This window comes from Cyclopterus lumpus, chromosome 25 (assembly GCF_009769545.1).
Source record: "Cyclopterus lumpus isolate fCycLum1 chromosome 25, fCycLum1.pri, whole genome shotgun sequence".
Classification (NCBI taxonomy): domain Eukaryota; kingdom Metazoa; phylum Chordata; class Actinopteri; order Perciformes; family Cyclopteridae; genus Cyclopterus; species Cyclopterus lumpus.
The window spans coordinates 2,371,718-2,515,896 of record NC_046990.1 but is presented as its reverse complement, the minus strand read 5'-3'; the positions used below and the strand labels follow the sequence as shown (position 1 = coordinate 2,515,896).

At 43.0% G+C, this 144,179-nt stretch overlaps 6 protein-coding genes, 5 non-coding genes and 1 pseudogene across 16 annotated transcripts; 6 read left to right on the top strand and 6 right to left on the bottom strand.

The window, feature by feature from the left end:
* Nucleotides 1-35,200: 35,200 nt before the first annotated feature.
* LOC117728104 (IgGFc-binding protein-like) lies at nt 35,201-66,025 on the bottom strand. Its single transcript, XM_034528828.1, has 36 exons — nt 65,953-66,025; nt 64,580-64,636; nt 64,357-64,490; nt 63,586-64,244; nt 62,079-62,515; nt 61,642-61,805; nt 60,566-60,742; nt 59,782-60,010; nt 58,500-58,745; nt 58,255-58,356; nt 57,588-57,729; nt 56,907-57,027; nt 56,433-56,765; nt 55,746-55,917; nt 55,349-55,446; nt 54,828-54,958; nt 53,448-53,617; nt 52,170-52,384; nt 51,865-52,059; nt 49,745-49,930; nt 48,911-49,332; nt 47,945-48,063; nt 47,467-47,663; nt 46,892-47,030; nt 45,598-45,780; nt 44,628-44,773; nt 42,501-42,847; nt 41,630-41,853; nt 41,069-41,210; nt 40,648-40,984; nt 40,215-40,331; nt 39,734-39,829; nt 38,630-38,825; nt 37,480-37,743; nt 37,239-37,381; nt 35,201-35,462 (listed from the first exon to the last, which is right to left on the bottom strand). The coding sequence occupies exons 1-36, from the start codon at nt 65,993-65,995 to the stop codon at nt 35,259-35,261; spliced, it is 7,287 nt and encodes a 2,428-aa protein (XP_034384719.1). The 5' UTR covers nt 65,996-66,025; the 3' UTR covers nt 35,201-35,258.
* A 13,457-nt stretch (nt 66,026-79,482) lies between these two features.
* On the top strand, nt 79,483-79,656 carry LOC117728373 (annotated as a pseudogene).
* Nucleotides 79,657-80,642: 986 nt separating this feature from the next.
* On the top strand, nt 80,643-80,806 carry LOC117728378. The gene has a single exon (XR_004609145.1). It is a non-coding gene; the product is annotated as a U1 spliceosomal RNA (small nuclear RNA).
* Nucleotides 80,807-85,704: 4,898 nt separating this feature from the next.
* Nucleotides 85,705-96,331, top strand: LOC117728302 (V-set and transmembrane domain-containing protein 5). Its single transcript, XM_034529154.1, has 5 exons — nt 85,705-85,869; nt 92,711-93,333; nt 94,108-94,434; nt 95,673-95,816; nt 96,050-96,331. Exons 2-5 carry the CDS (start codon nt 93,258-93,260, stop codon nt 96,079-96,081), a joined length of 579 nt encoding a protein of 192 aa, XP_034385045.1. The 5' UTR covers nt 85,705-85,869; nt 92,711-93,257; the 3' UTR covers nt 96,082-96,331.
* On the top strand, nt 86,461-86,651 carry LOC117728363. The gene has a single exon (XR_004609133.1). It is a non-coding gene; the product is annotated as a U2 spliceosomal RNA (small nuclear RNA).
* Nucleotides 87,647-87,810, top strand: LOC117728366. Its single transcript, XR_004609136.1, has one exon. It is a non-coding gene; the product is annotated as a U1 spliceosomal RNA (small nuclear RNA).
* Nucleotides 88,258-88,421, bottom strand: LOC117728355. Its single transcript, XR_004609125.1, has one exon. It is a non-coding gene; the product is annotated as a U1 spliceosomal RNA (small nuclear RNA).
* Nucleotides 91,328-91,518, bottom strand: LOC117728362. Its single transcript, XR_004609132.1, has one exon. It is a non-coding gene; the product is annotated as a U2 spliceosomal RNA (small nuclear RNA).
* Nucleotides 96,332-96,342: 11 nt separating the features above from the next.
* Nucleotides 96,343-104,680, bottom strand: med17 (mediator complex subunit 17). Of its 3 annotated transcripts, none has more exons than XM_034529151.1 (13): nt 104,547-104,680; nt 103,755-103,996; nt 103,219-103,382; nt 102,171-102,390; nt 101,954-102,090; nt 101,769-101,850; nt 101,506-101,658; nt 100,846-100,976; nt 99,665-99,849; nt 99,295-99,432; nt 98,897-99,014; nt 97,638-97,797; nt 96,343-97,151 (listed from the first exon to the last, which is right to left on the bottom strand). In XM_034529151.1, exons 2-13 carry the CDS (start codon nt 103,987-103,989, stop codon nt 96,943-96,945), a joined length of 1,932 nt encoding a protein of 643 aa, XP_034385042.1. In that variant the 5' UTR covers nt 103,990-103,996; nt 104,547-104,680; the 3' UTR covers nt 96,343-96,942. The 3 variants fall into 3 exon arrangements, with proteins under 3 accessions (XP_034385042.1, XP_034385044.1, XP_034385043.1); XM_034529153.1 differs by having other exon boundaries at nt 103,755-104,096; nt 104,547-104,679; XM_034529152.1 differs by having other exon boundaries at nt 103,755-104,037; nt 104,547-104,678.
* A 228-nt stretch (nt 104,681-104,908) lies between these two features.
* cep295 (centrosomal protein 295) lies at nt 104,909-119,533 on the top strand. 4 transcript variants are annotated; one of them, XM_034529149.1, is made up of 30 exons: nt 104,909-105,275; nt 105,939-106,139; nt 106,297-106,421; nt 106,552-106,645; nt 106,980-107,096; nt 107,188-107,328; nt 107,477-107,660; nt 107,869-108,048; nt 108,229-108,447; nt 109,206-109,303; nt 109,727-109,930; nt 110,006-110,082; nt 110,202-111,015; nt 111,681-111,870; nt 112,070-112,270; nt 112,381-112,620; nt 112,722-112,819; nt 113,255-113,345; nt 113,942-114,166; nt 114,469-114,608; nt 114,800-115,256; nt 115,985-116,004; nt 116,069-116,177; nt 116,582-117,042; nt 117,228-117,398; nt 117,478-117,538; nt 117,974-118,315; nt 118,896-118,968; nt 119,217-119,316; nt 119,427-119,533. In XM_034529149.1, the coding sequence occupies exons 1-30, from the start codon at nt 105,177-105,179 to the stop codon at nt 119,472-119,474; spliced, it is 5,580 nt and encodes a 1,859-aa protein (XP_034385040.1). In that variant the 5' UTR covers nt 104,909-105,176; the 3' UTR covers nt 119,475-119,533. The 4 variants fall into 4 exon arrangements, with proteins under 4 accessions (XP_034385040.1, XP_034385038.1, XP_034385039.1 ...); XM_034529147.1 differs by lacking the exon at nt 115,985-116,004 and having other exon boundaries at nt 106,983-107,096; nt 116,028-116,177; XM_034529148.1 differs by lacking the exon at nt 115,985-116,004 and having other exon boundaries at nt 108,232-108,447; nt 116,028-116,177.
* Nucleotides 119,534-119,588: 55 nt separating this feature from the next.
* ech1 (enoyl CoA hydratase 1, peroxisomal) lies at nt 119,589-124,625 on the bottom strand. Its single transcript, XM_034529150.1, has 10 exons — nt 124,227-124,625; nt 122,793-122,961; nt 122,403-122,491; nt 122,188-122,312; nt 122,000-122,048; nt 121,570-121,634; nt 121,261-121,331; nt 120,765-120,836; nt 120,326-120,476; nt 119,589-120,229 (listed from the first exon to the last, which is right to left on the bottom strand). The coding sequence occupies exons 1-10, from the start codon at nt 124,261-124,263 to the stop codon at nt 120,125-120,127; spliced, it is 933 nt and encodes a 310-aa protein (XP_034385041.1). The 5' UTR covers nt 124,264-124,625; the 3' UTR covers nt 119,589-120,124.
* A 3,456-nt stretch (nt 124,626-128,081) lies between these two features.
* On the bottom strand, nt 128,082-142,236 carry hif1al (hypoxia inducible factor 1 subunit alpha, like). The gene is made up of 15 exons (XM_034528601.1): nt 142,088-142,236; nt 136,267-136,460; nt 135,614-135,846; nt 134,719-134,803; nt 134,397-134,512; nt 133,875-134,059; nt 133,615-133,721; nt 133,308-133,455; nt 132,907-133,187; nt 132,449-132,630; nt 132,195-132,290; nt 131,604-131,746; nt 130,257-130,368; nt 129,747-129,870; nt 128,082-129,238 (listed from the first exon to the last, which is right to left on the bottom strand). The coding sequence occupies exons 1-15, from the start codon at nt 142,120-142,122 to the stop codon at nt 129,171-129,173; spliced, it is 2,109 nt and encodes a 702-aa protein (XP_034384492.1). The 5' UTR covers nt 142,123-142,236; the 3' UTR covers nt 128,082-129,170.
* Between the last annotated feature and the right edge of the window lie 1,943 nt (nt 142,237-144,179).

Below are 144,179 nucleotides of genomic sequence, written 5' to 3'. Positions count from 1 at the left end.
TCTCACACTCCCACTGCTGTAGAACTGCTCATAAGTTTCAAAACCGGCCGGTTTTAGCTGCTTGTCTGTACGATATGGCATAAACAATTGGAGGATACTCTGATAAGAGTTCCGGCAAGCGCACATAACGGACAACTGCAGGTTGTGTTCTTTTCAAAACAAAACCTAAATCCTTGTTTAGTTTGATTCTATTTACCAACTTCTCGTTTTTAAACAGAACACGATACTCTGATGAAAATGTTGCCATGCACATGTCATTGAAAGTATTATCTTGGGGCCTACTTTCATATCTGTCAACAGAACTAGTCATCCACATTTCTGTGGTGAGATCATGTGATGCTGCCTTTTGTCGTAACACACTTAAAGGCAAACTCATTTTAACAACATTATCCCCGACCGGCACAAAAACTACTTTTCGTGAACATCCCTTCAGATGCAAGTTGGTTATTCTATAGACAGCCTCTTGAGCGCACACATCTCTGTTGTGTAAATACACACTCCCCAATTTTTTAAACTCATCTTTCGCACTAACATTACCTTCTTTGGCTGCTTCTCTTTGTGCATTCCCCAACAATAGTCCCATCTCTTTTTCAGCTTTGGAAATATAAGAAATGATGTACACGACACATGCATATGCATCAACAACATATTGGATATCAATGTTAGCGTTCCAACACTTTAACAGTGGTTTATTATACTGATTAATCCAAAACTCTCGTGTTTTCTTACCAAACCGCTTGTATGCAGTCTCAAAGACTGCATTTCTGCAGCCTCTCTTTCTGGCTCAGTTTGTTTATTCTGGCATTCACAATGTGCTGTATTTTATCTAGTTTACACCTGCAAGTTTTCTTGCAATCATCTTCCCGGCATATACAGGACTGTCTCAGAAAATTAGAATATTGTGATTAAGTTCTTTATTTTCTGTAATGCAATTAAAAAAACAAATGTCATGCATTCTGGATTCATTACAAATCAACAGAAATATTGCAAGCCTTTTATTCTTTTAATATTGCTGATTATGGCTTACAGCTTAAGAAAACTCAAATATCCTATCTCTAAATATTAGAATATTTCCTCAGACCAAGTAAAAAAAAAAGATTTATAACAGCAAAACAAAATCAAACATTTGAAAATGTCCATTAATGCACTCAGTACTTGGTTGGGAATCCTTTTGCACGGATTACTGCATCAATGCGGCGTGGCATGGAGGCAATCAGCCTGTGGCATTGCTGAGGTGTTATGGATGCCCAGGATGCTTCAATAGCGGCCTTTAGCTCATTTGCATTGTTGGGTCTGGTGTCTTTCAGCTTCCTCTTCACAATACCCCACACATTCTCTATGGGGTTCAGGTCAGGGGAATTGGCAGGCCAATCGAGGACAGTAATGCCATGGTCAGTACACCAGTTACTGGTGGTTCTGGCACTGTGGGCAGGTGCCAGATCATGCTGGAAAATGAAATCCTCATCTCATAGAGCTTTTCAGCAGACGGAAGCATGTAGTGCTCTAAAATCTCTTGGTACACAGCTGCATTTACTCTGGACTTGATGAAACACAGTGGATCAACACCAGCAGCTGACATGGCTCCCCAAACCATCACTGACTGTGGGAACTTCACACTGGATTTCAAGCAACTTGGATTTTGCTCCTCTCCAGCCTTTCTCCAGACTCTGGCGCCTTGACTTCCAAATGAAATACAACACTTGCTTTCGTCTGAAAAGAGGACTTTGGACCACTCTGCAACTGTCCGGTGCTTCTTTTCCATAGCCCAAGTCAGACGCTTCTTCCGTTGTCTTGAGTTCAGAAGTGGCTTGACCATGGGAATATGGCTATTGTAGCCCATTTCCCGGACACGTCTGTGAACAGTGGCTTTTGATACCTGGACTCCAGCTTCAGTCCACTGTCTTTGAAGCTCCCCCAAATTCTGGAAGCGACTCTTCTTCACAATGCTGTTAAGGCTGCGGTCATCTCTCTTGGTTGTGCAGCGTTTCCTGCCACATTTCCCCCTTCCAACAGACTTTTTGTGGATGTGCTTTGACACTGCACTCTGTGAACAGCTTGCTCTTTGAGACATTTCTTTTTGTGTCTTACCCTCCTGATGGAGGGTGTCAATGATGGTCCTCTGGACAGCAGTCAGATCAGCAGTCTTCCCCATACTTGTGATTTTGTTTACTGAGTTTACAGTGTTTTTCAAGGCTCAGGAAACCCTTGCAGGTGTTTCGAGTAAATTAGACGATTCAAGTGATTAGTTGAATACCCTACTAGTATGCTTTTTCATGATATTCTAATATTTAGAGATAGGATATTTGAGTTTTCTTAAGCTGTAAGCCATAATCAGCAATATTAAAAGAATAAAAATAAAAAATAATTGCATTACAGAAAATAAAGAACTTTATCACAATATTCTAATTTTCTGAGACAGTCCTGTAAATGTTCGAGCTAATGCTGGCCTGGGAAAATTGAAACGGCAAACAGTTTTGTTCTTTTTACACGTTTTGGAATGTCGCTTGGAATGTTGTTGCACAGACGTCACAATGTCCTTTAACGATTCATCTTGTGATGGTAATTCACACGTCACATACTTGTCAATAAATGAAATGACCTCTTCATCGTTTTTTATCAATTAATGGGGCATTCTCAATCCAAAACAGGCAATGAACATGTGGTGAACCACGCTGCTGGAACTCCACCCTATAAAAGAACCACGTTGGGACACCAAGCTGACGCACACAAGCCAACAAGTCACGTTGTGCTCCCTGCCAGAAAGATGGGGTACCTCCTAATAGGTTGTAGAAAACGATAACATCATCACCGTCCAACATCTTCTTCAAAGATTCTTCATTCTTTAACACATCATCGGTAACTTTTTGACCTTTATTACCACTTTTTCCTTTGCGTAATGCTATAGATACTTTGGACACAACTTGTTCCACCTCAGACATGTACTGTGCAAAAAAGATATACTCTACGTTGTGTGCAAATCTACCATCAGCATGTAAAATCCGGTTATTAAAATAACGCGACAATGTCAGTCGGTGCGGTCTGGCATGTTGAATGTCCGTTTGGAAATAACACTGGGAAGCATTTGGCTTCATTTGCATGATCAGAAAGCAATCTAACAGGATTATTCCCCTCTGCTGGTGCCACATTCATAACATCGAAATATTGATCAAGCGCTTCCTGACCAATATCAACAGGCATGAGACACGTGTCCTGAAACATGCAATGTTGCTGCCGATCATGCAAAAGCTCATCTTCTCCAGCATTTGTAGATGCTTCACCACTCTTGAGATTTGTTTTACTCTCCTCTCCTTAAATCTCTTCATATTTTTCCATACGAAAGTTATTTTGCCACGCGTCATTAAATTCAACATCTTTATACTGTACATTCATCCGTTTTAAATATTTCAACGCTTGCCTTATGTGCATAGTGTCAACATACTTATATTCATAATGCCCCTTATAGGTTAGCTTACGCTTTAATTTTACAGCAAACAATGATCCTTCCATGTTTGAAAGTGGAAGCAAATTGTTAGTCTGCACTATATTTGCTGGAACACGTCACCGGTCCATGAACTCCATTTTTGCCACCTTTAGGTAATGCCACATTTTCATAAATGGTATATGGAAAGCAATCAAATGTTGTTCTAAGCTATTCAGACATGCCAATTCTGCCGGAACGGGATGAACTGCCAAATTATTTATTTCACTTTCAGATGGCATGACACCTCTATTAATTTTCAAATGACAACTGTAACAAATCCACAGCTGACCTCTTGCTGTGTCCAACCAGTGACATGGCATTACGCAATCCTCATTACATTTGTGTAAATATTTTTCTGTTATACATTTAGCTGCAATTGAAGCCGATTCTTTACTCTTTTCATAATATTCTCTTTTACAATGTACAACCTGGTGTTAAAACGACAACCTATGGCAGACACAACACACAAAATCTGGACCATCTTTAACGTTATCCAAAAACTGCTGCATCACAAAATCAAACTGCTGTGCCATTTCTTTCTTATGTTTCATCTTCAATTTATTGCCAACTATAACACGCTTCTTATGCACAGGATTTCTATGATATTTATCTATACTCATTACCTTAACATTCTCCCTGTGCAATTCATTTGTTTGATATTTATCAACGCTTTTTCTTTTACTTTTCTCCCTAAAGAAAACACTTGTCTGGTATTTGAGTTGTTTAATTTCCTGGACCTTTTGCTTATGCAACAGATTGTCCCGATATTTCATTTTCTTTTGGACAGTCTTTTTCCTCTTCAAATACTTAGAAGAACAATTACTCTCTGACATATAGATATCTGCATTCTGTTCCTGGAGTTTAGAACTCCTAGTCATATCCGTGATGTTACTTGTCATTTCAGCATCATCAGATTCAATTGCAGCTGTGCAGCAGGTGTCCTCTTGTATGGTTTTGAATGTAGTTTGACACCGGTTTGTACTTTCTATTTGGATCTGGTTTTGTGCAATGAAGTATTGGATTTGCATAGGCCATAACAACTTTGCACTCCAGGTATATGAACGCAAACTACATTTTCATAATGGTTACCAGCACGATTTTCTAGGTATATGCTCTGTTCGGAGAAGAGCGTGGTATTGCAACTATGTTTAAGCCATTTACCCGCAAGAAATGTAAATATGTTTACTCCAAAAGTATCAGCTGCTGCTTGTATTTCAACTTCTGTAGCCCAACTCTTAGCCAGTCGCATTCGAGAAGCTTTTATGTAATGTGATACTGAAGTATAAAGAGACCTCAAAATAGTCAGATAGAGGTCACCATTCATTTCCAGCTGTCTAACAACTGTTCGTCGAACGTGTCTATGACTTTTCTGCCTTCCACTTACAGCTTGAGACAGCTCGAAAAAAACAATTACCATCGGCAACTATATTATCATTCTGGCATGGAACTCCTAATGGACCGGAACATGTAGGATCAACTGTGTGTTTTAGTATATTTCATTTTAAAATCTTTACACAAAGCTTGTGACACACGTTCACACATTGGTGAAAAATCATGGCTCTTATTACACTTTCATGGACAAATTCAACATCTGAATTGGCGTCAGATGCCGACTCATCACGGTCAGACAGTGTTACTTGTGAATGCATATCACTATTGGTAATGATGCGTAGCATCTCCATCAAAATCCAGATCTCCAAATGTTATTGGAGTAATGTTACTCGGCACGGTTTGTTTTGCAACCTGGGGAAGCTTTTTTGCTGACGCATTCCGATCAGACTTACAACTCTGTCACTCGTGAATGAGTCTTACTTCTGGTACTGATGCGTGACAAATCCACATAACAATCCAGATTTCCAAATGTCATAGGATCAGTAGTACACAGCACTGTTGGTTTTACAAACTGAGGAAGTGGTGCATTTTGTGATGAGCCCAAACCAAGCTCAGACGGTACGACAGAATGTGTTGGACTTGCAGGTGACACAAACACCACTTATCTCAAAAGACTTTAGCTGTTTACCAAACCCTTGAGACAAAGTTCAAATGTGCTGGAATACACCCCCCTTGAAGAATGATATACAGCAACACTCTTTCCGTTTGCATACACCATACCCCGGGCATTGCGTGCATGCGAATCAACCACTGCATACTGGCCATTGTCGCGAATGATAGGGCACATATTGTCACACAGCGTCAGCAGACATGTGCTGTATCGTGACAATATGTGCTCCAGTGCACCAGCAAGAGTGGTCTAGGTACCATTTCGAATAAGTGTACCTTCAACCACATCTACAACTCCTGACGCAAAGTCTAAACCATAATGAAATGTCAACTGTTGTCCGTCAATAAGTCTCTGCTTGGGCAATTCAGGAACACACAACCAACCAGTTTTGCTGCTGATCACGCCGTCTTCTCTCAAATCTGGTCACCTAAAACCAACACCTTGTCCAGATCTTTTCGCTGCCATGACAAAACACTCTTGACTGTTTTGCTAAACATGTCAGCGCTATGGCCATGCACTGATGTCCTCCAGACTCAAACCGGTCATCCCCCTGGTGAAAGGATCCCCTGACACTCCTACGTTGCCTGACAGAACTGCACACATTGGAATGTAAATCGCTCTTACCTTTGATGGAGCTTGGTGTGCTCTCCGTAGGCTGGATATTCTCTCCCACAACATTACGTGCAAGACCTGTGCCAGAAAGTGGTACTGCTCTTCTTACAGCAGTACCAGCAACCACAGCGGGTTGCCTTTTCTCTGCACAGATACACACATTGGAATGTAAATCGCTCTCACCTTTGATGGAGCTTGGTGTGCTCTCCGTAGGCTGGAGATTCTCTCCCACAGCCACTGGAAAAGCCCTGTCAGGAGATGTTGGAGAAACATCCACAGTCTGGGGGGTGGCCACCCCATTTAAAACAAAGTTGCCTGACAGAACTGCCTCCCTCAACACTCATGTCACCATCAGAACTGACTGCATGTTTATCATCACTGACATGACTGGCTGCCTCAACATCAGTTGCAACATCCATGTCATCACTGCTGTCGCCATCACAGCTGACTGACATGGAGTGTGCTACTGGGTTTGCAGACAGTGATGTCAGTGATGATGAACATGCAGCTCCAGTTTGTCCTTCTCTCACTGAAATGCTACGAATACCACACCGGTCTGCGTTTACAGAGTTCTGCTGAGGTCTAATGTGATACATCAGATCCTCCATGCTTGTGTTGAACACAGCCACAGACGAGCCAGTTTTGGATGGCAGCCCAGATGCATTACGTACGCCACAATCCACGACCACAACGAACTTGTCATGTTTGACAACAAGACTAACTGCACCGTTAAGGCTCAGTAGACACATTCCATCTCTACCAAGCAGTTCCTCCAGCTTTCCTTTCACCACAGTCTCATCGCTCAACCCCTGCAAGTTGTAGCTTGCTGGCTTGCCCAAATCAACTGTCCAGCTCTTGCCAAACACAGCATTCTGTTTCAGAAAAGCAGCCAATTCTTCTGCTGTCACATTCCACGCCATTTTGTTACCTTCTACAAGAATGCTGTCAATGTATGCCCCCTTCCATGTGCATACAGGTGTAATCACATGTTTGATTGCAGCAACAACACTACATGCAAGACCTCTGCCAGAATGTGGTACTGCTCTTCTGCAGTACCAGCAACCACAGCGGGTTGCACAGATACACACATTGGAATGTAAATCGCTCTCACCTTTGATGGAGCTTGGTGTGCTCTCCGTAGGGTGGAGATTCTCTCGCACATCCACTGGAAGAGCCCTGTCAGGAGATGTTTGAGAAATGTCCACAGTCTGGAGGGTGGTCACCTCCTTTAAAACAAAGTTACAAAGAATATTTAAAAACATGTATTAATTGACATAATGAAATAAGTACGATATATATCTATACAACATATATTACACCACCAATTTGAAAACTGATTTTTTATTAAAAAAACATTCCATTGGCTCATTTAAAAATATGTAAGAAGTAAACAAACCTCTGCATTCCCATCCACTTGCACGATTGGCCTGGGACAGGATTCCACAGCCGGGCAGGTTGGCACCTTCTATTAAACATAAAGGGTCAAACTACATTTAAAATCACGTATTTATTAATGACACACACTTTAAAATCAGCATTCTTTAACCTCATTTAAAAATAGTTAAGTACACAGACCTCTGCATTCACATCCACTGGCAGAGACTTCCACAGCCTTTGGAGTTGGCACATCCTATAAAAACATAAATAATAAAGAACATTTACAAACGTGTCCATCCATCCATTATCACCCGCTTATCCGGGGTCGGGTCGCGGTGGCAGCAGGTTCAGCAGGCCGACCCAGGCTTCCCTCTCACCCGCAGCACTTTCCAGCTCATTCTGGGGGATCCCGAGGCGTTCCAAGGCCAGCCGGGAGATATAATCCCTCCAGCGTGTCCTCGGTCTTCCCTGGGGCCTCCTACCAGTTGGACGTGCCCGGAAAACCTCTAATGGGAGGCGTCCAGGAGGCATCTTGACTAGATGCCCGAACTACCTCAGCTGACTCCTTTCGACACGAAGAAGCAGCGACTCGACTCCAAGCTCCCCCCTGATGTCCAAGCTCCTTACCCTATCTCTAAGGCTAAGCCCGGCCACCCTACGGAGGAAGCTCATTTCGGCCGCTTGTATCCAAGATCTCGTTCTTTCGGTCACGACCCAGAGTTCGTGACCATAGGTGAGGGTTGGAACGTAGACCGACCAGTAAATGGAGAGCTTTGCCTTCCGGCTCAGCTCCCTCTTCACCAAGACGGACCGGTACAGCGCCTGTTTTACTGCTGCAGCCGCACCGGTCCGCCTATCGATCTCCCGCTCCACCTTACCCTCACTCGTGAACAAGACCCCGAGATACTTGAACTCCTTCGCTTGGGGTAGGCAGTTTGCCCCCACCTGGAGGGAGCAATCCGCCGGTTTCCGGCAGAGCACCATGGCCTCAGATTTGGAGGTGCTAACTCTCATCCCTGCCGCTTCGCACTCGGCTGCAAAACGCCCCAGTGAATGCTGGAGGTCACGATCCGAGGAGGTAAACAGGACCACATCATCCGCAAACAGCAGAGAGGCGATCCCGAGACTCCCGAACCGGATCCTCTCCGCCTCCTGGCTGCGCCTAGATATCCTGTCCATGAAGGTCACGAACAGGACCGGTGATAAAGGGCAGCCCTGGCGGAGACCAACACCCACCGGGAACGCGTCTGACTTACTACCGAGGAGACAAACACAGCTCCTACTGCAGGCGTACAGAGACCGGATGGCCCGTGCCAACGGTTCCGGCACCCCATACTCCCGCAGCACCCCCCACAAAAACCCCCGAGGGACCCGGTCGAAAGCCTTCTCCAGGTCTACAAAGCACATGTAAACTGGTTGGGCAAACTCCCAGGACCCCTCCAGTAATCTTGCGAGGGTAAAGAGCTGGTCCACTGTTCCACGACCGGGACGGAATCCGCACTGTTCGTCTTGAATCTGAGGTTCGACAAGCGGTCGGAGCCTCCTCTCCAGCACCCTGGCATAAGCTTTTCCCGGGAGGCTGAGCAGTGTGATACCACGATAGTTCGAGCACACTCTCCGGTCCCCCTTCTTGAAGATGGGAACCACCACCCCGGTCTGCCAGTCCATGGGCACTGTTCCCGACCCCCATGCAACACTGACAAGGCGTGTCAACCAAGACAGCCCAACAATGTCCAGCGCTTTCAGCATCTCAGGGCGGATCTCATCCACCCCTGGCACCTTGCCACCAAGAAGCTTTTTAACTACCTTAGCGACCTCTGCCAGGGATATGGGTGAATCCACCCCAAAGTCTTCTGGCGCTGCCCCCTCTCCGGGGGACATGTTGGCCGGGTTTAGGAGTTCTTCAAAGTGCTCTTTCCACCGCCCGACGATGTCCCCAGTCCGGGTCAGCAGTTCTCCCCCCCCCCCCCTGCTGAGAACAGCCTGGGGTAAACCCTGCTTTCCCTTCCTGAGCCGTCGGATGGTTTGCCAGAACTTCCTTGAGGCCAACCTCCTTCTCCATGGCCTCCCCGAACTCCTCCCATGCCCGAGTTTTAGCCTCCGCGACCATCGCCGCTGCAGCCCTTCTGGCCCGCCGGTACCCGTCAGCTGCTTCAGGAGACCCCTGGGCCAGCCAGGCCCGAAAGGCCTCCTTCAGTTTGACGGCTTCCCTCACCCCCGGTGTCCACCACCGGGTTCTCGGGTTGCCGCCACGACAGGCACCGATGACCTTCCGGCCACAGCCCCGAGCAGCCGCGTCCACAATAGAGGCTTTGAACAAGGTCCACTCGGATTCCATGTCCCCAGCCTCCCTCGGGATTTGTGAGAAGTTCTTCCGGAGGTGGGAGTTGAAGTTGACAGGATCCTCTGCCAGACGTTCCCAGTTCACCCTCACTACACGTTTGGGCTTGCCAGGTCTCTCTAGCCGAGTCCCCCGCCATCTGATCCAACTCACCACCTGGTGGTGATCAGTTGACAGCTCTGCTCCTCTCTTCACCCGAGTGTCCAAGACATACGGCCGCAGATCAGATGAGACGATTACAAAGTCGATCATTGATCTCCGGCCTAAGGTGTTACATTACATTACATTACATGTCATTTAGCTGACGCTTTTATCCAAAGCGATTTACAATAAGTGCATTAAACCATGAGTCCAAACTCAGAACAACAAGAATCAAGCAAGTACAATTTCTTCAATAACGTTCAACTACAGAATACTATCTGTAAGTGCCATTTAAGTGCTACTAAAGTGCTAAACAACAAAGTGCTATCGGTAAGGGACATTTAAGTGCTACTACGGCTCTACCCTCCCTATTCAAGGTATAGTCGAAAAAGATGTGTTTTTAGTTTGCGACGGAAGATGTAGAGACTTTCTGCTGTCCTGATGTCAATGGGGAGCTCGTTCCACCAATGAGCCAGGACAGCAAACAGTCGTGATTTTGTTGAGTGGTTAGCTCGAAGTAAAGGAGCTACAAGCCGATTGGCAGAAGCCGAGCGAAGCGAACGGGCTGGGGTGTACAGTTTGACCATGTCCTGGATGTAGACCGGACCCGATCTGTTCGTAGCACGGTACGCAAGTACCAATGTTTTGAAGCGGATGCGGGCGGCCACCGGTAACCAGTGACGGTCGGGGAGTAGTGTGGGTAAATTTCGGTAGGTTGAAGACCAGTCGAGCAGCTGCATTCTGGATGAGCTGTAGACCTGCCAGGAGGGAGTTGCAATAGTCCAGCCGTGAGATGACCAGAACCTGTGCCGCTTTCTGAGTGAGAAGGGGTCGTATTCTCCTGATGTTGTACAGCATGTACCTACAGGAGCGTGTTATTGCGGTAATGTTGGCAGTCAGGGAGAGTTGACTGTCGAGCGTCACTCCGAGGTTCCTGGCAGTCGGAGCCAGCACTGAGTTGTTGAAGTTAATAGTTAGGTCGTGGGTGGGAGAGCCTTTACCTGGAAGGAGAAGTTCAGTCTTGTCCGGGTTAATTTTCCGGTGGTGAGCGGACATCCACTGAGAGATGTCGGTCAGACAGGCAGAGATTCGTGCTGATACCTGTGTTCTGGTACCAGGTACACTTATGATCCACCTTATGTTCGAACATGGTGTTCGTTATGGACAAACTGTGGCTAGCACAGAAGTCCAACAACAAAACACCATTCGGGTTCATATCGGGCAAGCCGTTCCTCCCAATCACGCCCCGCCAGGTTTCTCTGTCATTGCCAACGTGAGCGTTGAAGTCTCCCAGGAGAACTATGGAGTCGGCAGGCGCCGCCCTTTCCAGGACCCCTCCAACCGACTCCAAGAAGGCCGGATACTCTGAAATGCTGTTCGGTGCATAAGCACAAACAACAGTCAGAGCCTTACTCCCCGCAACCCGTAGGCGCAGGGAGGCGACCCTCCCGTTCCCCGGGGAAAACTCCAACACAGCGGCGCTCAGCCGGGGGCTCGTGAGTATCCCCACTCCCGCCCGGCGCCTCTCACCCTGGGCAACTCCAGAAAAGGACTAAGTCCAACCCTTCTCCAGGAGCTTGGTTCCAAAGCCCATGCTGTGCGTGGAGGTGAGCCCAACTATATCTAGCTGGTACTGCTCCGCCTCCTGCACCAGCTCCGGCTCTTTCCCCGCTAGTGAGGTGACGTTCCACGTCCCTAGAGCTAGTCTATGCCGCCGGCGATCGGCCCGCCGCCCGGTCTACATAATTCTCCCTGCGGGTGGTGGGTCCACAGGGTGACTGCTGCTCCATGGTGTTTTTTCGGGCTGAGCCCGACCGGGCCCCATGGGCGAAAGCCCGGCCACCAGACGCTCGCCGACGAGCTCCCCTCCTGGGTCTGGCTCCGGGAGGGTGCCCCGGTTTCCCTTGTCCGGGCAAGGTAGCTTCAGTCCGTGGGCTACTTATCATCAGGGTTTATTGAACCGCTCTTAGTCTGGGCTCTCCCCCGAGACCTATTTGCCTTGGGAGACCCTACCAGGGGCTGATGCCCCGGACAACATAGCTCCCAGGATCACTGAGCCACTCAAACTCCTCCACCACGTTAAGGTGGCGATTCATAGGAGGAGGATTTACAAACGTGTGTATGTATATATACATATATGTGTATATGTATATAATTAATTGTAGTATGGCATTATAGTAATAATTTGTGACTTCAACAAACTCAAAAAGGCCCCGACAGACACAGAAAATGTAGTTGCACATTACCTTTCTGCATTGTGAAACAGCCGCTGGGTAGTCCGTTGGACTTGGAAGATGTGATGGAACCACAGCATCCATGGCAGCCAAGATCTTCGTGCTGAACTTCAGACGTGACAGAGGAATGAAGCATGCCTTGATAACCTGTAAATATAAAGCAGAAAGAATATCATTGACACCGTGCTACACAAAAGCTATCGATACAAATAGTACTCAAATATATCTTTTTACAGTAAATATATGAAACATCACATACCTGCTGCTGAACACCCCTCCTCTTGGGTGAATGTCGTATCTTTCAAGCGGCAGTGATGTTGAAGAATGAGGATGAAGGAATCTCCGCGGACACTGTTCTTTCTGGTATAATGAAGTTTATTACAGAGAGGAATCACAGGTCCTAGCGAGCGACTAGTCAGCCCGGAGACTTCGCAGTCAAATGGAGTCTGCTGTCCAGTGCGAGGCAGCTAAGTTATATAGGCCCAAAACTGGAGACCGTCGCACAGGGGCCTCTCACCAAAGACATATGTTTCAGACATAAGAACGAGTACCATATATCATGACTTGAGATAACAACATAATGTCATGCAGAGGCCTCTAATCTAAACAAATAGGTTCCAGACACAGGAACCGTACCAAGTACTAGGTACGGACCGATCCTCCAACAGGTCAACGGGCATTCTTTCGAGGAGGACACTGACCAGAAACACATGTGACCCGGTGTGTTGGAAGCCGACCTTCTAAGGAAGCTGAGAATATACCTCATGAACAAGACTCATCTGGTTCCACAGAATATTGCCTCTGTAATGACAAAAAATGTTTTATATTATACAAACGTGTCTCCTTTGATCATTACATGATACCATGTTAACGCTAAATACGTGTTTGAACAATCAGCTACAAAGTTTTCAGTGTGCAATCTCTTACCTTGTTGCCGGGTAAAACTAACCGCCACATTGGTGCTGTTGGTTCTGGCACCTTGACCTTCACGACCGGCACCTTTTGGAGGGATCCTGCCAACAGGAGGTGATGTCTTGGGAGAAACATCTGGCTTTTGGGTTGAAACAGCAAGCTCCTTCCTTTGCAGGTGGTCATGTGCAGCAAGCCATAAGCGGTCTGCCAAGATGGGCATCCCTTTGTTGTCACTCAAATGGACCTGAAAATCAATAATAGATAAATTACTTTTAGACATAGACTACTTGAAAATCAACATGAATTGATTGCAATAATCTACAAACACATGTACATCACACTTTTGCACATATCAGCATATTTTACTTACACCATCTCTGCACCACAGCTCACTGTTGTGCAACGGAAAACGATCAGCACCACACCAGTACAGGACGCCATAAAACAACAAAGAAAAATCATCAATTACTGAAATCATTGACAAAAGTGTCTATATATGCATTAAATTGTGGAAAATGTGTTCTCTACATCATAAGCATATATTAACTGGTAAACATGCAAATCGTCATAAATCCTGTTTCTTTAAACACACCTGCAGATGCAGCCACACAACGAAACTCTTGTCGCAGGTAGTCCTGCACAGACTCCTCTGCATTGAGCCTTGGGGGGAAATCCACGACCACAACCTACACATAAAGAATAGATGTTCAGTAAGTTATTTCCTTACTCCCCATATGGAAGTTTCAATGTTGCCATATAACAGCATCCTGTCCACCCATATGGTAGAAATATGTATGCCTTATCACAAACCCACCAAACATCCTTGAAATTCCCTATAGTCACATTCCCAGGCAAACTTTGATCCTTCACCCTTACAGTTTTACCCTTTTTGTTGTCTGGTACATCAAAAGTTACTTCATATGAATCATTACTAGACCAATGTTCATGTTTACCCAAGTCCATCTTATATTTATCACAATCTGATATCCCCATAAACATTCCCGGCCCATCATAAGTGGTATTTGAACAAAAACAGCTATCAGCTCAAACTGATGTCACTTCCATTATTTCCGGGACCGCCGTTCTGATATTTTCATGCTGATCGAGTACATTTACATATGATAATCCTTCCAACCAAGAACAAGAAAATCTCGGCCTAAACAGATGTATTGATCAAGCCATTATTACATCTTTTGCTGACTGCTGCTGATACAACAACCATGATAGTGCATAACTTTGACAATTAGTGGTTCTGTTGTAGTCTCTAAAATTGAAGGCCATGAGTTTGGCGTTAGGACTTTTACTAGACATGGACCATTCCATTTCACAACCGATCTTACGGAATGAGTTAATTGCTGGAACCATAAGTTCCTACTTGCCCAAGGGTCTGCAATCTGTAACACTGACGGATCAAACCCGAACACCCTCCATTTAGTTTCTCTCTTTTGTAATGCATGATATTGACCAGTCATGTATTCTGGTGTCTGATCAGAGTCAGAAAAGTTATTATCTACGTCTGAAACGGTCCTCTGAGCTGTTACAGATTAATCTACATAGTTCTCTTCTATCATCTGTTCTCTAACTTCAACAATCTCATTATTACTGTTCACACTAGGCTCTATTTTGAACATTAGCTTCTGGGTTACATTAATCACATCCTTAACTGTCGAAGATGTCACGTTGGATGTCTGTGTTACATTTACAAATGTCGTAGAAGCCAAAGATGTCGTCACTGTTGTAGCATTCATTCCCTTTAAAGTCATAGCTAGAGTAGTCGCCTGAGTTGTTATATGAACATTCTCAGTTGTTTCTTGACCTAAAGTACCAGGCTTCATCTGTGTACTATTCACCCTTGACGTGGTTACTGTGGTATATTGTTCCTGAACCCCTTTAGTAACTGTGAAAACTCCAATAGGACTCAAATCTTTTATCATCAGTATCACTCTACGAGTTATATGACCTTCGATCCAATAATTTTGATATGGATCAAATTTAAACTCCGGTTCTAAATAAGTACACATATATTCCCCTTGGTCTTCCCATGTTACGTTACGTAGGACAAGTGAACAATCCCCTCTAGTTTTCAACCACTTCACATCATTAAACAAAATATACTTCCTTTGTTTACGAGACACAATGCCATCTCCAGGTTTTGTCAACAACAAATCTTCACCACGACTATTTTCCCACTTAGGAGGACTGTTACTACCAACATTCCATCCTCCACATTGGCAAGGAAGGTAAACTGTTCCTCCTAGCTTAACTCTGATCACAGTAGTTGATGGAGGTGACGTTATAGACACAATCTGAGGTGCCGTTGTAGTTAAATGTGATACATTTATACCTTCGATAGCTTTTAACATTGGAATGGTTGATTTTTCTTCCATTTTCCCAGCTTTCGTCTGGAGAGTTGATGTCATCGTTGTTGATTCACTCGTTTCCCCAACATCTTGGAGGCCTCTACTCTTATTCTCCCCTAGTATCACTAGAGACACTGTGAACTCTAAATCCCAACTCGTACTGCTCACTCCCAAAATGTCGTAAAAAGAACACCTATAATCGCCTTGATCTTCCTGTTGAGGCCTCTGTACATAAAAACTACAATCTCCATCAACCTTCAGTCTCTTTTTATCATTAAGTAATGTGTACTTCCCTACTGGAATGACTTTGACAGAACTAGAAACCTACCATGGCTATCTTCCCACTCAACCTTAAGTTTCCTTTCACCACTATTTTCTACTGTACACTGACATGGAAGCTGAACTGACTTCCCCAAGGTTACTTCAACCCTGGTTCTAGTAACGGTTTGGTTTAACCTTTTTCCTAACCGGCCTTGGGCTCCTTTGTCTAACTGGATCCCTGAGTTGTTCTGTGGCGGAGTCACCGCCCTTTGATATCTCTGGCGCTTCGCAGGCAACTGAACTAGGTCCTGCTGTGTCTGGGACATGTTGAAAGACAATGTCACACAATCTTCTTTCCCGTTCATCCACTGCCATGTCATTTCTGGCATCATCAGGAATGTGCACAGGAACATCAACATTTTCCACAACTTGGGCAATCTCTCCTTCTGAGTTCTGACTCTGGGGATCTGCATGCACCTCCCTGTCTGGTGTATGTTCTTCCACATTGTCTTCGGGCTTTCTGGAACCTTCAGCATCTTGAATCTGTGAATGTGGCGCCTCTTCACTTGGTGCTTTGACACAATGTGATAAATGATACCACGTTGGAGACCCTTTCACCTGGACCACGGTTCCAGTACTGCGAACTACTTCAAATGGTCCTTCCCGGCGTTCATTATACCACTTCCTTCTAAACACCTTCACGAACACCTTGTCTCCAGGTTGCACTGTGTTCCTTTTTTGCTCATCCAGCCTCTCCTGCACCTCCTCTTTTGTTTGCCTGTCAGAAACATATGTGGATATTCTTTTATGCAGATTAACCATATATGTAACATACTTTTGCATTTCATCTTCCAAAAGGGCCAGGCTTGGACCCTTTCCACTTGTCCGCAGACAAGGTGTTGGCATCAGTCTTCCTGTAACCAACTCATGAGGTGTCATATGTAAATCGCGGAGCTCACTAGAGCGACATACCATTAACACCAATGGAAGCGCTGCTACCCAATTTAAGCCTGTGTGCTGACATATTTTGACAATACGATTTTTCAGAACACCATTCATTCTTTCGCACATCCCTTGACTTTGCGGATGATAGACTGCACCAAGACGCTGTTTAATTCCTAGTTTTTGCAAAATCAATTTCACCGTTTTATCCACAAACTCCTTCCCATTGTCTGAGGATATTCAATCTGGAAGTCCCCACCTGCTTATGACCTCTCTGCATAAAAACTTGGCAACTGATTGAGCATCTTTCCGTTTGGTTGGACAAGCCTCGGGCCATCGTGAGAATCTGTCCACCACGACCAGCATATATCTTTTACCTTCAATCGGTTTTATCATGTCAACATAGTCCACAACTAGTTCACGCATAGGACCCCTCGGAGTTGGAATGTGACCAGGAGGAACCGCCACTCCCCTCCGAACATTGTTTTTCAGACAGATAATACACCTGCCTATGACATAATCAATCTGTTCAAGCAAACATGGTGCCCAAGAACCATACTCCTTTGTGATCTTTCTCTTAACTTCCCCCCTTGCAACGTGAGCTAACCCATGTGCCTCCTGAATCATTAGACCCAACAAGTCTGGAGGTGCTAGTATCATCGGAGAACCATCCGTTTTCTTAAACCCTCGGTTCTTCCACACTGCTCCAAACAGGTGACACACATTATGTGCATATGCGGAGTCTGTATATATTGTCACTCGCTTGCCTTCCGCCAACAAACACGCTTCAGTTAGCCCCACAAGCTCAGCGAGCTGTGCAGATGCGGGCTGTGGTATCACTTCAGCCTTCTCAACAGCAAATCCAGTTCCCTGGGCTTTTACTACTGCATAGTCAGCACTTAGCTTATCGCCCACACGATAACAAGACCCATCGGTTCAATACTTCAGATCCACCTCACGCAATGGGAGGGCTTGTAAATCTGATCTCAGATTCTTGAACACAATCGTGTGGCTCACCGTCTTCTGGAGTTTGGCACATTCTCAGCTGGATTCACAGTAGCACACCTTGCTAGGGTGACATCTTCCTGCTCTAAGAGCCTATGATAGTCTCTGAGCCTAGACATAGTCAAGTTGTTCTTACCATAGTTCAAAAGATTTCTGAGACTATGATGTGTAAGAATTGTTACTGGATAACCCATCGTGACAGATGATGCTTTGTTGTACTTTAGAGAAACTCCCACCATTGCTCTGTAGCACAGTGGTAGCCCTAACTCTACCTCTGAATAAGCAGTGGAGTAGTAAGAAATAGGTTGGGGACTCGTCCCCGTACCTGTTGGTTGACAAAGAACTGCACATGCATATTTTCCTCCAGTGGAAGTAGATACATATAGCAAGAAATTCTTTGAGTAGTCTGGAAGTCCTAGCGCCGGAGCCTCTTGCAACTTCTGTTTGGTTGTTTCAAATGCCAAAAGGCCATCCTGTGTCCAGGAAAGATTACAGTGGAGTTTAGCATTCCCAGTATCTTTAATCATAGCTCTCAAATGCCCTGTCAAGCTAGCATAATCCTCAACCCATGCTGAGGAATATCCTGCAATACCAAGGAATGTCATCATCTCTCGGACTGTTCTGGGTTTCGGAGCCTGGCGAATAGCCTCCAAATGACTATCAGATGCTCCTGTGTCCCTGCGTTATCATTTGACCCAAATAAGCTACCTTCTCCTGACAATACTGCAGCTTTTTCAGAGAGGCCTTATGCCCCTTTTCTGCCAGTATTTGTAGCAATTTAATTGAGTCCTTATGACATGTCTCCTCATCTGGTGAACAAATGATAATGTCATCCACGTATTGAATTACAGTGCTTTTCAAAACCTGATCTATCCCGACCAAATCATCCTTCAATATTTTATTGAAAATGTGAGGACTATGTTTGAACCCTTGTGGCAATCTCTCATACTCATAAGATTGTCCATTGTACGTGAACCCAAATAAGCTTTGACTTTCTATGCTAAGTGGGACACTGAAAAAGGCACCACATAAATCTAACACTGTGAAATGTGTCGCATTTGGAGGAATTTGGGCTAACAAAGTATGTGGATCCGGCACTTCTGCTACTACTTCATTCACTGCTCTCAAATCATGTGTCAGGCGATATGACTCATCTGGTTTCTTTACAGGCAACAAAGGCGTGTTGCTCTGGGGATCCTGTGTTATCCTCAAAACACCCGCCTTCAAAAGTCCCTCAATCTGTGGTTCAATTCCTCGGATTGCCTTTTCACTCAGAGGATACTGGTTCTTCCAAGGTAGTGTGACTCCTGGTCGGAGTTCTGCTCTTACTGGTTGGGCTGACTTCACAAGACCAATATCGGTACTATGCCGAGACCACAAACATTCTGGAACTTGTTGTAGCATCTCTTCTCTCTTTAAGTCTGGGTCCATCTTAGCACTGCAAATTGCCTCATGTGTCATCCGCACAGTTTGTGGCTGTCCTTGACCTTGAGCAGAGATCATAATCTTAATAACTCTCTGGTCCTCACTCCTCCAAATGGCAAGATTCTCTTTTTCTGGTATAAAAACAGCTTCTTGCTTTAAAGTAATTAATCTGAATTAAAAGACTTGTTTTCCTGGCGCGAGGATATTGCTCTACCATGACTAAAAAGAAAACCTTCAATCTGAATTAAATTAACCCCATAGCCTCATTGCCGGCCCTGTCTAAAGTGCATGGTTAGTCCAAGTGTACCAATGTGCAAATCAATTAACTTATTTGAATAAGCAGGAAGACAGTGATTGATGGTTGCAAAATACAATTATTTATTTAAAACCAATTCAACATTTTTAAAACCTGGAACTACAACAATTATTAAACATAAGAACATGCATTAATTACACAAAATCAATAAGAACAATTATTAAGAACATGCATTAATTACACAAAATCAATAAGAATAATTATTAAGAACATGCATTAATTACACAAAATCAATAAGAACAATTATTAAGAACATGCATTAATTACACAAAATCAATAAGAATAATTATTAAGAACATGCATTAATTACAACACCAATAAGAACAATTAGACAGAATCACAATCAGGGTTTGGGTGTGTCTGCTAGTGTGTCATATTGTTGCCCTGATTGAGTCTGCAGTTTGCAGGGCAAGCTTAAAGGGGCTGATCCTCACTTTGAGTTGCTTCCTTAATATTCTCTCGAACTTTTCTGGAGTCTGTTGAGGAAGCACAAACAAAAACACATTGATTATTACAGATTCTTTTTTACACAACTGTCATGTACTTTAAACAACCTATCTTTACTTACCATTTTCACCAAAGCATTCATTTCACCTTCCTCGTGGAGGTCAACAACAGCATCATCATCTGATGATGATGCTCCCGACTCCTGGAACTGCACCTCTGTTTCCGTGTCTGTGTCGTCCTCTGTTGATTCCCTTGTGGATTCTCTGGCACTCAGGGTCTTCTTGGTCCGCTTTAGCCCGGAGGAGGATCCGGCTAAAGCGGAGGGTCCGGCGATGGCCTCTTCCGTCGGCTCGGCGACCACCTCCTCGAAAAGGTCCCTCAGTCTTTTGACCTGCCCTTTCTGCAGGTTGAGGGCGTAGAAACGGTCAGCGGTTTCAGTCGAATGGCACATAAGTTTGGCCAGTTCATCCCTCACTCTGGGCTCATGGTGGTTTTTGGCCTGGAAAGAGTGAAAAAGAGGAGCACAATATGTTTTAACTTGTTAGTAAAGCCAGCCAAGTGTTGTAACAAAGCACCAGGGGGAGAGTGAGTGAATAAACTAACTTACATGTCCAGACACAGATGGGCCTCCCAGGCAGGCCCATCTCCACCCATGCAGTCTGCATGTATCAAACCAAATTGTTGACGGGCCCGTGGCCGGCCGTCACAAAGACCCTGTTGTTCTTTGGCTTCAACAGGGCCCGCAGTTCCAGCCACCTCTCCAGCCACTTGAACTCGTCGTCGGTCAAAAATAACTGAGCAGCCCCGAAATCTTTTGTCGTCTTGTGATCGTCGACCTGCAATACACAGAAAACCACATCAAACATTTAAAATAAAACACACAGTTGATGAAGGCACTTGAGTGTAGAACCTGGTACATACACAAATGACGTAGCCGTCGCCTTCTGTCTCGTCACCAAAGATCTTGGCCCTCTTCACTTCCTCCACCGTCATGTTGGTCAACACGCCTGGCCGGTGACCGTATATCGAACACACCAGAGCAGAGAAATAGCCATAAAATACATAGCTAACAGTCTGGGCGTTGTCTTTCTCCATTTGATCTGAGAGGACAGGGAAAAAGAGAGAAGAACAAAATCACATTCAGCACCTTGGAGAGCGAGAGAGACAGGTTTATTAAAGAGAGAAGAAGAACAAAATCACATTCAGCACCTTGGAGAGCGAGAGAGACAGGTTTATTAAAGAGAGAAGAAGAACAAAATCACATTCAGCACCTTGGAGAGCGAGAGAGACAGGTTTATTAAAGAGAGAAGAAGAGCAAAATCACATTCAGCACCTTGGAGAGCGAGAGAGAGTCTGCAACGGTATCACGGGGTCTGTTGCTCTTAAATCAGATAGCAGTTTGACGGCTGCCTGGTATCGTACCGATTTCAGATGAGATTTAAGCTCATATTCATCAAGCTCGGGGTGGCCCTGGACTATATGCTTGTCCAGTCTTGATTTGCTGTAGGAGCATCCCAAGACTGGACATGTTTCATTCCTGAAACTTATTCTTTCCGTAGAAAGGCTCAGAAGTATTTTTCTTTCCTTTAAATTATTTATATAATGCCCCCTTTTGAGGTGGTGGGACAAGGCTGCGTACACTTTGTGGCATAGTGGGCAACAAGTGACCTTTTTGATCTTGTCATTTCTGAAAAGAAAGTGAAAGTAAAAATAGACAAAATGATAAGAAAGTGAAAGTAAAAAGACATCCTTGAGTCAAAAAAGATTAATCAATTAAACATTTTAAAGAAAAACGCTTAAAAAAAACTTTAATATACATATTGAGCTTCTTATGAGGGACAACTTGAGGTCACATGAGCACATAATCTTGAGGTAAAAGGGGGAGAAGCATGCTTGACAGCATGCTCACCCTGTAAGAGGGGGAGAAGCCTAAAGCATGCTTAACTTCGACATATCACACATAAACCTCTCTAATAAGTTAATTATGCAGAAGAAATGATACATTTCATTACATTTACATTAAATTAGGGGACAGAAATAAGTTGTGACTTACCTGCAGCAGGGGAGAGAAATGACTGACTGACTTTTCTCAACGAGGTTGCTTCTGATTGGCTGCTCAAGTTAAAGGGACAGTTCAGTTTATTTTATACAGCCCAATATCACAAATGACCTTATCACAATGTTTTTATGTTTATGAACATCAAGTGGCTTGCACTTAGTTTTCATATAGTTATGTGTTGCTTATTAAACATGTATAAGCAGATAAACCATATAAAGCAAGGGCCTAGCCTGCTGTGCTTTTCACAGTAATTCAACCTTATTAAAAGGTGTCCTGGGTATGAATTTCAAGTGGCTGGCCTTTACAGTTTTCACACAGAGTTGATGTGCATTTTGACTATGTACAAGCAGAAAAAGTATAGAAAGCAAGGGCCTCGCCTGCTGTGCTTTTCTCAGTAATTTAACCTTATTAAAAGGTGTCCTGGGTATGAATTTCAAGTGGCTGGCCTTTACAGTTTTCCCATAAAGTTGATGTGCATTTTGACTATGTACAAGCAGAAAAAGTATAGAAAGCAAGGGCCTAGCCTGCTGTGCTTTTCACAGTAATTCAACCTTATTAAAAGGTGTCCTGGGTACGAATTTCAAGCGGCTGGCCTTTACGGTTTTCCCATAAAGTTGAAATCTGACCCGGTTAAAAAAATGCCTTTTATGAAAAAAAAAATTCCATTTCCTACAATTTAACGCTGCGCCGAGAAATCCACGTCCCGGCGCTCTGGGTCGACCGGTTCCGGAGATCCCGCAGTTTTAAATTCGGGTCCGAATCCCGAGGCCGATGGCCCTCAAAAGTCCCGTTTGGTCCCAAAAATCCCTCCGCAATGTCCCGTTTGGTCCCAAAAGTCCCGGGACAAATGGGTACGTTTCGGGACTTTTGATGGCTGGCTTTTCTGGGATTCCCCAAAAGTCCTGTTTGGTCCCGAAAGTCCCGTCCCGAAAGTCCCGTTTGGTCCCGAGTGTCCGGAATCCTTACCACCTGGTGGTCGGAACCGGTACTGGGATTTTCGGACTACATTTCCGGCCCCCGGAAATAATTTTCACGGGCGGGGGCTCCGGGGCCCCGCTTTTTTCCCGCGGGGTAGAGGGCCAGAGGGGCCACCTTTTGACGCCGCCCGGCGATTTTTAGCGGCGTCCTCTGTACGGGTTCACCGGTCCTCTGGGTGGCCCTGATTGGCCCCTGAATCCTCCTCTGAAATTCCCTCTGAAATTCCCTCCTGACTTGTTGCACTCACGGGCAAAGTGGCCTAATTGTCCACAATTATAACATTCGTCCGAACGCTGTTGAAAATCTGAATTAAACCTTTCCCCTCTTCCGAAATTTCTTTGATCTCTTCCTCTCCAGAACTGTGCTTGATCAAAAGATGGCTGTGGGTAAGCGATGACTGGAACCACCGGTGATGGTTGGACCGATTGGAATTTAACCTGGTTCGGCTGTAGTTGTGGTAATAGTTGATTTAGCGGAGCCTGATCCTGTATAGCCAGAGCCTGCTTCTTCTCTATCTTTTTACTATCCACTAGTTGTATTGGATTAAGTTTCCTGAGGATCTCTTGATCCTGTTCCTTCTGATCATGTTCCTTTTTCCTATACAGCTCCATCTGGTGGGCTATGTAATCCGTATACACCCCCTTTGCCATGCTTCCAAGACCAACCACCTCTGCCAGTTTACTCCTCACTGGTAGGGGCAACCCCTTCTGTACTCTGGCTCGCAAAATGGACTTCTCCATTTGATTCAACTCTGGGTCATTTCCTGTGACATTTCTCCACACTTGATGAGCTCTCGACACATAGGCTCTCGGGTTTTCTTCCTGTCCCAGTGGTTCAATAAAAATATTGTCAGGATGTACATTTGTCGGAAATGTATCTTTAAGCGCTCTACACACTCGACCTCTACTTGCAGCAAACAGTTCTGCATCATTCACAGCAGTTCCCACATATCGATTAAGTCCAGCTTTCTGTAGAATTTCTCCCATAGCATGAACTCCAACGATTAGCCAAGAGTCTCTTAATATCTCCAATGGACGGTTGTTCTCCCACCATAATCTCTTCTAACTTTGAAATCCAAGGATGTGCTCCATCCTGAAGAGTAGATAACTTCTCAAGTATGTTTGACATGTCTGTACTCTGCCAAGGCTTATACTCCAAACTCTGTCCTCGAATGACCACTGGATACATGCTCTTGGGTGTCGATTGTGTTTTAGAGCGCAATCTATTTCTCATGCCCGATATGAGGCTTTCTTTCTGTAGCTCCTCCTTCCGTATATGTAACTCCTCTAACTGGTTCTCCAGTGAACTTTGTCTTTCTGAGAAACTAGATTTACTCAAGTCACAGAGGCATCGGTTTATTCCTACTTCGACCTCTCTTAATGCCCTCCGTGTGCCCTCTTCATTGCTGTCTTCATCCTCACTGTCATTAGTGGTATCACCTCCTCTCTTTTCTGCTCTAGCCAGCATCCGCCTGACCTCAGGGTCATATCCTCCCATGGCCCCTTCTGGATCACTTTGGTCACTATTGTCTCTAGACTCCACCCTTTGTATCCTAATTCCCAAACTTGCTTTCTTCCTACTTTTGGAATCTGGATGCATCATTATAGTTGTTTCTGCTAGTCCTGTTTCTATTATTTTGTCCTCCTTGTCTCTGATATTATAGCTACCCTCCTGACTAATCATTGGGAGCTGAGGATAGATTTTCTTAGACTTCGTCTCTACCTCATAAGGTGGCGGTCTTTTCACAGGGTTCATGTGTGAGTAAAATGAATTGGTGTCTGCCAACAGTTTTTCTGTTTGTTCTGCATTCTGTCCCATTTCTTCTATGTCTAACTCTCTTGTCGTTTGCAGCTTTGATCAGTTTCTGTCCCTCATTTTCAAACAACTGGAGAATGCCAAGCTCCACTTGCCTCTTTTCTTTGCGTTTTTCCCCATTCTTTCCCTTCTTTTGCTCTGCCTTGTATGTGGATACAAGTACCTGCATTATTTTTTATTACATCTGGGTTAAGAGTCCCCTCCACTGGCCATGGTTGGTCAATTTCAGGCCAACGTTTATGCCATTTTTCCGATATTTTTGCAATGTTTGCGATGCCTCTGATTAAAGGATTATTCTTCAACAGGAGTAATTACTTTTGGGTTTTTAGTGTCCTTTTTCCCCATTATAACGGCTTCCTTATGTTCCGTTATTTGTAAATTAAGAAGTACGATTAAAACTACTTAAAGCTATTCAGATTATTTCTCCCTCGTTTTTTATTATTCTTTATTTTATTTATTTATTTAATTAACCCATCAACCAATTAGCCAATCAATCAAATCAATCAATCCATAAATCAATCAATCAATCCATAAATGAAACAACAAATGAATCAATTCATTCAGTCCTTCATGTATTTAAACCCATAAATTCACCCTAGCCAAAAATGGAATTGATTTGTCAACGCCGAACGGATCAAGAGCCCGTTTACAATATTTGACCAAAAAATCACGCACTCCCACAAGTGACTGACTGTCACCAAACGTGATCCTAATCACTGTAGGACCATCGCCTAATTATCATCCAATATCCAGCTCAAATCGTCAGACAGTCACAATATTGATTCTCCAACACAGCACAAATCAGACCAAAACACGCACAAACAACAAAACTGACATCCGCAATTGTCAGCAGAGTTTAGACCAAACAATCATATGCCATTAATGAATTAAATGCATTAACTTGTCATTCAGTTGCCAAGCCCTGTATTCATTTATCCACTTTTTTCTTTTAACTAACTACAGCATGTAGTCTTTCATATGTATGTAACCCAATCAATATTCGTATAAGCTTACAAATGAAAGCAGATTCAAATGTGTCCCATCAACAGTATCTGTGTCTGGGAACACATACAGATATGGAAAATGCAGGTTTTCTTGCTAAAGAGTTTGTGGACAAAATTGTACAGGCCTTTTTAGCAGACTGAAGTCCGGGGCTGTACAGCAGACACCAGTGAGCCACAGTCCGTGTAATGTACCGGTCAGCTGCCCTCTCGTCTTCCGGCCCCAATTCTCACTCCCCGTAAATGAATAAGGGAAAAGAAACAGGCAATGATTTAGTCTCCTATGAACCCATTAGGTTCTTTAACAGCATCATAAACTTAATTCCCAAATTAAACCCCTACCTAAACTTTGTAGAATTTAATGAAAACCAAATAAAACAAATAGTTCAAATGACAAAAGAATTTTGTGTCTCACGTCCCACTGAAAATCTCCTCCCCCTTTTCACACACGCAGCCGTACCCCGTCACACACACAGCTTCACATGAACAGAGACAGTTGCGGGTAGGGGTCTTACTTCTCCAATTGGAGACTCATAGTTTCATCATTATGTCCCTTTATAAAAGAAAGAAAACAGGGCTCATATTATATTCTTCTTAAGAAGCTCATTGTGTATTTAGTAACTTATTTGTTATCCTACGTCCTCTCTCTAAGGACGCTCATTGTGTATTTAGTAACTTATTTGTTTATGTTACGTCCTCTCTCTAAGGAAGCTCATTTGCGTATTTAATAACTCATTTATTATCTTACGTCTTCTCACAAGAAGCTCATTATATATATTTAATACATCAAACAAAATATATGTCCTTACAAGTTACCAAAACCTCCGTTCTCACATACAACCCCCACTCAATAGCATTTCCTTCTCCCGCAGTTTCTCACACACAGCTGATCACGCTTCACACACACCCAGCTCCCAAAACAAAGATAACTCATTTATGCCACTCATCCATATAGCATGCTTTTTGCCGCTCCCTTTAATTCCTTTCTTATTCTCATAAAATTTCTGCTACCTCTGAGATGTGATTAGTCGATGAGAGGCTGCATCAGACACTGTTCGTCAACAAATGTCAGAGTGGGAACAGTCAATCAACCTTTTATTCTACACTCTCCAGTTATTAAACTGACCATACGGTGTTGTTCCAGGTTTTCCGGCCCATGTTTATTTATCCAGATTCTGCGGCTCAGTCATATGATCCTTTCCTTTAATCTTATCTCTCTCTCTCTCTTTTTCCTCTGTCACTTATTACTGTTTTACATTTATTCAAATTACCTGGATCCAGGTTTACCCCAATTTTGTCTTTCTAACTTAATTCCTGACTATGCCAAGCCAACCATTACGCAGTGGCTAATTTGCATGTGTCTTACCGTTAAGGAGTTGAGGGCCCAATCTCCATTAATCTTGCACGATATACTATTTAGCTCACCTCATCGTTACAATAAAGCTATTCTAAACTATTCCTTGTATTTCTCATACTTCCTTTCTTTACTTTTTATCTCTATAATACTCCCCCTTTTTGGGTATTCTTACGCAAATAAAATCAAATTTAGCACAGAGCTTCAATTCAAACACATCACTTCAACAAGACATTTCCATTTAACAAGAAAATAGGTTCTTTTCTACGGTGTGACCATACAATCAACACATACAGCTCGATAAATGAACCAGCATTTTAATCGAGTGAGAAATGCTCACCGTGTGTCGTCGTAGTAGGTCACAGCACGTCCGAGTTCGTGACGCCAAGTTTGTCGTATCTTTCAAGCGGCAGTGATGTTGAAGAATGAAGATGAAGGAATCTCCGCGGACACTGTTCTTTCTGGTATAATGGAGTTTATTACAGAGAGGAATCACAGGTCCTAGCGAGCGACTAGTCAGCCCGGAGACTTCGCAGTCAAATGGAGTCTGCTGTCCAGTGCGAGGCAGCTAAGTTATATAGGCCCAAAACTGGAGACCGTCACACAGGGGCCCCTTACCAAAGACATACGTTTCAGACATAAGAACGAGTACCATATATCATGACTTGAGATAACATAATGTCATGCAGAGGCCTCTAATCTAAACAAATAGGTTCCAGACACAGGAACCGTACCGAGTACTAGGTACGGACCGATCCTCCAACAGGTCAACGGGCATTCTTTCGAGGAGGACACTGACCAGAAACACATGTGACCCGGTGTGTTGGAAGCCGACCTTCTAAGGAAGCTGAGAATATACCTCATGAACAAGACTCATCTGGTTCCACAGAATATTGCCTCTGTAATGACAAAAAATGTTTTATATTATACAAACGTGTCTCCTTTGATCATTACATGATACCATGTTAACGCTAAATACGTGTTTGAACAATCAGCTACAAAGTTTTCAGTGTTTTCAGGTGTCTTACCTTGTTGCCGGGTAAAACTAACCGCCACATTGGTGCTGTTGGTTCTGGCACCTTGACCTTCACGACCGGCACCTTTTTGGAGGGATCCTGCCAACAGGAGGTGATGTCTTGGGAGAAACATCTGGCTTTTGGGTTGAAACGGCAAGCTCCTTCCTTTGCAGGTGGTCATGTGCAGCAAGCCATAAGCGGTCTGCCAAGATGGGCATCCCTTTGTCGTCACTCAAATGGACCTGAAAATCAATAATAGATAAATTACTTTTAGACATAGACTACTTGAAAATCAACATGAATTGATTGCAATAATCTACAAACACATGTACATCACACTTTTGCACATATCAGCATATTTTACTTACACCATCTCTGCACCACAGCTCACTGTTGTGCAACGGGAAACGATCAGCACCACACCAGTACAGGACGCCATAAAACAACAAAGAAAAATCATCAATTACTGAAATCATTGACAAAAGTGTCTATATATGCATTAAATTGTGGAAAATGTGTTCTCTACATCATAAGCATATATTAACTGGTAAACATGCAAATCGTCATAAATCCTGTTTCTTTAAACACACCTGCAGATGCAGCCACACAACGAAATTCTTGTCGCAGGTAGTCCTGCACAGACTCCTCTGCATTGAGCCTTGGGGGGAAATCCACGACGACAACCTACACATAAAGAATAGATGTTCAGTAAGTTATTTCCTCCAAATGCCAAACCCAACCTAATAACATACACACCAACATAATGTATAGGACATAAGATAAATTACCTCAGGCCATTGCGCGCGAAGACAATGAAGGAGCATGGCAAAGTCTGCTCCAGCCTCAGTGATGGTCCTGCTGGCAGTGAAGTTGTTGCTCGGCGCCATCAGGACAACGACATCTGAAGCACGCGGCAGAACAGCATTAAGCACCTCAGTCCACAAGTGCTTTGCAGAACCCCCCCAGAATGGACAGGACACCAACAGACAGATCTGCTGGACTCTCCACAAAACCATCGGCAATGCTTCGCAGATGGGAATCGCCTACAAGCAGGATAAACTAAGACAAAAGGGCATTTTTAGTATTGGCAAACAAATAATCTATCAAGTGGACTATCTGGAGTGCCATCAGTGAAGCTGTCCAGCTTCGTCTGTTGGCGGACCTCCATCCTTCGCTTAGCGGCCTGAGACTTACGATAAGCTCCACCGCGCGGCATCTGAAAATATATTAGCTCATTTATTAATATTATTACTCATGACATTACAAGACATCTTAAACAGTATTTAATGAAAGACAAATTCACAATGTGAATTATTAGCTGCTTATTTTCAATATAGATATGGAATTTACAGAAAGTAAGCATGTTACTGACTTATTGACATGTTTAATGGTCCATCATATTCACACAATCTTAGAATATTGGCCTAAAAAATTGATACTACTGAAAGTATACATCTTTTCAGTTAATATTCTAAAATGGTGTCTGCATGGCTTGACTCTGCATAAATGACTGTAGAATACTATTGATATTATGATACTGGTTGCATTAGAATAAGCTTTCTACAGACACAAAAGGGCAAAACTATACAGTTTGGTTTATTATAGTCAGACTGGTTAAGACCAGGTTAATCCCATAATAAAGATATTCAATTCAGTTTATTTCTATAACCCAGAATAATAAATGTGCCTCGGAGGGCTTTACATGTCAATGTGACTCAAGTCATATACTTTAACCAGCTTTATTATAGCCAGACTGGGAAAGACCAGGTTAATCTCATAAATATGAGATATTCAATTCAGTTTATTTATATTTATCATTTTTATGGTTTTAGATATTTGTGTTTTTGTGACCTTGCACTATAAGCTCTGTGTTCAATATTTACTGTCCCTGTTGTGGTTAATACATATATTTCATGGACTAATATCTACATGTCTCATTAATATGTGAATCATTATAGTGAACAGTAAAGACATATTTAATTTAATTAGTTGCTAGACTCGCTGGAGAACACCATTTTTGACCGTGTGAGAACAGACAGTGTCACAACGAATGTTTTGATTTCTTTAATTTTTTGGAACAGACAAATGGGTTTTGTAAGGGAACTTATCTTTTGGTTTGTGTTGGAAAATGTACAACATTAGAAATAAATGACCTTTCACGTTAAAACCTGGACATTGCATCTGTTTATTGCATGCGTCTAAATTGACGTGTGGCTTTGGCCCGACAAACTTGAACCTGTGTCCAGGCTTTTCAGCCCCTTGGACAGCATTAATAATGCTGCAATTATAAGTTGTTTTAACTGGGCCATGCATTATCTAATCTGCTCCATATTTCTCATGTCTTGACATACTGACCCTGAAGACATCCATATGATCATTTTGAATTCAAGTCATAGCGCCACCTAGTGGCAACAGGAAGTTACATGTTTTCTACTTTTATACCCTTCTCCTCACAGATTAATCAGATCCCCTTCAAACCTATTATGTAGATGCATGTTGTCTCGTGCCATAAGGTGGATACAGCAAGTGGTGGTTTGTTTGCAGTACGGTATAATTTCCAGCATCGCTCCATGCAGGAAAAAACGGCTAACTCACAGACGCTTACTCCGACGGTCGCAGACATTCCCGGGCCGCTTGAGCCGGCATCCGGCCAGTACCCCCGACGTGGAGGAGGAACGAGGACCCGCACATCGCTGCTTGCAGCTTTAATTTTTATTATTTTTAATTTTATTTAACATTCTTCTGACTTCATTATTCTGCAAATCTTGGATTATTTTTTATTTTGTGACTGTCGTTGGCTCCTGCTCGATCTGGTCAACTGGCGTTGGCTGGCTAGCCGACAGTCTCTTGCTGGCCGGTGGCTGCCAACGAGCCGGCCGACTCCCTGCTCCGTGCTGTTGCTCTGAGGCTGGTCTCCTCTCAGTGGTCCTGGTGCTCCTGTGGTCCGGTCCGTGGTTGGCGATTGCATCCTCCCCGGCTGGCATGGTTCTGCAGTGTCCTCGGGCTCAACGGCTTCTCTGCTCCTCCGTTCGTCTCGGCCATCGGGGCGCTCGGACTCCTTCGTCGGCCCCGTTGCATCCACAGAGCCTCCCGCGGAGGGTTTGTTTTACTTGTATTGATGTTATGTTTTTACCTTGCTTCTATGTAGAGCACTTTGTAAACCCTGTTTTTAAAGGTGCTATATAAATAAATGTATTATTATTATTATTATTATTATCTTGTTCCAGCCTTTCAAGTTTAAGTAGTTCATTTCCTTTCTCTACTGTTACATGAAATATGAAACTTAAAAAAAATAACTGCACTTTATTTTCCTGAAACAGCAACAATGTGTCGTTTTTTTCTTGCATGACTCTTTGATTGAGCAGTTAATTCTGCAACAAAAAAGTTTGGGGGAGCGAAAACATTCGGTGTGGGGGAGGAGCTAAAAAAAAGCTTTTAGCTCCTCCCCCACACCACTCACGAATGTCACCGTTTCCTAGTAACAGTCATTTTATTGGTTCTGTGATTCCTTTATCACAAACATTCGGATCGTTACCATCCCGTGACCTCTTCGTGACATAACGGGAACTCCCAGTGACATCACGGAGCACAGAGCCAGGGGGTATAAATAGAAGTGAGCGCCGCTAGTCCGGTGGGATTGGGGGAGAGTGTCCTGGTAAAGGCAGCGGGCCCCTTGGGGGCCACCAGTATGTACGACTCCCGTCAACATACTGGACGCAGCAGCTGAGGTGAGACTGCCAATCTCGCCTCAGCTGCTGCGCGACGGGCGGCGGCTGAACTTCCGACATCCCATAAACGAGTGGGCGGGACTCGGTAATAAACCTCTTCTTTTCTCCCCGGCGAACTGCCACCGTATCGCGGTGGAGGAGCTTGAGGGGCTCGGTGACCCTGAGCCCAGACTAAGAGCGGTTCAAACACACAAATAACATCACCATGGTGTTTACAACAAGTGTGGAGAAGTGCTTTTAATGTTATTATTTGTATCTGATCAATATCAGTACGTACTCAGATGTTGTGTGAACAATAGACATTTAAGAGTCCGCACATTCCTGTCCACGTTTCTCTTTGTGGAGCAACAGGTGGAATCACTTTTCTCCTGTCGCTCCCGTGTGTGTGAATATGGCGCTCGAGTCGAGGGCGGGGCTTAAAAGAATACACATGTGTGATTGGCCGAGAAGGATCACGTGAGATGACTTACAATGCGTGTAATTGGTCGGTGTGTTTCCTGGACCGGAGAACGAGAGCCGGAAAGGCGAGAAAAGCTGCGCCGGGGAAAGAGAAGCGATCCATGAAGATGTGATCACTCAATTATCGGTCGAGGGTCCAGAGACAACGGCGTCTGGGTCCGGACCCGGATCGCGGTCCGCCTATTAGTGACCACTGGTGTAGGGGGTTCCCTCTCCAACAAGCCTGGCAGAACAACACGTCTCTGCCTCCCCAGGTCTACACCCTCTCTGCGCGCAGCAGTAGAGGGCGGAGAGCTGTGGAAAGCAGAGGCACCATGCGCGACCAGTATCTTTCTCCTCCGAGAGCCGCCACCTTATCGTGGTGGGGGAGTTTGCGTGGCTGACTAGATAGACCTGAGTCCAGACTCAGAGCGGTTGAAACAAACCAAAAACCTCCAATCGTATATATATGTGTGTGCGCGCGCCAGTAGTGCAAAGTCCACAGTGACTGTAGACAGTTAAGCGTTTTGATTGGTCAGTTCGACTGCGGACTCCCAATCAGATCGCAGGAACTGACTAGACAACCAATCACAGGTCCAACTGCAAGGACATTAATATTAAGTAGGAAGATATCTGAATTTTGATTTGAGAACTCCTGTTGTGACCTTACAGTATTTCTACAATAAACAAGTGTGTAATATCAGGATAAAAGTTAAATCAAATCTCAACTGCTTTACATGCATGCCATGATATTTTCACACGTATCATACTGTATCTACAAGCCTCACAAACAACTATACAACCCATCATATCACTGTGTATGAGGTGGCACCATTGTCATATCTTGCAAAAACATATGTTCAGCTTTGAAAGCTTTATAAGCTATTCCAGCTTAAAGCTGTTTTTTAAATGCCTACATGGTCATGCCCCTCCCTGCTTAATGAATGTGTTACAAGACACCAGCAGAGTGAACACACAAGCCTCAGGAAACGGGAACTGTCGTATTGCTATGCGCAAGACCTCGTTTGGACAATCAGTTTTCTCTGTTCAAGCAGCAAAAGCATGAAACTGTCTACCAACAGAATTGAAAATGGAACACAAATGTTTTTAATAGAGGTATTACATCATGGTTAAAAGAGAAACACCATTGTTCTCACACCCATGTAAACACACTTGTACTTTGTGTATGTATTTTCTTATTTTGTCTTTAAAAAAAGAAAAGCCTCCTGTGGACAGGTGTGTTAAATTAGCGTTTTGCTATAAGCACTTAACACAGTGCATCTAGTTATTGTTCTAATGCCACTGTGATGTCCATATCAAATAAAGTCAAGCCAACTATATGTAAGAAAACAAAAGTCTGTTTTGTATGTTGACATCTTGTTCCAGCCTTTCAAGTTTAAGTAGTTCGTTTCCTTTATCTACTCTGAAAGTGAAAAAAAAATTGAAACTGTAAAAAAAAAAAGATTGAAAGTTGAAAATATAAAATCTGCTACTGAAAAATGAAAATATTGATTTTATTCGAAAAAAAACATAACAATCTAAATTATATTGAAACCAACAAAACTCTTCATACACTTATTTTTATTTCGAATACATAGTTGAATTGTTCAATGTTCAAGACCAGAAGTTACATTTTCAGGTTCAAATCTTTTTTCAAAAGAACAAAACTATTGGCCTGGATTTGGCTCCATACGGAAGAATCTTCCAGAAGAACATGCTATCTACATTTGATCTATATCAGGAATATCTCCAAACCTGGACAATGACAATCAAACCTCTGCTTGCCGTTGACTGTACAATTTATAGCCCAAAACAGTCCTGTCGACATTATTATTCTAACGTTAACTTCTGTTGTGTGGTTGTTTTTCATGGCCATGTAGTTCCATAAAGTTTTAATGTTACAGCAAACAATGATACTTTTGTTTTAATATCACAATGCCCTCGTGCCTGAAAGAGAGGAGTTGAGGCGATGATAGCAGAACGTTAAAGGTGAACTAACCTGTTTAAAGGGGACACATCATGCTCATTTACAGGTTCATAATTAAGGTCTGAACAGCGACAGCGAAGGCCTGTTTGCAACTGTCATGTTTATTATTATTCCTATTCTGCAAATTAATGGCCTTTTTGTGGGATTTGTCATATCCCAAAATTCCCCAAGTTTGACATATCAGGACTGGTGAAACTTTTTATATTTTAGGGTTCTCGTATTTGGGTATAAAGAAATGGCTCTAGAGTTGTTTTTAAGTTTGAAAGACCACACCCGTTTATGACCGATTGACTTGTCCAGTTCCGTCTGCTCTACAAAAAAGTAAACGGGTGTTCTGAATTGCATCCCCGTTTCCCTTTGCGTCTTTTCCTTGCGTCTTAGTCCCTCCCACCAGGGATGCATGGAGAGACGCAAGGAAACCATGCGAGGAGAGAGGAAACAAGGAAATATGTTTTAAAAGAAATGAGACGGCCTTTCCTCAAAAGCGTCGTCGGTTTCTGATCACGGCCGCTGATCACATCTGGATCAGCTCTCGGCTTTAACAGCTGGAGAGATTCATGACGGAGCTCACTGTTGCATACTCTCGGTGCAAAGACAATTATCCTCCATGAAGGTTCAGTTTTTGTCAAAACTGTTTTAGGAACAACACAAATAACAGTTTGAAGCAAAAGCTGAGTATTGGAAGATTCATAAAGGCATAATTTATAAACAAAGTAGTTTTAGTTGTAACAGTAACAGACAACAAGCAGTCAGAGTACATTATGACCTGGAATAAATTGTAAGCAGGGAGACTTAAAACAACAGAAAATAGTCCAATTATTTTATTGTTGGATTATTATATATAGAATTACCAGCAAACATGCTATCTATGTTAGCGAGATATAGAATACATAGAACATTTTGACCATATCACCCTGTGTTATAGTTTCAAAAGGAAGATACCTTTAATATCAGATTTTTATCAGCTGTTAGAATTATAATAAAAGTGTATAGTACAAACACACCATTGAGAATATGAAGTTTGCTTTATCCTGCTTTGTAGCAATCCCTCACTCCCTTCTGCACTCCACAGCGTTTCTTTCCTTTGCAGGGTTTGTCCTTACAGGCCACCATCCCACCGCGACACACACAGAAGCGCTGGCAGGCGTTGTCGGCGTAGAACATCTGACCCGACACAACGTACCGGCCGTTGATGTTGCAGCCGCATTCAGCCTGTGGCACGCAGCGATCCTGGAAGGTCAAAGTTCAGTCACTGTTTGCGTTGCCCATTTGAATGTAACTGCTGGGCAGCCAATATTGCCAGGTTTAGGTATTGGCAAATATGACGTTAAAGTCCATTCTCCCCATTTCTCCAATTTCATTTTGACCGCTATGGAATATCATAAGCCGGATTTTAAACTCAAGTTTAGTCACCAAATCTTTGTTGAATTTATAGATTTTCTACAGTAATGTCCCACACCATAACATATTTACACCATCTCCCTAGGCCTTTAATGTCTGGTACAGAAGTGGTTTAGGTTTTCTTCCTATCATTCGCATCTGTGCCAGGACCACAGTTTGCCGAAGTCTCATTATTTTAGGTCAACAGTTTTGCCTCTAATTTATTTCATGCCATCCCAACTGTCCCCAAAAGACTTGGCATATTTAGTTCTCGATGTTAACCTTATTGTAAGGGTGTAATATCCAAAACACAGCTGTCTAGGGAATGGATATTAGGAGAAACTATTCCTTATACTCACCTTTTTTTTTTTATAGTTCAAAATCGTACATTGCTTACATTACTCCAATGATAAATTAAACAATAAAAGACATTATCGCCATATATTCTCATGACTGTTGACAGATGCACTAGGGAATAAACAACACATGTAATTGTGATAGTGTCTATGAGAGCTATACTTTTTAGTTTTTGTTAATTTTTGTTGTTTTCAGCCAAGTTTATTAATATTTAGTTAATTTCAATTTTTCTTGGTATATACATGTGTATACATACTGTAGACATTACTTTTATTTTCATACTGTAGATAATTTGCACACTGTATGATAATGAAATTGGAACGATATGACCGCGGTATTAAAAATGGTGGTCATATCGTTCCAACCCTGTTCAAATGAGAACAGAGTAGGAGAAATAACAACAAAGTAATGTTATCAAAGAAAAACAAAAACAAGGGTTAACTTAAGTTAAAAAAAAAAGGAACAAGTCCAAGGCACTCTTTTGGCTCTTCTGCACTTTTATAAAGTGCTTAATAATAATTATGGTTCAAGGTCTAGAAACCTTTGAACAGAAAGTTCAGGGTGGTGATCTAAATTATTATAGCAGAGAGAAATGTTTTTATGTACCTAATGCAGGCCACAGCTTATCGAGGACTATATGAGGAAAATCATTTCAGTCCTCTTTAAAGGCGTGCTGCTCCTTGTTGCTCGGATGCATGTTGTCTGCTAGAAATGGTTATATATATATATATATATATATATATATATATATATATATATATATATATATATATATATATATATATATATCTTATATATATATAATATATAAATAAATATACATATCTTTTTAATATATATATTCTTATACTGTATATATATATCTTGTAATTTATACATATAAATATATAATATATATATATTATATATATATATATATTCATATATAATATATATATATATATATACATATACATATCTTATATATATATATATCTTATATATCTTATATATATATATGTATATATATATACAGAGCCATCTGGTGGTTATGGTTTGCACCCCTGAAGAAAGCTGCTTGTGGTGCCACGAGCTGGTTGTTACTTAGCTCTCATCTGAACGTTGTCTGTGTGTAGCATTTCATAAATGAAACAGCCATCTGATTCAAGGCTTTTCAACGTTTGTGTGCCAGAAGAGAACCTTGTCCCTTCCTTCTTTGATGAAAGTCATGTATATATATATATATATATGACTGTATATGAAGAAGGTCGGGCCCGTGTGTAGGATTACCTCACTCAGAAGGTAACCGGGGTTACACACGCAGCCCTCGCCTGGCGGGCTCTCACACTTGGCGGGTGGAGATGGAGAGGTGCAGCTGATCGGACAGCCAGGAGCCGTGACACTGTACACACTGTTGGTGGCACACTGCATCCCTGAGACACACACACACACACACACACAGAATAGCACTCAGATCACGCACGCACAAATACAAGAACAACTGTGCACGGCCACGTCCCAGAGTGCTTACAGCAGAGGCTCCTCGTCCGCCATGACTTCACGCGGCCTCCGTTCCTCTGACACTCCTCCACGTAGCCACTGATGATGTCGCAGGCTGCTCGCTGCTCGCCTTCGCTAAGCACCATGTCGTAGATGCAGTCATCGCGATACTGCTTGGAATCTACTCGCTGTAAGCAGTCCGACATGGGTCCGTCCTTTGCTGTTATGACATCGCAGACTGACGCGTAGGCGGGTGGTTTAAAGTTGGGGGGGAGCGGCTGAGCGCAGTCTTTACCTGGCGGCACAAATCAATCGAGAGACGGCTCACATCACATGCCACTCAAACTGCTGACATCATCTGCCATTGATGAAGTCTGTACGCAGTCAAAGGGATGGTGAGCACCTGAATGATAACTAATAATAACAATGCTTAAATAAATGCTTTTTTAACCGTATAACTGAATCCATTCATTGTGTAAATGGAAGTGCAGATTATAGTGCCCTTTGTTTGTAAAGCATCTCCAATTAGAGATTGACATTGTGACTTATTTAGATATGAGACTGACGTGTAAAATGTGCATATATTTTTATAGAAAGGTGCATGTCTGAAAGTATGACGGCGTTTTAGGGCCATTATAGTTTGTTTGTTTTTGAATTGTTGGGGAAGGGGGTTAATATTCGGTGAAAATAGAACAACAATTACAAGACTAAAGTCATAAAATTAACAAGAAAGATAACATGCGCATTCTCTGAGCTTAATGTGGCAAAACTATAAAGAAATTATAAATTTATGAGAAAAAAACTTCAGTCTGAATTACATGCCTCTGAGCGAGGAGGACCTGAAAGATACATATACTTATTTCTTTCATTAACATAAATAAATACTAACTCTCTACAACTCCCATCTTTGACTCCACCAAGGGTTTCTTTTTTATTTTAGCACCAAGTGTTTTTCTCATAGATCTATGACTTCGCCACTTTAATCCCAGAGAATATCCCATTTCTTTTCTGGTACATTTACGACTTTAATATTGGACATTGTGACATGTTTCTCAGAATATTCCCACCTCTCCCGGCTCCATAATAATATTTTTTGTTTAGCTACCGTGGCCCTTATACGCACTACTGTAAAGATGCAGAGCATACTGGTGTCGATAAATAACACTGCGTCAGCTGCTTACAGTCATGGGAGCAGCCGTCCACGTCCGCCACCCATTGGCTCACTCCAAAGTCATTGGCGCTAGAGGCCGACTTCCCATTGGGCAACGCCAGGTCATCAGCGGGGTCGCCATTGAACTTCCCACAGAGACCGCAGGTTGCGTTGTGATAACTAGACGCCAGCTCCACCCGCACTGAACTCGCAAAGTCAAAGGAGACCTTTAACAATGTGAATAATAGAGTAAAGTTATATCAGAGATTAGCAGGTATCATTAGGAGCACCACTACGCATCACTGGACCAACAGCAGTGAACTGGAGATGCTCTTAAGGAGTTAAACACGGTTCATGTGTATTATACATTCTTAATGCTCGTTAAAAAACTAAAAACTTTCCCTTTAAGCACATAAATGAGCAATTTGAAAATATTTTAGAACTTAGATATTTGACACCATGTAAACACATTAATTGATAAGTCCTCATCATCTATACATTTGGAAATAATCACCTTATTGGCTTTGCTTTTTCACCTTCCTATTATTAAAACGCCTTGTAACGGGATTAGTTGAAACCAATTAAGCCCGCATCCCTGTAGTGAATGCAAAAACATTGCAAAGAATACATATTGTTTATTGTATTTTATATATAATTCCATTAATCTTTTCTTCCTGGAAAACCAAATGTTTTTTTATAAATTAGTACCAACTAATTTCAACCAATAATATCATGACGTCCATCAATCAACCGACCAAGGAGGTGTGTGTGGAGCCACAGTCCTCTGGAGGTGCACTCTAAGCCTTTTAAACCGTCCAATCAAATGCAAAGGATGTGATCTAGTCCCCTCTTGTGACTGCACACCACCCAATGGTGTTTACTGGCTCATGTGTCACAAGACAGAAGCTAAAGACGTCTCTGACATCCGTTTCACTGGGAATAAGAGAACGTGGCCACGATCCAAAATGTGTTCGTAACTAAATTGCTCTTAACACCAGTGTGTTGACCTCCTGAGGTACTCGCTGTACTTGTAACATGCTTTGATGGCCCTAATCGCATTAAAGTTAAGACAAAGGTTGACTAAAATGTTTGATAGATACTTTATCAATGACGGCGGATGCTTTGGTGTTTATACCTTCAGAAAGTCGGTCTCAAGGACAGCCAGTCTGTTTCTCCGATGTACCTGGACCGATGAATTGGAGAAGGGTAGGGAGTTTTCAACCCCATTAACCTGCATAAAATACACACACACACACACACACACACAAAATACTGATCAGACTTGAACGTTCTTTTTTTTCCATGTGGGCACACAGACACAAAGTTAAAACCAATCGCAAGAGTAACGGCATGCAAAGGTTTGCTCCGCATTTTGTGTGAGCACAGCAATTCACATTCTTCACTCATTTAAACACTATGTATATTTATTATAATATCATTGTGCTCAGCTTCTTCTGCTGCCTTTTAATATAGTAAACAAAATAATTGTAGAGCTACAAGCCTTCACAATAAAAGTCTCCATGAGAAAATCCGATCTCGACTGAGCTGTCCACATTTGATTTCCACAGCACCCCTCAGAGTGTGTGAGTGTGTGTGTGTGTTTGTTTGTTCCTCACCAGTACACGGCCTGGGAAGTCCACTGACAGTGTGTACGTGTTGTCATATACATTAACAGTCACCACTTTAGCATAAGACACTCTCTTGTTGCCGCGGTTGTTATTCTCCAGGTTGACCTGCACCAGAAGAGGAGTGAAGAGGACATGTCGTAGGCAGGAGGGGGAATGGTAAAGGAATAGATGATTTAGTTAGGATATATGACACAAATCTTTCTTCTTTTGACATAGATGTACAGGTACAAGACAGAAGTATTCAGATCTTTTACTAAAGTCAAAGCAGAAACATCACCTGAAACATACAAGGGAAAGGCCTGTATTTAAAATATCACTTAAAAGTACAAAAGTATCATCATCCAAATGTATTTAAAATATGCACGTTATTGAAGAAGTGTGGTGGACAGCTTCAAGGTGCCCCGTTTGGTGCTCAGCTCACCTCAAAGTGCGTGAGGCCCGTGGCGTCTCCACACACACCGGCCAGCCGGTAGATGCAGTTGCCCTGGAAGTCGAACCTGCGTCCATCGAAGGTCTTGAAGTGCGGATCTCCGTGTGCGATGCACGTCTCAAAGCTGACTAGGTAGCAGCCCTGGACCCCGTTCACGACGCCACACCTCTCTCCATTTCGACAGCCGGCCCGCTCGCATTTCACCTTTTGGGTCGCTGCGTCACACACACACTTCTCCTCACACAGCGAGTTGGTCCAGAAGGTCACACCCGGCAGGTAGTAACGGTCGTCGTGGTTACAGCCGCAGCCCTTCTCCCTGATGACACACCTGACAAAAAAGGAGCAACGGTGGAAACAAAAGGACGTCAGTCTGAGTTAATTATCGAAGACATTAGTCACAACTTGTACTCACTCCTTTCCATTGTGCACATATCCCGGGTCACAGAAACAGCCTTCCACACAGAGCTCAGTGCAAATCTTCGGCTGAGGACCACAGGTGGCGGGACACGCTGTGCCGCACATCTTGTATTGGCTGTGGGCTGGACACGCGGCAGCTGAAAGCACAACAACAACAACAACAACAACAGCGTTTAGGAGACGGGCGGACTGGGAGAGACGAGGGGTGGTGCCCACACGGTGACCTCTGGAGCCCAAAGCACATTTAAAACAACCATTTGAAAATGATTCTATCCCAGTTTTTTGCAGATTTATTTATGCCACGCATTAATCCAGAATTATATGAATTTCTAAATAACTTAAACCAATGGAAAACTTGGAAAGATTGCTCATGAAATAATACAAAATGAATTAAAGAAATCCGCATTTTGGATCCACTTGGGTATCAGTCATATTGGTATTCAGACCAGAGCAGCTATACAATTAGACTAATATATTGATATCTTTTTTGCATTGAGTGCCTTTACATCTGTCTGTAGTATTTCAGTCTACATAAATGCACTTTTATAGAACTCACAGCAGTTGCCCAGGTGTCTCCATGGCAACACAGATGCTCCAGCTTCCTGGCACTTTGCCAGGTAGCTGCTCAGGGCCTCGCACAGTACTTCCTGCCGTCCTTCATTGATGCAGGCGTCATACAAACAGCCCGACAGAACCTCTGCTAAGGGCACGCTACCATGGCAACCAGAGAAAGGCCCCTTCTTGTCGCTCAGGATCCCACAGTACTCTGGACCAGTGTACCTGAGGAGGAGGGGTTTATAGTCAGCTCACTACATGATAATTAGTACATTTACTCAAGTTCTGTACTTAAGTACACTTTTAAGGTACATGTACTTGAGTAAATGTACTACGTTCCATTTGAAAGCTAAACTTCCACTTCACTACATCCATTATCATTATTCATGGCCCACTGTCAGGATATAGTGACATTTTTTTACAAACTTTTTTTTATAAAGTTACAAACCAGCTTTAATGTATCACTTATTATAATACAAGAATATCATATATATATATATATATAATTCTGAAAAGGACCATTCTGTACAATGACTAACTTTTGTTACTAAAAGTATATTTTAATGCTAATACTTGCAGGAAGGGACAGGCACTAAAACTGAGAGTTTTACTGGTATATTCAGTCAGAGAGAATGAGAAAAAAAGGTGTTTCTTGAACATTAAAGCGTGTAAACATGCTCTACTACGGTAGTTTTCAAACGGGGGTCCGTGGGATAAAAAAAATAATCCTTTCAAAATTGTTATTTAAGAAATATTCAATAAAATATAAGTGTAAGTTCATGAACTGAATTTGATATATTCTATTTTAAATCAGACACTGACAAAATTACACATATTAAGTCCCAATAAAACTGAATGTTGCGTAACATTACTTGATGCGGTCCTCCGCCGTGCACTGAGGACACGCCTCCTCACAGTAGTGGTAACAGAATGGGTCGTCGTCTTCGATGCTCCATGTGCCGGCCCACTGCGTCACATTAACAGCTGGGTGGCCGCTGGCTGTTGTCAGATCGTCCCCCTTGTCGCCGTTGTAGTTTCCGCAGAGCCCGGCGACGTTACCATAGTAACTGCTGCTGATGGATATCATGAGAAGGGTGGACCAATCAAAAGTAACCTCGATGCCGATATCACTCTGGAGTATGCCTCTGATTCCAGATTCTGTTATGGAGATGCTGCCTTCATCAAGAATGACAGGAAGCGTCCTCTTTATACCATCCACCTAGAGAGAGAGAGGGGGGGGGGGGTTAATGAAATCAAATGTTTATTGTTTGATGATGGTTTAGCGCTGCTGCCACTTGCTAATAATATAAGTCAAAAAAAATAAAGTATTTCATTAATAGAAATATCATCAACAGCAATTTTTGGAATTGGTTGTGAAAGAACTAAAAGAAAGGGGCATTTTACACCTCAAAAAGCGGGCTTAAAATAAATTTACGGCATGTTATTAAACCAATCGCACTATATGGTAGTGAAATATGGTATCCTATTAGACAACGTACATTCTTTAATTAGGGAAAATATGCTTCGAGCTGAAGCAGTCTGTTGGAGAACGTGCTCCGCTGTCACAACTGCAATTAGATTTTATAATAAATCACCTCTGGACAGATCCTCCTTCAATTGAACAACATCAATAACCCTTGCACCGCTTTCACTTTATATACACTTAAATACACATCTGCATCTATCTATCTATCTAGCTATCCATATATCTATCTATCTAACTTCATATATCTATTTATCTATCTCTATCTATCTAACTATTCATATATCTATCTATCTATCTAACTATTCATATATCTATCTATCGATCGATCTATCTATCTATCCATATATCTATATATCTATCTATCTATCCATATATCTATCTATCTATCTATCTATCTATTTATCTATCTATCCATATGTCTATCTATCTATCCATATATCTATCTATCTATCTATCTATCCATATATCCACCTATCTATCCATATATCCATCTATCTATCTATCCATATATCTATCTATCTATCCATATATATATATATATATATATATATATATATATATCCATATATCTATCTATCCATATATCCATCTATCTATCTATCTATCTATCTATCCATATATCTATCTATCTATCTATCTATCCATATGTCTATCTATCTATCTATCTATCTATCTATCTATCTATCTATCTACCTACCTATCTATTTATCTATCCATATGTCTATCTATCTATCTATCTATCTATCTATCCATATATATATCTATCTATCAATCTATCTATCTATCTATCTATCTATCAATCTATCTATCTATCTATCCATATGTATATCTATCTATCTATCTATCTATCCATATATCTATATATCTATCTATCAATCCATCTATCTATCTATCTATCTATCTATCTATCTATCTATCCATATATCTATCTATCTATCATCTATCTATCCATATATCTATCTATCTATCTATCTATCCATATATCTATCTATCTATCTATCCATATATCTATCTATCTATCTATCCATATATCTATCTATCTATCTATCCATATATCTATCTATCTATCTATCTATCTATCTATCTATCTATATATCCATATATCTATCTATCTATCTATCTATCCATATATCTATCTATCTATCCATATATCTATCTATCTATCTATCTATATATCTATCTATCCATATATCTATCTATCTATCTATCTATCCATATATCTATCTATCTATCTATCCATATATCTATCTATCTATCTATCTATCTATCTATCTATCCATATATCTATCTATCTATCTATCTATCCATATATCTATCTATCCATATATCTATCTATTTATCCATATATCTATCTATCTATCTATCCATCTATCCATCTATCCATCTATCTATCTATCTTAAAAAACACTTCTCGTAATTGTGTGATTGAAAAAGATTGAACCAGATAACCAGCGTAACTAAGACTTGTGCATGAAAGGTTGTCGGTGTTCCTGTGTATTGAAGTCAGCCCCACCAATATGACGCCTCTGTCTTTGTTTGGGAGGGTGATGAGGTGGCCCAGCATCTCCACCGTGGCTGAACGCACAAAGGAGCCTTCAGATTTCCCACGGAGCTCATTCTTGGTGATCACAGTTACCTCTGGCAGGGTGGGGTCAAGACCTTAGGAAGACCGAAAAATTAACGCTAGCAAGACAGAGTGTCAACTTTATAACAACTGGTTTATGTCACATGCGGTCTTGTAGTTTAGAGTTGTCGGCTGGTTGATTGGACATTTTCATCACATAGCACTACATCAGCATCCCTTCCATCTAGAGGTAAAGAAACTGCTACCTTAACAGATGAACAGGTGCTTGTGCAATTCCTGTTTCCAGCGAATGCATCATATAAATCTCTTCCATAACAAATAACGATCACTGCAGCAATGCTAAATGTTCATTTTGTCGTTCATGTAATTTGAATGCTGTGAAATTACGCATTGCTGGTGCACTGGGCTGCAGGTAGGGGTGTGGCTTTATGCTTGTATTGGCGATAACCGAGACATTTAAAGCTATAAGAGGTACTTTCCTTTTGTGTTGATTTTGGCAGTCCCTGTGGAGAAAAGGGGAAGTGGCTCAGAGCACCAGGGTCCCTTTAGAAAACCTCTCATTTCTCGGTGGATCCATGAGGGGATGTCAATGTCCAAGGTAAAGAGAATGTTTGTGATTTGTAGCAAAACATTTGAAAAAACCTGGTCTGTGGTTGTTTGTAATGAGGCCTTTTGATTTCCTTTAAATGAATAAGTTGCAAATGATATATATATATATATATATATATATATATATATATATATATATACTGTAATGATACTGTATATACTGAGGACCTGCAATATGATGTATTGAGATGTGTCTGGCAGCACCATCCTTCGCAAGATGCGCTGCACTACTTTGGACATAGAGTTGAATTTTATTGTTTCATATCTCCATGTTGAGGTAATAGCGAACCTGTGGTGTTGAGGAGGACGTAGGTGCAGGTTCCCTGAAAGGAGTAGCTCAAGTGGTCGAACGTATTGTAGTGCGGGTCGCCGAAGGTCCAGCATAAGGCCTTGGAGTTAGGAACACACACTCCATGGCCTTCTGACACCTCACAGTGCTCCTTCACCCTGCACTTAACCTCAGCACACGGGTCTGGAACAAACACAGTATCAGCATTGGTACATTATTATTTAGAGTTATTTAGAAAATGTATAATTCAAGTTGAGAGATATATTAGTTATACATTTGAACATACAAAACCAAACAAGTCTAAAAAAAAGAAAAGGTACTTTTTCTCTCTCTCTCTCTCTCTTTCTCTTTCTCTCTCTCTCAAATCAAAAGGTTTGCAGTTATCCCAATTTAAATGACTCATCAAATCTCACCCCTCTGTTTTGGTGCGAGTGTGGAGAGTGTTGGAGATCTCAGCCGTAAAGATGCCGGCCTTCTCTCCAGTGTAAATGTCATTACTCGGCTTGTGGTGTTCAAATAGTATTACAAGCCGAGTAATGTAACTACTGAGGTCAGACATCTCTACTGCCGATAGCTCAAACACCCGGCAACTCGCACTAAAACCATCTACATCGATAAATAGAGGACAAAAATATATTTTAGGCTGAGCTGTCACTTTAACAACAGGCCAAAAACACTGGTTGAGAGTTTGAACTGTGTTGCACCCGTCTCCACAGCCAGTGACGCCACACGGCACTGAGCACCCTAGAAGGCCTTTTGTTTGCCTGACATTGTTAGTCTTGCACTTGACTGGTGATTTCAGTATTATTAATAATTCCCCAAACCAACGTAAGAGTGTGTGGCTCTTCGGTTGAGTGCTAAAACCTTTACCTCATTTGTTTCGTGTTTAAATCGGACATATTTTCCGTAACCGTTAAATTAAATCCTTTTTAACTCCACGAGCCACCTTCAAAATAAAAGCATCTCCTCTCAAAACTGGAAACAAGACACATTTTGCTCAAGGCTGTCAAAAACATGCAACAAAAAAAAAAACATAATTGATTTACAAACAGTTTCCAAAGCCAAAACACAAATTGGGTTACTTACAGAATCACTCGAATGCAAAAATGCACACGTTTGACAAGCCATATAACATTAAAGCTAAGGTTGATAATCTTGAGAAACCAGCGAGAGGATGCCAGATTATTTTAATCTTCCAACCAAAAATCCCAGCTCAGTGTCGCCAACTCTTTTCTAACGAAAGTAGCAGCAGCACTCCATCCAAAAGATTACAGTCACTCAGCAAGTATTTGACCTGTGGGGTAGCAGCCAACGGCTCCATCCCTGTTGCGACATTCCTCATCCGTGTTGCAGCTTGTGGAGCTGCAGCTGAAGTTTCCAGACTGGCAGACACAGCGCTCCGAACAGTCGCCCAGTAATATAGATTTCCCCATCTGAAAGAAGTCACTTACGCATTAGATAGAATGAATGGCGACCAGTATGCTTAACATAGAAGGTCTTGTCAGGATAAACCTTCATATCAATTACGTGTCATATAACCCGGGATCGTTGAATCTTGTTTTTCTAGTGCTATTTGCTTTCAGAACGCAGAACCTACCCAGTTTCCCACCTCACCACATGCCACTGGCACCCCATAATGGTTAGCTTTAAGAATTTCAGGGATAGCCTTTCAATAATTCATGATATTATATAGAAAATTACTTTTTAAATATTTAATTAAATCGCCCAAATATTAGACCCGCACCCAGGTATGTTGTGCCACTGAATTCCAGAGCACCTTTGGCCAGGACCAACAACAGACTGGTAAGTTACCATATTGTGCTTAATACGCATTACAATGAAGAAGCTGACGTGGACGATAGTGATTACCCCGTAATATTGTCCATGCACCACGCAGCCACATTTCTCTATGGGAACACAGCGGACTCCATCAGACAGGAGGCCGTCGTCACACTGGCAGCCCTCCTGACACACGGGGCAGGGCTCCGACTTCTGCAGAGAGGAGCAGGTGGAGCAGGAGGAGGAGGAGCACAGCTCATAGTGACTTCCTGCTGGACATCTCACAGCTGCAAGACAAAAAGAGCAAGGCCCGGAGGCTCAGTATTGAGGAGGTTTGTTTGGATTTCTGTTGCCTGAAATTCATGAATTGTTCCAGTTTTTAATAATCCACAGGTTGAAGGTTTTTATTTGGCACATTTAAATTATGTTGTGCGTATTAGATTAGCAAAAGATGAACAAAAGATCTCCTGTCCATCATAATATACAACATGGGAGAATAAACACATCCAAACAATACGATAAGCCGCATTTAGCAACAGCGAGCATCAGCCAATCGGATGAGACTTACGACAGAAGCTGTCGCTCCTCCATTTGCTTATCTTGGTGCCAGCAAGTTGACAGGCGGTGACATAATTCTGGATGTGACGACACATGATGTCGGCGCCCCTTTTGCCTGTGGACATCTCCCTGTAAATCAAACCTTCATCTAATTACAGGAAACACCAGAAACGGTCATATTACAGAAACCCCTGGTTGGTGAAGGCATTCTGGTTCTGGATCTTATTTTTGCAGTTTTGTCTCCCATTTCTATTATAATAATAACCCTAACCGCAACAGTTCTCGCAGGGGTTAAGAAACAAACGCCGTCATAGGATCAGACAGCAAATAGCTTATCCAGATTAACTAAACCACTGATTACAGGTAAAACATGTACATCAGTGCTCCTGAAATCTTGTTAAAAATCCCACATCCTTATAGGAAAACAGCGTGGTACATTAGGTTAAGTTTTTAAGTGGAAGCTATGGAATTCAGTATTCAATAATTCTCGGTGGCCTGGCCAGCTGATTGGCCCAGAGTGTCCGGCCGGTGTTAAGACTGCAATATGAAATGTGCAAATATAAGCAAAAACAATACATGGATGCTACAGTCAGATTACTGTTGCTGCATTGAAAAGAGGCTTAGAGACCGGGACTATAAGACAAGGACATCCTACTTCACAATCAAGCTGGAAAAACAGTTGAGGCCTTCACACATCAGTGGCGTGGCAAATACACGAAAATGCTAAATACAAATGCAAATACTTTGCATTAACAGTGATTGGTTGATGCCTTTATTTGTGGTGGGAAAGCTCTGGAAAATCCCCCTCGCCTTGGAAAAAAAGGTCCGCTTTTTTTACACCTAATATTCATGGTCTGTCGGAATATATTTAAGAAAAAAAACCAAAATATGTTGAAGTCTGAATTAATCTCATAAAAAAACAAAAAACGCTTCCGTTGTGTAATGCAACACTTCGACATTAGAGATAATTCCTTGCCTGACACAAGCGTCGTAGTCGGCAGTTGGGGACACTGTTGAGTGGCAACCTGCGAATGGGCCCCCCTGGGCTCTGATGATGTCACAGGCCGTTTTAGCCTTATGGCCCATCTGTTCATCCGGCACGGGGCAAGCGCCGGCACCGGCGCCGCAGCTCGTGTCACACACAGTGTCGTCCTCCGTCACGACCCAAGCTGCCGCTGCGGATGCCTGGTTGTCAGACGGCTCTCCGGTGTAGTTGCCGCAGAGACCGCGTGGCGAGTGGCGATAGGTTGAAGGGATTTGTAGGAACACTCCCGCAACACTGTCGTAGATCAGCTTCAGACCAAAGTCGGTTTCAATGATGATGTGGAGGCCATTTTGATGTGCTCGCACTTGTCCGTCAGCCAGTGACACAGGAAGGGAGACTCTGATGTCATCGACCTGAGACATAGAGGGGTACAACGTATTTCATCACATGAGCTCTGTCTCACCTGAGAAGACGCTGCACATTATGAAGGTGTGTCTGCTCCTGAAGTCTGCTGCCTGGAGCCTCACAGAAATCAAACGTAACCTATTGAGATGTTCAGCGAACGCAGTGTGGTTGACGGTTTCATAACTAGTTCCTTGAAGTAATTTGTATATAAATATTTGATAAAGCCAGCAGAGAAGTGTAACACAGTTCACCCATTAAGAGTTCAAAGGGCTGGTGATTTGAAATCCTTAGAAAAGATCTACATTTAAACCAAATGGACAATAATATCAAGACGTAGCTGTTTTTCCACAAGACCAGAAAACAATGTTCACAAAGTTACCAGATGTGTTTGACATGGCCAACACAACATGTCAGTCGTACCTTGATTTCCCAAACAACCCCGATCTCCATGGTGATTTCCACGTCGTAAACCTTGAGCTCCACACTGCGAGAGACTGTGCCACCCTTACTGGTTTGCTGCTGCACGTGCACAGAGAAGGCTTCCCTCCCTCCTTCCTCCTCCACTTCTGCCAACACGAACAAACAGTTTCCCCACAGAGGAAATGCCTAGAGGATGAAACGGAAGATGTTCAATGTTATGTGAGAACTTGCAGAGTAATTGTTGAAGCTACGAGAGTGGTAAGAGTGAATCGGAGCGGTGACGTTTTGGGGCTGAAACCTCTCTGTGAATCTCTGTGAAGCCGAGGGCAGCTGCACATTCAGTGGATCTGTAGGCTCATCATCACGACAAGCGACACCTGTGTAGCGTTGTTGCTGGTAGCAGATTTAATAAATGATAATTAATTAATATCAAGATATGTAACGATCGTTATTAGTTCATCCATCCATCCATTTCCATCCCAACCAGTCGGGTCGCGGTGGCAGCAGAGACCCAGCAGGCCGACCCAGGCTTCTCTCACCAGCAACATTTTCCAGCTCATTCTGGGGGATCCCGAGGCGTTCCCAGGCCAGCTGGGAGATATACCTCCAACGTGCCTCCTGCCGATGCCCCCCCTCCTCTCTTCCTCCTTCTGTTTCATGGATTGTGGAGGTCTGGATCTTGGTCCATGCCTACTACTAATTATTCATACATTTCTGTCATATTCATTGAATGTGTTGTAACTCTGTAACTTTGTTCATCTGTCCACATGACATCGATTGCTTCTGTCCATCCGGGGAGAGGGATCCTCCTCTGTTTCTTCACTTTTTTCCCTGTGAAAGGTTTTTTTTCTATTATTTGGGAGTTTTTCCTGATCCGATGTGAGGTCAAAGGTCAGGGATGTCATATGTGCACAGATTGTAAAGCCCTCTGAGGGGAGTTTGTAATTTGTGATTTTGGGCTATACAAAATAAACTGAATTGAATTGAATTGAACGTGTTCTGGGTCTTCCCCCTAACCCTAACCCTTCTCAGCTGCCTCTTCACCAAGGCGGTCCGGTGCAGCGCCTGTTTTACTGCTGCAGGTCCATCTCCCGCTCCATCTTACCCTCACTCGTGACCAAGACCCCGAGATACTTGAACTCCTTCGCTTTCGGTAGGCACTCCGTCCCCACCTGGAGGGAGCAATCCACCGGTTTCCTGCAGAGCACCATGGCCTCAGATTTGGAGGTGCTAACTCTCATAATAATCATCCTAATAGTTAAATTATGATTTATAAAGCCATAAATTAGTATAAAAGAATGATGGTACTCAGCTTACGGCACAAGACACCATTAGTTTAACAGAATTTAACATAAGATTCAATTTAGGACGGCACCCAATTTTGGAAAAATAGGGAAAACTTTTACTTAATTAAATCTTAATCTCATAAAAGATGCATATATGAAAATCCTACCCAATGATTAATATAAAAGAATAGGCCTATTTATTTGTAATGAGTCATAATATGAGTTATAACAAATTTAAATTGACCAAAATAGAAACTAATTTACTGAGAGATGTGGATTATATCACAAGCAGTCATAGAATAGGGAAAGGTCAATTGTATTGGTTAAATTTGTGTTATTGACATTTCAGTTTGATCAGTTTTCTGTGGATGTTCTTCAGCAGCCTTGCAAGTCCTGGCTCACAATGGTGGGGGATATGTATGAATTGCAGTGCATTACTATTTTACGTACAAACAGGGAATGTGAGCACCCTAAATATTGATATATGGCTGCAATAAGCTTATATGAGCAGATATATTCAGATGTGTTATTAATAACATTTTCTATATGTGTTTTTAAAATGATGTGGTACACATTTCTTGTAAAAAAAAACAAAGGAAGTGTCAAAGACAAAACCATAGCTCATTACTGTTAGATTTGGACATATTTATAAACATGACTGACCAACTGTGAGAATGGAGGACCGACATTAAACGTATACTTACGTTGTTTGTCATTAAATAGATAGTAATGATAAAAGTACAACATGTTTTATCTATAAAATCATCTATTTCATCAATAAAATATTTTTTTTAGAGATTAAATAAATTAGACACATTGTGTAAGTTTGTTCACCTGTCCGTCAAAAGACCTGATGATCCTGACCCCGCTCACGGAGCAGGAACCAATGCTGCTGGGAGAACAGGAGGCCACGCCCCCTTTCACAACACACATCTCATTGGTCGAACAGCGGAATTTCCCATCACACTGTATGTGTCCACCTTCTGAACACACACAACGGATGTCACATGACCCTTCTGGGTAGAACACCTGAGAATAGAGGAGACATATCATCAGCAGTAGTAGTAGCGGTGGCACAAGAAGTAACAACGTCAGTAACAGAAGCTGTCGAGGCGGCATGTGACACCTGCAGGTCGTACCTGTCCGGTTTGATAATACTGTCCTCCCTCCTGACACCCACACTCTGCTAGAGGTACACACTTGTCGTTACTCAGCAGGAAGCCGTCGTCGCACACGCAGCCTTCTGTGCAGTGCGCGTTCTCGTCACAGCCTGCTGGGGATGTCGGGCCGCTGCAGGTCAGCGGGCAGGGGGGCCCACACAGCTCGTAGTGACTGTTGGCGCCGCACAATGGAGCTGGCAGAGAGATGCTCAGTCAGGATGACAGTGATGTGATCATCATGCACCTCACAGACATTACCGACACGCTTGGGACCATTGGGGACGTCTGGCTTCACCACTCACTCAACCAAGAACATCTCCTTCTGTTTCATGGATTGGAGGTCCATTCATACATTGTCATATTCATTGAATGTGTGTAACTCTGTAATGCTGTTCATTCAGTACACATGACATCTATTGCTTCTGTCCATCCGGGGAGAGGGATCCTTCTCTGTTGCTCTCCTGAAGGTTTCTTCCCTTTTTTCCCTGTCCTGATCTGATGTGAGGTCAAAGGTCAAGGATGTCGTATGTGTACAGATTGTAAAGCCCTCTGAGGATAATTTGTAATTTGTGATATTGGGCGATGCGAAATCAACTGAATTGAATTGAATGTCAGGGACATTTCGGGAAGTGTGCTTGTTTGACACCTCAACGCAGAATCTGTTGAGAAGATCAATATCTAATTTATCTCTATAGGGCCTTCATCCAGTTCAGACTGGAAGCACGAGAGCAGGTGATATTTAGAGAGAACCAGATTAACGTCGTAAATTTACGACCAAAAAACATGCAGAATCTTAAAGATTAAAGTGGCAAATTTGCGCGAAAAAAAACGTGAATATCTTCTGAGATGAGAGAGTCGAAAAAACTTTGCGCCTAAATAAGGGTTATTATGGTTAGGATAAACTAGTGGATGGATGCCAAGGTCCCGTAAGATACGTTGATATGAATTGTACTTGATCCTCATGTTCAACCTGTTTGTATTAAAAAAATGGATAATCACATAAAAAAAGATAAAATAAAGATTTCCGTCCTCTAATGTCCTGTACATTGTCTTTTTGAATTTTCTTGGAAATGTATTACTTTATAATCTCAGAGATTTATATTTATAAAAGTACTGTCGTCATTGTAAGGTTGCCAGGTTAGCAGATAGTCTGAATTCCGATAAAGTTTCTCTTGGGTGGATGGCTGGGTGGATGGGCAGTGTAATTCTCAAGTGTGTGTGTGTGTGTGTGTGTGTGTGTGTGTATATGTGTCTTACGACAAAATTCTTTGGTTCTCCAAATCCCCACTTTCGCTCCCGCCACTTGACAAGAGGTGCTGAAAGCTGATAGGCTGTTGCATAGGGCGGAGACGTGGCCTCGATACATGCACAAATCGAAGACACAGTCTGTGAGGAAGGAGGTGTGGTCCAGTATGCTGTGACACTGTCTGTACGGGCAGAGATGGAGAAGGCCACAGTCTGTATAGACACCATTTAATAAACAACCCTGGGTTTGTCTTCTACTGGACATGGATCACATCTGACCTCACTAGTTTGTCCTTAAAGCCCAACCCAACAGCATGCGGTACCAACCCAACAGCATGCGGTACCAACCCAACAGTTGGTACCAACCCAACAGCATGCGGTACCAACCCAACAGCATGGGGTACCAACCCAACAGCATGCGGTACCAACCCAATAGCATGCGGTACCTACCCAACAGCATGGGGTACCAACCCAACAGCATGCGGTACCTACCCAACAGCATGGGGTACCAACCCAACAGCATGGGGTACCAACCCAACAGCATGCAGTACCAACCCAACAGCATGGGGTACCAACCCAACAGCATGCGGTACCAACCCAACAGCATGCGGTACCAACCCAACAGCATGGGGTACCAACCCAACAGCATGCGGTACCAACCCAACAGCATGCGGTACCTACCCAACAGCATGGGGTACCAACCCAACAGCTGGTACCAACCCAACAGCATGCAGTACCAACCCAACAGCTGGTACCAACCCAACAGCATGCGGTACCAACCCAACAGCTGGTACCAAACCAACAGCATGGGGTACCAACCCAACAGCTAGTACCAACCCAACAGCTGGTACCAACCCAACAGCATGCAGTACCTACCCAACAGCTGGTACCAACCCAACAGCATGCGGTACCTACCCAACAGCATGCAGTACCTACCCAACAGCTGGTACCAACCCAACAGCATGCAGTACCTACCCAACAGCTGGTACCAACCCAACAGCATGCGGTACCTACCCAACAGCATGCGGTACCAACCCAACAGCATGCGGAACCAACCCAACAGCTGGTACCAACCCAACAGCATGCGGTACCAACCCAACAGCATGCAGTACCTACCCAACAGCATGCGGTACCAACCCAACAGCTGGTACCAACCCAACAGCATGCGGTACCAACCCAACAGCTGGTACCAACCCAACAGCATGCGGTACCAACCCAACAGCTGGTACCAACCCAACAGCATGCGGTACCTACCCAACAGCATGCAGTACCAACCCAACAGCTGGTACCAACCCAACAGCATGCGGTACCAACCCAACAGCTGGTACCAACCCAACAGCATGCGGTACCAACCCAACAGCTGGTACCAACCCAACAGCATGCGGTACCTACCCGAACGGGCCCAGCTTGTCAGCGATGAGGCCACAGTAGCGCTGCTGATGGTAACGTGTTATCAGCGCAGGCTCACACTCCGGACATTTACCACCAGGACAGTCACTAGTGCAGCCAGGCTCTCCTCCTGCCTGCATGGGTTCAAAGACATGTACACGTGTTATTAAGCTTTAAAAAATAATAAACTAATAAGAACTAAAGATACTGTTTGATATTTAAAGGATAGGCTCCCATTTTCCAAGTATGTCTTGAAACAATGCCTATACAGGCCGGATGTGTTTTTAGGATGAATATTCTGAGATGTCTTTCTTCTTTAATTAATTGTTAAAGGCTATTAGTAAGAGGCGGTTAGATTAATTCAGATTGACTTTGTTGTCCTTCCCAGCTACACTATTGGATCTGCTGTATTGAGCTGGAGGAGGAGCCGCTGATGTGCGGCACCAACTATGCCCGCAACTGTTGTCACTTGTGTGTTTTCCTCAATTAATTTTTTGAAATATCACAAACATCCCCAATCTCACCTTCCAGCTGTCTCCAAAGGCATTCACGTGTTTCGCCTGGGTGCCATCAGGTTTCACTAAGTCATCGCCAGGGTTTCCATTGTAATTTCCACACAAGCCTGATAAAGAGAAACGAGCCACAACCAGAGCAGTCACAGTTACAGCACTGAGAATAGGTAAGAGTTAATAGCTTATAGGTATATTTTAATTTTTTATAGCGGCCTAAGGTGCATGGATGGAATACGCATGTAAATGCCTTCAGTATTTAGTATGTTGACCGTTGTTGACCTGCTCCTCTTAAAGCAGATTAATCATGCAGCATAGGCTTCCATGGTGACCTACCATGGGAAAAAAGACTGATCTTGCTTCTTGATACAAATAAACGTATTTGAGTTAACCAAACAACCCCCCAACTTACCGCCTGTAGCAGAAGAGTATGAACTGGGCAAAGTCAAGGTGACGTAGCTGTCCCAGTTGAACCTGAGCGTCAAACCAAAATCTGTCTTAACGTAGCCAGAGTAGCCACAGCGGTACAAGGAGAGCTTGCCGTCTTTTGTGGAGTAAGGCAGGTTCACTGGCTGACTGTTCACCTGAGGGCGGAGCACGGACACATTTACAAAACCATGTATCATGTATGTATAATTATATGTATAAAAGATATAAGCTATGTACCGGCTTGTGTTTGTGTGCATAGGTGAATAAGAGCATTTTGTTGTTTTTAAACGTATTTCACTTAAGCAATTTTTTACAGCCCGAAAATTACGAGTTATTGATTGAGAACATGAAAAATGTCATGTCTGAAATTACACACAAACGAGCTGTTTCCTATATTACAGAACGCCAACACTGGAAACTACACATATTCCAAAATGCAATGCGATAATGAAGAAAACGTTTGCAACAGACAATGGCGGTTGAGTGTAAGCATACGATTTCCCTTTGCTATTTTAAATGAGTTCAGACCTCACAAATCATGGTTTGTTTACATAAGGTTGCCACGGGTTACCATGGTCACAGCTGTCCCCATAGTCGTGGTCTAGGCTGTAAATAGGCTGTAAGAAGCTCGTGAGGAGGACTAGGGGTAAATTCTATAGACCAATCTTACCAGCATTCTCCCCACACTGACGCGACTCATGCTGACCGTGATGTTACCAAATACAGTAAGAGAGACAGATTTGGTGTAGGCAACAGCCTTGTTGCGGCCTCTGTTCTCATTTTGGACCAGCACTTGGAATGGCTCCAGGTCCTGGGATTTGACCGTGGTGAGTTCAGAAAGGGTGTAGGTGCAAGTGCCCTGGAAATCAAACCGCTGTCCGTCAAAGCTTTGGTAGTGGGGGTCTCCAGAGCCCCGGCATGTCGCGTAGGATATTGGGTAGCAGCCTCTGACCCCACCCTTCAAGGCACAGTGCTCAGTCTTCCTACAGGTGACTGGATTGCACTTTAGCAGAATGAGATCAGAACAGAATATCAGGTCACAGAGAAAAAAGACATAAACAAAAACAGCACACAGTAACTGTGATGGCACAGAGGTCTTAAGTAACGGACACACACACAGACACACAAACACACACACACCAACCTTGGCTTTCCCTTTAATGCATTTACACTTGGTGGTGCAGGTGTTATCACCCCAGAACGTGATGTCTGATGGGTAATATCTGCCCTGATACTGACATCCACAGCTTTGCAGAGGAACACATCTGAAAGACACACACACGCACAAACCATTTCTAAATGACCATTACATACACATGAAACCTTGCCTGTGTTCTTGTCTTTTACGGTTTAGTGTTGCTTATTAGCACACTAATTAGCACACATATCAGGCAGGTTATTCTTGTGAGTAGACTAACAAGCTATGTTTTATTGTAACAGTCCTTTTACAGTTTTTAAACGCGATGTGAATAGAAAAAACAACAAAAAAACGCATCACAACTACTTGGTTCGGTAACTTCACGGCTTGACATAAAATAAATAAATACGTACATTACATTATTTAGATTCAGTCCTGTGTCGTAAGATATTAATTTGTGATGTGTATAAAACAAACATAATCGGCAATTGACAAAGAAATGAATTGATAAAGAAATGTAGATGTTATGTGAGTGTAATTTTTCGGATATAACAAACTCCTAATGAAGCCTCAGAATCACGATCTTAGAACATCACGTTGGTGGTTATGAGCGGTAACCTGCTGCTGGATGGTTTGTTTGTTTGTGCATGACGTTAGTCGTAGTAGCATCAAAGCTACGTATGTTACCTGTCTCCACTTAGCACCAGTCCTTTATCACACTGGCACCCCTCCACACAGAGAGCTTTACACACCAAGTCTGGGAACATGCAGGAGGCAGGGCAGGCGGAACCACACGCCTCATAATGGCTCCCTTTGGGACAAGAAAGGACTGGGGGGGGGGTAGAGATCTTTGTTCTTATCTGTGAGAACCATACACTGTGCAAACTAATAAGACAACACCTGACAATCATTAAATAATGTCAATATTTTTATATTAGTTTAACAGATTTACTAATTTACAGAATACTTTAATTATTCAACAGATGAACCGTTCTTTTTAATCCGTGTGCCATATTAACATTTAGGTTGACAATTACGTTTATTTATGACACCACATCAAAATGTTAATCTTCATCCATTCTTTCATCCATATAGGCCAATTTTTTTTTAAATGGCTGTGAATATGGTAATTTAAATCTCACTTATTGCTATAGTGTGCAATTGCTATCCTAGGTTTGCCTAGGTGACTGGTCAAGGGACAACAAACACAGCTTATATTAAATCAGCACCACCTTTGCAGTCACCCACTCTTTTTTGCTGTAGCTTTCTACAGCCACACTCCGCCACAACTTCACTGCATGGTTCATGATAAGTCATAGCACCTCAAAGGAATAATATTTCCTTGCCGGCTTACAGCATTTGGTAACCATTCTCCACTGGGGGTTGATTTTCACATCCTCGGACATGCAGGCATCAGCGTAACTCTTCAGGTTATTACAGAGAATCTGTTTAGCACCTGGACGAACACACAGTCACATTATTATCACGTGAACTCTTGAACAACAGAGAACGGCATTGGCTTCAATCAAATTTAATTTTTATACGTCCTATATTTTTGTGTGCATGTTGCCTTGAAAACATCTTCAAATATTTGCTCACCTTTATTGACACAGACATCGTAGACACAGTTCTCCAGGTACGAAAAGGGGTCGACCTTTTTGTGGCAGGCTGAAAATGGCCCATCTGACTTTGTCAGAATGCCACACAGGTTGGGACGGCTGAAGTGGGCCTGCTGCTCCTTCGAACAATGGGCACAGTGACCAGCACAGTTATCGTGACAGAACAGATCGGACGTATCGGTCTTCCACTTCTGAATCATGTTCAGCACAGCAGAGATACTGGAGCCTGCAAGACAACAGAAAGCAACGTGCTGAAAAACTGAGTGAGCAATCACCTTAAACACAAACCTATTTTTTAGGCCTCCGCTCGAAAAATGCATACCTATACTAAAAAGGGTAATATCTCTACAACCACAAGGGCTAGTTTAATAAATAAAGGGAACACTTGTGAGATTTCTCCAGATGTGTAGATATCAGCATATATATGTTACTGGTTAAGAGTAAATGAAGATGGCACACAGCAAAAATGAAAAGGTTTCAGGTTCGCTCAATAAAAGAAGCACTTTGAAGATGATTAACTCTTTGGAATGATGCAGCTGCAGGTTTACATCTCTTGCATATTATAGCACAATATGTGACCAGCCTCTCTGCAAAGTTTGACTTTGATAAAAGTGAAGCAGAAGAAATTAGAGAGGTTTTAAAACAGACAGTTCAGGTGTTTTGGAAATATGTGTGCCATTTTAATGCCATTTTTGTATGTACCAGACTATATATTTCACTTGTATATCACTAATGGTGTTCAATACATCCAAATACAGCAGTAACATACGAGATGCCAAACCAAAATAATGCTCTGGGCCCTGAAATCGCCATGTCCTTGAACTTTAAGTTTTTTCAGTTTATTAAAGCTAATTGTAACATTAAAATTGCCTTATTCAGTGTTCTGTTGTACTTAGCCCCTGTCTTTGCACCGTAGTTGCAAAAAAAACAAGAAGGCAGTGGCCAAAAACCAAGATGGTGTGGCCAGAAACAAAGATGGTGACGTCCAAAAATCAAGAGGACGACAGATTCAGTCAAATAACGTCCCAGTGACTACTTCCCCTTTTTATCTACAGTCTATCCTGACAGCCAGAGTCTCTTGATGCAGTTCCCTCCATCACTACCTCCATGCTACCTGCTCACCAATTCAACACTTTTCGGATGAAAGTGTACTTTCTACCTCTATTGGATATTGGCAATTTCATTTTGCCCACTTTGGACAATTTGTTTCACTCAACCATCTCTCCTCCTACAGTATTATCCCTTTATGTCCCTGTCCTCACCTTTTGGTTCAGGCAGGTCGTCGCTCCTGTCTCCGTTGTAGTTTCCACAGAGGCCTCCGAGGTGTTGATAGTAGGAAGATGGTACTACAATGTACAGCCTCATGTTCCAGTCATACTTCACATTCAGGCCAAAGTCAGTGGTGAGTACAGCGTAGATTCCACTCTGCGTTACAGAGACCTTGCCCCCCAACAAACTGACAGGCAAGTACTGAAGTTCACCTCCATTCACCTAAAGGTCAGAACAATGATTCAAACATACGCACAATGTTGAAAAGAGTAAATAAGGCAGACATAGCTCGGGCCGATATCTTCAAAACTAGGATACTCGCATTAAAACTGTCAAGATTGATAAATATCACTACAAGTAAGAAGAACAATGTGTATTTTTCAGGGGTGAACTGTCTCTTTAAATGTGAAACAATTAAAACATTGTGTAGCAAGTGAAATATACACTAGTCCTGAAGAGGGCTGGACTTTGTGTGTTTAAAATTGCAATTAGAAATAATTATTTAAACAAAAGCATTGTGTTTTAATTCATCTTTTAAATTTCTCGAGCCAGATGTTCACAAGAGCTGATGGAAGTATTTTGCTGGACACACATTCAATAATCTGATTGAGCAAAACTCTTACTAACTACTTAATTAACCTTACATGTGAAAAATCTATAAAAAATCTACATATGAATATGTAGTTCAGTCTGTTACTCTCATGAAGTTGCCTTAATATTTAAACATTGACTATTACATTCACTGCTTGTTACAGTAGATGACAGCAGATCCGTTACCTGTACTTGTCCTCTTTGACTGTCGATGATAATTGTTTGATCGTGAACACTGACAGTTACGGTCCTCACGTATGAAACGCGAGTGTTACCGCGGTGGTTGTTCGTGGTCGTCACGGTGAAAGGCGGAAGGTCAGGCGACGTCTTTGTAACTGTTGTCATAATGTAAGTGCAGGTTCCCTGAAAGAAAAGATAAATGTGCTTGGCCAACTGAATCAAAGGTCTAATTATGAACATTTTCGGCACCTCGTTTCACAAAGACACCGGGACATTTTTGTAAAGACGACTTACAAAAAAAAAGGCAATTTGCAATGTGCAGTAAAAAGCAAATTTGAAGGTTTCTTTGAATGTCACACAGTTTGATGTACAATGTAAGTTTTGAGGCATGTCAGATCAAGCAATGGATTGCTATGCCATGACATTAAAGTCTGGCCCTGGAATTGTGCCAATGCAATGCTAATCCATTCAGATGCTCCAGAAATTCTTAACAAATGCCGTGTGATTACAATGCCGGCTCCTCGTTAGGCTCCACAGTTGCCTCGGTGTGTGTGATGTGCTTTTCTACACTGTGAAATGGAAAGTAGGGTTGAAGCAATTTAACTAATTTAGCTTGTTAGCTAGCTTGCTAATTCCTCCATGCTTTTGTGCTACACCGGTTACAGAAAAGGAACTCTTTGGTGGCCAGCAGCAGGGACCCCTCTACACGTTGATTTTGGCGTAGGCTATTGTATGGTTCATAATTTTATGCCGTACTATAACTGGTTGGTTTCTAGGTGTGATGTGTGCTTTAGCAGCATTCCCATCTACCAGCCTATAAATCAGCTCACTATGCATGTCAACTCCTAAGTGACACTTAAGCAGCCTAATTCAGGTGTGTTTTTGTTTACTAGTTAAGGAGCTTCTACAGCAGAGTTACAAAGAGGATTGCACATTTTATGAGGATACTCCACGTTGAAGTTCAACCCATGAGAGTTGGTCTGTCTGTCCCTGTCGGCCTCAACAGAATGTAACAGGTAAGAATAGAGATATACTCAATAGTGAATAGTTGGTGATGATTGGTCAAGTTGTCCTAAACCTACCTGGAAGTTAAAGCGTCGGCCATCAAATGTCACATAGTGGGGGTCACCGACTGCACGGCAGGTTGCCGTAGAAACGTGGACGCATTCTCCCTTAACACAAAGTTCCTTTACACGACATTTCACCAGTTCACAGGAATCCGTGGGTGGTTCGGTGGGGGGGGCACCTACAGGAAATACAAACACCTCATATAGAAATACATGCAACACCAAAGCCGATACGTGTTATTATCATTATTAAATGTATTTCACTTCCAGCCATAAATATACGGTAGATTAGTGTATTATGTAAAAAAATGTATTCGATTTTTTAGTTTATGTTTTAGTATTCTTTAAATTCAGAATTCTGACTTTATAAACTTAAGTCAAATACATTTTTTTTTATGTTGCCCTAATCTTCTATTGTATGTGCGTGTGTGTCTGTAAAGGAATCTGTGTACCTTCAGAACAAACTCCAGCAATGCCATATGCATGGCGATGTTTCCCACCGTAAGCGTAGACCGCCATACGGGCGTCCCCTTCCACGGTCACATGACTCTGCTTTTCCCCCACTACTATATTGGACCACACCCACTGCTTATTTGACAGGAGGGTGTTCCACTTAGGTGAGAGGCAGTGTCCCTTAGTCACACACACCTTCACACTGCCAGCCCCCTCCGTTTCTGACAGAATAGCAATAGTGCTGACAAGTCCACCCACTGTCTCCACCGCCCAATCGGTGGCAAGCTTGGAGGTAGGGGTCATCGTTATTAGAAAAGGGTCATGTGGCTTGTTGTTGCTGAGAAGCAACACCATAATTTTCTTGTTGCTCTTGACAAGCAGTGGCTGCTTTGACATCATTTTAGTTAAGGTGACATCCCCAGCTGTCTTAAGCATCCTGTTGGTGAAGATATGTTTACTTAAGTCAAAACATTGATAGTGTCATTCATAACACATTGATATCACTCTTCTTATATAGCCAGTACAAGATGGAACATATTAAATAACGGACCCTTTTGCGAAGCCACATCCTGCACTGCTGTCAAGCTGTCAGAGCTTGATATATATAAATTGCAACACTTAATTAAGCTCTGTAATGCTATGTTATGATTGGCCAGTCTGCATTCGAGGGCCAGCACTGAGGGAAGGGTAATTTGTTTGACAAATATTAAAGGTCCACTTACTGGAAAATGTGCTGTGACCTTAACCAGTGGATAGAGTTTGCTCAGTTGTCATGGAGTTGACCCAACTATGACATTTTGATCCTGTTGGTCAAATATGCGCTCACCAAACCACAGAACATTTTAAGATGAAGTGATTAATTGAACCATCTTCATGACAACTGAGAGACTACCTCCACCCATGAAAAGACAATAACAAGAAAAGATGCAGTCATTTTTTAAAGCCAACCAAACCCCCCAAAAAGGATTCTGACGACAAAGAAATGATTGAATGATACACAGACCAAACAAACAAAACACAAGCTGAAAAACGTCACTATTTTGGAAACACAGGGACAGTAATCTTCTCCCAGATTACTTGTCTGCTTGACATATCACATATTTGTTTCCAATCATAGTCAACAGAAGTCTGCACTGGCAGGAGGTTGCCGTGGAAAAGATGTTTGGGTCAACACAGGACTCGTGTGAAACAAAAAGTCAATGTTGACTTATTTGAATTTATATCCATAATTTATTTTAAGCCAAATCACGATATTTTACTAAACCTACTCTAGTATTTATGTTGATGAAACCAAGTTGCTTCCTTCTGAAATTCAAAAGATTAACTACGTGCGTTAAAGTTTAAACCGTGTTTGTAATCAGGATTAAATACATTTTCCCTGAGAATTGATAATGCAGCAATTTTTTAGGAGACTGGATTGGATGGAAAAGTCCACAGAAAGACAGACCATAATATTCTTTGCAGGAGCTTTAACAGTATATTGCAATAATAAACATTCCACTCAACTGTTGACTTGACTGTAGGCCCCTGTGCAGTGTCACATCGGTGTTGTCTTCAACCGCTACAATTACTGCCCAGTTCGTGGCCTTAGAGCTGCCGGTCCTGGGTACCATGTATTCTTGACCCAGCCTTGCCACAGCGGGAAGCTGTTCATACACGTGTTCACACCTACCACCCAGCGACAGACACTGATGGCCTGCCAAGACAGCTACGGGATGCTGAGACTGAATCTGTGTGCCTGTCAAAGTGTTTTGACTTCGTACAAGGTAGGATGCGTAGGGGGCCAGGATAATGGTCACCGCCTTCCCACGCGACCACCTCTCCCTGCCTCTTAGCACCACATCGGCATCAGGTATGATGGTGATCCGGTTCTGTTTATTGCCATTAACAATAGCAAATAGACTGTCCATGCTTTTCCCCTCTGATAAGGGTGTGAACACAAAGTAGTCAGAACCCAGCTCTTTGGTTGGGGAAACCACCGCGCCATCTCCCGTGGCGAAGCGACGGTTGAAGGAGACCACCGAGATGTCAGCACTTGATGAGATTCGGACCGCAGAGTTGGCAGTGACCAATGGCTTCTTCAGCTCGGATTCCCACGGCAGAGAAACCTGGAGGGTTTCACCTGCAGAGAGTTTCAGCTGCTTGTTGAATTTCACTGAAGACACCTGCAGATCAATTTGTCTGGAATGGTTAAACATTCATGAGCCACATTAAAAATGACTGGATCTTGTCTTTCTTTTGGACTGTTGTCCTTCCTTAAAATAACCTGATTCTAACCTGTATGTTAACATTGGCTTCAGAGCCCTGAGCAGTCAGGACCACATAGAGAAGGTGATCTCTGTTAGAACGACCCTGGTAGTTAGGAAGAAATGTTGTGATGAACTCCTTTCCTGTAGAACAACTATGACATACTGGAGAAGAGAAAAGAGATTTTGGATACGTAAAATAAAGCATGACTAAAGAGCGAGACTTAATATTGCTGGCCTCCCTATGGTAATACCTGTCAAGAGTGCAGCACAGACAGCCAAACACACCGTAAGAGGCTTTATTTCCATCGCTGAGAGAGAAAGAGAAACATACACAATGGTGAAAATTCATTTTAAACCAATATAGATAATATTACAGAATGATGACTCACGGTGACAGATTCAGAACGTGACAAGACGAATCAAATTGAGGTTTGCATCTATTTTTCAACATGGTGCTTCTGTGTCAGGCTATCAAAGCTACCATGGAGCCCACACTGTCACTAATTGCACTCCCTGAAGACATTTCATTTGGAGAGAGAAGCGGACAGGAGGATCTACAATATGCATTTGAAAGATATATGCAGGTTGTCAAACTGATTCAGCAGTGAAAACAGGTTAAACACATAAAGATAGAAGCTAAAGCCCACAGATCACAGTCTAAAAGTGAGCCACCACATCACCGAGCAATCGAGACTGAAGACAATAAAATTAAGGAACAACACTGTTCCTGTAAAACTGGGTAGGTCTGTATTTACTGTTACAATTATTAACAAGCAAAGGCAATATGTGTATGCATTCTGTATACCTTAAGTAGCTAGCTACAAGTACTAACGCTAGTTAATGATGATGGCTGGTTAGAACGAAGGGTCAATTAGAGGAATACCACATTTACATTTTGACAAGACTGTACATTTGCATTATGGCAAATCAGAAATGTAGCTCAAATACTACCTAAAGTAGCATCAGTGCACCAATGGTTTACTGCCAACTCACAGTAATAATGTGAACAACAACATGCACTAAGATTACCTGATGGAGTCTAGTTTAAAGTGTCTATGAATCTGTAATAAAGTGTGAGATGTCACTACAAGCAATTATTTAAAACACTGCACCTGCATGTGACTGCAGCCTTAACATTACATTATATTAATGTCAGGTATTGGTAAAGTAAGGCTCTGCAGTTAAAATGTGTCTTGAAGGAATGATTGAAAGTTATATTATTTTATCTTGAATACAACTGTAGCTCTCATTGGCTTACAGGCCACTGCAAATAAATACATGCCAGGTTCAGAATACTGCAAATAGATCATGAAACATCGTCCAAAGAAAACAATTATAAAGAATGCTCACAGTTACATTTTCGGACACGCGTATCTACTGCAAAAATTAAATTAAAAAAATTATCTCTTTCTTTTTTTAGATAAACTCCATGTAGTAGATATAATGATGAACTGCATTTCATCACTCACAATCACATTTCTGGGCACTCTTTTATATTTTATATACTATAAACATTTACTTCATAAACCTAAAGATTCTCACTAAATGATCCTATGTCATTCTTTAATCTCCGCTTAAAATATCCCAACCACCACTATTATCACCAGAGGCGTTCATACTGTACCTGCAGCAGACACTGTTCCCATGGAGGCAGGATGAAGGGACATTTATAGCAGTGGGAGTTTGGGTCAGAGACAATCAAAGCACATTAAAAATGAGTGCATTTGTGTTTGTTGTTTGGGATGGTTACTGGAATCATTTCGGGCTTGGGAGTGGCCGTCATTCGTTTGATCACGGCATATAAATGAACAAACCCCATGTCTTCATAATGCCACGTTGTCACGCTAGTCCCACGGTCACATCGCTCCTCCTCGTTTACTCCCAGTTCTTGTTTTACAAGATACACATCAGTCATACGAAGACGACGTAGAGTTTGATGCATTCAATTTTGGTAAAGCTTATCGTAAAGACAATAAAAGTCAAAATAATTGCTTCATTATTATTCTGCGTTATATATGATATGGTAACAAGCTGCAAAAATGTCCGTACTTGGCCGCTAACACAGGAATTTACCTTTTTGTATTTCTTATGTCTGTTATTGCACGGCTACGACCTCTCTGCCTTTGGACCAGGCCTTTATTCCGTTTAAGGGAACGTGTTGTCACATATTGTAATGTAGGTGACTCACCAGAGATAAAATGTATCACATGAAACGACTCAAGTCTTTTAGGAAGGATGATGTCTTTAGTTGATATTTTGTCATGTCCATGAAACTGTGAAGTTAATCAGTTTTGTGTCGTGTGTCTGTGTTGTCTTGTGATTTTCTGTTTTATTTTCAAAGTCAACTCTCGTTTCAGGCAACTTGTTCCTTCCCCTGTGTGTTTCCCCTTTGGTCTGATTGTCCGCCTCGGCCCTGATTGTTCCCACCTGTGCCCTTACCTGTGTATATATTGTCTGCGTCTCCCTTTGTCCTGGGCCAGTTCGCCATGTCTTTTGTGCCAGAGAACCAGCCTTTCCATGCCATTTGCAATTCACCATTTACCAGGTCATGTTACTTTGTTCCTATTTGCTATTTTCGCCCAGTTTCTTTGCTAATTTGTTCATGTTGATTTTCTTTTTGTTTGTTCCAGTTTATTAAACTGCGATTTTTTTGTTTTAACTTTGCCTCCCGAGTCGTGCGTTTGAGTTCAAGTCCTTTGTTCGATCGTGACAGAACGAACTGGCCCGTATGAACCCAGCCGACTTGGACCACCTGACGGCAGCCAATCAGGTCCTTTGTTCGGTCGTGACAGAACGAACTGGCCCGTATGAACCCAGCCGACTCGGACCTCCTGACGGCAGCCATTCAAGTCCTTTATCGGTCGTGACATGTTTTTGCTTGATATAATCGCCATGCATGACATGAGCTGACTGCTTGTAAAACTAATATGTACTAAAGGTGGAGTTGGGTAAGGCCACATATTGTGTACTCTAGCTAATCCACTTATGTTGAATGTGTAATAGTACAGTTTCAGTATTTTCCTTCACTCCAGCTGCACAAAAGAAGGTGTCGTCTCGCTGGGATTGTCAAAGCACACCACACCTAGCCAAACACATCCTGAAGTTTACTTACTGACTTCAAGCAAGTCAGGTTGAACTGTCAGGCGTCGGGACCATACTAACAGATGTTTTTTTTGATAGGCAATGGGGTCAACGTACGATAGAGAGCTCTTCATAAGCATACAACACTTCATATCTGCATCAAATTAAGATAACATTTTTGATAAATAGGATATCGCAACCCACAAAGAGTACAGTCAGACAACTAACTGATGTCATTTTGCACACAAACCCATCGCTGCTGTTAAAACAGGAACACCTCAGCAAATAGCATTCATCAAAGACAAACTTTAGTAAGTTAATTTTGACAAAATAATAAAATAATAGGGCGTGCTTTATTAAGACAACAGTAATAAGGAAGACAAATAGTTGTCTCCTCCGAGGTGTTTCACAGCAGCACGTGTGGGAGTCTTCGGTGGTGGCTGAGTATAAACATTTCCGTGTGATAATGTGTTTTCTTTCAATACCTGTGTGCACATCTACTCGTAGATACTATAGACCGCGGACTCGTTCACACATGCATCAAAATCCCTACTCTCTTATTTATCCCACCCGCTCCACACAGACAGTATGTTTCTGTGTATAGCTAACAGCTAAATAATAATGATGAGAATAATTTCAGATTAAATAAAGTGCATATATATTAATATAGTGTTTGTGTGAGACCACAGAGTTATGAGCAGGCGCCGGTGTTGCTGTCACGATCAGAGGGTCACAAGAGGGTCACAAGAGGGTCTCTAGTTCAGAGGTTGATTTGTTTTTGCTTTGAGAAATGAAACAGATAAGGATGATGAATTGAAATTGTAAACCGACTGACAAGATCCAAGTTGGACAGCGAGATGATTTCACATGTCGCAGCCGTCCGAACACAAACTAACCCCGAAGGGCTTTGACCTCAATGTGAAGAACCTCCCGGGGGGGACATGACTTGCGAAGCAGCAAATCTTCAATCAGCTACAGAAAAATGATGTCTGTGTTTTATAATGAGTGCGTGCACAATGTCATCACATTGTGCACATAAGCTACAGCTTGTTGTTCATGTTTAGGAAACGCACGACAACTTCCAAATAAGCTATATGTCATGAATGTGTGTAAATGCATGTTAACGTTGTGTGAATAAAAGCGCTGTCTGTCTCCTCTGGTGCTGTGATTAGGGCTGCAACTAACGATTATTTTAATAATCGATTAATCTGTCGATTATTTGTTTGATTAATCGATGAAACGGATAATAAAACTAAAAACTAAAAAGCATTAATTTCCAACCCTTTATTCAACAGAACTGTGCCAGAAAATGCACAGGTAACAGGTACCGTAAATTCAGGACTATAGAGCGCACTTATCTATAGGCCGCACCTGCTAATTAAAAAAAAAAAAAAGAAATTGTACATAAATAAGACGCACTTAAAAGGGGGCGTGGCTTGTCTTGTCTCCGTGGCTTGTCTCCGTAAAAGCAGTTATTTCCACCGTTCACCACGGAATAAATAACCACTAGTTCTGCTTTATACTTGTTGTGGACATCCCATAAACGTCGGAACATCTAACGCCCTGGTGTTTGGGTTCATAACGGCCGTTTCTCAATATGCGTTCTTGTCCGTACTTGTGTTCTCGTGGACTTGTGAAACGTCATCAGTCGCGGCCCAAGTACTGTTCCAATTCAAAAGTTTGCTTCTCGCAAAGCACGGTAAAAATGCCCGGATGTGACTTGATCCGCCCATTTCCCAAAGGATGCATCAGAGGAGACTTGTGCTTACTTTGGACAGCCAATATCCCACAATGCATTTCGCACCAGCGACGGGGAGCAATGAGGAAGGACAAAATACTCAACTGAAAGTTGACTTTTTCTAAATACTGTTCCGTGAAATACTGTCACGGAATGTAATTTTAGGATGTTTTCAGGCGAGAAGTTATTAGTTTAAGCATCAAATCTGTGGTCGGTTTGTCGAGATTCAGCCGACAAAAAAAATGCGCCGACGGTTTCCGGCTCTTGGGACCGGTGAGCCTGCAGCGCCAGGCGGTCAGCGCTCAGTGTGGCAGCCTGATGTCGGCAGGACTTTTTCAAATGATCCGCTGGCTCTGGTGTCTCCGTAGCGGTTACACATGAGATATCATTCTGTTTGGAGGATCTAACGAGCACGAAGAGTTTATTATTAGTTCACAGGTGAAATCAGTTTAACTGAGGGTTGCAATTACAATAACTATATTGTATAATAACTTAATATAACTATATATATATATATATATATATATATATATATATATATATATATATATATATATATAATTTACAGTGAATAATTGGAGTAAACTCATGAGCAAGAACAGCTGACGTTCGCTGCTGTTCCAATTGCAGAAAGAACGTCCTGCCTCCTCCCGTACTCTGGAGTCTGGACTCCAGAGTCCAAACTCCCAAGTCCAGACTCCAAAAGAACACACCGACTCCGTCTCGATAACTTCCGCTTCCAGTGCTGCCGGAGCAGCAGCATGCAGGCGGGCAGGAAGGGAAGGGGGCGTGGCTTGTCTCCGTAGAAACAGCCATTCACAACCAGGGAAATAAGTTAGTTCTCACACAACGTTACGGGTCTCTCCGATGGTCTTTGCTCTACCGGCTTTTTTTTGTTGCTCCGCTTCGTGCTCAACTCAATTTTTTGCTATTGTTATACTCAAACATCTCCGCGTCTTATTGGGTGGCATAATAATCGTGCGAAACAACGAATCAATAATGCAATTCGTTGCCAACTATTTTAATAATCGATTTTAATCGATTTTATCGATTCATTGTTGCAGCCCTAGCTGTGATGTTTGTGTAGTTTCATAACGAGACTTCCTTCAAGCAAAAGCAGGTGCCAACTCATTTCGGCTGTACTTCCTCCCGCAGCTCAAAGCGGTGGTGGGCCCAGCTTTGACAAACTGGTAACTGTTGTCGGCTGACGCTTCACCCTCCCGCTTTCTGATGCGACGCAGCCTTAAGCTTGGAGACAGAGCTGAGATGTTGATTGTCGATTCCTTTAAAATGATTGAGTTTGAGCTTTTGTGTGAGAGCCTGTAACAGCTGGATGCCTTCAGAGTGGAGTCATGCCTCATAAGGGATCTCGCATTTTTCTCCAACATGAGGAATGTGTTATGTCGAGGGTGTGAGTGTGCGTCTGTAGGCCGGCGTCCCGGTGTTCCTCGAGCTGTCCGTGTATGTGAGGATGGGGATCAGGACTCGTTTTGTTTGTTGGCACGGCACACGTGGAGGGACCCGGGTGCTGGCCACCAACACTTTGGATGCTGATACACGAGGCGAGATATCGTGTCTGAGAGGAAATAGCGATAAGGCGCCAAAAACCCACAGAGGGATGAATCACTGCATGAAATAGTGATTTTTACACTGGGGAGATCTGATGAGTCTTAGAGGAAGGGGTGTCGAACATCAGCGAGGCCCAAAGACGTATGATGATGTCGCATTAAGATGATGTGGAGTTCCTGCACGTCACATAAGGGCCTTGAGAGCTCATCAATGCGCACGCCACGTTACGCCACTGGAAACAAACAAAAAACAGAGATAACACAATGAAGATCGTATGGACAGCCACTGAGAGAAGCATACGGTACGTGCAAACAGATAAATGAAAAAGAAGAATCACACTCAAACAGTTACACAGAGGTCAAAGGTCAGTGAGGCGAAAATAATAACTGGGTAGCTGAGGGTCCACTGGGAGATATTTCTCAGCGCTGTGAATGAGGGTAAAGGGGAGTCAGAGAATAGAGGCCAAAGTTATGTGGAAGAGTTTGTGTCTCTTCAGTTCCTCTGCTCGTTAACATCTTCCCCAGGAAGTAGATGTTATGTGCAGCTCGACAGGAACACTGGACCCAAACGCCGTCAACGATGGAAAAGCAACTTTATTGCTAAACAGGATTCCAAAAACAGGCTTCAAAAAACCAGGATACAAAACATGCACACAAGATCTTCCACGATCTAGACAAGACGAACCGACAAAGGGGAAAGACATGAACAGGACTTAAATACAGAGGGCTGGTGCAGGTGATTGGACACAGGAGGAAACAATCAGGAACAGGGCAGACAATCACAGGGACAGGAAGTGAAGAGAAACAGAGGACACGAGAGACAAGGACTTCAAAATAAGACAGGAAACACGAAACAACACTACAGATCCTGACAGTAGAATTGTGAGGGCATTTTATTTGACTGTTTCCTGAGAAAAATAACAGTTAGTGTCACAGGCTCTGAAGCAACACGAAGAAAACACAGAAAACTACTGAGGCATGAAAATATAAACTGTCACAGTAAGTTAGACTGGCAGCGAGTGTACAGAGGACCGGAGTAGATGCCCTGTGGAGTTGGCCGCTGGGCAGACTGGACAGGTGAGGTGAATGAGCCGTAAGCAGGAGGGAGCCGGGAGAGTGGCAGGTGAGCAGGCACACTTTAGTATTCTGAATACTGCTGCTAACATTTCTGTACTTTTAGTGAGGAAGATTTTTAATGCAGGACATTTATGTGTATTTTTACATTGATGTGTGCACATCTACTCGTAGATACTATAGACTGCGGACTCGGTCACACATGCATCAAAATCCCTCCTCTCTTATTTATCCCACCCGCTCCACACAGACCCAGCGCCTCGTCACAGGGGGCCTCTGGAACTCCCTCTCTCCCTCTCACCCTCTCACCCTCCTCTCTGGCCTTGTCTGTTCTGTCAGCCCTCCCTTCAACTGACTCCTTCTCACTCATGGAGCTTAACTTTGCCACTGACACTCTCCTCTTTACGCTGTCTTCCTCTCTTGATTCTCTCTGTCCTCTTATGACTCTAAAGGTCCTCAAGTCCTCTTCGGCTCCGTGGTTGTCCGAACCAGTGCGCGCCAAGAGAGCCACTATGCGAGCATCGGAGCTGCAGCCAAAAGTCTGTTCTACCAATCCAGAATCGAATCCTCTTTGTCTAACCCCAAAAAGCTCTTCTCTATTTTTTCCAACCTCCTTGAAGCCCCTCCCTCTACCCTTCTACCAAGCCACTTTGTTGACTACTTCACAAAAAAGATAGACAACATACGCTCCTCATTTACTAATCCATCTTCTATAACTACACCTCCAATAACTTCATCTTCTTCCCCCTCGCTTTCCTCTTTTACCCCCCTGTCTCCCAATCAAGTTCTCTGCCCGCCCAACGACCTGCCCCCTTGACCCCATCCCGTCTCACATTCTCCAGTCTTTTGCTCTTGACCTTCTTCCCTTTCTCACCCATCTTATAAACACCTCCCTCTCAACTGGCTGCTTCCCTAACTCTCTGAAGGAGGCGAGAGTCAACCCTCTCCTGAAGAAACCCACTCTCGACCCGTCTGAAGTCAACAACTACAGACCTGAAGTCAATAACTACAGACCTGTCTCTCTCCTTCCTTTTCTTTCCAAAACTCTAGAGCAAGCTATCTTTAACCAAGTCTCCTCCTATCTCCACAGTAACAACCTTCTATACCCCCACCAGTCTGGATTCAAGGCAGGCCACTCAACAGAGACTGCCCTCCTTGCTGTCTCTGAGCAGCTTCACACTGCTAGAGCAGCCTCTCTCTCATCTGTCCTTATCCTTCTAGACCTTTCCGCTGCCTTTGACACAGTGAACCATCAGATCCTCATGTCCTTCCTCCAGGACCTGGGTATCTCAGGCACCGTGCTCTCACTCTTCTCATCCTACCTCACCGACCGCACTTACCGGGTAACCTGGAGAGGATCTGCGTCTGAGCCTTGTCCTCTGACTACTGGGGTCCCTCAGGGCTCAGTCCTCGGTCCTCTTCTCTTCTCTCTGTACACCAACTCTCTCGGTTCTGTCATTCGCTTGCATGGCTTCACCTACCACAGCTATGCTAATGACACCCAATTGATCCTCTCGTTTCCCCAATCTGAAACACAGGTAGCAGCACGAATCTCTGCCTGTCTGACTGACATCTCTCAGTGGATGTCCGCACACCACCTGAAAATGAACCCGGACAAGACTGAACTTCTCCTCCTTCCAGGAAAAGGCTCTCCCACCCACGACCTAACTATTAACTTCAACAACTCAGTGCTGGCTCCGACTCCGACTGCCAGGAACCTCGGTGTGACGCTCGACAGTCAACTCTCTCTGACTGCCAACATTACTGCAATAACACACTCCTGTAGGTACATGCTGTACAACATCAAGAGAATACGACCTCTTCTCACTCAGAAGGCGGCACAGGTTCTGGTCCAGGCTCTGGTCATCTCACGGCTAGACTACTGTAACTCCCTCCTGGCAGGTCTACCTGCTAATACCATTTGACCTCTACAGCTCATCCAGAATGCAGCTGCTCGACTGGTCTTCAACCTCCCGAAACTTACCCACACTACTCCGCTCCTCCGCGACCTTCACTGGTTACCGGTGGCCGCCCGCATCCGCTTCAAAACATTGGTACTTGCGTACCGTGCTGCGAACAGTTCGGGTCCGGTCTACATCCAGGACATGGTCAAACCGTACACCCCACCTCGTTCACTTTGCTCGGCTTCTGCCAATCGGCTTGTAGCGCCGTCACTACGAGCTAAACACTCAACAATGTCACAACTGTTTGCTGTCCTGGCTCCTCATTGGTGGAACGAGCTCCCCATTGACATCAGGACAGCAGGAAGTCTCTACATCTTCCGTTACAAACTAAAAACACATATTTTTTGAATCGGGAAGGTAGCGTCGTAGTAGCACTTTGGTAGCACTTAAAATGTCTCTTACTGATAGCTCTTTGTAGTTTAACTTTATTGAAGAAATTGTTCTTGCTTGATTCTTGTTGTTCTGAGTTTGGACTCATGGTTTAATGCACTTATTGTAAGTGGCTTTGGATAAAAGCGTCAGCTAAATGAAATGTAATGTAATATGTTTTGATAGCGCTAGCTAACTGTTAGCTAAGTTAATGCTATCTCCGAGTGAGCGTGTCTAAATAAAATGTCTTGTTTTTATGCTACGTTTTTAACATTAACATTAGTTCAGACTGGCTTAAAGTCGCCATAACACATAGCTAATATTCAACTATTTAAGACTTAAATGAAGACTTTAAATGTCACGTAATAATACAGCACTCAGGGTACTTTACATGGTAAAAAACAAACAATAGAAGCAACAACTATAAACAAGAGAGATGACACATCAGTACAGGGGCGGACTGGGGGGAAAAAGTGGCCCGGGAGTTCCTGTCAGACCGGCCTACTCAATACACGACGCGCTGCCCCACTTGGAAATATACCCATACACTTAACATTATTTTGGGCGATTACAAAGAAAGCATATATGTTTTGTTTTTTATAACATTTGGCTCCACCTATTTGCCTGGATGGACAAATGGAATAAAATGATACTGGCTATTGTAACATTCCACGGTATAGTTTGCTAGATGAATATGCTTAACTCTGGGATAGTATCAGATGGTTATACTATAACTGCAGAGCCTTAAGGAATGCATGTCAGCAGAGAAAGACCACACAATAAAGAAACTGGAATCAGAGGGTAGAATTAGTTTTAACTATATTGTAGAACAGAACATGCGATAGGGTGTGAACATCAGTGGTATCAGTGGTGTTGCATGCTTTGTGTGTGTGTGTGTGTGTGTGGGTGTTGAAGGTGCATAACAAAACAATAAGTTAACAAACAGAACCTAAACTAACTAATTATATTAATTATAGTCACATGGTAATAAAAACAATATCAGTATACTCATGTAGTAGTTTTTGCAGCAGCTCACTCTTTTCTGCAACACCGTCTATGATTTTCTCAATGCCCAGCATCTGCAAAACATCTGTCTGAGTAGCCATCAACATAAAAGCCTCCAGGTGCTGTTGAGAGAGTGAGCTCCTGAGCCGGTTCTTGATATATTTTAAGATGTTTTATTTTGAAAAGGAAATATGTGCCCACACATGTTTTATTTAGAAAAATGACCGGATACATCCGTATGTGCGTCTGAGCCTCTTAGTGTTGACACATGTCAAGAGGCTACATGATACTCTAAGGTCCACAGGAAGACGTTGGTTTTACACAGTAGTGAAGGTACTTCGCTAACAATGGCTAACCTGAATCGCTAACTAGTAATTACGGACTTCAGGTATTAGAGTAAATTGAACGTGTTCTGTGAAGCATAGAATGTAGTCCAGGCCGGCGATGTCAGAGGGAGGGCCGGTGGTGACGGAGGTGGGCCGGCCCAACCCACAAACATCACAGATTAAAAGTTTAAATAAATGAGTTTTAAGTGCCGTTTTGAAAGTGGCGAGTGACGGAGAGTGTCTGAGTTCCTGGGGGAGAGTTCCTGGGGGAGGGGGCAGCAATGGAGGACGACGCTTGGACAGAGAAGGGGGAGATGAGGAGGTTGGTGTCGGCAGATCTGACGTTGCGGGTGGGAGTGTGTTGGTGCAGGAGGTCAGAAAGGTATGAAGACCGCACTAGGAAGCAAACAGCACACATTTGAGCCGCATCTTCTTCATTGTGGCCTCCTGAATGTTTATATTATGCTTTGGATGAGTTACGTCTTCGGGAACTCAAATAACTAGTGAACGACTGCATTGCTGCGGTTTCTTCTGTTACTGTGAGAGGCTGAAGACGGAAATGTGCGGTTTGCGCTGCTCTCCACTACCATGTGTTGTCATTATGGGAGTTTTGAAGCCTAATTACATTACTTTGATCAACCTCATGAGTTCGTTGCAAGGTATTTAAGAAATTATATACTTTTAAAAACATTGCGTAAATCCCAACTTGTCCTGTCAGGATTTACATGTATCGCGTTTCTTCTTCCTATTGGACGAAAGCGTACCACGTGTCCGGAAATAAACAAGAAGACGAATCTGCGAAAACATGTTTATTGTAAATATCTCAAACAAAACAGCTCCAGTTGTTTTACCTTTTACTTTTAACCATACTCATGACACTAACCTTCTCAACCCTAAATGATAGAAGTGTGAAGTCACGGTTTAGAGCTCAGACTGTTTTATCCTTTCTCAATTCCTTTAAGTTAGGTGTGTTTTTAATACAGGAATGTGGCTTGCCTTTTTTAAACCACTATAGGGAGTGGAAGAAACTATGGCCACAAACCTCGATATGGAGTGGATCAAATGAAAATAAAAATGATGGCGTGGCCATTTTATTTTAAAATCCCCTTATCCAGGTGAAGGGCAGCACTGGTGAGAGATGGCCGGGCAATTGTTGGTTAAAAGGAGGACCCAGACTTTCTTTAGACAGGCAGGGAAGAAGGAAAAAGATAGGGACAACAGACGCATGTTGGGCCTGCAGAAGCGACTACAGAGATATTTTAAAGTAAACCAACAGGGCATGGATTTTAATGAAGAAATTAAAGAAATCAAAGCAGAGATGTTGTTGTTAGCAGAAAAGAAAAGCAAGGGTATCATCTTAAGAAGCAAGGAAAGGGATATAGAAGAAGGGGAGAAGTGCACTAGGTACTTCTTCAAGAGAATTTTAAACAAAGGGGGAGGCCTCTTGAGACTAAAAAAAGAAAATGGAGACATGGCAGACACAACTGCAGACATAATGTCAACTATAGAAGATTTTTATTCAGACCTCTATAAGAACAAACCTGTAGAAAGAGAGACCATACACAACGTTTTAAAGTTCACTGGAAAAAACATAGAAGACACAAGATTTTACCCCACTTGAGTTAAATAGCTGTATGAAAAGCTTTAAAACAGGTAGGTCTCCAGGAGAGGATGGGCTTCCTTGGGAATTTTATTTTACCTTTTGGGATATTTTAAACCCTGACTTGCTCACTGTTTTTATGGACCTTGAAAAACTTGACCGACTCCCGGACAGCTTTAGAGTAGGGATAGTCACTCTACTACACAAAGACAAAGACAAAATGGACCTAAAAAACTGGAGACCGATCACCCTTTTAAACTGTGACTGTAAACTTTTTAGCAAACCTTTAGCATTGTGTATATCTGTGTTTTCAAAAGAGTTGATCCACCCAGATCAGGCCTGTGCCGTACCGGGGAGGAAGATCACGGACAGCCTCGTACTGATCCGAGACACCATCTGTTATGCGAGAGACAGAAACATCCGGCTAGTAGTCCTAAATTTAGACTTTGAGAAAGCCTTTGATCGGGTCTCACACCAGTACCTCTTTGAGGTGCTGCAAAAGGTGGGTTTCCCAGAAAGGATGATAGCTTGGGTGGGATTGCTGTATCGGGGCATCACCAGCAAATTCCTTGCTAATGGGCATCTGACAAAAGCAGTCCAAATAAACGGCGGTGTTCGTCAGGGTTGTCCGTTATCTGCCCTCCTCTACGTTATAGCTATCGAACCTCTGGCACAGGCCTTGAGGAGGGACCAACTCATTAACGGGATAAGAATACCAGGGAGCGGAGGACTCGAATCCAAGTGCATATTATATATGGACGACATTAATATTTTATGTACTGATCTTTTATCTGTGAACAGGACACTAGACTTCACCGACTGGTATGGACGGGCCTCTAGGTCAAAACTCATTAGAAACAAGACCCAAGCCCAATTTTATGGACCATGGAAGGCGACTGAAATGACAGAACTCCCCCTGACTGTGACCCAGACTGACCAGAGAATACTTGGGGTAAAATTCGATGGGGAAGGGGGAGGGAAAACAAATTGGCCAGACGTGGTAGGGAGAGTTAGGCACAGACTAGGGTACTGGGCACTTAGAGGACTGACGCTAGAAGGGAAGGTTTTAATCATCAAAGCCGTGATTTTACCCTTGCTTTTACTCATCAGTTCTGTTTTTATCCCACCGAAAAAAGTGCTTTTAGAGTTGGAACGCGCCATCTTTTATTTCCTGTGGGGGTCCAAGTGGGAACGCCTAAGAAGAAGCGAAATGAAAAAAACCAGGAAAAAAGAAGGAAAAGGAGTGCCGGACCTGCTTCTTTTCCTAGGAAGCAGATACACTACACTACACATCACAGCTGCAACAGCCCCATTCAGAAACCAAAAGACTGCAGCCATGACACGGTTCTGGATGGGGTCTTACCTCTGAACACTAAAACTTGTGACAGATCTACGAAAACCTGTATCTTTTGACCTGCCACCAGCCTATGCCTTTATTCAGACCTTTTTAAAGAAATTTAAACTTGAGCAGGAGGAATTAGTAACATTGACTAACCACCGCTGTCTTATTTCTGTTGTGCAGGAGAGGTAAAAAGTGAGTCCAGTGCGTGGGCTTGCCTTTGGAGAGCCATCAATAGTATGGCGCAACGTGAACCATCCGGCTCTTCCAGACCGACTCCGGGACCTGTCATGGATGGTGGCTCACGAGATCCTCCCAGTCAGGTCCATGATGCACTCCCGGGGCATGTCGGCGCACTCTACCTGCCCCCGACCAGGTTGTGGTGCCCCTGAGTCGGTGAGGCATCTGCTCTGGGAGTGCAGTGCTGCTGTAGACCAGTGGGCAACGTCCGGCTCCTTAAAATTCCCGTACTTGCCAGCAAGGGAGGTCCTGACAGCACAGCTGGTCCTGTATGGGGTGAGCCAGAACACTCAAATTCCAGCTCAAGACTTTGCTAAACAGCAGTTCACCCTGGTCGCCATTACAGACGCAATATGGACCTCCAGAAACATGCTGGTAAGAAGGCACATGCAAATCCCCCCGTGGCTGTGATCCGAATGGCCGCAGCAACGGTCCAACTAGCCGCAGCTGCAGGCGACAGGCCAAGGACGCATCAGCAAAGAAAAATCGCCTCTGTGCCCATTCGGACGAAGGAGCCGGAGCCACACATACAGAGGTCAAAGCAGCAGCGGCCTGACTCTCCGGGAGAGGCAGGTGGGAAGGAGCATCGGGTGGGGGTCTCCTTTGAGCACCAGGACGGGATCCCGAGAGACCAACTCGGTTTGGAGGAGCAGAATGAGTTGCCCGTGTAGGGACTCACCCTGCTCCTGCTCAACAGAAATAAATTTGAAATATGTTTTTTATGTATGTATTTTAGGCGAAATCTTTTCCTTTAATTGGTAAAAGTACAAATGTATATGGTTTTATAGATTATTGTATATTTATTATTTATTGATTGTATCATGTAAAAATAACTGAAATGAGTATCAATAAATCTTTTCGAAAGAAAAAATCTGTTCTTATCAGTTTAATATCTGATACGTCCCCTACCCGGGGACCATATATTAAATTGATTTTTGGAATAGGGAGATGGAATAGGGGCTTGCTCCGTCCACTCCACGCATCGACCTGGTATTGCAGTACCTCCAGGAACGGTGCACCCCCTAAATGTGTTTAAAAATATATCTATAAACTACCACGAGCTCCCTCAGTTATAATGGATCGTTGTACAGAGTTACAATGTAATGTTCACATGATATAACTAGTATGTTATGTACGTTGATGGAGCGTTGAACCGGTGAGTGAGACAAAGGTTTAATAAATTACTGAGTTCACAGTTCTCTCCACATTTGTGGAAAAATGTAAAACATAATTTTTGTACTCATATTCATTCAATCTGTTGATAGGCTTCACAGTACTGCTCTTTTCCTCAATAGAATTGCTCATAGTATGGGATGCACTTTAGTTAAGTAATCTAGAATGTATCATCATTATTATTTATCTGTTAGCTATACACAGAAACATACAGTATATATTCAACCAGTTGTCAATTCATCAAGTCGTCCTCTCTAAACCTAAAGCAGTCTAATACAACAGACCTGCAATAAATCCTTCCTTCATGAAGGTAATCATGTTCAGTCTGTTGATCTGTATTCTTTATATTTGCTAAACAACCAGCGTTGTTCATACTCCAGACCAGTAGATGGCAGTAGCGAACCAGAAGTAAACTAAGAAACAGGAAGCAGTTGTAATGTGAGAGAAGCAGAAACACGTGATTGTATTCTTCCCTCTGAATTTAAAATGTGGATCAAACTACTTTTAACAGCAGTTTGATTTAGTTTGGTCTCATCTGAACTTTCTGTTGAGCTGTTACTATTTAGTTGGAGATAAATAGATACAGGGGGTTATTTTAGGTTGGCTTTTGATATGGAAATACAGCAATGCATGATGGGAAATGTAACCACTATTTTTCAAGTAAAGTGTAAATTATCTTTGTCAACCTTATTACACATAACTTTCCTCCATATTACATTCCTGTAGGTGATCAGACCTCTTATAGTCAGTATTCTCTGGTAATATCTATATGTTCAGCACCATCAGTCAACATGGTATGTCTGTGAAAGAGTCCCCGGCCTCGGATGTGTACAACTCATACTTACCTGGCAGGGGAGACACCATGATCAAGAAGGTGGTTCACCCAGGGCGAGGCTTGGCCATTGCACTCCGGCTGAGCTGACCTCTGCGAATTCCTCAAATGTGGGAATCTCGACTGCATAATTTGTGGTAGTGGGGGACTGCGTTCGCGCTCTCCCCTGATAAAGTGTCAACAATAATTTAATATCCACATCCAATTGCAATAGATGTTACTGGAGAAAAGCATCACCTCTAAACAATCCTCTATTTTCACAAAGTGTAATATATTCCTGTTAAAGTTATTATTTAGTTTTTAACAGACCATTATCGGTCCCCTCCTCATAGTTCAGCACCGACGTGAACCACAGACTAAATAAACAGTTCAACGTTAACCAGCACTGGACTACTGGTCTAAGACTGATTTGCTGCTTGGTCCCCTCTGTGGCTCGGGAACCCTGGGACGGGTTGCTAGTCTTGCCCATACATGCAGACTCTTGGTAGTTGAGCACTTCTTAAGAAATTAACCCCAAACATAGTTTTGTATAATATTCTACATTAAAAGGTTTGAAGTCTATTAATTGTGTATCTCACTGACCTTCTAGAGCCTGGTTTGCAGTAACCAGTTCAGCATCATCACCTGATGATGACCTGGTGCTCGCCTGCCGTCGCTTCAGTTTGTAAGTTCGCACCAAAAGCCAACAAACACATTAAGCAGAGGTTCTTAAAATATTTGTAATTTGAACACTTTTTTTAATATAAGATGCTATTCTGCTCATGTTTCATAACAAATGATTCATCAACACTCACTTGCTCCTTCTCCTTGATAAACTTCCTGAACCTCTTCATCTGCACTCTTGTGATGTGGGTCACTGAACTGCTCAACCCTGATTGAAGCTCCTCAGATGAAGATGAAGAGAACTCTTACCTCCTAAAAGGTAAATGTGGATCCTTTGTGGTGGTGGGAATTAAATCAGTGTTCTCTGCTTCTCTCACATTACAACTGCTTCCTTTTTCTTTGTTTACTTCTGGTGCGCTACTGACATCTACTGGTCTGGAGAATGAACAACGCTACCAGTAGTGCAAAGTCCACAGTGAAGTCCACAGTGACTGTAGACAGTTAAGCGTTTTGATTGGTCAGTTCGACTATGGACTCCCAATCAGATCGCAGGAACTGACTGTAGACAACCAATCACAAGTCCAACTGCAAGTACATGAATATTAAGAAGGATGATATCTGCATTTAGAGTTGATAATCTACCTCCTGTTGTGACCTTACAGTATTTCTGGTGAGACTGAATTAATGTATTCTTTATAATTATTTATAACAATCACGGTTTATATTGCCCAATTGTCTTTTGATTGTTTGGAAAAATCAGACATGTGTTAACGTTGGCATCGCTCAATAAAATATCTTATAAAGTATATATTTATTCGTTATACTCACTAATGAGCAATTACTGTCAATATCCATTTCTCATCTTATGTTAACCCTTAAATATTGTTCAAATCCAAACACTTGGTGGTGTGGACCCGGTCAGGTGATGGAAGTTTTCAGCTCGTTAACGGTTGACATCTCTCAGCAAAACCTCTGACATTATAGATCTTATTTGTTTTAACGTTAACCGCTAATGAAAATGATTTGTCAAAATCCATTGTTTTTTGTGTTAACCCTGAACATACTGTTGGAGTCCTGATGCTTGACTCGGTAACGGTTATCTGGTGTTTATATTACCCGTCTATATTATCCAAGACTAGAGAATTTAAGAGCTACAATGACTTCTGTCAGCGTGTTTTTTTGTCTCAATGTTATCTGGAAGGCAGCACTGCTTCCCAGGCCGTGAATATGACGGAGTATACAGAATATGGAATAAAAGGAGTTCCATATTTCTGAAGTCTTACTGGTGAGATGGCATGACCACTTGAATGTTTTGCCATGATCAAAAACATAAAACATACCGAAAAGCTGAAAGGTTCATAACATATGGGTGGAATCAGTCATTCTTGTCGGTTATTAGATATGATATACGAGTTATAACAGTATAATAACTCTCCCCCAGAGATCTCTATTCTGAGGAGCTGTAATCAGGGTTTAACAGTTGTCATCCTGCCCCTCCTCTTCCTCCTTTGGAGAATATCAATGGCCTATTGTACTCTGACCTTCATTGTTATATTAGTAATTCATTATTATAACATAACAATACCTAATATAATAATAATACTATTTTGTTGTTGTGGTGTTACTTGACAAGTGTATTTTAGTTGCACTTGAAAATGGCGACCCGCATAATACGCATCGTCAACTCAGATGCCCCTGGGAATCGTCAACAGGCCGTCATCATAGCGACCAAAGAGGCCTGTGAGTACAGGAGAACAGAAGGGTCTTCCCCAGACCCCCACAGGAGCTGCTCCACCAGGCCTCGGCCTCGGCCCACGCTGAGAAGCTCCTTCGAGCAGAGGGTGTCTCCTCTCCATCGCGTCAGCTGTGTCTGGGAACACTGGTGGATCCATTCGGCCAGTATGGAAATGCACCATTCCACTGGCTTGTGGCGAACGATGTGGTACATGAAGTAGTACGCATGTTATATTATCAATATTATATTAATACCATTATCATCATGCATTGTAAGTACAATTTATATGGCATGCTTAAAATAAATTACCTGTATATCTGTTTCCACAAAACTATCATCAGTGTTTTATTATTAAACTTCACACATTATCTCAAGTGCAGTGATATTAATGATACAAGTACTAAGTTGATGTTTATGATTCCAGCATGCTAGACGAGCACAGACTGGAGGGACCAAACCCACAGAGAAAGGGAAAGGTGGGGAACCAGTGGGTGGAGGACTACCTCACAGAGTACACAGAGAGCTTCAATTCTCCAGTCTCCTTGGGGCCAACATCAACAGGTGTATCTACGGCCAGAGAGGGTTTGAGCATCACACCTTTCAGTAGATGTGGGAGCTCTACAGCCAGTACCTCACCCAGAAGGACAGGCCAGAGCAGTGCTGAGCAGAGGTTAGCAGAGTAAATTAAAATGGTTCAAATTACCCTCTTCTAAAACAATTTTTGGGCTTTTGAAAATTAAAAATATGTCATAAAATGTTGATAGTTACTTGACATTTGTTGTCCAGCAATTGTAGGTTAGCGTACGACAACCCTTAACTATGTGGATGTGCCCTATTACAAATGTCTGCCTGGAAGCAGCAGCCTGGAGGGCTTCCATAAATCTCTGCCACACATGATTTCAGGTGATTCCAAGTGCGGTTTGTATAGTATAGTTAAATGAATCATGTGACTTTGTGATTATTCTAATACCTTTCATTGTGATATTCAACAAGCAACAGCCTGACAACTGAAAGAGAGAAAGCACAGACTAAATGTACTTGTGTTTATGTGAAGTTTGCATTGAAGCTGAACTTTGCTCCATTCTACTCCATTTAACTCACTAGATGCAGGTCACATGTTTTGTACTTAATGTGAATATAAATAATTTAATCTAATTTCCATAAGTGCAATTTGAAAGCTTTGTTGGCATCTTATTTTGAAAACCGTCACGTTGATCTTTCCGCTAACTTCGCTGAAGCCTTCTCGTTTCCGGTCTGGGCCGTTTGAATGTGGTTACGAATTTCACTTTATAGTTGGGTGCACTGAAATGTCTGTCTGCTGACTTGACCACGGAGACCCGAGTGTCTGCTGACTTGACTGCAGTGTGTTGTCTGGTCTGAATTTGGTATGGAGATATACTATTGTGTATATTATTTTTCATAACTTTTTCTACATGGATGGAATATTTATATTGGATTCCTGAACAAAACTTTGTATGTTGAATAAAGGTTTCCTTAAATACTGTTGGTGACTAATGGTTTAAAAGAATGCAAACTGCCTTTTAACTTTCCATTTGTTCAGAATATCACAACATCCAGGTAGCTAACGCTAAATGGTTGGGCTAAAGCTGACGTCATTTTGCACAGGAACACACCGCTGCTGTTGAAACAGGAATACCTCAGCAATTAGCATTCATCGAAGACGACCTTTAATGTTAATTTTGACTAAATAAAAGAATAAAACGTGCTTTAAGACAACAGTTATAAGTTATAATATAATAATCAGTTATACAGTAGAGAAAGGAAATGAACTACTTAAACTTGAAAGGCTGGAACAAGATGTCAACATGCAAAACAGACTTTTGTTTTCTTACATATAGTTGGCTTGACTTTATTTGATATGGACATCACAGTGGCATTAGAACAATAACTAGATGCACTGTGTTCGCTTGGAGCGAAACGCTAATGTAACACACCTGTCCACAGGAGGCTTTTCTTTTTCTTTTTTTTAAAGAGAAATTAAGAAAATACAACAGAGACGTGCGGGACCAGTGTTGTTCTGCCAGGCTTGTTGGAGAGGAAACCCTCCATCTGACCGCGTTGGGGAGAGGCAGCCCCCTCTCCTACGAGCCTGGTGGAAGTCACTTCTATTTATAACTCTGGATCTGTGCTCCGTGATGTCACAGTGACGTCATGGGGAGGGGCGAATTTTCAGATTCAAATAATAATACATATATATTACTTGTATTGCTGTTATGTTTTTACCTTGCTTCTATGTAGAGCACTTTGTAAACCCTGTTTTTAAAGGTGCTATATAAATAAATGTATTATTATTATTATTATTATTATAAGGAAGACAAATGGTTTTAGTCTCTTCCGAGTTATTTCACAGCAGCACGTGTTTTAATAGCGCTAGCTAACTGTTAGCTAAGTTAATGCTATCTCCGAGCCAGCATGTAAATACAATGTCTTGTTTCTATGCTACGTTTTTAACATTAACATTAGTTCAGACTGGCTTAAAGTCGCCATAACACAGAGCTAATATTCAGCTATTTAAGACTTAATTCAGGACTGTAAATGTCACGTAATAATACAGCACTCAGGGCACTTTACATGGTAAAAAACAAACTATAGAAGCAACAACTATAAACAAGAGAGATGACACAGTAAGAAACACAACAACAAAGAGAGTTAACAAACATCACAGATTTAAAGCAGATTTAAATAAATGAGTTCTAAGTGCCGTTTTGAAAGTGGCGAGTGACGGAGAGTGTCTGAGTTCCTGGGGGAGAGTTCCTGGGGGAGGGGGCAGCAATGGAGGACGACGCTTGGACAGAGAAGGGGGAGATGAGGAGGTTGGTGTCGGCAGATCTGACGTTGCGGGTGGGAGTGTGTTGGTGCAGGAGGTCAGAAAGGTATGAAGACCGCACTAGGAAGCAAACAGCACACATTTGAGCCGCATCTTCTTCATTGTGGCCTCCTGAATGTTTATATTATGCTTTGGATGAGTTACGTCTTCGGGAACTCAAATAACTAGTGAACGACTGCATTGCTGCGGTTTCTTCTGTTACTGTGAGAGGCTGAAGACGGAAATGTGCGGTTTGCGCTGCTCTCCACTACCATGTGTTGTCATTCAGGGAGTTTTGAAGCCTAATTACATTACTTTGATCAACCTCATGAGTTCGTTGCAAGGTATTTAAGAAATTATATACTTTTATAAACATCGCCTAAATCCCAACTTGTCTTGTCGGGATTTACATGTATCGTGTTTCTACTTCCTATTGGACGACAGCGTACCACGTGTCCGGAAATAAACAAGAAGACGAATCTGCGAAAACACGTTTAATATAAATATCTCAAACAAAACAGCTCCAGTTGTAAATTTCTACTATTGTACAGTGTTCATGTTTCATATGGCGACCCAAAAAGTAGTCGTTAGTTTCCAGACCCATCAGCGAGATTGACTGTACGGAGAATGCCTTCCTCATCTGCGGCTGTGTCACGTTATCGCTTCTCGGCCTTTTGGCTAAGATCAAGTGTAGTATCTGTTCTTATCAGTTTAATATCTGATACGTCCCCTACCCGGGGACCATATATTAAATTGATTTTTGGAATAGGGAGATGGAATAGGGGCTTGCTCCGTCCACTCCACGCATCGACCTGGTATTGCAGTACCTCCAGGAACGGTGCACCCCCTAAATGTGTTTAAAAATATATCTATAAACTACCACGAGCTCCCTCAGTTATAATGGATCGTTGAACAGAGTTACAATGTAATGTCCACATGATATAACTAGTATGTTATGTACGTTGATGGAGCGTTGAACCGGTGAGTGAGACAAAGGTTTAATAAATTACTGAGTTCACAGTTCTCTCCACATTTGCGGAGAAATGTAAAACATAATTTTGTACTCATATTCATTCAATCTGTTGATAGGCTTCACAGTACTGCTCTTTTCTGCTCTTTTCCTCCATAGAATTGCTCATAGTATGGGATGCACTTTATTTAAGTAACCTAGAATGTATCATCATTATTATTTAGCTGTTAGCTATACACAGAAACATACAGTATATATTCAACCAGTTGTCAATTCATCAAGTCGTCCTCTCTAAACCTAAAGCAGTCTAATACAACAGACCTGCAATAAATCCTTCCTTCATGAAGGTAATCATGTTCAGTCTGTTGAACTGTATTCTTTATATTTGCTAAACAACCAGCGTTGTTCATACTCCAGACCAGTAGATGGCAGTAGCGAACCAGAAGTAAACTAAGAAACAGGAAGCAGTTGTAATGTGAGAGAAGCAGGAACACGTGATTGTATTCTTCCCTCTGAATTTAAAATGTGGATCAAACTACTTTTAACAGCAGTTTGATTTAGTTTGGTCTCATCTGAACTTTCTGTTGAGCTGTTACTATTTAGTTGGAGATACATAGATACAGGGGGTGATTTTAGGTTGGCTTTTGATATGGAAATACAGCATTGCATGATGGGAAATGTAACCACTATTTTTCAAGTAAAGTGTAAATAATCTTTGTCAACCTTATTACACATAACTTTCCTCCATATTACATTCCTGTAAGTGATCAGACCTCTTATAGTCAGTATTCTCTGGTAATATCTATATGTTCAGCACCATCAGTCAACATGGTATGTCTGTGAAAGAGTCCCCGGCCTCGGATGTGTACAACTCATACTTACCTGGCAGGGGAGACACCATGATCAAGAAGGTGGTTCACCCAGGGCGAGGCTTGGCCATTGCACTCCGGCTGAGCTGACCTCTGCGAATTCCTCAAATGTGGGAATCTCGACTGCATAATTTGTGGTAGTGGGGGACTGCGTTCGCGCTCTCCCCTGATAAAGTGTGAACAATAATTTAATAATCGTGTCCTTGTGTTGGAGGAAAGAAGCACCAACACCAGGTCTTTCTGATGGCAGTAAACAGTGTAAACTTTCCAAAATACTGGATAAAAGTTGATGATCAGCTGATTAATGAGTGAGTTATTTCTGGATGCAAAATAGATGTGGCGTTCTTAATAATGATTAAAGAGATTCTATTTAGAGACACTAGATAACGTTAATGTAACGGACCCGGCCTGTACTCAAGCACGTGAACTGTGTTCAGGCATAATGGGTTAACACAAGATACAATAGATATTGACAGTAGTGAGGACAACAGATAAAATACTTAAAATATATTTTATTTTCACGCTTTGTGAAAACAGAGTTTTGTAGGTGCTGCTTTCCTCCTATAACATATATTGAACTAGGATGTGGATATTAAATTATTGTTTCACACTTCATCAGGGGAGAGCGCGAACGCAGTCCCCCACTACCACAAATTATGCAGTCGAGATTCCCACATTTGAGGAATTCGCAGAGGTCAGCTCAGCCGGAGTGCAATGGCCAAGCCTCGCCCTGGGTGAACCACCTTCTTGATCATGGTGTCTCCCCTGCCAGGTAAGTATGAGTTGTACACATCCGAGGCCGGGGACTCTTTCACAGACATACCATGTTGACTGATGGTGCTGAACATATAGATATTACCAGAGAATACTGACTATAAGAGGTCTGATCACCTACAGGAATGTAATATGGAGGAAAGTTATGTGTAATAAGGTTGACAAAGATTATTTACACTTTACTTGAAAAATAGTGGTTACATTTCCCATCATGCATTGCTGTATTTCCATATCAAAAGCCAACCTAAAATAACCCCCTGTATCTATTTATCTCCAACTAAATAGTAACAGCTCAACAGAAAGTTCAGATGAGACCAATCTAAATCAAACTGCTGTTAAAAGTAGTTTGATCCACATTTTAAATTCAGAGGGAAGAATAAAATCACGTGTTCTCTGCTTCTCTCACATTACAACTGCTTCCTGTTTCTTAGTTTACTTCTGGTTCGCTACTGCCATCTACTGGTCTGGAGTATGAACAACGCTGGTTGTTTAGCAAATATAAAGAATACAGTTCAACAGACTGAACATGATTACCTTCATGAAGGAAGGATTTATTGCAGGTCTGTTGTATTAGACTGCTTTAGGTTTAGAGAGGACGACTTGATGAATTGACAACTGGTTGAATATATACTGTATGTTTATGTGTATAGCTAACAGATAAATAATAATGATGAGAATAGTTTCAGATTAAATAAAGTGCATATATATTAATATAGTGTTTGTGTGAGACCACACAAAAGAAAACTGCTAGAATCTTCACTTTAGTGAAATGAGTTGTTCTATGAAGTCTAACAACAGATTGAGTCAATGTGAGTGAATAATTAAGGTTTTACATTTTCCTCAAATGTGGAGAGAAATTTGAACTCAGTAATTAACTTACACAACATACCAGTTATATCATGTTTACATTGTAACTCTGTACAACGATCGATTATAACTGAGGGAGCTTGTGGTAGTTTAAAGTTATTAATTAGTTTTTAAAGGACCATTATTATTAGTCCCTGCTCTCTAGGACTCCTCATAGTTCCAGCACTACGCAGCCAAAAGAAAGCATTGTCCATTCAGGATTCCATTTTTCTGATAATTTATTTAACAAAACAAGCAAACAAACAAAGGAAGGTTAAAAAACAAAAAAACATAGGCCTACCCAGGTGCATGCTGGTCCTGTACCTGCTTCTCCTACATACAGTACAACCACAGGTGCCAACAGTGTTACCCAATTAACGAACAAATGAACAACCAAAAGACAAAATATATCTAAACAACAACAAATAATTAAACAATACTCCTTGTCAAAAATAACTAACTACTAATATCAAATAAATAGCTCCTACAGTTATATTAGTAATTTATTAGTATAACATAATACCTAAAATGGTGTTACTCGACAAGTGTATTTCAGTTACTTTTGAAAATGGCGACATATATATATATATCATCAGATAATTTTGCAAAAAAAACATTAAACAGCCTCAGAAATATAAAACTACTTCCCAGAATTTGAAAAGTAAAAAGCGACAAGTATAATTTTGATTTTAAATAAGGTGTTTTTATTAGAGGAAAAAACAGTACAGTCCCCTGAATAAATGATCTAATTTGTTAACACAAATGTACTTGAGATTCTGTATTTATAGCACAATTATATTATAGCTTCAACCCATTAAAGAGCTAATCACAATAAGAAATAGCCAATTCCACACATATGGAATGAATACAGATGATGTCAACAGTCTCTTTGAATGGGGGCGAGGCGTATTCTAGAGTCCTCCAGTGGACTTCTTCAAATTTCCTAATTGTGGTGAATCTTGTGCATATTTTCCAGTGCCAGGGGACTCTGTTTACACTCTCTCCTGTAAACACAAACAAAGAAAGTCTCAAAGATCTACAGATATGAAGGGACCTGTCTAGTCAATAGTAGAACACGATTTACAACACATTGAGAAACTGGTACGGAATAATAACGTTCCTCTGGCCAGTGTGCTCAGTAATTAGGATGTTCAATTGTGAACCTATAGACTGATTTCTTTAATAAAAACAACATTCTGCTGCTTATATACCGCAGTTTGGCCAGTTGGGAGCGCCATTATCATACGTTTAGGTTCTTCCGCTGCACATTGACCACCTGAAGGCACCATAACACATTCCTCAGAGAACGCAGAATTAGATTATTTACATTTTACTTGAAAAATAGTGGTTACATTTCCCATCATGCAATGATGTATTTCCATATCAAAAGCCAACCTAAAATCACTCCCTGTATCTATTTATCTCCGACTAAATATTAAAAGCTCAACAGCAAGTTCAGATGAGACCAAACTGCTGTTAAAAGTAGTTTGATCTGCTACTGACATACTGCCATCTACTGGTCTGGAGTATGAACAACGCTGGTTGTTTAGCAAATATAAAGAATACAGTTCAACAGACTGAACATGATTACCTTCATGAAGGAAGGATTTATTGCAGGTCTGTTGTATTAGACTGCTTTAGGTTTAGAGAGGACGACTTGATGAATTGACAACTGGTTGAATATATACTGTATGTTTCTGTGTATAGCTAACAGCTAAATAATAATGATGAGAATAGTTTCAGATTAAATAAAGTGCATATATATTAATATAGTGGTTGTGTGAGACCACACACAAGAATACTGCTAGAATCTTCACTTTAGTGAAATGAGTTGTTCTATGAAATCTAACAACAGATTGAGTCAATGTGAGTGAATAATTAAGGTTTTACATTTTCCTCAAATGTGGAGAGAACTGTGAACTCAGTAATTTATTAAACAAAACCTTTGTCTCACTCACCGGTTCAATGCTTTTCACATCAACTTACATAACATACCAGTTATATCATGTTTACATTATAACTGAGGGAGCTCGTGGTAGTTTATAGATATATTTTTAAACACATTTAGGGGGTGCACCGTTCCTGGAGGTACTGCAATACCAGGTCGATGCGTGGAGTGGACGGAGCAAGCCCCTATTCCATCTCCCTATTCCAAAAATCAATTTAATATATGGTCCCCGGGTAGGGGACGTATCAGATATTAAACTGATAAGAACAGATACTACACTTGATCTTAGCCAAAAGGCCGAGAAGCGATAACGTGACACAGCCGCAGATGAGGAAGGCATTCTCCGTACAGTCAATCTCGCTGATGGGTCTGGAAACTAACGACTACTTTTTGGGTCGCCATATGAAACATGAACACTGTACAATAGTAATAATTTACCACTGGAGCTGTTTTGTTTGCGATATTTATATTAAACTAGTTTTCGCAGATTCGTCTTCTTGTTTATTTCCGGACACGTGGTACGCTTTCGTCCAATAGGAACTAGAATACGCGATACATGTAAATCCCGACAAGCAGACACGTTGGGATTTATGCGATGTTTATAAAAGTATATAATTTCTTAAATGGCGTGTAATGAACTTGTGAAGTTGATATAAGTAATGTAACTACGCTTCAAAACTCACTTAACGACACAAACTGGTGTCTCTGTCTCTCGTGGAGAGCAGAGCTAACGTTAACCACACATTTCAATTTCACCGTCTGTCACGCACAGTTAGCTAACTATCTGAAAAACTAGCAACGCAGTGGTTCACTTGGTTGTGTATTTGAGTTCCGGAAGAGGTCATGTCCCGCTGAAGTAAATAACTCATCCAAAGCAGAAAATAAACATTCAGCGAGGCCATAATAAAGAAGATGCTAGCGGCTCAAATGTAGCATAGAAACAAAACAAGGACATTTTATGTAGACACGCTAGCTCGGAGATAGCATTAACTTAGCTATCTTTTAGCTCGTTCTATCAAAGCACATGTGTGTTGCGGTCCTCTAAAGAGACGAAAACTATTTGTCTTCCTTACAATTGTTGTCTTAATAAAGCACGCTCTATTATTTCCATCTGAAATGTCGAGTCATTTAGTCAAAATGAACTTACTGAAGGCTTCTCCGATCAATGTTAATTGAAGACGTATTCTTGTTCGAACAGCAGAGGGCGTGTCCAAAATGACGTCAGCTTTAGACCAACCATTTAGCATTAGATACCGTTAGCTACTTCGACATTGTCATACAGTATTTACGAACAAACATATAGTTAAAAGGCAGATTGCATTCTGTTAAAACATTTAAGTAATGAACATTATTACTTTTTTTAATTTTCAGCCAAGTTCAACATTTGGCAAATCATGTTTGTTGTCAGAAATGAAAATGTCACAACACACATATTTAACCATATTCATGCCTCCCGAAACTGAAGTGTCACTTCACTGTGTGTTTATGTTCCTTGGCGCAGACGCGTGAACACACACTTCCTGTTTGACATGTTTTACCAGGTGTGTCACAGCATGAATACCAGGTGATTCAACCGCTCCTGGTTTCATTTTGTGATTGGCTAGTCTGTCTAGTATACAGGTGAGTGGTTTTATTGGGCGGTGGTGGTAGGTATTGAGAAGGCTATATGTGTCTGTCAGAGTATGTTAAAGTGTGTGGGTGTGCAGTGAGATCACAGGACGCAGAGTACATGTTTGCTCAGTAATCTCTGGCTGAACCTGTCTGTTAGGTGTGGGCTTGCTGGCATTGACTTGCACAGGTATGAGGAGAAATCCACACAGACCTGAGAGAGGAGGGGAACTCCAGCGCTTCTGTGACGAGAACATTTAATTTCTCACAAAAGTACGCGGGGAAAGGCACACGCAGGAACACCTGTACAAAGGACAGTGGCAGATGAAACCCGTGGGAACAAGGGAGGACTGTTTTGGAAGGACAAAGACACTTAAGAATGTAACATAACCCAGAGGAGATTCTTCTACAGCAGTTCGATCAATGGGTCTGGGATTCCAATGTGGCATTTCAGGCTCTGGGATGTACAAGACGTTACTGTGTTTCTCAGCATCACATTGTATATGTGTTACCTAGGTAAGCATTCCAACACGTGTATATTATTTGGACTCCTCCAGAGAGCTCATGTATTGGATTACTGTGTTAGAAAGCATGCCTATATGCCAACCTTATATCTGCTTTGTGTTAAATAGGTTGAGGGCTCAGCCCTTTCAAAATGATCTTAAATTGAGAACCTGTAAGGAGTGCAAACTGGAGATAGAACATATAATATGTTCTCACTCTCTTTGTCCCACCAGGGATAAGTCGATGAACAAAGCAGTCATGTACATATGGTTGTGAACATGTAAACATCAGATTGTTCTGGTTTGCACCCAAGGTCTAAGTGTACAAAATAATCAGAATCCAAAGAAAATAAGAAGCATTAATTCAAAACAGCAGTAGCTCATGTCCTTGCAAATGGAAGTCCAGCTGCTCAGAATAACTACACCATGAAGAAGCATCTTTTTCAGGTTGAATTCGTTACCGTAAACAAACACACCACAGGCACCCCTCCCCTGCAGAAACTCCTGTGGGAATATTTGATGAGGGGCGGCCAGAACAGACAGGAGGCCAGGCACCGCTGGCTACATTCAAATTGGTGCGCCTCAGCTTGTTTGACCAGTTTCATTCCTCCAGCAACAGGCGTATAATTTGAAAAAAGAGACTCACATAGCACTATTTTTGTACGAGGTGCAAACCAGCCACTGTGTTGGGCAGCAAGGTTAAAGGTGTGACCCGTAAAACAATCATCCATCTATCTATCATATCTTCACATGTATTTATCAGTTTTTCTTCTTCGCACTTTGGAAGCCGGAGCCATCTCCATCCACTCTCCCCAGAGGAGCCTGACCAGGTCTGTGCAGGACGATGTGTTTTTCTCAGTGGACGTTACCTGCAGTGGGGTACCCACCATACAATGGACCTTTATGTCAGGAGCGGTGAGCCGCGCCATCGGGACCTGGCAGCCGGGGGTGTACACCAACATAACGGTGGATTACGGGAACAGAGTGCAGTCCTTCGACAATGGCTCGATGGGCCTGTCAGACTTGCGACTACAGGATGCAGGATTCTACGTGGTCACCGTCACGGAAAGCGCAGGAAGCAGCAAGGACACTGGCTTTGTCCTGAAAGTGAACGGTGAGTGGGTCTGTTTTCTGTGTATGAAGCAAATACGATTTTTGGGAAAAGCCTAATTTTACCTAATTTTCTTTCGCAGCCTAGAGTCACAGGTTGAAAAAGCCAGTATGTAGTTTTTGGCAAAAGTCATTAGTGTATAATTACCTAAACCTGGTTGTGTTTTCCTTTGCTTAGAATGAGCTCCAGATAGATATACATACATATTTACATAGGATGCAGGTCCTCTTCACAGAGTGCCGCCATGTTGCACCGCCATGTTTCTACAGTAGCCCAGAACAGACAAACCGAACACTGGCTCCCTTTTGAGGTGATGTGAAACCTGCAGAGTGCCAAACCGACGTCTGAATTCCGTAGTTTTCCTAAAAGTGGCGTTCTTACGGCGAGGGCGGCCTCTGAGGGCACCGAATGGCGCCACCGCGTTTTGTGTTCTCAGGCCGCTCGCATTACCGCAGTCTTGGAAAGGGGAGGAGCGACCGGAGGGGTATTCGGTCAGTTGCAATCTGCAACCACACCGCTAGATGCCATCAATTCCTACATACTGTCCCTTTAAGGGAGTTGGCTTTCACTCTTAAACCCGCTGCCTATGGCTGTATCACTTTTGATTGGGCCTTACTCAACAGCATCGGGGTCACAGTTGTTGGAATGACAGTTGCACGGCCCGGGTTTCCCAAACCTGTCTGCGGGCTTGTGACTGGGAGGGGTGCTGGTTTGAATACCGGTCAGGAAAGTGGAAAAAGCAGCACTTGCGCCCTCCATCATTACCACCACTAAATGCCCTTAAGCAAGGCCCTAAATCCCCAACTGCTCCAGTGTTGCTGCTCAACGGGCAGCTGGTCGGACCGTGGTTGCACGACACATTCTCCATGATAATCCGGTATCTGTGACAGTATTTTAAAGTACGGAGTCATGTTTTGAATATTGCATGTGCCCTTGAGCTTTGGGTTCATCATAGTTAATCATTAGTAAACAACCTGAAACCAGTATTTTAATATTTTGCATGACGCATGGAAATAGTTATGTGTACCTACCGGTACTCTAAGACTTCTGGTGACCATGACAGAAGAACCGGGGCACTTTTAATATCTTTCCGTCTAACACAGGCTCCCTGCTGCCTCCTCTCTCTCTTTGCAGACAAGCTGCATTCTGGAAGTGTGTTTTGTGTTTGCGTCTTTGGAAAGTAGACCTGTGTTCAAAGCTTTTTTTGTAAACATGTTTACTCCTGCATCCCTGTCCTCCAGAGGTGCTGTATGAGGATCTCCAGTACCTGTCCATCTCTGCCTTAGCACTGGCCTGTGTGGCCGGCCTTCTCATGCTGGTCATGTGGCTGCTGGACAAGGCTTACAGGAAGATAGTGGCATGGAGACGCAGGAAACAGATGCCAGGTAAGCATGTTTAAAAACACTTCCTGTCTTATAAACGTGAATACAAGATGGTTTTTTGCACGCAGAGACATGGCTCGGCGGGCGTGAAGGGCAAAAAAAAAATCTTGTATGTGGTTTGAGGTTATAAATTGTGTCTAAGCATGGGTGTTTCCGAGTACAAAGGTCTGCACAGGTCTATTATTGCTTTGTTACATCAGCGCGTTGTGTTATGTTCAATCCTTTTTTCCATGCAGAAACGGACGCGACAGAGCTGCAGCGCCTTTGATGGACGTCTCGCTGTGCTTTAGACAGGAAAAAGAACTGCAGACTGTTCATCCAACCTAAGGACTACTTTTTTTAAGTTAGATGTGTAAGGCTACATGAAATAACCGAGTAATTTTACTAAGTTACTAACAGACAGGAAGATGGTTTGCCAATTATGAAACTGTGTACCCAAAATGTTGACATTTGTATTAAATACGCATGCTTTTACAGCACTGATGATGATACTGGATTGAATGTAAATATATCACTCATGTCACTGGAAAACAATACATACTGTATTTATTGTCAAAGCGAAGGAATTGTGTGATTTATTTATTCTTTACCTTTGGCTTCTTCACAAACTTGAATCTAAAAATAAAGCAAGACTACAGAAACACATTCCTCACAATAAAAATACACCAACCTGGAAGTACTTAGAAAACCCTGAAATCAAATCCTTTTTTTAATGCCAATATGAAAAATCTGCATAAATACATATGGACGTAATGTTTTATTTTGTATCAAATTGTTTCAGTTGCACACACACTCGACAACATTGCATTATCAAAAATGGAGCAGACAACAGATACACCACTGAAGGTAGAAAAGGGGCAGTAATCAAAAAGACTGTGAATTGTATGGAAACAGGTGTACGGGGTGGAAATGTTACATTTGACCAAGAGGCCTTTGTTGTGGCTGCAAAGCCCTGTCCAAATATTGTGGCAGATAAGTTCTAGAAAAGAAGAAAAAAAGGCTGCTGTGTGTTTGTCCAGTTTGTTGCTCAGCTGTACACAAACCATGGCTCTGTGTGTGTGTGTGTGTGTGTGTGTGTGTGTGTGTGTGTGTGTGTGTGTGTGGAAAGGAGTCCGCGGACGGACCGGCTCTAAGGACAGGGAGTCAGCGCGGCCATGAGGAGCTCCATCTTGTAGACGAAGTTCCGTCCCTCCATCCTGCTCCAGTGGACCTCTTTGCTCGGCCCCCTGAGGTGGCTCCACTTGGCGTCCTGGATGACGTCGCTCTTCGGCAGTTCTTTGGTCTGGCTGCGGGGGAACTGGACCAGGACTTTGCACCCGCTCTCTGGGCCGTTACGCACTGAACGGACAGAACAGACACACAGACGATGTATCAGGGAGCGGCTTGCGTTAACACATCCTTACTCGGTCGTTTTGGTACATTGAGTTCATGAGGATGTTCTGGATTACTGCAGTAGGATATTCTCTTAATGCTAGATAACAATGTATTCATAACGTAATGCATTCCAGGAGTTATTATGTGGTGAAGTGTTCACTATCTTAATGATTCCTCAACTTGTATCAGCCTGTCTGAGGGCTTTCGTAGTTGGGCGTTGCAATGCAAGAGTTGCTGCCCTTGTTTTGGGGAAAGTTGGGGGCCAACGGTGGTGGTGATTCTCAAGCATTTCTCTCCCTGTGACTGCTGAATGTCAGTGCACCCTGTTGCATTGGATATATTTAGAGAACTATAATAAAATACAGTATAAAACCACTAAAAATAGCAGATGTTTTAACATGTTTCAAGATGGAGCACTTCCTATTTGGATCTTGGCGTCACTCGTCTCACCTGAGATGGCATACTCTCCATTGGGAGAGGCGACAGTGACGGCGGAGGCATTCCCAATGCTCTCCACTGGGCCCAGTCCCACATGGTTACTGAAGCTCAGGACATGCCAGCCCATCACCTTGGCCAGCTGCTGGACTGCGTGCACCTGATGCTGAGACATCTGTGGACGTAGAAATACCAGTGTGAACATACTTCACTTCAAGTAAAAGTCCTGCATTCAAAACCTTAAATGAATAAAAGTATGCAAATATTATCAGCTAAATCTACTTTGAAGTATGAAAAGTAAAAGAATAGATAGTGCAGTAAAATGTTTCCCATCATATAAGATGTTTCTGGATTAATATCACTGCTGCATTAATGAGTACGTTACATTTTACTTCCGTCAATGTGTTAGTTTAATCTACATAAACGCATCATATTCTATAAGATCCTCATATGTTTGTTGCGTCTCTGTCCTGTGAGAACCACGTGATAAACAGCTGTTGTTTAGCTTTGTCATGATGCTTTTTCCAGCTGGTCCAAGAAGCTTTTTAACATACTTCATTCATTTTAAGTAGGAGGATTTGCTCAACACAAAAGGAACACTTCATCCTTCAATTTACACATCAGGAAATACGTAATTTTTACCGGACAGGAAAGGAATGAAAAACTGTCATCCATCCATCCATCCATCCATCCATCCATTTTCAATACCGCTTATCCTCATTAGGGTCGCGGGGGCGCTGGAGCCTATCCCAGCTGACATAGGGCGAAGGCAGGGGACACCCTGGACAGGCCGCCAGTCCATCGAGGGCACATGTAGGGACATACAACCATTCACTCTCACATTCACACCTATGGGACATTTAGAGATCAATTAACCTGCAGCATGTCTTTGGACTGTGGGAGGAAGCCGGAGAGCCCGGAGAGAACCCACGCTGCCACGGGGAGAACATGCAAACTCCACACAGAAGGACCGCTCCGACCGGGAATTGAACCCGCGGCCCTCTTGCTGTGAGGCGACAGTGCTAGCCACTACACCACCGTGCAGCCCAAAAAAAAAAAAAAAACTGTCATCTGAAAAGAAAATATTTACCTCTGAGGTGTAGTGGAGTACAAGTATTAAATATCTTTAAATGGAACCTTGACGTACCTTGAATTAATGTGTACTTAATTACAGCACTGGTTACATTCCACCACTATTTATATCCAGGACTGGGCAACAATTATCAAACCAATTGGGCCCAGCCTCCACTAGTGCGGGAAGTTTGCTGTGGTACCTGTGAGAGGAGAAAGTCCTGCAGTTCCTGTTCCTGGTGCGACAGCGTGACGACACGTCCATCTCTGTGCACCACCCTGATCTGCTCGACGCCGATGTTCAGCTGCAGCTGGATGGACCTAAAAAGGCGCAAAACATAGTCAAGCCAACCATGCGGCAGAATAGGGGACTAAAAAAAATCCCCCACACAATATTAAACAAGTGTAGAATGCTGAATAAACAATTTGCCTCATATTACAATCATAGCTTTCAATTAAAAAAATGTGAACGGTTGTTAAGGATGCTGCAGATGCCCACAATGGCTCATAAATACGTTAGCAGGTCATCTTATTTCCCACATTGTGTACCCACTTCCTGCTCTGGTTCTCCCTTAATCCTTTCCCCTCTCCTCCCACTTACTTGCAGATCTGCTCGTAGCCCTGAGAGGTGATGAGCACCTTGACGCTGGACTCGTACACATCGTTGATGTTGGACCAGTGAGCCTGGATCTGGGGGTCCTCGATGCGGCTGGCCAGGCTGTCGATGGTCCGCGCCGTCCTGGTGATCGCAAAAATGACATTTTACGCGAGGCTTCACTCGGCATTACATCCGCAACACTGCCATAACAAAATCAAAATATTGCAAATGATTTTTTTTGCTTATAATTGTATTTTCCTGAGATCAAACTATGATGAGCTAAGACAAAGTGTGCAGCCTTCTGGCCGCCAATTGGTTTTGGAATCATATCAGCCCTGGATGTGAAAGGCATAGCTCGCACAGCTACGGTTACCTGCTCCGCAGAAAGATGTGTTTGGCCTGTTTGATGATCTTCTCGAGAAGCCCCTCATTCTGCTGCAGGCTGAAGATTTCGGCCTTGTCGTAGGCCATCGGACCAGCGAGGCGCATGCGTTTGTGGCCGAAGGGGGCGCTGGCAGGATGCGGCATCACCACGGAGCTCAGCTGCTGCTTGTGGAACTGTAACAGAAACCAGATGAATTGGTCAATTTGAATTGTGAATGAAGGGAAAGACTTTAATTATATTGATCATAGTCTGAATGTGTTGCAGGATGACGATGCCAGACCAAATTAGGTAAATAAATAAGTGAAACATGAGCTCACAGATTCGTCTGGTTCCCAGGTAGGGCTGTGACATCAGATTTTCTCTACACAGTTACAAAATATTTTTTGAAAATTTGAAAAACTAAATAACAATAATAACAAAAATAATAATAGCAGCCAAATTCAACTCTAACTTTGTCCCTTTTGCATTGTCTCTTTTTCCGCAAATTAATTACACACAAATTAAGAGTTTTGGGAGCTGAAGAGAAAGAAATATATATAAATGATTTAAGAGGCGCTGGATTATTTACACGCCGTTATAATATTTGTGTTATTAACATGATATCACTACAACACCCCTATTCATATGCAGAGCAGAAATAATTGACAGATGAGTTTGCTGCAGTGTGTCCGTTTTGCCAAAGTTGGATAAGCTATGCTCCAATACAGCAAACAGTGTTTGTATACAGCTGAGCAGCTCTACTGGTTATATTATTGATTTTATCATCATCAGCAACAGTATGACAGCCAACACAATTGTTGCTATAATTGAGGTGTTCTAAATATATGCTATGATTGTAATTGTATCCTGTGAACAAGCCTCAAACTGGTTGTAAACAATGTTCCATCTGAGCCCAGTAAACTGAGCGAAACATACACATTCCTGGACAGTATAGGAAACCAATACAGGATATTTGAATCAGATATATAGTTTTAATAATCCCAGTATGACTGGTGTCAAGTGTCTTTCTACAATCCATAAAATATAATAATCCTCTGGTGGACAAACGACAGAATGATGACCCAGTTTCTCTGGCAGCTCTGTACTTGTCCTACATCTGCAATGAGCTAACATCTCTGTCAGGCAGCGGTTCCAGACGATATGCACGGTGACCTCACGCAGCACTTCACCTCTCTCATCATCTGATGCAGATTGTGTTCCAGCACGTAGAGGTGGTCGTCCGGTTTGGGCTTCTCTGGAGACGCCCGGTGGTTCTTCTTCTCTCCCGTGGAGTGGCACAGTGAGATGGACAGCTGCAGACCTGGAAGGAAACAAACAAGGCGTGAGTGTGTTTGTTTTATGCCTCCATATAAAATGTTATTTTATTTTATTAAAATCAAAGCCAACTCCAGAGAGATTACATAAATGCTTCATCTGTTAACAAATTGTTGCCTTTCCCCCCCAAAGTAATCCAAATGCATATAGTAGGAATAATATCTGGAACCAGGGGAGCAATGGAGCTGTGGATAAAAACAGCTCTTCCAAAAAGGTTGTTTTATCGTTTTTCTTTGTATTTTGGAGAAAAAAAAAGTTATACAAGAGCTTTTATATTGTCAAAACACATTTCGGTCCGTTGACCTTCATCAGGTTACCTGAATATCATTACGTCACTTTTCATGTCAAACGCATACACATGTCATTTGTCCACTATAAATATAGTATATTGTACCAATGCAGAATTATTAGAAAATAGCCCAGGCGTATCGTGATGCACTTTTAAGGTAAATATGGAACAAACATTGATCTCCTCTTGATGGCGCCCAACTAAAACACATCATGAGTGTTCTGACCTGGGAAGGGCTGTGAGATGATCTGATTCTTCACAACAATGTGAGGGATCTGGGATTTAATCTGGACAGCTTCCCTGGACAGCTGGGCGAAGATCTCCTTACACAGCAGAACGTTCTGAGCCGCCTCCAGCTTCACATGCCACTGCTGGGTCCCTGGAGAAACAAAAAGGTGCCGTCAGTGAGGAGAATGGAAAGAGAGAGGGATGTGGAGGAAAAGAGAAAGGTTTAACGCCGATCGGAAGACGAGCAACATCGAGCCATACCGGCTTTGGTTTTTGGCGGTCTCCTGAACAAGGCGACGGTTCCCAGATCACCGATGTCTGGAGCTTGTTTCTGAATGGACACCTGAAGACATAAACAGTATTTGACGATTACATATCTGAAATCTTAAAACAAATAAAACTGTACAGTATATTCGTGGAACGTGCCTTCGTGGTTTCCCTCTCACCTTGATATAAGCAGATCCATCCAAATCACTGGGAATCTGGACATCGAGTGGGCAGTAGTCCTCTGGGAGCTTTTTGTCCAGATCAATGTCTGTGTTCTTGAGCACCTCAAATGTGCCATGGTGAGGAAAAAGGGAGCCTGTAAATGGTCAAAACATGATTAGCCTTGGAGTTAAAAGAATACACATTGGACCGAGGATGCATTGGAGGCCTCCTCACCTGCGCTCCGGTAGCTGAGGTCTCCCAGGATCTTGTCTCCCACTTTGCGGAGCTTCCACTGGGAGCGGAGTCGCAGCAGCTCTGAGTTGAAGTCTCTCTGCCTCCTGTTCTCCTGGTTCTCTGCTACCGACTTGCTGAGCTTCTCTGCTCCCTTCAGCAGGAGCTGCGCAGCTGTGCCCAGTGATTTCTTTTTGCTGATCAGCTGGAACACCTGGGGGGTCTGCGCGAGGGCGAGAAATGAAAGCCTTATGGATGGAAGTAAAGATGTGCGTAAAAACAGAGAAAGTGCACAGATCTAGTTAAGAAATACAAACATTAGAACGTCATCGCTTTTGAACATTTTGTCAGTGTTGCAATCAGACTTGTGTATTATCTGATCTTTCTAACCCTACTTTAGGTGATTAAAAATCAAAGACATATTTTTCCTCCTACCTGTAGTGATATATAACGGCCTGAGACATGTCTGCTCTCTCACCTATATAAATGGGACTACATCACAATTGGCATGAAAACAAAATTTGGACAAATTCAACAGAAACATCTCTTTCCAGAAATCATAACCCGGTAACTCAAGACAATTCACAGACCTTGTTATGAGCAGTTTCATGTAGGAACTATTTTCTTCCTACTGAACCCGCCAACAGTGTCACCGTGCAGAAGGAAGCGTGCGTCTACTCGTGGACGAGAAGATCGCGCTCACTCATTAGCTGGTGTAGTTCAGCAGGAGGAAAAATATTTCCTCACAAAAAAGTCTGTGTAAACATCTTGAGTAACCTGGTCATGATTTCTGAAAAGAGACCTTGCTGATGAGTTTTCCAAATGTATTTTTGCCGTATTGAGTCCCTCAAGCTGAGTGCCATTGAGTCCCATTATATTAGAGAGAGGGCAGACATCTCTACGGCCAATATCGCCAACACTCGGCGACTTGCACCAAACCAATCTAGATTGATAAACAGCACTACAGTTAAGAGGAAAAATAAGTGTTTTTGATTTTGGGGTGTACTGCCCCTTTAAGTGATAGTGACAGTGATATTATTCTGCAGTTTACCTTGCTAGCTGTTAGATCCTGAGACACTGGGTCTAAGGCCATGTACTTCTTCTCCTTCACCACGCTGAGCACGTCGTGGAGCACACACATCTCTGTCAGGGCACTTCGCAGGTTGTTGCGCACTGAGTCCCAGGGCCAAAGAGATGGCTGAAACTTCACTGTGCCTGCATGAGAAAACCGCTCGTCAATTTTGATTCTAACAGAGGACAAAATGCATATGACTCGTATCAGATTTTAAATCCATCCAGCTGGTGCAAGGTCAAGGGTCAAAGATGTGTTATTTTACTTTAATGTGATTTATTATGTTACATATTTATCATAAGATGGCCTGATTTGACATTGATGTGAACGTTTTTATTGATTAAACTGCTAAGTTAATTCACCACCTTGTCGATGGCCATGCAGCTTCTCTCATCTGAAATACACTCTATACTAAATAGTGAATCTGTGGTGGATCAACCATAGCTGGTGTCAGTCAGCTACATAATGTGGCTCCATCTCTAGGCACTCCCTGCTTCCTCTTGAGCACACCGTACCTTCCTCTTCCTCCGGCTCCTGCTTGGTCCATTCGCGGTCCCTGGGTTCGCCCTCGATCACCTCCTCCTCCGAGTCAGATCCCTGGCTGAAGTCAATTCTTTGGGCCAACTTTGCCAAGTTTTGGGACATGGACAGAGGGGGCACATATGTTTCAGTTCCATCCAGGGCCACTTCCTGCACCTGCTTCTCACAGGTAGACTCGATGCTGACCCTCACGGCTGGACAGCCAGACATGATGAGGCTTATAGGAGGAAGGCGAAGCAGCGAGATTCAGTCATCAAACTGAGACACAGTGGAGCACAAAGCAACTCAGCACATTGGATATCTGCAGCTGACATCTTCTACAGTCCGAGAGTAGAGCACACACACACACACACACACACAAATACACTTCACTAAATATTGACGATAAAAAATGAAAAGGCTCAAACGAGAAAAACAGCAACATAATAGTTAACATTGCATACTTTTAGGTTTTAAAGATAGGTATTTTACTTGTAGTGTAGTAATTTCACAGTGTCGTAACAGCACGTTTACCTCAGTAAAGGATATGGACATTTATTCCACTACTGCTGGCTCGTTTGCTGGCCTTTTATCTCAATAACTGCAACCATAACTATCACTTATACCGGCGGCTGCACTAGCTTTAATTGTGTATGCCTGCGTCTAGCTAGCGAGACTAGCTAGCGTTAGCCACTTGCTAATCTCACAGGGTAGTTAAATGGAAGAACTGGATCGCGAAAGAAATGCCCAGATGACAACATCATCTCTTTTTTTCGTGTATATCTTACCTCTAGTATGCACTAGTCACCACTTGTGTAAACGGTTATTCACTGGAGTTGTATAATACTTTCCAGTCGCGAAGTGAGTGTCTTCTCTCTGCACAGGAACATCTGCACTCTGCTGTCCCCTAGTGGGATGCTAACGGTTTTAGGAGTTTAGCAGCGCGAGGTGCTTCGTGTTATTTCATTTCATGTCGTTTTATTTTTTTTAAATAAATATATTTTTTAGTTTAATATAATATAGGCATAATAATTTTCTTTAAAACCCACATAATATGGATAGGAACTATGTTTAGCTAGACAATGATAAGAAACAAGAGGACTTTTTATCGTCACGGAACAGGTACGGCGGGCAGTTTAAACCACCGGATGTGACGTATGGGACAAAAACGTTCACGTTTTTTTTAGGTTGGCATGGATTTCTGGTGATTAACAAAACTCACGGGGTTGATTTCGTCTTTGTTCGGCAACGTCACCATTTTCTTAATCACTTCGAACAGGTTTTACGTCTTAAACCAGGAGGTCCATGGGGGTGAACCCTGCAGCACAATGAAGCTAAAACTAACGAGCGTTAGCACGGGAAACGGAGTTGCTAACATTACCTGCTTGGGAAATGGCCACTAGCAATATTTGAGGAAAATGAAGAGGAAAGTGGCCAAATTAAGACTAAGTCCGAACGAAGAGGCTCGGATAATACGAGAGGAACATGAACGGAGGAGAAAATTACGAATACAGCAGGTAAGCTAATGTTAATCGAGGCGTTACCAACAGAACACGTTAATTTCAGCGATGTCTTCTGAATGTCCGTAATTACAGCTTCTTACTCTATGATGGGAACGATGTTTCATTAATAAATATTGCCTATAACTTAAACCAGGCCGAATACATTTTTTAAAACACTGATCCCACAATACATAACTGGCTTTATTGGCCAAGTATGTGTATACATAACTACAAGGAATCTGATCAATCAGAATCAGAAGCATCTGTTCTCAAAGAAGAAAGAAACAGCAATATGGCAGTAAAAAGAGATAAGAAGATCAATATGTATATTATATGAGTATTTTAGTTCATTTCGGTTTGCCAGAAGTTCTCTTCTGTTGTGCTCATGGAAATGGTGAAGGTAATTATTGCTGTGACTATGTTGCAACATGTAGTCTGTACGTGTCTATTTTCTTCACCATTGACATATGAGATTTTTGCTTGTAGTTTTTTTCTTGTTCAAAGAAGCAAACGGTTCTGAAATCAGGCTTGACTGACTCTGCTCTGATGAATTGGCTATGTCCTGGTTTAATATGTTGGAGCCGTTTACAGTTTTTTTTCAAACAAGTTTGCTGTTTTTGAGTTACCTTTTATTAAGGACACTCCTCCTGTAATGTATATTTTTACATCGACTTCCAGGTGCGGGAACAGCAGAGGTACATCGCGCTGCAGATCCGCAGAGAGGTTGAGCAGAGACGGCAGCGTGAGCTGGATCAGCTGGAGCAGAAGCTCAGGGAGGACTGGGAGCGACAGCAGAGGGACAAGCTCCACGCGCTGCAGAGGCTCTACCAGGAGAGCCTCCAGCTTGTTGGTCAGGGACACAGGAATGCAAAAGAAAACGTAAGATGAATTTAGAGACAGTGAAAGTGAGGTTAACACCCGACCAAGGAACAGCTGAAACCAAAATGTGAACAACACAATATAACAACCTCACAAGAATGTGAAAACAGTCTCCCAAGAATTAACTTTTGTGTAATTTAATTTTTTTTTGCACAAGGAGCCTGACTTGGAAGCCATAGCTCAGAGGGAGGAGGAAAATCATGTCAAAGCAGAGGAGCGTTATCGTGAAGCCCTGAAGGAGCTCAAATTGCAAAGGCTTAAAGATGACGAGAGGCAAAGCCGGTAGGCAGCCTTCACAAACATTTGCCCGAAAGACATTTACATAGATACTTTATTCATCCCCAGGGGGAAATTGGTTGGGATTTAGTCCGAATTAATCGAGCATTAAGTCTTTCCATTTGCTTGTCTGTAGATCCATCAATGCCAGGAGGAAGGCACTACAGACCGAAAAGGAAAGATCAGCAAAAGTGGCCAGCCTCCCCGCGCCTCTCCCAAACCCCATTCAGGTTCCCGACCAGCGATATTAATTATTATTAACTGTTTTCCTGTTGGCACGACAAGCTTGCTTTTTTGTCTTTACAGTAAGAATTAGTGTGGCAAATTGGCATAAGGATTTCACAGAATTAAGTTCGGGCAAATTGATTCAGTACAGAAATGTGGCAGGCGATTTTTAAATACCTGTTCACTTATCACGGATGTTTTGGCTCAGGCTTGATATCTCCATTCATCCTCCCAACACACAACTAAGCATCGCTGCCGATCTGTAACACACAGACTTTTCAAGGGGCACAGTTTAAGTTCTGTAAGGAGTCACGGTAACGTTGGCTTCTCTTGTTCCAGCAGAGCATCGATTCCAAGAAGCCGTGTGTAGTCAAGAAATCTGACGTGAGTGCCTTTGCAGCCACGCATTACCACATGCCTGAGAGCACCGTGGACAGAGAGGCCGACTCGAAGCAGGTGATCACTCTGATTATTGCACACACTTAACCCCACGGTTTGCTTGTCCTGCCTCCGATCGGAGTTGTCTAATCAGTGCATGTGCCTGCAGCCTAATGCCCACGAGGGAGCTGAGCTGGAGGTGAGGAGACTGCAGGACTTGCAGAGGGAGGAAAAGAGGAGGAGAGAGGAGCAGCTCGAGAAGGCTCACCTTAGAGGGAAGGAGGCACTGAGGAGGGAACGTGTTGTCCAGGTACAACTTACCGGTTACTGAAATGAGCAGATGGACACAAACGTTTGTCATCCAGAAAACCAAGAGCAGTTCATCCACAGAAGATTAGTTGGTACTAGGATAAAAGCGTCTTGTCTTGACTTCATCCGTTTTTGATGGTCCCCTTTAGGATCGCGAACGTTTATTCGTTGAACTGGAGCACATGCAGCAGACTGACTTGCTGAGGAGGAGACAGCAACTGTCCCAGGTGCCTCCTCAGATCTTCCAGCCTCTCCTAAAGGGACAGGAGATGAGGGAGGACTTCCAGAGGGAGATAGAGTTTGTCTTTGAGGACATGTATACCGGAGAGAGGAGTAAGGACGGTTCTGTACGTCATTGGATAACCAGTGCATTATTCTGAAGTAGCCAGAAGGTGCCACTCTTGTTGATCTCAAATCATCATCGCATTGAGCCTTGGTTGTATATTCACGTAGCAAAATAGCCTCTCTGCTTTGGTGGGAGATGCAGCATACAGGTACAGTTTCAATGGAGCCTCGTTAAACTTTGACTGTCCGATCCCAGGGGTCAAAGGTGACCTGGTGGTCCAGCTGGTACCCGAGCCTCTGCCAGCTCCGTCCACAGGCAGCCAGGACCAAGAGCTGGATGTTACCCTGGATGAAATCGCCTCGCAAGGAGCAGTACCAACACAACATGATGCTGAGCAGGAAGCGGGATGCACTGAAGAGGAGGCATCTGCTCAAGGTGAGGAGAAGCCCCAGATACACATAACACTTTTATAATTTATTCAATCTTGAGGGATGTTTCAAGATTTCTTTTGCTTTACCAAAGAAATGCATTTTTTACAAAATAAATACATAGATCTTCATTTACCAGGCAGTTAACTAGCCAGAATGGCATTCAGTGGTTTTTCTGTACTTGCAGCAGAGTCTTTCAAACCTGCTCCCAGACGGACTTTGAAGAAACTCCTGGATCGCATCAGGAGCCAGAGGAACCAGTGGACTGACCCTGCAGCCGATTCACCGACCGCCATCACGGCTCAGATCCCAGAGCGGGACACGACCATCGACACGGGCTCTCTGACCAGCGGGGAGAACGGCCCCCTGACCCCCACGGAGCTTCCTGAGCCGGCCCACTCACCGGGTAAGTCATCTACTGTCGTCAGCTGTAGTAAGATGTTTATAGAAGGCCGAGCACAATGGGAGTAAAAATTCCTTTTTTAGATTTTAAAAACTTTTTTTCTTTAATTTCTTCATATTTTTTCCCTATCTACACTAATTTATTCAGGCTTTGGCAAACTCTATATTAATAGTGATCAGTATTGTCAAGTCAATTGTCTTCATATTTATATAGCTTAATATCACAAATTGTATAACCACGAAAAAGAAAATGTGGGATGTTACCAGTATTTCCACTTTATACTTTTACTCCACTATATCTCAGTTGGAAATATTGTGGTTTTTACTCCTACATTTATTTGAATAACTTAAGTTACTTTTCCTATACCGAATAATATAAAAAAATATATAGTTAACTAATATATTTGGATATATTATCGATTAAACTACCCAGCACCATATAAAGTAATTTAAAATGAGCGACAGCTTTATCAGCCGCAACATTGAAGTCATGAACACATTCATGCATCAATAATTATGATCCAATAAAGTTATGTATATGATCCTGAAATGGTGGTTTTTGTACTACTACTTGAGTAATATAGACTTCAAATATTAATATTTTCAACCATTTCAGAAATGACATTTTATGTAATACTTTAATTAATTTTTCTCATCAGAGATCTGCTGCCGTTTTGTTTTCCAAACATAAATCCCACGACGGCAAACAGAAACAATATTTAGATACTCATTTAGTGTTTTTCTTGTATTCAATTCCACCAGCGTCTGAGACAACGGAGCCATCGTACGCAGCAGGTCATCCACTTCCTGATGGACTTGCAAGCAGAGTCCAAGAGTTTGAAGAAGAACGAAAGAGACGGGTATGATTCACATTTAATAGGATACAATGCAGGAGCTACTTTTAAACACTGTACTCATGGGCAGGAGCAGGCCATCAGACCGGGTTGAATGCTTCTCCCCATGGTGTGATTAATAATAATAAAGCTTATTTATACAATGCATATCAAATCGAGCAGCAAAGTGTTTCGCGGCCTAACCATACCAAAGTCTTGAAAATGAAAATGAAGCTGAGCATAATGGGGGCTGGTGGATGTCGTCTCTACACCCAGCAGAAGAACACAGGGCTGGCAACTCCTGCAGAGAAGGGTGATGCTCTGCAGTATGACCGGAAAGTGAACTGCAGTCTTCAAAGTCTTGCAGTCCTTTTTTCTTCTTTACTTTGCATTCGATATCCAGTGAAAGTTTGCTGTTTTTTAACAGTGTTGTTTTAATTGTTTTTTTAGGAAAAGGAGCTTGACAGGGAGAAGCAGCAGCAGGTGGTTTTGCTTCAGGAGCTGGAAGAGCAGAAGGCCAAATTGGAGCAGATGCTGCTCGAGGCCCAGCAGGAGAGAGAAGACCTGAAGGCTGTTGTGACCCGGGACGAACCCGTCAGCCAACCAGAAGTACCTGTCCATGACCAGGAAGTCACCTCTGTCACTGCCACTGAGGTAGGCCCCTCTATATTCCTGTCAACTTGTAAAGTTACTTCAGTGAGAAATAACTACTGCTTCTGCACTCTACAGCTGGTGCCTCCTGCAGGTGAAGATGACCACACCAGACGGATTAAAGAGTACCAACAGCGGCTGCTGGAACAAAATAGGTGTGTCTTGAAATTAAACCACTTTTGTTATCGTAACAACTTCACTTGAGGCCGTGATAAAATGTAATGGACTTTTATTCCTCGGACCACCTCCTTATATTTAACTTTTTTTTTTTTAGGATTCACCAGAAGTCGGTGGAAGTGGCTCGTCATCGCCTGGAGGAATACCAGCGAGCTCTGCAGATTCGTTACAACATGACCGCCATGTCGTCGGCACCTCCGGGCTTCGTTCGCCCTCCTCTGCACGGCCCTCGGTCTTCGCATCTTCCAGCTCCCCCGCAGTTCTTTACGACCCCTGCGGCGACCGCATGCATCCACGCCAAACCGCAACCCCCCGTGGAACTTCCCCCGAGGGAGTCTGACATGTCGGCTCTGCCCGCACGACTTCCCAGCGCGAGCGTTGGCTCCAAGCGGTCACCGCTGGATGAAGTTGGATCTTTTCCGAGCGATCTGATGAACCGGGGGCCGGATGTCAGCGCGTGGCTGACCGACAACATAATGCAGAGAGTGACGGAGCACCTTCCAGAGAGAGTGAGGCCCTTCTCGGAGTCGCCGCCTCACAAACGGTTCCCAACGCAACATTCAGCCAGCTTCCTGACCCAGCCGCCCTCTGATCCCATCCAAGCCATCAGCTCGCGCATCACAGATAGGGTACCTCTGGTCGAGAGGGGGCCCGCGCCACGCGGCTCCGCGCCGTCCAGGTCCCCGAGCTCCACGGAGGACGAGGATGACGACATGGAGAGTCAGAGACGAGAGCTGCTGGAGGTCCGGAGACGAGTGCTGGAGCAGAGGGAGGCCGTGGCGCTGCAGCAGAGGCGGCGAGAAGAGGAGAGGCAGAGACGGGAAGAGCAGCGACGGAGACAGGAAGCAGAGATGGAGCAGATGAGACGGCAAAATGAGATGCTGCAGGCTCTGATTCATACTGAAGAACAAGTAAGTGAGGGAACCATCTTGTTGCAGTACAGTAGACAAATCTGTTTGTACACAAATTTAATTAAAAAAACAAAACAATGTTTGTTTCTTTACACTGAGCGATGATGTGAAATTACCTGACCTGAATTGGTATTTAATCTTTTTTTAAATGCGTTTTGTGAGGGTTTCTACACTTGAACTGAGCTCTGTGTGTGTGTGTGTGTGTGTGTGTGTGTGTGTGTGTGTGTGTGTGTGTGTGTGTGTGTGTGTGTGTGTGTGTGTGTGTGTGTGTGTGTGTGTGTGTGTGTGTGTGTGTGTGTGTGTGTGTGTGTGTGTGTGTGTGTGTGTGTGTGTGTGTGTGTGTGTGTGTGTGTGTGTGTGTGTGTGTGTGTGTGTGTGTGTGTGTGTGTGTGTGTGTGTGTGTGTGTGTGTGTGTGTGTGTGTGTGTGTGTGTGGTGTGTGTGTGTGTGTGTGTGTGAGAGAGAGAGAGTGTATGCATGGGATTGTGTGTGTCTAGATGTTGTGTTGTTTCTGTACACAGAGCTATGATGTGAATTTACCTGGACCTAAAGTGTATTTGATACAAATACATTTCATGAGGCTTCTACACTTGAACTGAGCTCTGAGTGTATGTGCATGTAGAGAGGGGGAAAAAATAATACAACTTTCCTGATGCATTTTTCCAGCCACAGCCAGTTCCAGAGGCTGCCCGTGAAGTGTTGGTTTCAGAGGACATCGGTCAGACCCGCATCAAATTACTCTCGTCCCTGCTGAGAGCCATAGAGGAGTCGAACGGAGGAACTTTATCTCATTTGGAAGACCCGCAGGTGAAAGACTGTTCCCCTACACAACGGCCCTCTGTCAGTAGTGAGAAAGGTAAGTTTTTCTTCTACCATTTAACTACAGAATGGAAAACCTTTCCCACAGAATTTTATTTTCTATTTGTGATCTTGCCAAAAGGTTTTCATGCCAAAGTGCCACATTGTCCCCTTCCAATTGCATGGATTTCCACACCGCTCATTAAATGCCATGCCTATAGCTAGTTTGTAAGTCATTTTTCTCATTTTCCATTAAGATCTCATCTGTCAGAGCGATGTTCCTGCCGGACCTGCCCCAGCTTCAGCCTTCCCCTCAGAACTCTTCCCCCCTCCTCCTCGAGCAGCAAAGCCCCCGGTGACCCGCATCAGGCTGGGCGCCATGGAGATGATGACGGAGCAACACGAGCTCAGTGCTATTCAGGAGGTGGAGACACCGGTCAACGCCAGCCGAGTCGCAGGTCGGCTCAGCTGCAGAAACGCACAGCTGTTTTCATCACACGCCGACCGCACGTGACAAGCTGTCAGTTGATTGTATTTCGATTGGATTGTCGATGTTTCTTACCCACAGGCCCACTGGAGGATAGTGCGACAGTCCGCTCACACACTCTAGGCTGGGATCGGCAGGAGGACTCTGAATCGTCGATGTCGTCTGACAGGACCCTGCAGACCCCCTCTTGGTCCAGCGGTGTGCAGCGGACATCTGAACGATCAACCGGCTCTGGGACGAGCTCGGGGAGATCCAGCCATCTCTTTTGGAGAGAGATGCTGCTGATCGGGGCAGAGACGTCTTCAGAATCCTCAGGGACTGGTGCGTAGAGGGCAGGTGAAGAGATAAAGACTACTGATGGGAGGGAAAATAATGTGAGAAAATTAAAGCTATGTCCTCTCGGCTTGAACACCGGTTTCCAGAATCAATCCTAAGGATGATCTCACCGCTTTCGCCTGACTCTGGGAGAGGAGCCGACTACTCTGGTCCTGCGGTCACAAGCAACAGACCCTCCACAGAGGTAACCGATCCTGCTGAGGACGTACATAACTGTCTCTTTGCTCTCTTTTCAAGTGTGTGTGTGGATGTTGTGTTGTTTCTGTAAACAGAGCAATGATGTGAATTTACCTGGACCTAAAGTGTATTTGATGACAATACATTTCATGAGGCTTCTACACTTGAACTGAGCTCTGTGTGTGTGTGTGTGATTCTGTGTGTGTGTGATTGTGTGATTCTGTGTGTGTGTGATTCTGTGTGTGTGTGATTCTGTGTGTGCGTGTGTTATGTTGTTTCTGTACACGGAGCAATGATGTGAATTTACCTGGACCTAAAGTGTATTTGATAAATACATTTCATGAGGCTTCTACACTTGAACTGAGCTCTGTGTGCATGTACGCATGTCCCAACTCGTTTTATATCTCCTCTTTAACTCATTTATTTTGTGTGCATGTGTCAGTCTGCACGTAGGACTCCAGATCCTGACTGCCTCTCCTCCATCTCCACCGGCAGCTACATCACCACCGATCCCGAGCTAAACGTCGATGCAGGTGAGGGACAGCGGGCGTGTGTGGCTTGTAGCACGCGGGGCTTTTGCTTCGTGGTTGATTTTGGGTTTTGAATCTTGTGAAACAATGAAGTATTAAAATGAGTTGGCGGGCTCTTTACTGTTTGCTGAAGAATCTGGTCTGGTGCAATATAGTGGGACGTATTGTGTCACGAACCGGGCCTGGCCGCGACACACACAGGTCATTGTTATCAGCAAGGGTTTTTATTTAACTTAGGTACCAAAACTCTGTGACTGTGTGTGTGTGTGTGTGTGTGTGTGTGTGTGTGTGAGAGAGAGAGAGAGAGATATATGTTGTTAGGTCAAATCATACTCTCCTATAGGCAGCCAGTCAGGGTCTCAGGACAGCGAGGGAGAGAGAGCTCCTGAGACCAGAGGGCCTTTTAAGTGCAACACTTGCACACACGGCCCAGGTGTTGCCAGTGCTGCTGATTAGCTCAGGTGTTCCCACTCTTCTGATGAGCCTTGGCCACGCCCACCTGCAGGGACACGAGCCAGTGGCAGAGAGGGCCGTTTTCCTAATTTTATTACAGCCTAAATATGTTTCCCTTTCTCCTTCTCCCCCCACTTCTTCATCAGATAAATCCCCGCCGCTCGGACATTGTCCAAAACCAGGACGAGGAGCAGATTTTCTTGAAGTCTCCTCTCCGTCCGCTCAAAGCTCCCGTATCGAGGACAGCTCAGCCTCTGGCCGTCCTGGTCTGGCTGTTTCCTCTCTGTTTAACGACAGCAGCATCCAGCACATTATAGACAGATACACACGGGAGCTAAACATCTCCCTCAACGCCGCTGGCAAAACCACAGGTATACTACACACATTATACAGGAATAGCCCCCCTCTTCAGCTTGATGGATACACCTGTGTGCTGGCATTGGTTTGCTGCAATGCATTGCCATTTGTATCATTCTATACATTGTTTTTATATATATTTTTATTTATTTATTAATTATCTATACATAGTAGCGGACACCCAAAGATGATATGCATAATTTTTTATTTGCATGGCCAAACTCACTGGTTGCACATAAATAAGCATTTCATGCCAGGTTGCATCCCCTTAGTACGTCTCCTTAGTTGTCCCGTTTCCTCTCTCGTTGGTCCGCAGACAGCGACGGCTCATACGTGGAGGAACCCGGCTCTTCAGTTTCCCAGCAGGCTTTGGTTCGAGTCTCGAAGAGCAGGGGGGAGGATGAAAGCTCCGCGGCTCTCCGCTCTCTTCCCCCAGACACTGCAGGAAGTGGCCTGGTCAGTGACTCACAATCCACAATAGCTACTTTGCATTTATAAGTTGTAACACTAAGGTTTTTTTTGTGGGGAAAACTGTTTAACTTGTACTTAAAAGAGCTCCATTTCATTATTAAAAATGCAAGTTAATTCTTAACATCTTTTTGCTGTGAAAAATACCCACCATTTAACTGATTTAGTTTTTGCTTCAGGATTTGCACAATGGCATCAATCTGATCCCGGAGCACTTCTCGGGCGAGGACCCGTCACTGGCTGAGGAGCAGGACTCTTTCAGACCTCTGATTGGCCAGCTCACAGAGCAGTCGTCCTGCCTCGCCGCCGACCAGAGGGACTCGGCCATGGAGCAGTTGGTCGGTCAACCGTCCGCTCACTCGTCCATGATCGGTCAGCTACCAGGCCCGCCGGTTTCGGTGAGCTTCAACAACGGCGGATGGGATTCCACTCTGAGTCGGCTGATCGGTCGACTCTCCCGACAGTCCAGCTCCCATTCGCTGAGCGGCGGGCAGGACTTCTACGCCGGCCAGCTGACGGGAGCGGGGGCGTCCGAGGAGTCCACCGCATGGCTGGATGGAGGTCCGGGGGAGAGCCGGATGAGGCTGCTGGTTGTGGAGCTGGATGAGTCTGCTGGCCAGCACAGTGGAAGCTCAGGTAGAGGAAGCGTATGGGGTAACTGAAACGGATTGTACGGTTTTAAATGCCGAGTGAAAGATAAACCTGCAACTTTTTCATAATACTTTATGATGGCCAATTGTCATCTTTCCAATGTTTTATTGTTAAATAATTAATTAATGAAAACCTATTCTATCAATGCCAATTTTCAGATATGCGGTATCACCAAATGTTTTTTCATTTTAGTTTTGATGCCATAATTGTGCTCGGCAGTAATTTAATATAATTTATTGTCATTCAATTAAATTGTACCGTGATGAAATCATAGAACCACATACAGCAGGTACAATAAGTATTAAAGGTGCTATTGACATGACATTTTCACCAGGTAACAACCCAAGTGATCCATACATACAAAGAAAACTAAACAAATACGCTCAGACATTAAGTTATGTTTAATAAAATGTAATGACACAGGGAAAAATAATTTAATACACTTAATGAAACATATTTTATACTTGGTCCAAAAGCTTCAAGCTTCAGGATTCCTGAAACTAGTGTCATGCATTGCTCAGGTGTGATTTTGGCCCATTCAATAGCACCTTTTAGAAATATATTTACTGAGAAAAAAAGGTGACGTGTTCAATACATATTTTACCTGCTGTATAGTGATGCACATAGTGACGACAAATGATGTGCATGTATGTAAACCTAGTCAGACTCAAACTTCTATGTGGTGGATGTCCCCACAATGTTACATGGGACAGTGGAGAATGCGGTTGGAACTTGAATGTGGGATTTGTTTTCCAGCCCGTGTGGATCTTGGTGTCTCGACTGAGGCCCGTGTGCCGTCGTCGCCCCCCGAAGCCTCGCAGCACAGCCCCTCGGCCCCTGGTTTGAATCCACAGACTGTGCAGAACCAACCTAGTCCAATGCACCTGGGCCCAGAGAGGACTGAAGGTGAGGCATAAACTACTCAAGTAATTACAGTGAATTGTAAAATAATCGTGTATGTTTGTTGGTCATGCACAATATGTATATCTATAGTCTGTTTGCAGCTCAAGTCAGAGTTTGAGTTGGGAAACTTGAGTCAAAATGAGTGAGTTATTTCTACTGCATATTCTTTAGCCATATCATTAACTTTACATATTCACATGTATTTTTGTGTGAGTGTAAAGTGATTTTAGCACCATCGTCTTTTCCAATTGTTCCCAACAAGAAGAGGGAGCATGAAGAGCTGCACCCAGCATTTATTTACATTTTTTGTTGTGCTCCCCAGCGGCCTGCCAGAGAAAATTGCTATATGGACATTCAGCCTGACCTAGACACGGTGTGCTTTAATGAATGTTCATGTTTATCTCCAGCTTCAGTGCTTCCAGACTCTGACTCGTTCCACCCGCTGCTGGCTGAGGTCACGCACAACGAAACGGCAGACCCCTCCATGATCTTTCACCTGCCCGAACACGATGGACCTACATCTCCTGAGGGAGCACAGAATAGTGTTTCTGAGGAGTTTGAAGCCCACGACGACCCGTCTGTCGAGTCCGAGCCGTCACCCGAGCGCCTCAGAGAGGAGCCGCCGCCCGGCTGCGCGGCAGCTTCCCCCGCCTCGCATGACTCCTTCTCCCAGCTCGTCACCTCCCAGTGCCACCCCGATGAATCTGTCCTCATGCTGTCTCTCGCTGCGGGGCCAGACGTGGAGCCAACAGCTCTGAGCTTGTCCCGTTTAACAATGTGTGACGATCCAACTCATGTGGACACGCCGCTGCCAGAGGGAGCGGTGGCAGACAGAAATCATGTCTGGCCTTTCTCAGATAAGATATTGGTACGATATTTCTGCCTGTTCACTAAAGCATCATCCTTCAGAAATGTAACTGACTATGGCAGTGCCCACGTTAATTGTAATTGTAGCGTCAACGGTCACAGTTTTATTTTTGTTATCCTTACTTCTTTGGAACTTGTGTGCGATGTCATCAGCTGAGTTGCTTGTCATCTCTCCCTGTCCATCAGGAAGCTGCCGGTGAGAAGGGGATCCTAGAGCAGTCGGAGATCACACTGGTGAGCCTGACCGACACCACGCTGCAGGACCAAGAGACGACCGACACTGAGGAAGGGGGAATGTGGGACGACGATCATCCAGACGGAGTGGAGGAAGAAGGACGGCAAGCCCAAGAGACGGAGGTTACTGAAATTAAAAAACATGTATAGACGGAGGGCGGGCGTCTTTCTGATCTCTGAACACAGGCGTCGTCTCTTTTAGGGGTCTGATTCCACGTCGTCGCAGGAAGGGACTCCAGAAGACGAGAACCACACACACCCAGGTAAAAGTCCAGACTGAATATAATTATGAGATGTATAGGGAACAGGATCAAAAAGGTAGCACTGATCAACACACTCAAACAGATGTAATTATTGAGGTGTAATGCCTGGCCACACGCTCCAAACAAATAGGGGGCATTAACACATGGGATGGGGTTGGGATGGTGATAAAGGTTGCTTTCCAAGAGTGCCAACTGTCTCTATGATTACTGTGCAACTAACTGGGGGCTCTACCTTCAACGTGACAACAAGCCCTCAGTGCAGCTCAAGGAGGTACAAGTGGTATTACAAGACAAGACGGCCTGGGGCTAGCTAGTTAGCATGCTCATTTCAGTAGAATCTCTGCAACACAATACAAAGGCGTCTTGATAATGTAAGTTTATTTATCCTTTTTTCGGTCAGAACATTGTAAACTTGTGAACACTTCCTGTCCGTAGATCCAGTGACGCTCCTGGAGTTTCAGTGGGGTTCCAGTAGAGGCCTGCAGGAGGTCCACCAGCAGAAGCGCAGTGCGCTGCTCCAGAGATCGTCCCGCAGGGTGGAGGAGATCAAGGCCAAAGGGGCTCTCGCCAAGGTGCAACCTGAGATCCGCGCTCCATCAGAAGCCAGAGAGCAGCCTAAAGCTAAGGAATCTAAACCAGTCCCCTGTAAAGCTAAGGTGAAGTCAGAAACTCGACATAGACCTGATACCAAGTCAAAGGGGGGACACCCTGAGCCGCATCAAACTACTGAGAAATCTGGCTCCATCAAGCAGAAAAAGCCCCAGCTCCCTCCTCCAGGTAGCTTAACTTCAATACCATTTAACACTTGAGAATGTTTTCACCTGCAGTATAACTTTTAATATTTCTTTGCAACTTTAATTTATATGGCGTATATAGATGGGAACCCTGAGTACTGAAGATTTGCCACTACAGAAGAGCAAATCCAAGTTTTTGGGATATTTGAACTCTATCAAAGATATGCGCAAATATGCGTGTTATTAAAAAAATTCAAAGTTGTATGGTTAGTCAAGATTTGTGTCTCCCGAGGGACATTTTTACCTTGTAAAACCTATCATTTTTAAAACACAATTATCCCAGCCATTCACCCTCTTGGCTTTAATCAGTTGCATTATGCCTACTTATCAATAGATTCTTACGGGTGAATGTGAAAGCTCAGTTTAAAATGGTACGGTAAGACTTCTGATACGGATAGCTTACTTAGAATTAAAGGGTTATGAGAATGAAATTAGTGTTTTATAACCCTTGAGTGGTGTACTACGTGTCTTTAAGTGAAACAAGGACTGGTTAAGTTTCCTCTATGTAACGTGGGCAGCAACAATCTGTGTAAATAACTCGTATAATCTTTGTGTTCCCTCAGTGGTCGAGGTGAAGAACTGCACACCGGAGCAAAGGAAGCGGGATGTTTCTGTGATGCACCACCGAACTCAGAGGTACCGCTGCAATATTATTTACTTTTAACCTCTACTGTGGCGTAAATGTTGCTTATACTACTTTTAGAATGTCAAGGGTCGTTTTTAAAGGGTTAAATGTTTCCTAAAAACTATGTATAGACTGATGCAAGTATAATCCCTCTTAATCATCACTTCAACATCCGGCCCCTCCCACAGGATAGTGAGAAGGGCTGGATGTGTATTTGTGCTTTAGAGCCTCACTAATAATCAGTCGCGTGTCTCTGTAGACTGTATGAGCAGCTGGAGGAGGTGAAGCATCAGAAAGCCATCAGGAACCGACAGCAAGCTTATGCAAAAAACAGACTGAAGGCCAAAGAGTTCCACGAGGTAAAACTCTTGAATTAGGAGCATTTGTTTGAGAAAATAAGTTATTTTTTTATTTATTTTTAAAGACTATATGCTTCTTACAGAACTGCTTTCTACCAATCTCTTCACAGAAAACCTTACAGAAGCTTCGTGCCAAGCATCCTCTGAATGTGTCCTAGTTCTCACCAGTGTAAAGTTTGTATTTGATCAATAAAGCATTTTAAGTTATTTAAATCCACTTTTTGCACTTGCACCTTTTTTTTTTAACAAAATAGATATGTCGCCACAGTCCATCCAGTCTTAACTCAGATGAGTTTCTTTATTAAGATTAAACATTCATGAAGTCTATTAATGAATTACAAAAATGTGCCGTTCCTATTTTTTTCAGCGACGGGACAAGTCACTAAATTTCATCTGGTGTTAAAATAACTATGGATAACTATCCATATTATATGGAAAGTAGAGTTTCCTGTTTCAGAGGCTTTTTCCACCAAAACAATGCAGATCTTTGCAAATCAATCCCAAGAAGGAATCCTCATATTTACATTTCCATACACATCCAGTAAAGTGTAAAAAAACTACGAAGTGCTTCAGTCCGCTTTGGTAGCTGTGGAAATGGCAAAATATGAGTAACGATAATATTAGTGTTTCATGATGAGTTATAGGGCAATTACAGCCTTCCGTCTTAGTTTGGTGTCAGGGAGAAACTTGAATTCAGAGGTTGTATGGTTATTTTTCCCTTTTTTGGGAGCGAGTCGTTGGTTTCTTCAGACGTAGTAAGTCACATGGAGGCACAGCTAACACGGAGATAAACGGCATCTCTCGTGTTTTAGAGTTTGGAGAAGGCTATCGTCTTGGGGCTCTTCTTCTCCATGGCGGCCTGAGCTGATTTCATCACGTCCTGAGTCTGAAGCATGCTCATGTTCCAGGTAGCCTGGAAAGGGACCAACAAGGTGCTCAGTGTTGATTTAAAATATATACAATATAGCATCGGTGTGAGGCGGACTAAATAAAAAGGCGCCGTTCTCACCATGTAGTCCAGTCCCTCTGCCACACTGTGGTCTCTGGAGTAGACCAGGTTGATTTTGGTGCCCTGCACGGCGACGGGGCTGCGGCCGGCGATCTCCTCGGCCATCTCCAGAGCTGCAGCCATCATGGCATCCTTATCGGCAAACACTCGGCTAGAGAGGGAATGTGTGAAATAAATAAAAATATATATTATATTGTGCATTATGGATAAGCTTGCCATAAAGCCTAAAAGATTTCTGGCTCCGCCACTAAAAATAAAAACACTTCACTGCATGCGTCTCCACTGAGACAAAGCTCATCAAGATCTGTCAGTTTACCAATAAATGTTGATGCAGCAGGTTCACGTTTTGACAGATGAGTCAGAATCAACTAATGAAGAACTGGCCAACCGGCTCAGTTTTAGCGCGTAGGAAAAGAAAACTCCTCCTGTATGCATTTACCTGACCAGCCCGCTGCTCTTGGCTTCATCGGCAAACATCTTCCTGGCAGTCAGAGCCAACTCGTTCACTAGGCTGGAGAAAGGGTCACATGACAACAACCTTAAAAAAGGTACAGCAAACTCAAAATCTGGAAGTTGTAGCTTAATAGGTGTTAATTGTATATGTGGTCAAAGTTGCCAACAGACATTTTGTTATCTTTATATCCTGGAACGGACACTGTTTTAGGCCCACGGAGCTGCAGTTGATCACAGATTAGACTGACTTTAATGTTCTTTAAAAAAAGGGGAGTTCAGTTTGACCAAAGTCAAAAAAATCCTCAATGGACATTGATTTTATTTGCAACCAATTGAAACAATTAAATTCCACCAATTCCATCCAGACTTTCACAAGGGAAATCATTAAAGAAAATTAGTTTTTTTGTAACTTGTTGTGCCTGTGACCTTAAGAGTGAGCAAGATGATCATGTACGATAGAGCTGTTGATTCAAAGAATTTACCTGCGGCTGCCGATGACTTTTGGAAGTCTCTGGAGAGTTCCAACATCTGCTGCAAGTCCAATATCAACTTCCTGTAAAGCCGACCACAAAAGGCAGACGCTGAGACTGGTGACATCTTCCCCGAGTGTCCGATCAGAATCTCTATGGTGTGTGGGGACAATCTACTCGGATAGTTCTGTATTCATTCATAAAGTGTGTGTGTGTCAGTCAGGTGATTAAATTAATTCAAACTTAATGTATCTTTCCCAGAGAGACCTTTCCCATTTCTCCTCAGCACAAGTCCTGATAAATAAATAGACCGGTACACACCTTCACCTGGAACCAGGCGTCCTGGGTACACAGGCGAATGTCACAGGCTGTGATCAGATCAACACCTGCCACAGAGCACAACAACCCACGGTGAACATGACGGTGTGAAAACTCACTTGGATCATTTTCTGATTGCAAACTGTAGTGACGCAGTGGGACATAACTAAACTAAAACTAAAGAGCAGCCATCTTTTCCATTCGTCTGGATAACTGCGATCACAGAGCCGATTGTAAACCGGCTCCAATCATTCTGGACTACCCTAACTAGTTGGTAAAGTGTAGTATTATATAATGTAAAATATATGTATTAAAGATGTGGCAGCTACATGAAACCAGAAAATGCACTAATCCAACTTTGGGATACCTGGTCTTCAAATTCTGAATTCATGTAAACACTGACGGTGTGAAGATGATGAGGATGAAGTCCTACCTCCCCCAACACAGGCTCCGTGGATGGCCACGACAACAGGTTTTGGACACTAGAAGAAAAATAAACCGTACGCCGACAATGCAACATTTTAAATGCTGTCCATGTGTGTGTGTGTGTGTATGTATGATATATATATAAAAATCATGTCTGTGACCGGTCCGAACTCATAACAGAACCGTTCTTCTGACCTTCTCTATGACGGTGAACGTCTCTTGATACTTGGCGATTATTTTTTTCACGTTCCAGGCAACTCTGGCCGTGTCGTCGCCCTCCGGATTGAGTACGTCGCCGGCCATGTCCATCAGGTCGATACCTGGACGGTCGCACAGCACATAGAATAAATGCTACGTTACAATTAAAGATGGTGTCATAAAAATAAAAATGCACACCGCCCGATACTCACCGGCTGTGAAGACCTTTCCAGCTGCAGAAAACACCACCACTCTACAGCTCGGGTCCCCGGCTATCTCATTAAAGCACTCCACCATCTCACTGGGGAAAGAACAACAAAAAAAAGGCTCATCAGTGTTAGACAAATAACTTTGGGTAAGTGCTTCAATCATGAAGTTCTTTACTTTTTAGTATAAAATAGCAATTTGTGAGTTGTATTCAATCACATAGTACGGAAGTGGTCATTGCAGACACACTTGGCAGAGATCTGCACTACTAAGTGCAACTTTTTATTTAAACTGTGCAATGCAGTAAATGAGCCAATTATCATTTCTTTAAGCCTGTCATATGCAAAATGGTGTCTCAGACAAATGATTGTGTATGAATATAAACAGATTCCTGCCTCCAGAACGCTCTGTTCATGGCGTTGCGTTTCTCAGGGCGGTTCAGCTCCACCTGTGTGATGGACTCTGCTGGGTGACTGATGGACAGGGTGGTGTAAGGAGAGACGGCGCCACCTGAGGACGACATGGCCCTGACCGCAGCCTGACCGGGCAGCCAGGACCTCCGGTCTGAGAGGAGAGACACAATGACACAAACCACAGGATCAGCTCACCCAGAACAACTGCAACAACAGCATGAGACTGAAATCCTCTGTTTAGATTTACAGATCCATACAGAGAGCAATGGAAGCTGATCACCTGCTATTATTAGAATCAATTGTTTTGTTCACTCTTTTTATTTTTGCAATAAATCTTTAAGATCATTTTACAAGCAACAATTACAGAGTTCTCTGTTCTCAATTGTGAGAGATTGTATGCCTGTTGTACTTGTTGTGTGAATAACATTGTTATGCTTATGCAAATTGTGTTTTGGTATAAGATTGTATACACTAAACCACTAATCAAGGAATGATTAGCCTTGTCGGCTAACATGCAGATACACAACAATACGGTACTCGTTATAGTTCTGTAACTACTGAGAAGAGTGCAAGACATCTTTTTAACTGTCTCTTTGTCTGTCTGCACGATAGAACACATGCATGTAGAGTAACTTATTATCTGGGGCTATGGATAATACATGGCAGTAATCTATGGGATGAAAGCAGTTTATGCATTTATTTTTTACCTCAATAAGATATGCATTATTGCACTGTTAAACTCAATGTGTATAAGCTATTTACACAACGCACACTTTTTCATCGCAAGAGTACTTTTAATACTTTTAGTGAAAGTATAACCCGAAAAGTGTACTTTCGTATCGGTTTGGGAGGTCCTTGTGGACTCAAATGCTTCCAAGCACCAGACTCCCTTTAGAAAACCTCTCATTTTACTGCAGCAGGGGTCTGACAGTCTGCTCCACTCGGTCCTGGTCTTGGTTCTGGTTCTCTTGTACCACCCTTCCCTCCAGCAGGTCCTGAATTAAGAATAACTCAATAGAAATAGCCAAACGTCATGCTAATGGTCTCTTTACTTATGAAGGTCAAACCGAGGCATCGGTATTACAATTAGACCGTTTCATAACCAGTTAAAAGTTCCTCACAGTAACTTTAAGTTGACTTTTAAAAAGGTATTAGTACTTGTACTAAATGACCTGAATGCACCACTGGTTAAAGCTCTGCAACACAACGTTGCATGAACGCAAGATTGCTGGTGACCTTTCACCTACATCGCCCTTTAAAGCTTTTTAATCGCAGTTAAATAATATTTTCTCTCCAAACTGTTGCGCGCTAACACACCTGTACATCTAAACTCAGGTACACTGTGATGTTGCGTTACATTTACAACACATTTTCATTCATATCACGACATAAAATGAGCATGAAACACGAACTTACATTTGGTGAGCGCTGACCTGACGAACACCGACAACATCGCCCTTTGAACGTTGCGCCTTTTACTGGTCGATATCACCTGATAATGAACCGACTTCACCTGGCGCTCGTGCTGTGTGTCTGTAGCTCCGTGTGCTGCCACCTAGCGGTAGCGTAGAGCACCGCTAGCTAATGCTACCGCTAGCTAATGCTAACGAGTTACCAGTGTTATTATATACAGTCTATGTGTTAGTTACTGGGCTCGTCCGATAGGAGCCAGGCCTGCGCCATACGCTGTATATATAACGGTTACTTTAGAGTCGTACATACTATTAAATATGCTAGAAAAACCCATTTAGTCTGTCCCAATCAAGTCCACAGTAAGAGGGTAGCAAATGTTATATAGTGGTCAATCGTGGTATTACAATATCCGGGTCCGTCACGTGATACCGTGTGGCCCAAACCAATGTTATCGACAATTTATGGACAATTTCAAAATGTATATAGCACAATACATACATTCAAACTAACATGCCAGGGGGTGGCCGCAGGGGATAAGAACTATAGACAGAAAAACCCGTTAATAATCACATTTATATAGGTAAATCACCTTCCTATTACCAACACATGAATTACCATCAAAATAACTAGGTCATATATATATATATATATATATATATATATATATATATATATATATATATATATATATATATATATATATCCACTTCTTCTTTCAGATTATTCGTAGGATGCAACCGATGCTTATAAAGTGCATAACGCCACCTACTGGGCCGGAGTACTTAATGTGAGATATTGTCCCTGCCTATTAAAAAAAAGGTAAACAAAGAGGACGGCACGTGGGTGTTCAGCCGTTACATTTTCACAGAAACATTAAAGATTAAAGATGGTCCATAAAAACACATGAACTCAGAGGAATGCAAGCAGAGACTATATAACACACCTGGTTTATTCTTTAACAATTTCTTAATTACTTTATGATATACCATATCATGACTATTTCATGTTTATGACATACCATACACATTTTTATGACACTTTTTATGGCATACTATGCTTTGACTGTTTTAATGACCTTTTTGTGGCATCCATGTTTTATGACATATCAAACAAACTATGACTTTTTTAAATTATACTTGTATGCCATTCTATACTATGACATTTTTGTATGACACACAACACTATACATTTTCTAAAACCATTTACATGACACACTTTACTATGATTTATTTCATGAAATGTTAACGTCATACTATACTCCGGTGTCCTTCAGTCTCTGGCTCTCCTTTGTCTTGCAGGATCCGGATCATGAGCTTGATGAGCAACACTCGGTCCTGTTGTGGTTCCTGATCTCCACCATCCCACAGGGTCCTCCTCTCTCTCTCTAATTATTATTATACATATAATAATGTATACCTTATATTTATAACTCTGTGGCCCATACTATGACTTATTTTAATTACAGTTTTATTACATACTATACTACGAGATTTCTCATGGCAGATGAGAATGTTTTGGTATAGAATATTAGGAAATTTTACTGTGACATGTTAAACTATAACTATCACATTTTATATACGTGTTTCATGACAATGAAATGTGTATGATAAACTATTTTAGGACTTTTTAATAAAATGCAAACAATGTCACATTTAACTTCTGATCTGGTCTGAATAGTGGTGCAACGGATCATAAAACTCACTTATGGGTTCAAGCACAAAATAAAAAAGGAGCCATTATAACTATCCCTCATCAAATTTTTGTGGGTAAACAGAGGCTGTGACGTCAGACATCAGCTTATGTGAAGACAGCTGTGTTCCAACAAGCACAGCAGGGTGAGCCAGGACCTGGTTCACAGCTAAACTCAGACAGCAAGGGCTGCACAAGGAGCAGGCGTTGAGGAGTGGGGACAATGTCACGAACCGGGCCGCATGGCCGCGACAACAAAGGGGGACACACACAGGTCATTGTTATCAGCAAGGGTTTTTATTTAACTTAGGTAGTCTAATATAACTTAGGTAGCAAAACAGTGGTGTGTGGAGTCAGTAGTTTCAGTGGTGGAGGTGAGTGAGTGAGTGAGTGAGTGAGTGAGTGAGTGAGTGAGTGAGTGAGTGAGTGAGTGAGTGTGAGTGAGTGTGTGTGTGTGTGTGTGTGTGTGTGTGCGTGTGTACGTGTGTGCGTGTGTGTGTGTGTGTGTGATGTTGTTAGGTCAAATCATACTCTCCTATAGACAGCCAGTCAGGGTCTCAGGACAGCGAGGGAGAGAGAGCTCCTGAGACCAGAGGGCCTTTTAAGTGCAGCATTGCACACAAGGCCCAGGTGTTGCCAGTGCTGCTGCCTTGGCCACGCCCACCTGCAGGGACACGAGCCAGTGGCAGAGAGGGTCGTCACAACAAGGACCAAGGACAGGTTTAAAGAGTCACAAGACAGGTTTATTAGCAAGGCGGTGAGAGACGCTTAACGACGCTCTCAGCTCTCTTCTTCTGTCTGGAGAGGCCTCGGGCAGATAACAAACTACCAGCCTAAAGCCCCCACTCACTCCAGGAATGGACCTCCACCTGGCAAACCAGCTGAACAAGTTTTACTGTTGCTCTGAAAGACGATGGACAGTCCCGACCCCACCCCCCACGACTCTCTCTATTCTGGAGAGGGACGTCAACAGGTTGTTTGAAAGTCAGAACTCAGACTCTCAATCCACCCTGAAGCACTGTGCTGATCAGCTGTCTCCGGTGTTCACAGGCATTCTTTACACCTCTCTGGAGACGAGCCACGTTCCTGTCCCCAAAACAACAAGAATCACAGGACTTAATGATCATAGGCCAGTCACCCTGACCTCTGTGGTCATGAAGTCTTTTGGGCACCTTGTCCTGTCCGACCTCAAAACCCTCACGACCCACTCTTGGACCTCCTGCCGTTCGTCTCCAGAGCCAACAGGTCTGTAGGCGATGTGGTCAACATGGCCCTCAACCTCATCCTCATCCTCCAGCATCTGGACTCCTCGGCAACCTACGCCAGGATCCTGTTTGTAGACTTCAGCTCTGCATTCAACACCATCATCCCGTCTCTGCTGCAGGACGAGCTCTCCCAGCTGACACTACCTGCAAGTGGATCAGACTTCCTGTCGGACAGGAAGCAGCACGTGAAGCTGGGAAAACATGTCTCAGCCTCTCGGACCATCAGCACCGGTTCCCCCCAAGGCTGCGCTCTCTCCCCTTTGCTCTTCTCCCTCTAAAGACAGTGGAGATGGTTGTGGATTTCCATCAGAACGCAGCTCCACCCGCCCCCCATCACCCTGTGTGACTGACTCCCTTGTCGACCCTGTGGAGTCCTTCCACAACATCAGCTCCATCACCTAGAAGCATCAGCAGAGGATGTTCTTCCTGAGGCAGCTGAAGACGTTCAACCTGCCAAAGACCAGATAATATAACAGTGTAAACATAATAATATCTGATAATTAATTAGTTGATTTCTATTTTGGCAAATGAATTGACTGCAAAGTAACGGAAGCTTTCAGACAAATGCAGTGGAGTAAACAAGTATATATATTTGCCTCAAAGATGTGGTGACATATAAAGTTGAATAAAAAGGGAAATACTTAACAACTTTGAGGTACTTGTACTTTACTGAAGTACAATACATACAATGGATTTTAAACTATTAAATGTAAAAATCGTTGGTTTGATCCCCAGCGTAATATTTTATTCTGATCTTTTGTATGTAGTTAACCTGTAAAGTAATTAGTTACTAAAGCTCTCAAATGTATTTGTGTGGAAGGGATTTACAAAAGACCATTACACATTAATGATAAAAGGCACCAATAACTAGTTTGAAATAAAAACAAGAAATGGATATTTTAAATTGAATTAGGACAGACAGCAGTTTGAGGGTTTATTTGTAGAAACCTACAGAAGTCTAAAGCCAAAATAAATCACATTACACACAATACGATATATATTCATCAAATGCTACAACTGTAAAATACAAGTCTACTCTCGTTACAGAGTATGTTGAGGCACAATTTGTTACAAGTCATGAAATCAAACTCATATTCGACACATTACGAGTGTTATAAATGCTTTTCTAAGGAGTGCATGAACAAACTGTCGCTAATTAAAAAACAAAACATCTACTGCTTTTATTACAATCTGTTTTTAAATCACATTATATTTTCTAATTTGTTTTAATTATAATAACATTGTGTTTCCATAAAGGTAAACACTATCATGCTGGCCCCAAAATGTGATCGCCTCACGTTAACGTATAAGGTAAACCCCACCCACCTGGCACCACAGGAAGATTAAAACAAACGCCACGAGTAATTTCGGAGGCCATCGTGGGTTTTAGATAACACGGTTATAAGAGTGTATAAGAATAAGGATAACAGTAAAAATATGCCACTGAAATAGACGCTGCCACCGCTATAAGGTTTTGGGTTGTTTTGGAGGTATAATTTGAAAGAACAACACAAAATGGCATTGAAATAAAAAAGAAGAAGAATACAACCGTTCATACTTTGTGGACATAGACTCAAAGTTAAAGCAGAGCATTGTGGGAGCTCCTGCACATCATACCTAAATAATGACACATACTGAAAACAGGTTAAATGTGATAAAGTTGAAATTCGTGATAAATTTCATTGAGCTGCACAGAGAAATATTTCCAGATTTGTCTCACAGGATTTCTTTTAGCACCACCTGTTGGATTCTCACATTAAATCAGAGCTTAAGTGTTAAATGTAGAGGGAGAACGAGCGGCCGGGCTGCGATGGGCACCTCCCACCTGCTTTACAACCCGCCATCAGTTCTCACTTGGACCTGTCCTGGTTCAGCAACTAAAGCATCGAGGTCACGCTGGACGTGGTGACACAGCGGGCGTCGGTCTACATTCTGCGTCCGGCTGTTTGAGTGCAGACGTCGGGGCGACTCTTGATCGGAAAAGAGGCTCCCGTCAAGTCATGGCCGTTGGAGGCGGCGACAGATCGGGTGGACGAGCTGTGAATATGTCCCTCATCAGAGCTGTAAGAGAGAGAGACAGGCGCGTGAGGAGAGTCTCTGTTCACCTGCAGAGGGGCTTTAATACTCCACAGGTTGTGGGCGGTATGGCCCTTTGAGAATTCGTTTACACACCATTTAAATGTTCCAATCTGGATGAGTTCAAATCCGCGACTGGTCCACACTGCGTACTTGATGACTTAAACAGGCGACCCTCTGAGGCCAAATGCCCCAATAGACGGAGCAACTGTACAGTATGGTATTTATTCACCAGAAGGGACCAGAAGGACGGACAACCCAAAAACATAATGAAGGTCAGCATATACTATGTCAAAATGTAGTACGTCGAAATGTCCTTAAAAAAGTTAAGTAAGTCGTGTGCTGAAAAAAAGGCATAAAAACGTCATAAAAAAAAAAAGGGAACTTAACAATGGTTTTCATTTGAACTCCATTTAAAAGTCTGAGTCTGGAAACTGTTGAATCCCTGTGGTTTCTTTGTAACTGTGTGTGTGTGTGTGTGTGTTCATCTTACATGCAGTATCACAGAGTCCCTGTGTGCCTCCTAAAACAGGGTCTCTGTCTGTGAGCAGCTGACTTCGCCCTGCAGCGCCCAGGTCCATGAACAAATCTGATTGGTCGGTTTCCTCCAGACAGCTCTGAAGATGCAGAGTAAAGAAAGGTCAGGGGGAGCGAACCCAAAGGGAACGCTTTGCTTCACAAAACTATCAGATCTTCAACAAATTGAAATGATTTTAAGCGCAATGTCTTTTGGAAGATGAGTCCGATGATGGAAACTGAATCAAATGTTTAATTTCTCTCTACTCTGCAAAAACATCAGACGTATACATTTCATCCATGATCTCAAATAAATGATGTTCTTCCCTTTTTCTGAATGTTTCACTTGTTACAGGTGAATGTTAAATATTTAATAAATACTGTGGAAAGTCCTCGAGCTTCCTTCTCTTTCATTCTCTAAAGCGCTTTATAAGCTTGCCCCGTAAGCTTTCCCCCCCCCCTTTAAAAAAAAAAAAGAATCACTCACCAGAAGTCTGTGGCCGAGAAGAAGTTCCTCTTCTATTGAGGAAGGATCTTGTTTCTGTCTCTTGTCCTGATTCAGTAGCTCGGACAGCGTCTCCTCGTCTGGGTTATGAGCCCTAAAAGAGAGACCAGGAGATCGTAAACCACGAGAAACATTCTTATCTTGTAAATGCAGATGTATTTTTGCATTATGGCGTTTTTATAAAACTTAGTTCAGGAACAAGGACCACGCCCGCAACACAGTAAGCACAAGGAACCCGTTCACTTCCTCTTTGACTCCGTTTCCACATCCCTGCCCCCAACCCCGTTCTTGTCTTCCTCTCATGATTACAGGAACAATGGGGGGCTCTGCACCACCAGAGCTTCTGAAGAGATGACCCCCACTCACAAGGCTCCACTCCCAGCTGTCTCTCATCGCACCCCTCCAACCTCCTTTCCATGACCCCTTCTATCCTCCTCGTTCCTTCTCCCCATAGACCCTTCCATCCCTTCCTGCTTCCTAAATCTAACCCTTGCGCTCCATCTCGCAATGAACCATTTGAAACCCATATCGCTATGAGCGTGGTCTTGGTTCGAGAAATAAAGTTTGTTCAAGCTGTATTTAAGTAAAGAAGTTGTTCATGTCAGCTGAGGTCAGAGGTGACGTGTGGCGTCGAGTCGCACACAAAATAAAACAAAAGACGTGACTTGGATTTAAACACCAATGACTTGTGGCTTCACTTGGACTTGAGTCTTTTGACATGAAAAAACGTGATTCATTCCTCAAAGAAGCACGGTATTTTTACAACGAATCAATTAATTTCCTGAATCAATTAACGCAAACACACTATTCAGTCACACTGAATTCCCAAAGACTTGTTCACGTGATGAAGTTCCATCGCACTTGTTTTAACAAAAAAAAAGAAGAAAACATTTATGATATCGTATCACTCTGTTGTTAAAATGGAATTACATTTGGTGCAGAGCGCATTGTGACGTGTTTGGAAAAGTCTGATTATCGTAAAGTTGTTGTACCGTATTTTTTTCTTTCTTCCAATTGCTGAAACACCAAAATGGACACATCGTGCGCAACATTGCCGAAACTGTTGTGAGAGAAGTGTTTCATTTAGCAAAAAAAGAGCTGCGGTGATCTGCTGCTCGTGTGTGCGGTTGTGTGAATTGTGCGTAGTGTTTGGACAAAAGGTGCCCTTGTTTTCCAAATCGTGCCTGAAGCAATTGAAAAAAATAAAAAGATTTAGAAAAAGGAAACTGTCCCATATAGAGAAAGCGTATTCCTCTCTTAAGTGACTTCCTCCCACTACTGACAAACCCCTGAAGGCGTGCGTGTACGTGGGGAAGTAGCCCGTCATACCGCTTCCTGCTCACTGCAGAGGGCTCGGACGAAGAACACAGAGGTCTGTCGGCTTCCTCCGGCAGACTGTTGAGGATGGTCAGCTGGAAGTCGTCGTCCATGGAGATGTAAGGAGCCAGCATGTCCAGATCCATCACCTCCATCTACACGAAGAAATGACAGACAGACAGGAAGTTACAGTCAGAGAGGAAAACAGTTTACTTTAATGAAGTGTTTAATGGTTTTTAAAGCTGCCTACGCTGGTTTTTAGTCTTTACAGACGTCAGATCTTCACACTATTGTTGATGGATTAAAGTCACCTTCATCAATATCTTACATCGGCTGCACTTTGGAATTACACGCCAGATGTGTGACGACCATGCATGTCACAATATGATCCCACTGTTATGAAGTGCACAGAGCAATTTGTAGAATGTAGCTGTTCAAAGCAAACTGTTACACAGTGTGTTTGGGCTGCAAGAGGTATTTTCGTCATCGGATATTATAAAATGTAAAAATAGAGAAAATTAAAAAAGGTGAGAATAGGCCCCTCTGCTGTGTGTGCTCACACAAACATGGAGTTCTGAGAGAAGTGCACATTGCTGCCGTTACCTCCAGAACTTCCTCTTTCTTCTCACTGTCCTCGGGCCAAACAGCGAAGAACCGCTCCACCTCGCTGGGGTCCGTCACCTCCTCCTCACAGGGGCTCTGAGGGAGAGAGAGCATATCTGCATCAGCAAAACATGACACCTGTGTATTTAATATGTAATGTGTGGATACTATTCTGGAAACTGCTTTGTTTTTGTTCATGACAATAAATCAGGCTTTCAAACTTTAGAATAAAAAGATGCCGGGCCTGTATTTACCGAGTCATCATCAGGTGGGGAGGCCGGTGATGAGGCCGGTGATGATGATGATGATGATGATAATGATAAAGGTGGAGTGATGAGGCTGGAGATGGGTGAGAGGAGCTGTTGCAGCTGTGGACTGCACAACTCCTGAGGGCGGTCCGGACTCGGCAGATTGACGAACGACAGCTCAACGAAATCTGAGACAGAAAAACACAGAGAGACTCGTAGATAAAAAACAAAAAATTAATTTCTAATCTAAGACACAAACGGCGTTTGGCTGCATTCAATCAAAACCTTGAGGAAGTGTCGATGTGTCTATTTGTGCTTCGGAGCACAACCTCCGGGAAAGAATCAGAAATAATGATCTAAGTTCTTTTTAAGAACTCCGGTGCAGACTACAAGTCAGTGTATAATATAATATGTATATATATGTTTATATACATATAAAAATAAATATCTTTGGTGGGTCTCACCTCCCGTCAATGGGATGATGGCGTTTCCGGCCTCGGGAGCCAACTGGAGGAGCTCCTCCGGCGGTTTGAAAAAGAGCTCTGCCGCACTGCTGGGATTCAAACCTGCGTCCTCAGTCGGACCGGAGCCGACGAGGCGCTCACCGCCCGGGTCGGAGTTGCTGATGTCGGAAGTCCCACAATCCTTCGCTGCGAGCTGCGGCGCCCGGGGCTCGGCTGCTTCAGGCGGCCGGCCGCAGCGGGTCTGCTCCACGGAGAAGACGAGGTCCGGCTCCTCCACGGCACTGCAGGAAAGGAAGGACGATGTCGGAGGTGAGGAAGGAGTTGGGTCACACCACATCCTTCCCCACGTCTGCGCTCACAGCTGACTCTTTGTGACGTGAGCATAATACTTTTTAAAGCACCTGAGAATATAGTTGAGGCAGACGACGGCCTCCGGCTGCGACGTCCTGCTGCTGTAGAGGACGGTCGCCTGAGTCTCCGCCCACACAAAGCCGCCGCTGTTCGCCAGGAAACGGTAGTGTCTGGTGCTCACCTGACCTTTGGACAGCACTACACCAGAGAGGGACACCAACAAAGAAAGAAGAGGTCGGTAATGAAACACAAGGTACATTCATGAAGGACCTGAAGATTGTAGCGTCGACAGTTGTATTTAAATGTGTAAACGTGCAACACACACACACACACACACACACACACACAGAAACTCACGTGTGTGCATGCTCTTTTTGACGTGATCAGAGTCGAGGGCGTGATGAAACTCGTAGGCTGAGCGACCAATCAGATCTTCAGGTTTGTATCCCACCAACTCTGTCACCCTGGAAACAGGAAGATAAAAAACAGGAGAATTCAAATCCAAAATAAAAGGTTCAAAGATTTATATTCCTCCCACTGTCAACCTTCTCTCTTGCCTCCCATCCACCGGGAGGTCAAAGGTCAGGGTCAGTCACGGGACTGGGCGTTCATCCTACCTGCCCTCGCAGTGTGTGAAGTGCAGGTCCATGCTGTGGCGGGTGAGGAAGGTGCGCGTGTCCAGAGGGAACTCCACGCTGGACGGGTGAGGGATGGGCTCACACAGCAAAGTCATTGCTCCGCCCACAGGAGGCGAGGCGGAGCCGCCGCCCACCTGACGGATGTGACCCGTGCAGTGGAGAACCTGCAGAATATGCAATGATATCTTGTGTGATTTCTTGTTAGATAGTGGAAGGAAGCTCCAGGGTCGGTTCACCTGCAAAAGCTTCACTCTGCGCCTGCTGCTCGCTCTCTGAGGGTTCAAGTTACTTTGCCTTTGCATACAAGACAGTGATGGCTTTTTCAAATTTGTGGCTTGAATCTCAGATTTCATTTAGAGAAACGTGACAACGCCTCTCGGGTGACAAACTTTGCGCGGATACAATTAAATATAGTTGGGCGTTGTTTTGACTGTTAGATCCCATTTCAGCACCGATTCAAGCGTGTGTGTGTGTGTGTGTGTGGACAGTGGCTTTCTGTACCTTCCAGGTAGCAGACTTGATGTTGACGGTGCGCCCCCTGCTGGTCAGAGTGCTCTTCATCCGCAGGAAGAAGTTCCTCTCGCTCGGCCGTTCTGCCAGCAGCTTCTTGCGCGAACCTGAAAGCAGCGCGACGACAAAGCTAACGCGGCTATAGCTCACAAAAAGATATCAAGTGATGTTTATCAGTAAAAAAAACAAAAAGTCTGAACTGTGTGCGTGTGTGTGTGTGTTTTCAAGCTTTATGTTTTGGTTTCCGGGAGGGAATCTTGACCACCGACTGTTTGGAAGGATTTTGGTTACTTATAATAAATAGTGGTCTGACCTGGACGTGGAATCAGCAGGTCTCTGAGCTCCTCCTGATCACACGGGTGAACGAAGTCATAGATACTCTGACCCAGCAGCTCCAGCTGTAAACAACAAACAACAACAACAACAACAACAACTGACACTGTCAAACCAGTCGGCGGTGGGAAAGCCAGCTGAAACACTAATCCCAGTACTGCGACATATGTTCTGGATGGATTTAATGAAATCACTGGCAGCCGCTGTGGAATCTCTGCTGTGGGAGCTGAATGCGGTCAGTGTTGGGTTAAACCATTAGAGCTCCACTGCACGTTTCACGCTGCATTCCTGGAGGCACTGTTCGTCACCTCGTTGTGTCTCAATGGCAACCTGATCCCAAACAGAGCCGAGAATAGACCGAAGGCTTCTCTCGCCGCTCGAGTTACTCGGAGTCACGAGGCCGACATCAAAAACTCACTTATTTTATTCAAATTTAATTGTATGATTGAATTCTACTTTTTATTTCACACTGTTCCAATATTGTTAATGTACTTATAGCTTTTAATTATATTTATAATATATTTGTATAATGTTATTGTCCCCACTTGCACTGATCTCCAATTGTTACATTTCCAAAGTGTGTTTGTCTGTTTTCTGTCGTCAGTCATCTGTGAAGCACTTTGAACTGCAGGAAAGATTAAATTTAATATCCAACATATTAAATCAGAGCAAAATCGACCCCCCAAAAAAAGTCGTCAATAAAGACATTATTTATGTTTTGTTGTAAAACAAGGGTTTCGAATGTTTACGTTTAATTCAGCGAGGAACCGATCCGACTTTTTAATTTGCGATAGCGATTACCTGCTCTGGGTTTCAATCGAGTTGTTGAATTGTTTTTTGTGAAATGAATGGAATCCAAAACCAGATCGCTGTACCTGTGGGATGCCGATGTGGGTGCTGACGTTTTCCGTCAGGTAGATCATGTCTCCCTCCTCAGTCATCACCATGATGAAGCCGGCCAGCGCCTGAGGATAGAAAGAATCCATTGGATCTTCTTCTTCTTCTTCTTCTTCCTCCTCCTCCTCCTCCTCCTCCTCCTCCTCCTCCACCTTCTCCACCTTCTCCACCTTCTCCACCTCCTCTTCGGACTTCACACTCTGATTCTCACCTGCCGTAAACAAAACACACCAGGTGATTATTACAACCAGAACAGCTTTGGTTCAAACTTCCATTCCCTAAATATCAACATTGTTGTCATTATTTCAGACCTCATGAATAAACTCGCTAAAAGTATATAAATTGCATTAACAGTAAAAAAAAAAGAAGAGATTTTCAGGTATGACCACTCTGCCAAATGCATTATTTTATGTTTGTTGCCTAAATAGTGTCAGGACGTGCAACAAGAAAAACAGATCAAGAAGCAGCAGAGAAACATTCAAAATGAAACAGCATTTTGTACAGTTCAGTACAAACATTTATACTGGAGGTATATATACATACAAAACGAATAACTCAACAACAAATGAGAAAACTGCGAAGCGTTCAGGTTCCGTCGGGACGTACGGCCATCTGAAGACGTGCGTCTTACCGGGTCGGAGGAGGAGGTGGTGCATCCGCAGGAAGCTGAGGGCGACTCTCATGATGGCGGACTTGTCCAGGTGGGTGCAGACTCGACGGGGGAGCGGCAGAGTGCTGGCCAGGTCATAGAACACCTCCGTCTCCTGACTCCGCCTACATCGGGCCGCGTCACGAGAACGCAGCTTCCTCTGCTCCGAACTGCCGCTACGGGAGGAAGAAGGAGAGAGGAGATTAAACAGGGAGAGAGAAAGAGGACGATAGATGGGGAGGAAGAAGCAGGGCAAGGAAGATAGACAGGAAGGAGCAGACGACAGGAACAAAAAGGAAGTGAAAGTAGGTCGCAGAGACGGGGAGAGAAAAAACTAAAGTTGAAGTGGGACAAAAGCATAATAATAATAATAATAATAATGCATTCTATTTGTAAGGCACTCTTCATCCAAGAATCTCAGAGTGCCACAGCGCCAGTACATAGTTAAAAATAACAATAAAAAAGTTATAAAAGTCATAAAACTCAACACAAAAACGCCTTCCTGAATAAAAAGGTTTTTAGGCCAGTCTTAAAAGAGTCCAGTGTCTGTGTGACAAGACGTCAGTGTGGAGTCCAGCTTCACGACGTCATGTGTTCAGTGCTGTCCTTTCCTCTGACCTCGACAACCACGATTCACCAAAAACAACACATTTGACACTTTTTTAAATGTTAATCATTCAATAACGTGAACAAATGGAATTATACTCTCAGTCTTAAAGTCCTGCCTCTGTGCCGGTCTCAGCTTATCTCTACATCATAATTCATCTTGAGCTCTGCGTCTTCATGAGACATGACGAGCAGAGAGCTCAGCTCGGAGGACATTCCTGGATGTTTGCTTGTTTTTTCAAAGTGAGCTCCAGTAGGAGGGAAACATGTCCCAAACTGAGCAGAATGTTGTTTGTCAGCCACTGGGAGACGGTCCAGATCCTCCTCCCTCCCCCTCTGTCGTTTCCTCAGAGTCTTGCAGAGTGAGAGGAGCTCAGAGAAACAACCTGCTGCTCGGCGGCAGTAAAACCAAGGAGCTGATTAGAAAGAAGGAGGCTCCTGTCAAACTGCCTGACGTCTCCATCCTGGTGGAGAATGAACGGCTATGTTTCTTCGGCGACATTCCTGTTCCAACTTCTTCTAAACTTTTACAGAGGAGCAATAGAAAGCAGGAAACATCCCAAACTAACATGAGACGTGTAGGGCACAGGACAGGAGGGCTCTACGGCAGGAGATACTAATACTGCTACTAATACTACTGCTGCTACGACTACTGCTACTGCTACTACTGCTACTACGACTACTGATACTACTACTACTATACTACTACTACTACTACTGCTGCTGCTACGACTACTGATACTACTACTACTATTGCTACTACTGCTACTGCTACTACGACTACTGCTACTACTACTACTACTACTGCTACTACGACTACTGATACTGCTACTACTACTACTACTACTGCTACTACGACTACTGATACTGCTACTACTACTACTACTACTGCTACTACGACTACTGATACTGCTACTACTGCTACTACGACTACTGCTACTACTACTACTATTGCTACTACTGCTACTACGACTACTGCTACTGCTACTACTACTACTACTACTGCTACTACGACTACTGATACTGCTACTACTGCTACTACGACTACTGCTACTACTACTACTATTGCTACTACTACTATACTACTACTGCTACTACGACTACTGCTACTACTACTACTATTGCTACTACTACTATACAACTACTGATACTACTACTACTGCTGCTACGACTACTGATTCTACTACTACTACTGCTACTACTGATACTACTGCCACTACTGATACTACTACTACGACTACTGATACTACTACTACTATTGCTACTACTACTATACAACTACTGATACTACTACTACTGCTGCTACGACTACTGCTACTACTGATACTACTGCCACTACTGATACTACTACTACTGCTGCTACGACTACTGCTACTGCTACTACTACTACTACGACTACTGCTGCTACTGCTACTACTGCTACTACGACTACTGCTACTATTGCTACTACTACTATACTACTACTGCTACTACTACTACTATTGCTACTACAACTACTGATACTACTACTACTGCTGCTACGACTACTGATACTACTACTACTACTAATACTACTGCCACTACTGATACTACTACTACTGATACTACTACTGCTACTGCTACTGATACTCCTACTGCTACTACTACTGATACTACTACTGCTACTACTCCTACTGCTACTACTACTACTACTACTACTACTGCTACTACTACTGCTACTGATACTACTGCTGCTACTACTACTGCTACTGATACTACTGCTACTACTACTACTGCTACTACTACTACTGCTACTGCTACTGCTACTACTACTACTATACAACTACTGCTACTACTACTACTGCTGTTACGACTACTGATACTACTACTGCCACTACTGATACTACTACTACTGCTGCTACGACTACTGCTACTGCTACTACTACTACTACTACTGCTACTACGACTACTGCTACTGCTACTACTGCTGCTACGACTACTGCTACTGCTACTACTACTACTACTACTGCTACTACTACTGCTACTACTACTACTACTGCTACTACTACTATTGCTACTGCTACTACTGCTGCTACGACTACTGCTACTGCTACTACTACTGCTACTACTACTACTACTGCTACTACGACTACTGCTACTACTACTACTGCTGCTACGACTACTGCTACTGCTACTACTACTACTACTACTACTGCTACTACTACTACTGCTACTACTACTGCTACTACTACTGCTACTACTACTACTGCTACTGCTGCTGCTACGACTACTGCTACTGCTACTACTACTGCTACTACTACTACTGCTACTACGACTACTGCTACTGCTACTACTGCTGCTACGACTACTGCTGCTGCTACTACTACTACTACTACTGCTACTACTACTATTGCTACTAGGACTACTGCTACTACTACTACTACTACTGCTACTACTGCTACTACTACTACTACTGCTGCTACTACGACTACTGCTACTACTGCTACTACTGCTACTACTACTACTGCTACTACTACTACTGCTACTACTACTACTACTGCTACTACTACTGCTACTACTACTACTACTACTGCTGCTACTACGACTACTGCTACTACTACTACTACTGCTACTGCTACTACTACTGCTACTACTACTACTATACGACTACTGCTACTACTACTACTACTACTACTACTACTACTACTATACGACTACTGATACTGATACTACTGCTACTACTACTACTACTACTGCTACTACTGCTACTGCTACTACTGCTATGACTACTGATACTACTACTACTACTACTACTGCTACTGCTACAACTACTACTACTACTGATACTGCTACTGCTACGACTACTGATACTACTACAACTACTACTACTAGTAGTAGCAGTAGTAGTAGCTCTCACTGTAGCTCTCACTGTAGCTCTCACCAACACATCAACAAGAGAGCCAGGTGGGAGGAGCTTAGAGAACACTGTATCTCCTCAGTGAGCAGAGGCTGGCCACCATTTCGTATTGCTCAATGTGTGTGCGTGTGTGTGTATGTGCGTGTTTGTGTGTGTGTGTATGTGTGTGTGTATGTGTGTATGTGTATGTGTATGTGTGTGTGTGCTGAGACCAAACCGTGGTTACTGAAGTTACAGTGTGTGAGAGTGGAAACATACCCCCCCACACATGCTAAGTAAAAGACACACCGTCAGTTTCTTAAAGACACACGCACGCCCTTGTTCACCTATCTCACACAATTTCGAGGCCTTCTTGCAGGCACCAACAGTGCACACGTTTTACACTTTCATGTGAATATGGGCATATAAGTAAAGTACACTGTGTAGCAAATGGACCACATCATTTAGTATGTATCCATCGTTGAAGTGAATATGCAAAACACAAACTGCCTCATATTGATCACACTCGATGATATCCACACTAATAAATCTGATGTTAAAGTTTGCAAGTCCGATCACTGTCTTGTATATTGTGTGTGAGATCATTTCCCCAATCACAGAGTGGGTTGAATTTAGACGAAGATTTAGTCCCAATAGAAGACTCACATTTGAGAAGATGGAACCAGCAAATCTATTTACGTGGACTGACTAAATAATGAATTCACCAATGGTTTCCCCTATCATGTCATCTCAGAGAGAATTATGATACATGAACAACGTCTTTCAAAACTAAATGCAAATTATTGTAATCTTTGGTTTTCCTGATGTATTGAAAACACATCAAACGGCCGGGTACGTTTGAGAACCTGTTTGTTCAGCTGATTAGCTGGCTGTGTCGTGGCCTGCAGAGTGGGGGATCTCTCATGTCATGTATGTGCAGGCATTCCTCCCACATGTTGGGAGCAGTTAGTCCACTCCCACGGCTATTTCCAGCTTCAGTGTTTATATTAAACACTGCCAGTTGCAGTTTCAAACTGGCTCCGAGCACAAAATGTAAATCCAAATACGGACATCCATGCTGGACATCTACAAGCAGTCACACGGCATCGAACGGAAACTGTAAAACATGCATTTTTAGGCAGATTAATCACTAAAATACAAGAGTATCTGAATTTCGTCTTCCTAATTTTGTCCTCTCGGGCCACCATACACTCTGGCCCTGTGAAACTAAATAAGATCTGCACCAAATGTGTGGATGGAAGCTGCTGTTGAACCGCTTGTTGAGAGGCATATTCATATAGAGCCGTGTCAGAAGAAACATGTATTTACATGCTGCGTTAGAATTAGGTGTTAGAATATAAAGTAATTATACAGTGCTGCATTTATCACATATTTTGCTTTCACTGTTTAATCGAAAGGAGTCCCGTAGAGCTGAGAATGACTAATGCTCTACTTTTTCTTTTTTAAAGTGCGTAAGTTTTCCTTTTTTTTAAATTAATTATACGCCATTTTTGGAAGAAGTATTCAAACACAAAGTCACTAGAGACCAGTCTGCACATGAACTCATTCCAGCTGCCTAAATGTGTCTGCTGGACGGATTAAAGATTGCATAGGCTGCTGTGCACTTCTGACCAACTACATAGTAACAACACTGTACACCATACAGATATCACGGCTAAATATTACAGGAATATCATGGAAACCTGAAAATAATGACGAAGAAGCACAAATAAACTACAACCCCTTCTGCAACATGTGTACAATACAGTAGAAGTACTCAGATGGTGTACTTAAAGTGGAAGTAGAAATACTCCGTTAAAAGGAAAAGTCATACATTCAAATTGTTCATCATTAAAGATAAACTGCATGACCCATTTTAGAATAATGCATGTTATATTATTGCATTATAAATATGTATACATCAATGAGCTGCGACGTGAAACCGCCATGCAAGAACACCTACAACACTCAATCTAAAGCATATACTGTCACAATAACGCAAAATATACTGTCACAATAACGCAATCTAAATCATATACTGTCACAATAACGCAATCTAAAGCATATACTGTCACAATAACGCAAAATATACTGTCACAATAACGCAATCTAAAGCATATACTGTCACAATAACGCAATCTAAAGCATATACTGTCACAATAACGCAATCTAAAGCATATACTGGCACAATAACGCAATCTAAATCATATACTGGGTCACTATCACCGCCGCTGCTGGGAGGGGGAGGGTTACTGGGTCACTGGGACACGGAAAGTTGCAGTGAACACACGACACAAAAGACATCACGGACATGGAATATGCATTTCGATGAGTGGGTCCTACCGTTTGACCACGACGGCTTCCTCCTTCTCCTCCATGTTCGCCCTGGAAGCTGGCCCGGCTCTATTTAATGTGGTTTCTGCTTATCCGCGGAGGACGACAGTGTAGATATGGAAACCCTCGGCTGTGTCAAGTTTACACTGTGAGGACACGCCGTTTCCGGTCACGTTCAAAAGAATAAAAGTCTAATCGGTAGCGCCAACATCCACTTTAAGATGAGTGTCCTTATCAGCTTTATTGGCCATGTGTGTGTACACATACATGGAGTCTGACTCATGTCACCCCATGTCTGACTGCTGCTAAATACAGAATGAATAGTGTTTTAGTATATATGTTTTTATTTGTATTTGTATTTGTATTTATCCTACTCACTGTATATGTTGGACTGGAGAGAAACGTTTTTTCAAAACATATGAGGAATTGACAAAGAAGCTGACTTTGACTTTGATGTTACACGTTGCTCTAGTCATATAGCTATCTAGTCTCTATATCATATGTACGTACATATGTAATACAAATAAACAAGAGACATAAAACAAATACATAAAAGACAACAAAGTAGAACACAGAAACTAAGCATCAACATTAACATGTAAGACTGTCTGTCAGTGGTGGGCTGTATTAAGGACATTTACTTAAATACTATTCAGTGGCTGTCTGAGGGGCAAGGGAGGAACAATTAAATTAAAAAGGTTTCCAAGCATGTAGGGAACCCTAGAGGACACTATATCATGTGTTCTCTTCTGGAAGGGAACCCAAGAGGACACTATATCACGTGTTCTCTTCTGGAAGGGAACCCAAGAGGACACTATATCACGTGTTCTCTTCTGGAAGGGAACCCTAGAGGACACTATATCACATGTTCTCTTCTGGAAGGGAACCCTAGAGGACACTATATCACGTGTTCTCTTCTGGAAGGGAACCATAGAGGACACTATATCACATGTTCTCTTCTGGAAGGGAACCCAAGAGGACACTATATCACGTGTTCTCTTCTGGAAGGGAACCATAGAGGACACTATATCACGTGTTCTCTTCTGGAAGGGAACCCTAGAGGACACTATATCACATGTTCTCTTCTGGAAGGGAACCCTAGAGGACACTATATCATGTGTTCTCTTCTGGAAGGGAACCCAAGAGGACACTATATCACGTGTTCTCTTCTGGAAGGGAACCCTAGAGGACACTATATCACATGTTCTCTTCTGGAAGGGAACCCTAGAGGACACTATATCACGTGTTCTCTTCTGGAAGGGAACCATAGAGGACACTATATCACATGTTCTCTTCTGGAAGGGAACCCAAGAGGACACTATATCACGTGTTCTCTTCTGGAAGGGAACCCTAGAGGACACTATATCACGTGTTCTCTTCTGGAAGGGAACCCAAGAGGACACTATATCACGTGTTCTCTTCTGGAAGGGAACCCTAGAGGACACTATATCACGTGTTCTCTTCTGGAAGGGAACCCAAGAGGACACTATATCACGTGTTCTCTTCTGGAAGGGAACCCTAGAGGACACTATATCACATGTTCTCTTCTGGAAGGGAACCCTAGAGGACACTATATCATGTGTTCTCTTCTGGAAGGGAACCCTAGAGGTCACTATATCATGTGTTCTCTTCTGGAAGGGAACCCTAGAGGACACTATATCACATGTTCTCTTCTGGAAGGGAACCCTAGAGGACACTATATCATGTGTTCTCTTCTGGAAGGGAACCCTAGAGGACACTATATCACATGTTCTCTTCTGGAAGGGAACCCTAGAGGACACTATATCATGTGTTCTCTTCTGGAAGGGAACCCTAGAGGACACTATATCACATGTTCTCTTCTGGAAGGGAACCCTAGAGGACACTATATCACATGTTCTCTTCTGGAAGGGAACCATAGAGGACACTATATCACATGTTCTCTTCTGGAAGGGAACCCAAGAGGACACTATATCACGTGTTCTCTTCTGGAAGGGAACCCAAGAGGACACTATATCACATGTTCTCTTCTGGAAGGGAACCCAAGAGGACACTATATCACGTGTTCTCTTCTGGACACTATATCATGTGTTCTCTTCTGGAAGGGAACCCTAGATGACAC

Bases quoted from the DNA above. Each gene is read 5' to 3' on its own strand.
- cep295 (XM_034529145.1), top strand. From the start codon at position 105,177: ATGAAGAGGAAAGTGGCCAAATTAAGACTAAGTCCGAACGAAGAGGCT. The intron at 109,304-109,726 runs GTATGATTCACA...TTGTTTTTTTAG, and splicing joins AAGAAGAACGAAAGAGACGG to GAAAAGGAGCTTGACAGGGA. The intron at 115,257-116,027 runs GTAGAGGAAGCG...TTTGTTTTCCAG, and splicing joins CCAGCACAGTGGAAGCTCAG to CCCGTGTGGATCTTGGTGTC.
- LOC117728302 (XM_034529154.1), top strand. From the start codon at position 93,258: ATGTGGCATTTCAGGCTCTGGGATGTACAAGACGTTACTGTGTTTCTC. The intron at 93,334-94,107 runs GTAAGCATTCCA...GCACTTTGGAAG, and splicing joins ATTGTATATGTGTTACCTAG to CCGGAGCCATCTCCATCCAC. The intron at 95,817-96,049 runs GTAAGCATGTTT...TTTTCCATGCAG, and splicing joins ACGCAGGAAACAGATGCCAG to AAACGGACGCGACAGAGCTG.
- ech1 (XM_034529150.1), bottom strand. From the start codon at position 124,263: ATGTTGTCGGTGTTCGTCAGGTCAGCGCTCACCAAAT. The intron at 122,492-122,792 runs GCAGGAATCTGT...TTCTTTCCCCAG, and splicing joins ATGAACAGAGCGTTCTGGAG to TGAGATGGTGGAGTGCTTTA. The intron at 122,313-122,402 runs GTGAGTATCGGG...GCGACCGTCCAG, and splicing joins TGGAAAGGTCTTCACAGCCG to GTATCGACCTGATGGACATG.
- LOC117728104 (XM_034528828.1), bottom strand. From the start codon at position 65,995: ATGTCCCTTCATCCTGCCTCCATGGGAACAGTGTCTGCTGCAG. The intron at 56,766-56,906 runs GTTGGTGTGTGT...ATTCTGCTAAAG, and splicing joins GCATTAAAGGGAAAGCCAAG to TGCAATCCAGTCACCTGTAG. The intron at 45,781-46,891 runs GTCAAATACTTG...TGTTTGTTCCAG, and splicing joins CGTTGGCTGCTACCCCACAG to ACCCGTGTGCTGAGGTTAAG.
- hif1al (XM_034528601.1), bottom strand. From the start codon at position 142,122: ATGGAGGAGAAGGAGGAAGCCGTCGTGGTCAAACG. The intron at 132,291-132,448 runs GTAAATACAGGC...TCTCTCCCTCAG, and splicing joins CCCCACCTGATGATGACTCG to AGCCCCTGTGAGGAGGAGGT. The intron at 129,871-130,256 runs GTGAGTGATTCT...CTGCATCTTCAG, and splicing joins TTCTCGGCCACAGACTTCTG to AGCTGTCTGGAGGAAACCGA.
- med17 (XM_034529151.1), bottom strand. From the start codon at position 103,989: ATGTCTGGCTGTCCAGCCGTGAGGGTCAGCATCGAGTCTACCTGTGAG. The intron at 101,851-101,953 runs GTGAGAGGGAAA...TTATGTCTTCAG, and splicing joins ATGGATCTGCTTATATCAAG to GTGTCCATTCAGAAACAAGC. The intron at 99,433-99,664 runs GTAACCGTAGCT...TGCGATCACCAG, and splicing joins CACATCTTTCTGCGGAGCAG to GACGGCGCGGACCATCGACA.